At 41.2% G+C, this 144,179-nt stretch overlaps 2 protein-coding genes across 2 annotated transcripts; one reads left to right on the forward strand and one right to left on the reverse strand.

Annotated features, from left to right (window-relative positions):
* Positions 1-23,307: 23,307 nt before the first annotated feature.
* smyd4 (SET and MYND domain containing 4) lies at positions 23,308-32,767 on the reverse strand. Its single transcript, XM_072445807.1, has 10 exons — positions 32,580-32,767; positions 32,327-32,468; positions 31,299-31,388; positions 27,150-28,140; positions 26,242-26,487; positions 25,558-25,742; positions 24,781-24,922; positions 24,563-24,679; positions 23,616-23,739; positions 23,308-23,485 (listed from the first exon to the last, which is right to left on the reverse strand). The coding sequence occupies exons 1-10, from the start codon at positions 32,711-32,713 to the stop codon at positions 23,362-23,364; spliced, it is 2,295 nt and encodes a 764-aa protein (XP_072301908.1). The 5' UTR covers positions 32,714-32,767; the 3' UTR covers positions 23,308-23,361.
* Positions 32,768-33,076: 309 nt separating this feature from the next.
* On the forward strand, positions 33,077-97,997 carry LOC140360558 (replication protein A 70 kDa DNA-binding subunit-like). The gene is made up of 19 exons (XM_072445809.1): positions 33,077-33,204; positions 33,531-33,578; positions 34,192-34,264; positions 34,336-34,450; positions 34,517-34,605; positions 34,681-34,764; positions 34,865-34,951; positions 35,053-35,139; positions 40,779-40,905; positions 46,196-46,298; positions 46,390-46,458; positions 50,159-50,351; positions 55,535-55,671; positions 56,594-56,742; positions 63,235-63,364; positions 78,479-78,655; positions 83,125-83,232; positions 83,927-84,013; positions 97,587-97,997. The coding sequence occupies exons 1-19, from the start codon at positions 33,172-33,174 to the stop codon at positions 97,692-97,694; spliced, it is 2,004 nt and encodes a 667-aa protein (XP_072301910.1). The 5' UTR covers positions 33,077-33,171; the 3' UTR covers positions 97,695-97,997.
* Positions 97,998-144,179: the final 46,182 nt, after the last annotated feature.

Genomic DNA, 144,179 nt, shown 5'->3' on the forward strand with positions numbered 1-144,179 from the left:
ACTAAAACCATTTACTGCCTCAGAGAGTTTATACTGTAATGGGTTGACCAATAAAACCCAAAAAGGTGATTTTGAGCAATAAGCAATACATTTCACAAGACGATTATGTCCCCAAACTAACAGATCATGTTACAAATATGTTACATTAGGAATAAGAAAACACAACGATGACCTCTAGCAGCAAACCTAGATAGAGCCCATTTGCTTTGGCCCGCCCAATCCTGAATGTGGCAACATCTGCATGAGAACAGCGTTGTGTCAACAGTGGTTAACGCTGTGGTGACACCCTGACACAAACACAATGAGGACCATTTCTCTGTGTTCAGTGAGTGCAGAGCGCCGCCACAGACAAAGACCATCAGAGCATGCTGTGTCTGATAACATGAGACACCAGCCACTCACCACTGCAGCTTTTGTTTAGCCATTTTAGTGCCAGTCCAAAATTGGAATGTAGTTATCATCAATTGATTCTTGACACCTCAAATTAAGGCTGGGTGATATGACAAAACATAAACCGGTATATATATATTCTTTGAAAATCCCATCATATTGATCAATAATTTTAGATTTATTTTGTCTCATTAAAACAAATAAATATGACTCTGAACACAAACTGAGTACAATTTCTTCCTCCAAAGTCTGAACTGATGGCATTAAATAACGTGCTTTAGAGGTTGTTTCGGTGTAATCCCTCATTCGTCCAGGCGTGTTCCATAGTAGAAAAAGCTTCAGTTGTAGTCATCTGGACTCAGTTTGAATTTTTTTTTTCAAACTGAGTCCAGATGACTACAACTGAAGCTTTTTCTACTTTAGAGGTTGTTCAAATAAAGGTCAATAAATAAAAATACAGGCACAATACAATGCTATTTGAGGCCAAAGCAAACTGTTTTAACTGCATTTCATTATTCCGACTTGAGTTCACACTTAATTGTGCCCGGAATGGAACCAGTGATCGTTTTGTTTCTTTAAAAAAAATATGAAATTGTTTTATATAAGTCTTGGCTATCTTGGAAGCAATAATAAATATATTTCAAAACTATTCTCTTTTAACATTTCCTATTCCAGTTCATGCTCCAGGTGCCTGTATGCATGTGATGGTGGGAGACAGTGAACAGGGCGAGGCTCACTGCAGGGGCCGATAACGCCTGATGGAGAGTTGCTGGCTGCTTCCTCGCTTGATAAGCTCAGCGGACCAAATTATAAATCAGCTCTTTCTCGCTGTTCAGACATATGGGGTAATGTTTATGAGCAGTAAAAAAAACGATGGCGTCTGCTGTGCCCGTGTTAGTCCTTTTGGGGGCGATGCCTCTGCATGGTCAGACCTCCAGCCCCAGGACCGACCTTTAGACGTGCCCTCTGTGGCCTTAAACATGACACTGGAGCTTCTAATGGATTTGACCAGAGGCTAGCCTTTTCCACAATGGCCGTCTTGTTGGGAGAACACTGTTTTGCACTTGAGTTGATTTGTGAAAACAATACTTACGTAAAAGTTTTCTACAATAATAATTTGAAAAAAGAAACTAATCTGTTTAAATTAATACTTCAGTTGTACTGGAAAAGCTGTGAAAATGGTATCATAAATAATCTGTATCTCCAATTTTAGATTGTATCAGGCCTATAGCATCCTCACTCCATGAACAATCATAAAACATTGCATTGGACCAAACAAAGTGTTCGACTGCTACTATAGCGACATTCAAACCAACTTTCAAGTTGATGCCCTTACTATCTGTCAGCTAACGGTTGGCAGAACAGAGATTTTAAACAGAGGAATACATATTGATAAATATATTTCAGAAGGGTTTTGACAGTTCATGCAAAACACAGAGAAATATTATCTCATTTGCTCTTATAGTGAAATTACCTTTTCACAGAAGCTTCAAGATGTGGAGCCATTATTCAACCCCAAAAAATGAATTGTTGTATGAAAGGACTTTAAAACAAAAGGTTAATAAAGAGTTTGAGGACCCAATCTCTAACAAAGGGTGTCCAACTATGGCCCGGGAGCTTACTTTTTAGTGTAAAATTGGAAAAAAAAATATTTTGATGTAAAGGTGTGGAGGCATCAAAACTATGTCAAATTCAAAATGTGGAATGATTCACTTCATTGTCGGGTTGTCTGTGGCCGTATAAGTTGCAAAATGCGGCCCTCTGCGACAAAAGTTTGGACACCCCCTAACAAATAGTGAAGGATCAACATTTGTGGATGATAAGTGTTGATATTTTTCATCATCAAATTTGATCGAATATGAAACTCAAATGTAAGAATAGAATGTAACTCAGCTTCTCCATCCTCCTGCCGCATGAGTCTAAAGCACAACCTTAACTATCAACTCTGACCATAAAGACTCAAACCAGAGCCTAACAGTGTCTAACCAGAGTCTAGAGGTGTCGGATACACAACACTTTGTCAGTGTAGTGTAGCATTCCCAACAAGGGGCCACACAACGCCTCAGACACTCTATCTGCAGCCGGATCATCCACTCAGAGATAAGAGCAAGCTGCAGCTTGGAGATGTCAATATAAGGAACACGTTTGAAAACTAAATACTGTCTTTAAAGGGATGTCAGTAAACAGCATTCAAGTACACAATAGTTTATGGTATTTTCAGATTTGTTAGATAACTATTAGATAACTTTGGGGTTATCTAAGGTCAACTTCTCACAATTGAAGGAACATAGGCTAGATGACTGCCATATTTGAAATAGTTGTTTTAGTGTAAGTTGGCAACCGAGACATGTTATGGTTTGAAATTGCTTTAAATGAGAGTGTTGTTAAATATCTCAATGTCTCAAATTGTTTAATGTACAAAAAGGATGATAGATATTACTCAATGTGGAGTGGCCTTATACATTTCAATAGTGTTTTAACATTTGCACTCTTGCTTCAGACTCATTCTTGTGTGTCTTCTGTGGCTACGTTTGTTATCAACACCATTTACTGACGGAAACACAACCCCACTGGACAAGTACCTCATGTACCACACCTAAACTAATCCCATGATTGGATGATTGGGGTCATATAAATTAACACACAGCATTATTACAGCATGTGCTTCTGGTCTTTTTAAAAATGTGTTTCTTTTTTGTTATAGTCAATATCAGGGACTAATTAATGTATCTAGCTCTGTTCTCATAGCAATTAACGATTCAAAACAAAATAGTCTCCTCAGATTTTCCATTTCCAACATGAAGCTGAAACCTAAGAAAAATACTCACAACTGAAGTAAAAGTACAATGTCGGTCAAAATAAGTACTCTTTCTCGCATTTATTTAGTTACATTTATTACAGTAGTTACAATCAATACTCAAAAATACCTTGAAAAACATGAATTCTTACTGTGAGTGGGATTGCCTCGCCACAGATCTGACCTGTCACTTGACCTGGTTTCGCCATCCGCTTGTCCCCATAGAAGTTGATAGGTTTGAGGCCACTCAGGGCAAATATTACTGCAAAAACAAGCAGTGACATCTCCACGGAGAAAAGCTGGTGGTGAACAATAAAATTATGTGTATAAGTCAAGGACAGCTTTAATTGAGAGAAGGACAGAGTGAAAATGACATGCATTTATCAGCCTACACAAAATACAGCTGGGACCAGAGTGTACAGAGACGGTAAGTGCCAGTTTGATGCAGACCCTGGGACGGATGTGAATAATGTCTCCGTCTGTGAGTCTCCTTCATCTTCTCCTTGTGTTTGTTGTTACTGTCCATCACAGCCGAAGAGCGGAAGTGAAGGACAGTGTGAATAATGTTGATTCATGTACACACATTCATGTACACACTAGATCTTCTAAACAGACTCAGAATGTTCAGGGCTGACTGCAGTTGGCTGGTCTTAAAGGGCAAAATACTTTTTGAACTACGGTACTTCTTGGAGATCAGTGATTGGACTTTTATAGCATTAATAATGCTCCCATTGAGATTAAAAACCTCTTTTTTTCAAGGGAGTCCTGGCCAAGAGGCAGTTACAGCATATGACATGGCTACAGGAAATATATGATAAAAATGATAACAAACAAATATTTATTTAAAACAAATAAACAGTATTTGTGGCGCTGATGTTGCAACACACAATTTCCAAATATTTGTTTGTGATTTTGGACAAATTATTACCTTCACAAGACCAGACGCTCTGACCAGACATAGCTCTATTTGGGAACCACTGTAATAGAAAACCTTGTGTCATGGCAAAGCGTTTTCATCTTTTTCAATGTATTTCCTGACCCCACCTCTTGTATAGAGCCTGGATATGTTTACGTAATTATATTTCCTTATACTATATTTATATATGTAATTATATTTCCTTATACTATATTGTCTTTTTTAATTTGTTTTATTACCATGTATTCACCCTTTGTTAATAAGAACTATTCCAGTCTTGTAATTTCTCAGCTTCTGTGTCCAAATAATTTATTTTGCGGATCAGTAAAGTTTGTCTATGTAGTAACACCCTGGCACTTCACCAGCTCCTCTTTTGTTTCACCTGTCACATCAGAGTCCGTCTGTGATGCACCTGTCTCTCTCTGCCCCTGTCTGTCTGCGGCCCTGCCCCTTAAACCTACTCCTCTGGCCCATCAATAACACATGAGGAGGTGTGAGGAGAAGAGAGAGGAGCGCGAGAGCAGGAGAAGTGCTCCAGTGTATGTAACAGGATCTGCAGACTCTGGTGTCAGCTGTCCCAGGACCATTAATTAGTCATTTAGAGTTGTAATGGAGTGAACCGTAGCCAGACAAACACAGGCGGCCAAACAAAGCTAAACCATTGAGACAGACAGGTTTTCCTGCAACTGTTTGTGTCCTGGGTGATTTCAAAACAGATAACATCCCAAGAAACCAGGTGGAAAGTAGTCGTAAAACTCGGAGCTTTCTCACTTCCCTCCAGAACGGCCCATACTTGAATCACGGGCACTAATGAAAAACAAACTTTTTTCTTTTAAACAAGATTTCCTGAAAAGTGCGTTGTAACTTTTCTGATGAAGAGTACGCCATCTGCTTGCCTCGATGCAGGTATTATGTGCTGTATGTGTGTAAATAGAGTTTAAAAAGGAGAGAAAAGGCAGTGGGGAAGCCACCTACGATGTCCATAACAAGCACTGCACCAAAGAACCTGTTGGTGATGGCCGATATATTCATTCTCTTTTGCATAATGTTCTTCTTGCTCTGTGGAAAGGGAACTAACTGTAAGTGTGACAACAAACTCAAGTCACTCTTGAGGAATCCATAACCTCTTTTCTAGATTATTCAGGTCAAAACGATAACTCAATAATAAGTAATTTCAATTTGATCTGTACTCCAGAAATGGGAACGTTATGTGACATGTAAAAAAGGGACAATTCATGGGTCCAAAGTGTTGTGCTACTGCCATCCTGTGGACAAAAGCTGCATGTTGCACTGTGGGCTCTACCAACAAAAAGTCTTATAACAAAGGGACCTCTTCCCTCTCTTCCTTGCCCTTGTGCTGGTGAGTGACTGTCTGATCCTAAAATATAACTCTCGGACAGTTGTAAATCAGGCTTTTCTGTAACATCCCTAAAAACCCAATTTGTCACCAGAAATGTATTACTGAAGTCAGGAGGGACCAGTGGACTTACATAAATCACTCCAGACTAAACAGTGAGCTTGTTTCAGGTAGTTAACAGATGGCTAATGCTTGTTTAGATATTATTGCATGGCTATGCTAATAAAAAGCCTACTTGCAGTTTTAAAAAGCCTGATTTACAACTGTCCGAGGGTTATATTTTAGGATCAGACAGTCATTCACCAGCACAGGGGCAAGGAAGAGACCTGAAAAACAAGAGCTGAATGTGACATGAGGAAGCTTAGATGTAAATGTTTGTTGCGGCAAGTTGTTGCTGCTTTTCAGGGTTGTCAGCCCATAACTTCATCAATCAATGACTGTTTGTCAATACATTTTATGCCGCCAGAGATGCCCAGACTCCCTCTCCTCATGGACAGGCTTGTTTCTTGTTTGTGACCCTTATTTACAGTCCACAGTCCAGAGTGGGGGTAGTACCTACACAACAGGACACAGAAATGTTATTTGGCCATAAAAGTAAAGCTACTACTAATCTTTTAACCCAAGTCAGTAAAATTAGGCAAGATAAATCAAAATTAACGTCTTAAACAAATAACAGGCCTGTAGCTTATTTTTAAACTGATGACCTATTCATTGTAACAATTTATATAATATTATTTGAACAAATATCTTACACCAAGAGTCTAAACTGTAATTTTGAAATAAAGCTGCAGAAAATACACTTACCTTAAGTGCCAAATGACTAGTCAACATGGCTGCCGGTATCTAATTATTGTGAGTTCTGTTGACAAAGTACAGGGTTTGGTTTTTAATAGTGAGTTTGCGATCAGTAAAAATACCACTGTACACAGAAATGTAAGATCTGGTCCAATAACGGCCTTCAGAGAAGAGGCAGAAGGTGATCGTGGAGATTGAGTTTGTCTTTGTTGAATTTCAAGTTGTTTTACAAATGCAGTTTAAGCGTAGTCTGGAAGACAGTTCCGCCCTGCTGTAATGATTGGCTCAACAGCTGCCAATCACAGCTCACGTTTTAAACTCTACCCTCCTCCACTCCATTCAGCAGTTCAGCTCGCACTGCCCTCCTCCACTCAGCACTATCTTTTCAGAGTAAACATTTTGACCTTCACCACCACCAGTGTCTATATATGTATTTATCTGAGTCTCTCCAGGTTGAAATGTGGCCACTGACATGTAACTCGGCCTGGTGGTGTCTCCATGACATAGATTAGACTTTTCAGAAAAGTTACATATTGTATATGTACCATTTTTGTGTTTTAACTCTCTCTCTAGCAACATCAGTGGAAAAAAGGGGTCATGTGGGTTTCTTAGAATAATCAACACTGGTGGTGGTAATAAGAGGAGGAGATGGAGAAGCTGAGGTGGCTGATGGTTCTGCTGCTATGTTAGAGATGGGCAGAGGAGAGTTGAAGTATGTGGCTGAGATGGCAGGATGATCAAGCAGACTCCATTCATAAAAGGCTTGAAAATAAATGGGAGGGCGATGTTCATCCCCGTGACAATGTGAGTACCAGAATGCCTGTGAATGTCATGGCTGAGGTTCAAGTATTACAGAAAACCAGAATAGACTGTAACATTAAACAAAAAGTAAAGCAATATTAATACTTAACATTTATAATATAAATTAGAGGCTTTTATTTATTTGAATGGTTACCCTGCAAGTCGGTTTCATTGTTTGTCTGTTTTTGCTTTAGAAATGTTCTCAACATTTGATTTTGCGTAGCCTAACCTCAACGACCATTGCAATATTTTCATTTGATTTTTTTTAGATTTCCCACCTCTTGGGAGTAGAAAGTCACAGTAACATACACTTCAACTAAAGCTTGAGCAACAACATTTTATGATTAATGTTCTTGTGTTTCATGGGGTAATGTTGAACCTGTTTTGGATACATGTTTGATTCAAATGTTTTGTTTATATGGCAGAATCTTTAAAAGTGTTTCTTCCTTTAAAAGGTGCTTGGAGGACACATCAGTGATTAATCAGCACTTGTAATGCTAATCTGAGTCATTGTTTAGGAAATCAATAGTTTGGCACTGGGGCTCATATTCACATTGTTCTGGAAACAGACTCTTAAATAGCATTGCAAAATGCATGCCTGTCATTTGGCCACCAAAAACTCATCTGGACAAATTGAACATCTCAATATTAATGTTATCGAAGCCATGTGAGCTGTGAGAGCAGGGATTTGAGGCGATTGTGTAACGATTGATGTAGATACTTGACCTGAGAAGTGGATATTTAGAGGTAGGTAGGATTACAGGTGTATACTGTAGAGTGACTATAGGAGACTGCAGTCTGCCCTTCAGGGTTCTTCACTGGACGAGGAGCGAGCTCACCTTACAATTATCCACATTAAGAGAAGAGCATTGACCACTTGGGAAAATGCTTTAATTGCGGTCAATTTTGTCAACAGCTCTTAAATGTGTGCAATTAGTATAAATACATGCAAAGTTGAATTTTTGTATAAATCAAAGCTAATAAAAATATCCCACATTTTATATCCTTGGATTGTAGTTTGCTTTCATTTAATTGGAAGATTGTATTATAGTAAGTTGAATTAATTCATACTGCTAAAAACAAACATAGCTGATGGTAAATGTAGATATTTTTAAGCAAAAATATGACCTATTGTGTTGTCAGCAGGAAGAGGAAGGAAAGATTTAATTAAATTCTGTTTATTTTTGTATCGCCCAAAATTACAACAGCAGTTGCCTCGAGGGGCGGCAGTGGAAAACAGATTAAACAATGTTCATAGGGACTTGGCAATGTCCCAACATCTGGTGTCCTTAGACAAATGTCCCAAGCTCCCCTGTCCTTAGACCCTCCTCCCTCAACTAGATTTGGCAAAAGCTTTTGTGACGCGCCTCAGATGAAGCATTTTGTTTGAACGTTCCTCCTTTCTAGATCGCTTTCAGTGAGAACAACCTCTGGCAACTCTTCTCTACATCATAACCCTAATCTCCTCATTAAAACTAATCTACACTGACATATTATTTTCAGTGTGTTTCAAACCCCATAGCTGACCCTGGTGACATTGTTACCTCCCTAAACTCTTCTTCATACATAAATACATTAGGATACATAATATTGCCATCACGTGCCATCTTCTATTTCCATATTAGACATTACATTTCTCTCTCAACACGACATGGTAGGGATGGATACTTTAGATTGAGTTACCAAACAGCTGATATCTGATGTTCAGGTGGCTATGGAGTGTCCTTGGTCTGCCTTTGGGTCCTGTCCCGCTGGTGGAGGTGCAGGCTCTCTGAAGGGTGAAGTGTATCGGTGACACCCTGGAAAGTGACCTGCAGATGCGGGAAAACTCTGGGCACGCTGCCTGTCCCGTTCAGGAGGGGTTAAGTCTTAGAGGTGTAGCTGATCTAATCGGCTCACTATCAAAATGTATCTTGATCCGTCTTCCATTCGTCCATAGCCTGATAACGTGATGCAACATTTATAAAGCCACTTGGAGAGAGCGGGGGGGAAACGAATAATGTGTAGAATACATTATTCGCCAAACGTCTCTTGATTATAAGTTTCTTGCTGGGACTTTTTCAAAGGGAGGGGTGAATATGTTTCTTGAAAAATATACAATAGATTGTTTCTCAAACTGTGGTACCTAAATTCCTCCAGGTGATACGCAGATTCTTCTGCAGTTCCAATATTTGCTGTGTTTCTAGTCAATTTAATCATGTCTGTTATTCCTTATAACTAACAGTTCACTATTATAGTGTAGTCCCAGATTAGGTAGTAATTTAAATGTATTCTAAACCTAATTTAGATCTGGTGGAACTTAAATATTATCTTAGGTGGTACTTGGTGTCAAAAGTTTTAGAACTGCTTCAATAGACAGATTTAAAACTTTTAAAGCTTTATAGATCCTTCAAAATGTTACATCTTCACAATAGTTTGACCTGCAACCAACTGTGAAGGCAGATTAATGATGAATACATGTCTAATGAGGATGACAAATGGCTGTGTACAAATGTGTAGTGTAGAAAACCAAGAAGCTTTGAAACTATTTTGAATTTGACCATTTCTGTTCTTGACCGTCTCGCTCGGTCACTCACTTTGGGACCAATGTCTGGGGTCATGACCCAAAACATGTCAACACCATCTGGATTAGGCCGATATGCTGGGACTGGTATCAAATGGTTGAGATCAGGCCCGGGTCAGGACGGACAGGGACCCAGGGTGAGCCAGGTCATCTCTTGAGAGTAAAACAATTAGCATTTATTTGTTTATTTGTGTATTTAAATGGGTCCCATTAGCTGAAAGCAGTGCAATCAGCTAGATTTACTGGGTCATTTCTAGAGTTCAAAGTTCATCAGATAAACTGGGGAAACCTTAGAGTCTTTAAAGGAGCAGTAAAGGTACAGTTTGGCTTAAGTATCAGAGAGGCTGCTTGTGTATGTGTATGTGCATGTAGGCGTGTGTGAGGAGATAAATGTAAATATTTAAAGGAGGCCGAGTTTAGAATGGCCTGACTGGGGCCAAGTGGAACATCAAGAGGATTTAAGGATTTTGTGAAATAGGATACAAAGTTATCCTGAGTGTGGAGGATGCGGTGTGTATGAGCTGGCTTAAGGACCGTTATATTTCCTAGAAAGAGAGTAAAAGGTGTGACAAGATCATTGGTGCACTCCAAATGTCAACCTATACATTTTGTCACCAATTTGCAGTGTTTTCCTTAGCATTGTTTTAATCTTTTTATGTATAGCTGTATTTAAAGTCATTATTACCAGTGGATACATTTCACTTCACTACATGCAGGAGCAGGTATCTGGACTTTCACTATATATTTTTAACTGAACTAGAAAGAAGAAAGTACTTTGAAGGGTTTGTTTTTAGCACGTTCATGGTGACGTTCTGCTTAAAGGTTTGAAATTCAAGTGCTGGTTTTGAGCAAACAAAAATTGATACATAGAATAGAAAAATTGTGGTGAAGGTAAAGGTAAAACCTCAAAATGATCTGACAATGGTGAGAAAACCAGTCTGATACACTGTTGATGAAATGAAGAGCAGGTGTCTCTTGTCTGCAGCCCTGACTGACCACCCCCCCCCCCCCCCCCCCACACACACACACACACACACACCACCACCACATGCTCTACTGAAACAACAGGGGGCAATCTAAACTAAACCTAAACCTTCTTTTGACCAAAGAGCAGCACAATTCTACATCAGAATGATCACATTCAATGCCTTTAGATTTCACAAGGTACTTCAACCCTTGTTTTTGCTCCTGCACTTTTTACTGTAACTTTACTGACAAAATGTAGAACTCCTTCCACCACTGCCTTTTTCCATTCAACGAAATATAAATAGTGCATTTTAAATTGTACAAGTCTCTCCATGGCCTAGCACCAAAGTACATTTCGGACATGTTAGTGCCATATGAACCATCTCTGACTCTGAGCACCTCATGGACCGGCCTCCTGCTGGTTCCAGAGTCAGGACTAAACATGGACCGGCCTCCTGCTGGTGCCAGAGTCAGGACTAAACATGGACCGGCCTCCTGCTGGTGCCAGAGTCAGGACTAAACATGGACCGGCCTCCTGCTGGTGCCAGAGTCAGGACTAAACATGGACCGGCCTCCTGCTGGTGCCAGAGTCAGGACTAAACATGGACCGGCCTCCTGCTGATGCCAGAGTCAGGACTAAACATGGACCGGCCTCCTGCTGGTGCCAGAGTCAGGACTAAACATGGACCGGCCTCCTGCTGGTGCCAGAGTCAGGACTAAACATGGACCGGCCTCCTGCTGGTGCCAGAGTCAGGACTAAACATGGACCGGCCTCCTGCTGGTGCCAGAGTCAGGACTAAACATGGACCGGCCTCCTGCTGGTGCCAGAGTCAGGACTAAACATGGACCGGCCTCCTGCTGGTGCCAGAGTCAGGACTAAACATGGACCGGCCTCCTGCTGGTGCCAGAGTCAGGACTAAACATGGACCGGCCTCCTGCTGGTGCCAGAGTCAGGACTAAACATGGACCGGCCTCCTGCTGGTGCCAGAGTCAGGACTAAACATGGACCGGCCTCCTGCTGGTGCCAGAGTCAGGACTGAACATGGACCGGCCTCCTGCTGGTGCCAGAGTCAGGACTAAACATGGACTGGCCTCCTGCTGGTGCCAGAGTCAGGACTAAACATGGACCGGCCTCCTGCTGGTGCCAGAGTCAGGACTAAACATGGACCGGCCTCCTGCTGGTGCCAGAGTCAGGACTAAACATGGACCGGCCTCCTGCTGGTGCCAGAGTCAGGACTAAACATGGACCGGCCTCCTGCTGGTGCCAGAGTCAGGACTGAACATGGACCGGCCTCCTGCTGGTGCCAGAGTCAGGACTAAACATGGACCGGCCTCCTGCTGGTGCCAGAGTCAGGACTAAACATGGACCGGCCTCCTGCTGGTGCCAGAGTCAGGACTAAACATGGACCGGCCTCCTGCTGGTGCCAGAGTCAGGACTAAACATGGACCGGCCTCCTGCTGGTGCCAGAGTCAGGACTAAACATGTGGAATCTGCGTTTCAGTTTTATGCAGCTAAAATCTGGAACAGTCTTCCTGAAGATGCGAGACAGGCTTCTACTCTGACAATGTTCAAATCTAAGCTTGTTAGCTGCGCATATGACCGAAAGGATTTTTCTTTGCACTCTTCTCTTTTATGTCTTATAATATAATTTATTTGTGATTTTAATGCATTTTTCCTGTTGTGTGAAGCACTTTGGATAAGGTGACAATTTATTTTAATATTACCTGCTGCCAACATATTTCACTATTTATAAAATAACACAGATAACAAGATATACAGTTCCACTTTATAATAACTACACCTTAATTATAACCTTAATAAAGCATGAACAGAGGCTTAATTCATATTGAACAAATAGTTTTTAAGAATGATAAAAATGTGTATCTGCTCAATTAAGGAGTTGGGCTATTCATTTACGCCTAAATCATTCTTAATAAAGTATTTGTTCATAATTAATTAAGTCTTTGTTCATCTCAAGGCTATTAAAATGTAGGTAAGGTGTTACCATTTAACTTTGCAAACTTTTGTCAGGTCATCAAGTCCTCAAGTGCATTCACCCATCATCAGCAGCTTTTGTGCTCGTGGTCAGGGGGAACTTTCCAGGCCCACCACTACTGCTACTACTGCTACTGCTGCTGCTGCTACTGCTGCTGCTGCTACTGCTGCTGCTGCTGCTGCTACTGCTGCTGCTGCTGCTGCTACTGCTGCTGCTGCTACTGCTGCTGCTGCTGCTGCTTCTGCTGCTGCTTCTGCTGCTGCTTCTGCTACTGCTGCTGCTGCTGCTGCTTCTGCTGCTGCTGCTGCTTCTGCTGCTGCTGCTGCTGCTGCTTCTGCTGCTGCTGCTGCTTCTGCTGCTGCTGCTGCTGTTGCTGCTGCTGCTGCTGCTGCTGCTGCTGCGGCTGCTGCTGCTGCTGCTTCTGCTGCTGCTTCTGCTGCTGCTGCTGCTTCTGCTGCTGCTGCGGCTGCTGCTGCTGCTGCTTCTGCTGCTGCCTCTGCTGCTGCTGCTTCTGCTGCTGCTTCTGCTACTGCTGCTGCTGCTGCTGCTTCTGCTGCTGCTGCTGCTTCTGCTGCTGCTGCTGCTGCTGCTTCTGCTGCTGCTGCTGCTTCTGCTGCTGCTGCTGCTGTTGCTGCTGCTGCTGCTGCTGCTGCTGCTTCTGCTACTGCTGCTGCTGCTGCTGCTGCTGCTGCTGCTGCTGCTGCTGCTGCTGCTGCTGCTGCTGCTGCGTGGGACTGACAGCACCACCTCCTGCTCTCCTCCTCCTCCTGCTGCTCTTCAATTATACATGCGAGTTTGGACGTGCTGAGAGACGTGTGGCTGTCCGGGCTCTCAAGGAGATAAAGTTGAAGAAGTTGATATAGGATAGAATAAGAAATACAAACCACAACACTGCAACATGATACATTTTTAATGTGTTATTCAGTTATCATTATCTTTTCATAATAATGTGTATTTTATTCATGTGTTTGTTTCAGAGGCATTTTGTTGTTGAAAAAAAAAAAAAAAGAAGAGAACATTGTAAGTAACTCTTGAGAGCGGGCATCTGGTTTTAACAATCATCTGATCCCTGAGTGTAAGTTGTGTTCACAAAACATCACAACCTTTGAAAATCACTGTAGTTTAAAGTTGAGCTGGAGCCTGTCACATTGCAGATTTGTTGATGTGGTTTATGGTTGACAGCTCTGTAATTACTGGACCTATCCATGTGAAGAAAGAATACCTTAAACCACGTTCTCTTGTCAGTAAAAATAAAGAAAAGTTTAAAAAAAATAGCTTTCTTCACAATTGCTTTGAAAGTGGTGCAATTATCCAATACGAAACATGTGATCATTTTAAAGGACTTTGAGCAATAAGATTAATATGCCAAGTTTGTGGAGCCATTTCCTAACAGGGAATGATATAGTTAAACATTTGTGGGTCATAAAATATGTCTAAAACAGTAACTCTCACTAACTCTCACACTTTATTGCAAGATTATTCTGACTCAAGTGGCCCAATCATTTAGACCTTTCTTATCCTTGCTTATCTTTTCTTTTCATTTTTGTTTTGTCTCTACTTGAAATTGTTCTATATTGAAGCATGTACCGTGTAGCACACATTTCAGGGCCACGAGTACTAACCATCTTGATGGCTCACACTATATGTTCCCCAAATGATAAATGCATTTTATAGATGGATTTACCTTTACCCCCGCTGTCCAACGTCCCTGGTAATCTTAATTATCTTATTTTGTCCAACCTTTGCTGTTCAGTAACTTTAACTTTAAACCACAAGCCTTTACCTGATTTAAGCTCAGGAAACAAAATAGTGTATGTTGGGCAAAATAATACAATGACACCGGCATAGAATGACTGTCAGCCTCAGAGAGCTTTAAAAATAAACTGCCGTGGTCTCTGTTTCTCCTCCAACACTGTATACCGAACAAATCAAATGTTCTGAGAGGAGTATTTTGTGATGACAGAGCAGGATACAGCCACATTATAGACCGCAGGATTGTAAGTTATATATGGGCCGTCCTTGAACCAGACACCAAATCTTGATCCCACGGCGCTTCTTGAGAGGTAGAGGAGGAAGTTAAATTTCCCCATGGACGACAATAAAGGATCCGTTTCCATTTTAAGGTGGGTTAACTTTGATGAATGAGCAGCAAAAGCAGCCAGGGAAGTAGAGGTCTTCACTCTGAGCTGTCCGTGGTGCTGAAAATACCCTGGCCATTACTTTACATGGGAAAATGGCACAGATAGATGAGAATGATGAAGAGAGAGATTATCTTACATTTATTAAGATGAAGCAAATTAACCAGGAAGTCATTATTTTTATCTGGGGATGGCGGTCTATTCTTAGCTCGGACTTAGCTCGGACTTAGCTTGGACTCAGGACTGGGCAGTAACAAAAAGTGCATTATGAAAATATATGAAAAATATTGTTTAAAAGAGCTGTACCTGATGTGTGAAAAACAGAATTAGTTCATTTACCAGATTTATTTGCATGTAAATTATAAAAATCTGTTTTGCACCTGTATAGATATATTGTAAAAGCATCTGTTTGAGTTTGAAAATGAGACCACAGCACTTTCTTTGTCTCTATTTATATCTATTTATAGATCGTTTTATTCGCCAAGAAACAGTGCTGATGTTTATTAACTTTACCCAGGCCGACATAACTCGCTTTGAGCTCAGAGAGTTGGGAAAAGTGCTTATTATTAGATAAAGGGAATGCATTAGGTAAGTGAGCGATACACGTTAACTGCTGTAAAGAGTTTAAAATGAACTAGTTCTGTTGTTAATGTTTCAAAAGAGTAAAAATCAAGTACAGCCCCTTTGAGGTGAAGAAAAACTTTTAAATATATTTTGTAAGTTGGTAATTGATCAGGCCACGTGATGTTTTAAATGTATTTTGCAGCTAAGATATACTTTACCGGTGCTTCACCTACTAAAAGAAGCATTAGTATTAATCTTATCTATCCATATTCATTCATTGTTTTTATTGCTAAAAATACTTTAAAAAACACACATTCTTAATGAGCAGTGTCGCCTCTCCACGGATCTGAACTGTAACCTGCTAATTTCCATTGCGATAGATGAGTTTAATGCCTTACTGTGGTACATTCTTGACAAAGCAGATAGCGGACTCTCCACCGGAAACGTTGCAAAGTGCACAATTCAAATGTTTTACTATTTTACATGGCCAATAATGTTTTAGTTCTTATGCTGCGCTGCTCATTATCTATAGAACCCTAAAACAAAATAATCATGTAAATAAATTTAACAAAAGCACTGTATACTTCTTTGAGCAAAACTATAGATTGTGTAATTTATTTATGGTGGGACCGACTGGCGTCTCAGAACGCACCAGGAGTTCTTGGTATTGAAAGAAATAGTGTGTTGTTCGTTGGGGCGCAAACCTTTTCTGTTTAAATCCCAGTTGAAGCACTGCATCTTCACCCTTCCTTTATTTATGAACGTTCTTCCAAAATAACTTCCTTGAAACTCGCACAGTGCTGAAGATTGATCTGTGCTCAAATACCACAACATAACTCAGATATTTTTCACCCATTTACTTGAGTTAAGTTTTTGGCAGCTATAAAAAACAAAGAAAAGAAAGAGTTTTATGTCATCAGTTAACATATTCTGCACCTCAGGCTGCAGAGGGGAACGCTGACCGCTCAGAATGTAAACCAACCAAATAAATAAGTTTTCCCCAGGGGCCACTTTTCCTCCCAATATTTTTTATTTGCTGCCAGTGTTTGCTAGCACTGTATGTCACCGGGGTTATTGTTCCCCGGAGTGGAGAGAATAATGCTTTCATATCTGAGAAAATAACAGCAATAGTGAGAAGGCAATAGCATTCGGGCTAAATCCACAACTATTTCTCTTACTGTGAAGTTAATGGGATTGAATCAAGGATAAAAAGTTACCAAAATATTATTCAGCTGCAAAGTCAGCTTAGATCTACTTCCTCAAGAAGCTACCAATATTATCTAAAAAGATGCAGCTAACCTATAAAAACAAATGATTATGACATAGTATAGATATAATATGTCCCAGTCCAGTTGTAACAGGGACAGCGTCTGTCACAGTTGTAATCGCTTCATGATTGGCATCATCTTAACGTTACAGAATCTGTCCTTCTCTAACCCTCAAGTTTTCTCAATGAAATTGTGTGATTGTCTCACAACTGTCTTTTTTTTTATCGGTTTGAAGTCAACCCAGGTGGATTCAAACCTCCTTCTATGGAAACGTGGCCAGGCTTGAATAGACAATACTGTTCAAATGTGTTGAGAGTTCACGCCTGCATCCTTCTGTCTCTCTTTTTCCCTGTTGATTGGCTGCTCTTTTATTAGAGAGTGACTATTTGTTTCATTGCATTGCTATAGTTATTACCCCAGTCCTCAATACAATATAATAGATGTAGTAACACTAGAGCACAATATAAAGTGTGAAGAAAGCTTTTAGAAATGTTAGAAATACAAACATTCTACTGTAAGTTATGGCACAGGACGTATTTTCTTCTGTTTCTACGACTTACATATTTTGATTTTGCATTGTTTCTTTAATTAGATAAAAAATAAATTTCAAAACATTTTTAGCAAGTGGCATATTCCTGTATACATGCAATTTCTAACAGAGTTGTAAAGTAAATCAAATTCATAAAAGCTAAAGTATAATAAGATGCCATACAAAGGTTAACCTTGTCTTGCTGCTCAGTCATGCAGTGTTGTGGACAAGGTGGTTTGGAGAGTGATTGCCTGGAGCAGAGCTGTCCTGTTGACCCTCAAAATGTAGTCAAACTTTCTCTCTCTTATAACATTATTCACATAGTCCTGTATAACAAATGAGCTATTTGCTATTTTCGGTCCAGATAAAACATTTAAAGCTGTGTCATTTGTCACATTAATTTGTCAAGATTCATTATTGGCCATTACCATAATGTACAGTAATAGCTATGCCACTGTGATACATGAGCTTTCATTCATCACCTGACTTTTTCCTGTTACAGTTTGATGACTGAAGCATATTAATAAAACTACAGGGCTTCAGCGGGAGAAGGCACATTATACCAAGCACTATTTCACTTTAATCCTTGGAGGGTAATTCAGACCGAATCACAAATAAAATGAAAATATGTCATGTAATGTAATGTAATTCTTTTTATCTTCTAAAACACTCAAGTTGTCAGTTTAAAACCTTCCACTATTCCCTGCTTTTGTTTTTTCTTTGGACAAGATTTTTCCCTAAGCTTGGCAATAAAATGGCATAATAAAGCAATAATGATGAAGGAATAATGCAAAAAAAAATTAATTAATAATATTATTATTATAGTATTTTGTTGACGACCTAATACAATACAATACAATACAATACAATACCATACACAATATACAATACAATACACAATACAATATAATGTGAAATTATTTTACTTTAGTACTATTTTTTTCAACTCTAAGCTTTGCATATCCCAGTCTTTCCCAGCCAAAAGCTTCATTTGCCAAGTTTCTGACCCGTATTGGGTGTCTCCTGTGTAGGACAGGAGGCGTTAGAGGAAATCGCTTTGGGACGGATCCACTTAAAGAGCAGGAAGACACCCAAGCGCTTGGGACGGGGGCATGAAGAGAGAGCAGAGGGGCTCGAGTGTCTGACGTCCGGAAGCTGGTATTATCCATAAGGGCGAACATGAGACCTCAGAAAGGCAGCAGATGAAAGGCCCAAGCTTAGGGATTTATACTCATTGACTGGGTAATGACTTTGAGATCCCAGCATGCCGAGGGGAGGCATTCCCATAAATGTTAACGGCTGCTTGTAATATGAGCATGTAAAAATAAAATGGGAAAATGCCTGCAACTGTCGGTTATAGTTTACATAATAGTTTTACCTCATAAAAGAACATATAATAGTTGTGCACACATTTTATATTTCAGAAGATTTTTGTTTTCTTTGCCTCTTTATTGTTCATTATTAGATTATTATGTGTTTGCATTGCATTGCAGTAAGTCAGAACTGTTCCTAGTGCGTGTTGGACTCCCTTTGTCTGCCCTTTGTCACCGATTCTGTTCATTGTTTCTATGGACAGAATTTCTTGGTGGTTTGGGGACCACAGGATCTCAGCTCTGCTGTTTGCAGACGATGTTGTCCTGATGGCTCCATCAAACCTGGACCTCCTGCAGCATGCACTGGGACGGTTTGCTGCTGAATGTGAAGTGGCTGGGATGAGAAACAGCACCTCCAAATCCGAGGCCATGGTTCTCGACCGGAAAAAGGTGGCTTGCCCTCTTCAGGTGGGTGGGGAGTCCTTGCCCCAAGTGGAGGAGTTCAATTATCTCCGGGTCTTGTTCACGGCTTGGGAACGCTTCAGGATCCCCCCGGAGGAGTTGGAAGAAGTGTCTGGGGAGGGGGAAGTCTGGGAGTCTCTGCTTAGACTTCTGCCCCCACGACCCAGCCCCACATTAGCGGAAGAATGATGGATGAAAATCTGTCACATGCTCAAAGGACACATATTATGCAAAATAGAGCTTTTAACTATGTTCTATAATTTTGCCTCACTTCATTCACAATACTTTAATGAATCCTGGTCAGAACGTCCTGTCCGCTCTGAGCGTCAAAAACTCTTAGTTGTGAATTTCCTCAACAACTGACATTTTATCGATCTGTGATGTAGCTCAGAGAATCTTCTTTGCATTAAGTCCATAAATCATTCTGTGCTTTTCTGCTGTCAAATCACAATAACTTAAAACAGGACGTCGGCAAACCGCTGCATCAGCAAGTGTTGATTTCAATAATAAAATGTGTAATTCCCTCTGCAGCCAGTAGATAGACCCAAATCTCAGTTACTCTGGCGTCTCCCAAGGCTGTGGCAAAGTTATATTGTATTTTTTGTTAAAACCTTTTTTTTTTGTCCTGAAACATGAAAGGCCAAAGTATACATACTCACGGAGCATGTTTAAAGCTTAATCACAATGCAAATAATGTTTCATATTTGTCTTATTAAGCTTCATATTTTTGATCCAATACAGTTGTGATTAGAAGAGTGATAGATTTTACCTAGAATTAAGCTCCTTAGAGCACAGTAGCACAATAAAATGTGTATATAAGCTTAAGATTGTGTATACAGACCTAATGTCACTTACAGTAAATGTGTTTTATCTTAAGTTACATGCCCTTAGGCTAAAGTTCAGAGGTCATCTTTATGGTAACAGCTGTGTATAATTCATGCACTGGAGCCTGTAGTGTTAATAACTGTGAGCTTGGGGTGACTCCACACAGCTGCCCGGAGTAACTCTCTGTCTGAAAACGAAATCCGACACTCGACCAATGCTGCGCTTTATTTGTGGTCTGAGCAATTTTGAACATAATACGAACAACAAACCAGAGATCAGAGGCGCTGGAAAGAATATGAATGGCAGCAGGCAGCCCAAACAGAGAAGAGACGGGGACAGGACAGGCCTCTTCACAGTGATAGTGTTACTCGTGCAATGCCTGGATGGGACTCCTGTTTGGCAATGTGGACAGCTTTTAAATACAGATGAAAGAGATGAGTATCAGACAGCTTTACGCAAGAAATTGTGCACTTAAGAAAAAAAATATTATGCCATTAATTTTTATGCTTAGGACGTCCCACAGGAATTTTACTATATTTATTCCATTGTGTCTGATGAAAGGGAACTCTCAAGCTGCTTGATATGTTATACTTAAAAATAAAGCAACTCACTTATTTCCAGTCAAATCAATTATTCTAGGAAGCATCAGGGTCAGTTTGTACTTCAAACCAACAAATAAAAAAACTAAAAATGCTCAAACTAGTGTGAATCAGCCGATCCCTCCAGAAACTAGCTTTACTCTTTCATATTTAACAGAGAAAACCTAGGTTGGATTTAAAATCTAATTTATCTGTGCAGAGCTCGTTGTACTTATTGTACTAATTAGAGTAAAACAGACATCAGAGTCCAAAACGACATAATCTCAACTTCACAAAGGCTCCAGCCAATTGTTTTTACTCCAAAGGGTTCAAGAACAGCTTCAGTTGTAATTGTGGGTCATTTTTTCAGGCGGTATAGGAAAAAAGTGTAACATGGGCATATTATCCAATATGTATATACTGTTATACTATTATATATATCATAAGTAAATCTTGGTAACCATAATAGTTTAGTTTACTTTCCACTCTTCTTTCTAACACATGCATGTCTTTAGACAGTTGGAGGAAGCCAGAGAACCCGGAGAGAACCCGGAGAGAACCCGGAGAGAACCCACGGTAACATCTCCTTCTTGGGTTTGCGAGAGCGCTAACCACTCTGCCACCGTGCACCCCCAAATGCAACTCAACTCAATTTATTTCACCAAATACATGAATGATTGCTGCACACTTTATATTTTTAAAGTAATGCTATTTTGATTGGCAAGTCTAGATATGAAGGCTGTAAAATGTGTCATTTTTCACTCTACCTAAAGCCCATTGACCTGAGCAAAACCGGAAGCCCGAATAATCTGGCATCTGTTTGTCAGGACTTGGACAGCTCCCAGGTGACTGTCTATTTTCACTCACTCGTAAATAGGTTACCACAGAGTAAACAAACACTGTCATATCAAAATAACCAAAGATAATAAGATATTTAGTATTATGTATGTTAAATGATATCAACAAATTATCTATATCTTTCCCTTTTTGTTGCAGTTTTTTGTTTGTGATTTAAGTTTCCCCGTTAACATGTCCCCTATTAACATACGTTTTGACTCTCTCCTCTGCCCTTTCCTCCCGTGTCTCTGAGATGCCCTTGCCTCCGTCTGTCTGTCTGGCTCCCCTCCATGTTAAACCCCAGCACTCTTCTGGACGTCCCGCTGTGAACGCAGTTTAAGTGACTTTACCTCAACAAGGACCTCTCGGCGTCTTTGAAAATATTAGCAGATCTTCAAGGTGCATTATGTGACCTTTCTGGGGGAGAGTGCACCACCTTCTCGCCTGAATGGAGACATTGTAGCTTTGCCTGAAATGTCCCACAGTACGGCAAACCCAGATTTGATCACTATGAACAAACATAGACATTTCCCCCTTAAACAGTGCACAGGTTAAAATAATAAAACATAGATTTCACAATGGCCTTTGAATATATTATAATAATTATACACGAGTTTCCATAATTGTGTTTCTTATCTCACTGCTATATAAGCCTAATGCCATAGTGTAAAGCATACTAGGCAAAGCAATAACATTTCCATGGAGACGAACAGGTACAGTAGTGGACTCTCTAGAAACATTACACAGTGCACACTAAAATTATAACTTTTATGTAGGAGAACAAAATTATGTTACGGTATACCATATGTATAAGATTGTATTTTTTTTTTTACATTTACATCCATGAGTTAACAATGACTAATTACTCATTTTAAGTGACAATACTCTAAAGGGTTAGGGTTAGGGCCACTAAAATAGCCTTCGTTGACTTGACTTACTATAACATATTCTAATGGTTAAGGGACCAGTAAAACACACTCTAGATCTAGTTATAGCAGCTTGTACACAAGATTGCCTCAAGAATCACATGTGTATTCACTTTCCATTCACTGAAGCATGAAATTGAATTTGTGGTGAATGACTGCTGCCACCTAAAGGCAAGAGCGCGTCTCACACATGTAGGATGCAGAAAGCGATAAAACAAGCTCCTTAATTGGCGCCTTTTTAATGTGTCAATTCTTATGGGACGACAATGCAAGCAACAAAACAGATTAAGAGCGTGGTGACAAACAAGCTCACGCTGCATTAAGTTTGATTGTGAGTACATGCAACCTGCAAGTACCTGCGGGAGAAGGGGTCGCATCGCTGGAGCATGAAATTGAAATTATTGATAGATACACTGTGATGCAGAAAGGTCAGGGAGTTGCAATACAAAGACTGTTATCATGCAGTCACATTCAAAAACTATTCAAAAAGATTGGCATGATGTGCACTGTGTGTTTAAAATGGGTTGTATTGATTTTCAAATGCATTTAATTCAAGTGTTAATGAGTATACTCACTAAATGACATCCCAGTATGTATTTAAGGTGCACAATGTAGGTTTTCTGTAATTACTTTGCCTTCACTGTGACATTAAACAAACCAATCTCTGTGGAGACAAGGAGGTGATGCTACCAGGCCAAGCTGCAGGTCAGGTCTGTGGAAAGGCGTGTTTTTCCAACGTATTTTTGTCAGTATAAATGCATGTATTTAAATGAATGCTTGCTAGATAAGTTTAATGTCATACTGTGGAACATTCAAAGTAAAGCAATAACATCTCACTGTGAAAAACAAGTGCCAGACCCTGCACCAAAAAAGTTACATAGCGCACCTTTGAATAATATCATAGTACCATCAAATAGTCCAGACTTTTATGCACATTTCTGTAGCTGGGCATCAGTCTCAAAATGTTTAAATTATGACAAAATAACTTTATATGCCTAACTCTAGTATTTTATAGATTTGCTCTGAATTTGCTAATATTCTATGTCTTTTGTTTGCGTCATAGTCATTAATTTGAGGTTTTGTCCTTAGTGCTGCTTTGAACCTGTCATACTTGGTTCCCCACTACTTGAGTAATGTCATATTGAAGTGGCCGACGCGCTTGTTTGTGGACAATATTTTCTTTATATTATCCACACCTCAACGTTTACACAAGGTTGTAGTTGATAAATGGTAAAAATAGTGCCGTTATCTCGGAATGAAAAGATGAATCAAAGCCGGGACAGTGTTGGCACCTTGATATTTTATTCAGTACAAAACTCCCAAACAAACCTCTGACAGACTACCGGCTCAGACAGCGCTCCATGGCCCGCAGCTCTTGTAATTCATCGCACTCAGGTCCACAGTGAAGCCTCAGCAGCCGCCTGACCTTAGGAATGACTGAGAGAGCTGCACTCCTGGCACCACTGGAAGAAAAGAAAAAAAAAGAAAAATCAAAATGACAAGTCAAAGAGTGGGTTGTTTTCTGATCCAAGGCAGGAGTGGCAGCAGATACTTTGGTGTACTGCTGGAGCTCTCAATCCAGCACTTGTTTACCCGTTGAAGTGGAGCTGGGTTAATTTGAAGAGTTGCCGCCCGAGTTCAATGCTGTCTTCTCCAAACTGGGCGCCAATAGCTGTTGCACTCTGCTCCAAATGGACCGCCGCGTTCCCCCAGTCGCCTGCACAAAAAGTCAACTTTGAAATTACAGCCTAGTTTAGATGCCTTTCTAATGCAACCTTCTCCTTAAATTAAATAAATTGTGTAATAAATGTCCTCAATAATGGAGAAGAAGACCTCAAAATAAATGTTGGATATTTTGTTCCCGGAAACGGACAAAAGATTGCTTCAGAACAACAATATACTTCCATTTACATTGAAACCCACATAAAGAGCCAGGTTTTCATAAAACCTTGAGTATTGAAGGCGCTGATAATAGATAAACAAGCATTTCAGAGTGGCTGTTTTCCCAAATGACCGAAATTATCTGCCGAGTGGATATGTTCACTGGCCTAAAAACATCCTCCACACATGCTCATTAATTAGGCTTTCATTGCTTCATCTCTTCACAGAATTCACTCATTCCCTCCACTTTTCAACAGAGCAGGGCTGGCAAAAGCATCAAAACTAAACATTTTCTTTATTTTACACAAATAGAACAAAATGTTGCTGAATAGTTTGAGAGGTCTTGTACTCTACTCAGCACATGATAATATCAAAGAAAGTACCGTACTATAATTTTGAGTGGAAATGGTCATCATCATAATTAGTGATATATTTACATACCAAGTACCTCACTATGCTCACATTTCTAAAGCAGTATTTTAAGTGCAAGTCTTCTAGAGGTTCTTCTTAAAAGTATTTTTTTTTGCCTTATTCTTAAGTACAACCAAATGTACATCACTTGAACTGGACAAATCTTTTCTATAAGATCTATAGACTCGAAACAATGAAAAATGTATCAGCTATTTATAAAATGCTCAGCTCATATGATTTTGTGTTACCCATTGTGGCGAAGGCTCTGGCCGTGACGTCTTCCAGTTCTCCCTGCAGTGGATGAGTATCCGAGAGGAATGACCCACAATTCACCTGGGTTTGTTTTAAAAGTCTGAGGGCTTCATCTGGAAATGGGGAAAATAAAGGGTGGTAATGTACCAATCCCTCCATAACTATTAAATCAATACATTTACAAGACCATTTTTAAACTTATTTCCATTCATACCTGGTTTGTCCCTCTCCAGCAGCTGCACGGCCGTCTCCAGGTTCACACTGATTCCTCGCAGTTTGTGATCCACTTCGGAGCTCGACACAAAATGACCACACTTGGAACAGGCACAACCTGATTCTTTGTCCTTTTTTCTTTTCTGTGCAGCAAAAAATATTTGAGTTCAGAACCCCACAGGATCTTAAAGGAAAAAAGGCTTTCTTGTGGCGATGACAATTTTGATGATCATTTTACATTTTGTTCATTGAAAAGTACAATACTGATCTGAAACTGCTTATTCATAGAAATAGTACCAATGTATTTCTAATCAATACTACAGAACTGCCTCTTCATAGTAAAATGTCATCTAGCAAACAGATTTTTATTTCCTGTTTTTCTTTTTTAAAATGATGGCGATTGTACATGTTTGAATCCTATGTGTTCATTTTTTGGATCATTGTGATTTAGTACAGGGCAGGAATAGGGATTAGGTGAAATTAAATATGTTTTGAGCACTCAAGCCTCAAATACAGTTTTACTCAAACATGATTCAATCAAAATACAACTTGGGAGTAAAATAATGGTAACAAGGTTAAAATCTTCACCCAAGACAAATTTCAATTACTGCCATATTGACATACATATAATACATTACCAGTATGTTGATTTATGTAATGGCATTTTGAAATATAGTTTGCATGAAAAAAAGGTTTAACTCAGAAATAATCATTTCTAATGGTTGCTTTTACTTTTCTATGTTGTTTTCAATTGAGCAAACTAATTTAATCCACCTACTTTGAGAGCAGCTTTGCACTTGGCACACTGTAGTTTAGTCTCGTATTGAATGTTATTTTCTTCAGCTTCATTCCTCTCCTTTTTGTCTTGCTGCAGAGCACAGGCCTCACACTGACAATGAAAATTGTATTGTTCGAACAAGAGCCGTCTCCGCTCCTGCGTTTTCATCCGACTGCTGTGAGGACCTGAGGATCAAAGAAACCAGAGTATAAAATCATAACTTATCACAAAAACAACTACCACTGCAGTAAAGTTTGTAAAAGAAAATGGTCTAGAACTTGAACAGAAGTAGGGTTACATAATATACTAATGATGGAAACACAATACTGAGATACCGTGACCATTGCATAATGTCCCATATCAGCTAGTTACTTAACACTTCATTAAAAAATGATTTACACTATTATTGCACCACCTTGAACATGTTTTATCTATATTATCATTATTAATTAAATATGTACATTCATAATATATATATATATATATATATATATATATATATATATATATATATATATATATATATATATATATATATATATATATATATATATATATATATATATCCGCTTGTTCCCTTTTCACGACCCCGAAAGGGAACAAGCGGTAGAAAATGGATGGATGGATGGATAATATAAAGTAAATGAATTACAGACACATTGGTTTTGTAAGCACATATTCTACCATAGCAATGGAAGATCTCTTGTCCAGGAGAAATGGCTTTGGCAGCTCTGATGGTTGCTGTTACGCCACGATTTGCATTTCCTGTGAAATCTTCGGACAGATCCGGGCCAGGACTGGCTGCGGCTCCAGCGGTGAATGCCAGGCTGGTGTTTGGACTGCATGAGTGATTCAGGAAGCTGAGAGTCGGGAACAAAGCTGTAGCAATGCGCACCTCGCAGCTGGACTGCACTGATGAGGTAGCTGGCCCTGAGAGACACAGGAAGAACTTTAAATCTTATAGTGGACAGTTAAAGAAGATCAGCAATGGTGGAGAATAACGTACAAACTTTTTACAGTGGATACTTTTTACTTTTACTTCACTCCACTACATTTTTCAACTGGACTAAACATGTTTTGAGGGGTTATTATTTTTTAGCTTGTTCATGGACACATTCTGTGCAAAGGTCTTTAGCAAGAAGAAAAAAATCCAGAAATGAATTGTAATCGCTCCCGTTCAGAAATCAGCACAATTCTTCTTCTTAAGATAATTTTATGTGCTACTAATACTTTTACTTGAGTATTTTTGCTCCTCTATCTGTACTTTTTTCCTCAAGCAACCAAATTGAATACTTCTTCCACCACTGGGTACAGCACATGGTCTTAATACCTTTGTTTTGGAATTTCATGTTTAGGATTTATATTACATATTTTATAATTACAAAGAATGCCTAATTAATCTGGTGCAACCCCCAAAAATATACCACCAGCGGCCACTGAAGGGGAGCTAAATAAAAGCTAGCCTTCTCCCCAGAAATGCTAATGAAGCACACAGCTGTAATGTGATTTTGTGCGATTTGACCTCAGAAGAGTGGTTCATCACATCCCACTGACTTGCAATGAATAATCCGTCCGTTTAAATGAGCTCTAACCTGTGTCCTGCAGTGCAGTTATAGCTTGGGCATTACACCTCAACTGCAGCAAGTGCCTGAGGACTGCACTTCCCATCATCCAATGCTCCGGGCCCCACTCTGAGTCCTCTGCTTCTTCCTGCTTTTCTCCTGAGCTTTCCTCTGATTGGCCGGTCCCCCCTGAGGGTCTCCTAAGGTCCTGTGAACCTGGCGGTGCAGGTCCTGTCCTGGCACTGATCTTTAGGTAGAGCGTTGCCACGGTAACTGCTGCCAGAAAGCGAAGCGCGGCGCTGTGGTGACTCAAGTGGTGCATTAAGTTGAAAAGCGTGAGGTATGAGTCATCGCCGTGTGAACAATCTGCCACATTTGCATGACAGTAATTGGTGGTGCAATCGCTGTCAGGTTCCTTACGTTTGCTCGGATGTCTTGCCATTTGGATGCTTTTAATCCCAGCTTTTAGTGTCACCCTCACCGCAAGCTGCGCCATCACACCCATCAAGACAAGATCTCCTCCAAGATGACACTCCCATCTGTGATGTTCTAACCAGGCTTCATTTTGACAAGCCACAGAACAATATCGACTATAACTGCAATAGTCACAAGGAATCAGGCAAAATGTTTTAGCCAGACATCTATGACAAAATGTATGCTCCGTCCCAAATAACTCTCCCTCCTTCTGCTCCTCATCCCTCCCTGGAATAAGAACCAAACTGTACGGCCTGTCAGTGAGCACGACAACCCCGGGTGCAATTATCTCTTTGGCCACCAGGTGTCGCCCTCTCTCCAGGGTGAATCCCACAGAAGCCCGAGGACAAATCCCTAAACTGTAATGTTCCCCAGCTTGTCTCCCATCCCCGTCTGGCGCATTATGATTCTGTGAGGGATGATCGGCTTTTGCCTCCTGAGCCGCGGCGAGGTGGCGCAGACACAGGGCGCGGCGGTCCTGTAGTTTGTGCGAGAGATGAGAGGGGTAGCCGCTCTTCAAGGCCATGCCAATGTCAAACAGACTGTCCTAAAAACAAAGACAAATTCAGATGATGGAGAACACGTACCGAGCCTTGGCGGTCAGTGAGATGTGTTGTCGAAGATACGCCACGATGCAAAGAAAGCATGTAATTACAACTTCAATAGGAATATATTATAATACATGACAGAACATTAGCATAAATAATTAACAGTTGGTTGGTCGGACAGCTTAAAGAGTAGATTAGAAAAGATAGTACAAAGTCATCAAAATTATTTTAGACAGAACAAAGATATTATGTCAAGGTAATAAACATGTTGAAAGAAAATAAAGACAAATAAGATACCACTTCTTTTGTGGTACTAGCAACCACTTTTGGCTGACTGTATAAACAATGGTAATTAGTTAGTATGATATATTGTAGAAAAAGCTTCAGTTGTAGTCATCTGGACTCGGTTAGAAAAAATTAGACGTTTCGACTCTCATCCAAGAGTCATTGTCAATAAGAGAATTTAGGTCGAGAACTCAGATATTTATACTATTCTGTGGTAAGTCCAGCCCATTGGGCGGAACCTTCCTGAAGTGGAATGAGTTTGTTGTTTGTTTCAACCGAAACTTACCCTATTGTATCTACCGAAGCTATGAAATGGAGGGCTAAGATTCAACCTGCCTGTAGTCTACAATGGGATCTTGAACCCCTGGAGAGGTAGAGGACCAGGCCATTTAGATGCTAATCAGGTACTCAGGGTGGTTGAGCCAGGGTCTCACAAAGACAAAGGGGAGACTAATAGCCAATTAAAGGACTGAATAGGCATCTCGGTAGATACAATAGGGTAAGTTTCGGTTGAAACAAACAACAAACTCATTCCACTTCAGGAAGGCTCCACCCAATGGGCTGGACTTACCACAGAACAGTATTAATATCCGAGTTCTCGACCTAAATTCTCTTATTGACAATGACTCTTGGATGAGAGTCGAAACGTCTATTTTTTTCTAACCGAGTCCAGATGACTACAACTGAAGCTTTTTCTACAATGGAACACGCCTGGACGAATGAGGGATTACACCGACTTAGTATGATATACTTTAGCAATTATGTGCAATAGCTCTGGAACACTAGACACACAATAACTAGTGTCTTAAAAGCTGGATGTGACTCTCCGCCTGGTTGTTGAGCTTTAATTAGACCTTAAAATAAGACATAAACTTTCTATTTGTCCCATACAGCTTGGATTTATTTTCCAAAATCACGATGGGCTGAATAAATGGCAATGAATGCATACAAGCGAGGCGTAATGCTCGCTTTCTTGTAGAGTCAAAGGAAGTAATTGCACAGACGAGGCTGGTAATAAGGCTCAAACAAGAGCAAGATGAGCCCAGCCAACCAAGCGGTGATAAACAGTTCTGCAGCCTCAAAGGGCCATTGAGATTTTTCATTGTCTGGGATAATGGCCTGACAAGCATATTGTTGAGCTGCACAAACAGATTAAACTAATTTGTCGTCATAGTATTTTCCTAATGTCTCTATATCTTTCTTTAACAAAAACATTAAAAAAATGTAACTAACAAGCCACGACTACAAGACTAAACCAGCTCTAATCCTTGAACTAACCGGCTGAACTAGGATTTATATATATATTGGATTTAATCAGATGCATTGAATCTGGTTATACGTTTAACTATAGTAAATAAGGACTGTGTAAATAATATATTATTAAGATGCTATTGTGGCCTGAATGTGCACAAACTCTAAGTGTTTGAATTAATCCGTTTGCCATTTTGTTTGTCATAAATAAGCAACATTACCGGTACTCTCACCCAGAAATGAAAAACACCACTATGTTCTGCTATATAATTATCCTTGTAGAATAAGAAAACACATTATTTTACTAAATTATCTTCAGGCAAAACTGCAATAAAGACTCAATTGTCCTAAACCAGCAAAAGCGTAACTAAATAAACAGGACTTTTGTAGAGTCTGATTATGTCATAAGAGAAAGGTGTAACAATGACTTTAAAAATGTATCACAATTGTTTTTCCACGTATTGATACATGATTTGTATTTTTCTTATAAAAACTCTCAATATGAATTTAATGAACATAAATAGACTTTTAATCAGGCTACCCCAAATAAATTGTCTGTTTGCTGTAACCCGAGTCAACATTTTTCAAGTGGCTCGGACGGTAGGCAAATTCTTATTTTTTTTACTTTGAAGGCAAAAAAAAAGATCAAAATTTTGCCATTTTTGGAGTCGGAGTGACCACCAGGGGTCAGGCTTCAACAGTCAATGACGGAAAACGTCTCTTATCAACCCGATCAGGAGACTAAATCTCACGAGTGTAAGACATTTCAATTGACCTTTTGTACGCCGCTATCCTTTATTTTGGTAGCGAAGGCGAGCGGGGGGAACATGCGGGGGACACGGGCGGCGCCATGTTTGTTGTGATGACGCTACAGGGCGTGTGTCAATCCCAGAATGCATTGCGTAAAACACCCTGACAGAGCCTGGCATGTCCTATGGACAGTTCAGTGGCGCCGACAGAGGCACTGCAACTTGGTAAAGGCAAACTGTCGTCATTAACTCGCGGTCTGTTTCGTTACAGATGCATGTTGGGGAGTGATTCTAAAGACGCACATGCATTGCGCAGTACGTTACCTTTGTTTTAAGGATAACAAGCGTGATAAATATATTCGACACGGTAGTTTAGGGAAGTCCGGTCGGTGAGTCGGCGAAATAATTGAAAAATAAAAGAATATGATGTTTTTTCAACAAAATGCTGATAAAAAAATTCAGTCGGCTAGTTTCACACCGGGTCTGTCGGGTTACGGCAAACAGACATATTATTTGGCTCAGCCTCAGTGTAATTATTTTGTATTAATAATTGACTTTTACAGGATTGGTTGTAAACATTAATATTCTCTATATTGAGAAATGATTATATATAAATTTGATAAATATTAAAGCCCTACCTGGACTTGGTATTACATTTAAAGTTATTTTACTTAATAAATGATTAATTAAATTAAAAACATGATAATAAATAGTTATAGTGGTCATTTAAAAAAAGAAGAGACGAGAGAGAAGAGGAGCACAAAAGAGCCTGTGCACCACCTGTTCTCTTCACCTGACTTTACAGTGTATGCCTCTCATTACCATCAACTCAAACGATTTTCTATCAGTACTTACAGTTGAAATGAACCCACCTGATAGAGCTGCAGATGGCACAGGGCGGCCGAGCGGTTGGCATGGCACAGAGACAGCTGTTGTGAACTTCGGGGAGCGAGGCATATGCCCTGTCACGAGAGGAGACACAGGGGCGCCATGTTTATGCACATTAATTAGGTCTGGGAGGAGCACCACATTCAGCACTAACTGTAAATAAATCCCCAGAAGCATTTTAAATCAGTGCGTGTTTAACCTTTGTATAAGAAGAGCTCATGAACATTTAAAGAGGCAGTTGATTTTTGCTGTGGTTCAATAAGGACAGACAAACAAAAACGAGAGGCGTTCTGTGTTATCCCTATGAAATAGAGCTAACATTTCTACTTGATAATTGTTTTCTTTATCCATCAATTATAGTTTAATATACAAGGAGGATATTCAGCAATTGACCAAAACTATAGATAGTTTAGACTATATTTAGATATTTAGAATAGATAGACTATATTTTTAATAGTTGTTAATTCAGTTATATGAATATCCCAGAGTGTTCCTTATATTCCTAAGAACTGGTAACCTGCAGAAATCACACTGATACATCTTTGGATTCTTGTGGCAAGCAATGGCATATTATCCATCCAATGCAGCAGTCTAATGTTGCAAAACAATGACTACATTATTCTACGCCCACGTGCTTGGGAACAGGTAACCAGCACAGAATTCCTCTTGCTATAATATTCATTGTTTCCCACACATTCTGCTGAGACTATGGTGGATATTTATGACAATATGCTAGAGTGTGATTTATCACCTCAATTTAATCTTGATATGGTTATTTTTAACAAAACAGTTACTTAAACAAGACAAAACAGTTACTCATACGTGATATTAAGACATTTCAGTGAAACAAATAATTCATAATACCAATGTATAGTTCAACTTATGTCTGGGCTTTGGTGGAGAACATTTGATAATAGGAGCTACAACAGTCTCCTAACCCTGATATAATTAAATTCACACAGTTTCTGCATTTCTTTAATACCAATCACCTCATCTATGGTGTTTCACCAACCTGTGAATAGTGCAGTGCAGCTGAAGTGTATTCTCTGCTTTTAAAGCTTGAGTTGCCCCTCTCTCTGCTTTTGGAGGCTTGATCTTCACTCTTGATACATTTTTCTGCAGAAAGGCAAAGTAGAAAGTCCAGATCATCTTGTCTGGAAAACAAAATGTTAATTATTAGATATACAGCATTTATAGCCCAAATATGTAGGGATTCTATAATGTTGTACTTCTCATACAGACGCACACGTGGGATGGATACTCACATAATCATACTTAAGGCAAATTTAAAAACGTCATCTATTTCTGAGAGTGACGTAAAACTCTCTTTTTGGTCAGAATCAAGTGCAGTCCATTTCTGCGCAACGTGCTTCTGCCACTGGGGACACGGCAGGTCCATTAAACACACTTAAACAACTAAAGCATATGGAAAAAAGCAGTTTTTCGTTTGGTGTTTGTTTCGTTTCTTTGCGCACCACGAGTGTGTTTCAATTATACTATCACTTAAACAACCAACACAGCTTTTTCCGACTACAATTAAGAATAACAGCATATCTCGGGTTTGGATTTTAAGATTATGTCAGATAATTTCTTATATTTGAAATAAAATACGTAAATAATTACAATGCCAAATGTAAATATATATATTGCTGCGAGCATTGTGGCAAAATAGCCTAAATTAGGGTTATACACTTTTATTTTGAATACAATGTTTGCTGTATCCGGTAGAGTTTAGTTTCATTTGGTATAATGGAAATCACGTTTTCTCTCGCGATACTTTCAGTCCCTTTAACTTCAGTCGAGGAAAGCTACAAACGACACTTGTGATTTCCCCTGAATAACTTTTCTCAGAACAACATGGCTGTGAGACTCACAGAAGGGGCAATTGAAGTGAGAAGGATATCGCTTATTTCAATCGATCGGACGTTTATATTATACGTTTAGATTTATAGAGATAATATAGAAAACAAGCCTGAAGCTACTCCCGATCAGCTAGCATTGTGTGCATAACAACTGAACAATGCAATAATAACATTTATGAACTTACTTTCTAATCTTGTTTTTGTACTGACGTAGGTAAATAAAATAAGCCAACAAAACATTGACAATAGTGCACGTGTTACCATTTTAGTTGTGCTAAATGAAGACCTGCTTGTTGCAGTGTTATTTGATATGTCTATGATGAGATTTGACTTAAATACGTGTGTTGTCTTTAGGCTCTGATCAAAGGCACATCGATTGCAAACACAGTGCTCCAGCTTTTGGTAAGTAATTGTACTATATTATCTTTTGCAACAATTCATGGATTGATTTTTGAGTGATTTTGAAGTGATTATTTGTATTGTACATCATTTTACTGCAATTACTCTACTTTTCTGTTACATTCTCTTTACCATCCAGTCTCTAAATTGTATCTACCCCTAACTCGATAATGTGCAATGGCAGTGTCTGCATTCCTGCATAAAAGTACTACATGTGTGTAGTAAAGACTTTATTCTTTAGACTTTATTCTTCAGACTTTATTCTTAAGCACTGCATGTGTGTGTAAGAGTATTACATGTGTGTAAGTACTAATTTGTTGAATTGTGAATGTGTTGAAGTGTTTTGAAGTGTGAAAGGTTGAATATTTGTTGAAACACTTAAGTGTATTTTTTATCAAATTGAAGCGCTTTCATTATGTTTGGACTAGCTTAGAACATCCAAATAATAAAAAAGTCCGTTCTGCAAAACCCTGGTTACCCATGCCACAGTTTGGGAAGTAGCTGTCCAACATTCATAATGATGCATTCGTTCAGTCTTGTTGTCATAGCAATGCTGGTTATCAAAACAGTTCTTGTCCAATGTTGACACACAATAACTTTGCCGTTTGCTTTGTAGAACACAAAAAAGATTGGAGCTGATTTGTCAAGGATTCAGCTCCTAATGAGCGATGGAGTGCACAGTTCTCGCTGTAAGTCACATTTACCTTTGGATGGATGATCTTACAAATATCTCAATTCTGCCTTTCTTTTTGTTTTACAGGTTTCGTACTTGAAAAACAACTAAACCATCTTCTTGATAACAATCAATTGGAGCCTTACTGTGTGTGTTTGTTGAAAAAAGTTGATATCAATCATTTAAAAGATGGAAGTAGAAGGTATGTCTTTTTTCTCTTCTCCAGTATATTATGTTGTACTGACAGCATTGTTTCCCCTTTTTTAAGACGTGTGATTACGGTGCTCGACATGGAGGTGCTCGAGTCAGCTGACGAAGTTGGAGAGAAGATTGGAGATCCTGTGTCGTATTCAAAAAGTGCGGTTATTTGAAAAGACAAATATTGGTGACATGAATTGATTTGGGAGATTCATGTTTTCTTTAAAATTTTAGCCTCATCACAAGAGGGAGCTGATTCTTGTACCCCTCCCTCCACATCCAAGGTTGAACAAGGCAACTCGGTCAGTCCAAAGAGCTGTGAGTTGACCGCCCTCATTTTTTATTTACTGAAGATCCGCGTGATTAATCCGAAGCCAGTAAGATTGCTGTAATGAATAATGCATTTACATATTTGCAGATAAAACATCACCACAGAAGCATCTCTCAAGTACCCCTCCCTCTACATCTACGTCAGAACATAGAAAATTCAACTTCAAGAACATTAGTAAAGGTAAAGCAGATCTACACAGTATTTCTGAAATTGCAACTTCATCTCAACATTTATTTACAGCTATAAAGAATGAAATGTTTAAATGTTTTTTGCAGATAAAACACAGTCACCACAGAAGCCTTTTGCAAGTAGTCCATCTTCAACATCCCCAGCAAGACCTGGACCCTACAGCAGGGATAGCAGTATGTGTCATCTAAATATGGTTTTATCTAGTTGTAATAATATCTATAATATGATCATCTTTTTTTGAGTAGAGTATTTAAAAATAATAGTTGCAAGACCATAAGCTCCAAAATGTTACGCTCTATTTAGCTTCCCAACCAAACATGCTTTTAGTTGTAATTTGTATTCTGTAAAAGTATGAAGCGGAGAAGGAGCAGAATATGTAAGTTAATCTGTCCACCGTTTAAATATGTTCATTTAAAGCCAAGAGAACATGGTGGAATAGCTTTTAATATTTCACTCTCCATACAAATGAATGCAGCTTGTTTGTGGTAAGTATAAAAACAAAACACTACAATACACTCTTCATACTCATTCCCAAATGTCCTTTCTAATAAAACATTTAAACTTTTAAAATATTCACAGATACAGTAGTAGTTTTTTGTCAAATTATGATATTAAATTATGGAGTATGATATGACACATTATGTTACATTCACTGTAGTGTCTTTTGTTTGGTTTTAAAACTTGTAGGATTTCTGTAACTTTTTGCACTTTCCAAACTCCTATCTCTTTATTTTGGGAGCAATCAACTAATAAATTAGCTAGAATTTAATTTATAATTGGATTTGGTTACTTTTTTCTACCAATAGAGGGCGCCATGGGTCCTTGTAGGAAAGCAGTGCTGTTTAAACATGCTCAAGGCTTTTAATCTGTCTAGTGTTGCAGAATATAAAGTCATTGTTGATCACTTTTAAGTCTAATTACCTCAACTGAAGTACAGGCAGAGGTAAAACCTGGTGAGCTTCTATATCGGTCGCACTTATCATTCAAAAGCCGGAGAGCTGGAGTAAGACGAGGTCGGTTTTCGGAGCAGATGAAGGGAGCTACAGGAAATTTTAAATGAATGGACCAGCCTTGTCCTCCTGCCTAGCTCCATATCACATTGTGCGCTTTTATCATATTTACTGTAGAGGAACTGAGCCGGTGCCCACTGGCTACTGCCGCTACCGGAGACTATAACTCTCTCAATGTTTCAGCACATTTTCATTTTTAAGAAAGTAGACGGCAGATGTTGGCTCGGTGCCGTGTATCATGACTAAAGTAGCTCTCCTTTCGGCTCTACTTTTATTAGCAGTAGGTTTGCTCCACACCAGATACTGCCCCCCAGCACTGACATTGATTTTGCTGTGTGGCAAAAAAATACCCAGCAGTGCTTTAAGTGGAGGTCGTCTGCGTGTGGGTGGATAATGAGCGCCGGCTATAAATTGTGTGTTTGTGTGTTTGTGTAGGCGTGTGTCTAAAATGACTGAAGGAGTGCGTGTGGGCCTGTAGTGCCTCAAGTTCACGGCCTCATGAATATTACGGGGCAAATCCCCTCGTAGCGATGAAGGGGCGCGGGAGAATTGACTAATTTGACTCAGCACATCTGACTGCGTGCGTTATGTCATTGGGACTCTGTGCTCATTATGTTCTTTGATTCACGTTGCCGCGGGGATTCGAGCAAGTCACAAAACCTGCTGCGGCACTTGGGTTCACGCGACATCACCACATCATGAAATCCCTATTGTTTAAAATTGAGCTCAACGACGAGGTAGAATGAGCTATTTATTTTCAGATTTCACAAAGCACAATGCCTTCTCCGACCGTGTAAATTAGCAGAAGTGATTGATTTTCCCCACAATAGTTTCAGAAAGTGGTTCCATTATTAAAACCCAAAGAGTGATATGGCAAATCTGTGTCGCCAATCTATTACAAATATGTTTTTTTGGATCATAACCTTAGATATTTCTTTCAAAAATCATCAAAATTACGTTGAAATCGAATTCCGAAACATGATTGCAGTCTTTTTTGCTGTTTGCGTCTGTTCATCTTCGCAGCCCATGCATTCGAATCTAGAGGGTTTTCTTTCTACTACTCCATGCAGTGAAGGACTTGATTACTTTCCAGCACTTAATTGCTTTTTTGGGTTAGTCAATAAATCTCTGTGTGCTCGTGAGATGGCTAAACGCTACAAATGGAGGGTTTCCAATAAGAGGAGGGTGATGCAATGACTAGAAAGGGAGCTTTCTTTCACCAGGGGCAGTGTATCCGAGGTGCTGTGAAAGCGGGCATCTGTCCTGCTGATGAGTAAGACACTGATTCTCCGTCAGCTCGGGGCCACGTCTGTGAGAACACTGTCTGTTCAGAGCAAAGACACAGCTATAAAACACACCAGCCCAGTGTCAGCAGAAAAGTAGTACAACTCCAACTGCATGTTAAACTAAATACACTTGAACGGGAAGGCTTTGGTGTTCTAAAAGGTCAAGAGAAGATTTATTTCTTTATACGTTTCATGACTGGACTAAATTATTGATGAGAGCGAGAAAGTCTATCACAGTTTGAAAACGGTTGAAAAACTGTACGAGCCGATCTAGTTCTCTTCAGTTATCAGTAGTCCATACACATTCCTTTGTTAAAAACACATCCCTTTTCAACACAATGAAAAGAAAACAAACACTTCATAGGATGCAGACATTTTATTATACATCATACAGAAGCAGAATATAACAAATCATGGTATTTTGTCTTGTTTTGGATCTGATAGAGACCAGTCTTCTCATGTTTCTCTAAAATACTTTATATTCGCCAAAAACCTAGTAGTTATCACCCACCGCTGTGGCCAAAGCTGTCCTTCAGGTCCCTAAGTAGACTTTTTTATTATTAAAAATAGAGGGATGTTGTGTCAGTGCTTTTAAATGAGCACAAATTTGGATACTTGGGTATTATGATGGGTATTAGTATGGCTGAAAAAGAACACCAGTAAAAGTTGGATTGAGGACTTTTGAACTAACGTTGTCCATGTCATTGTTGAGCTCATTCTTTATATTCACAGTACATATTGGGTCAAAGGTCAGGACACAGGAGCAAAACGGCGTTGGCTTTTCAATATTCATCGAAGGCTGCCGTCCTGGAAATGGATCTTCAAACAGCTTTGTAGAAGATATTCAAATTCCTAAAACAGATGTGCACTCGCCGAAGAGCAGTTAAAAAATTCATTATTCATTGCTAACCATTCTCTGCGGGTTTCCTTTGTGCTCACATGTCTCCCCGACCCCTTTCTCTTCATTCTCTCTTGCCTCACACGTGCACGAACACTCTCCCATACGTTTTTCAAACAATTTCCTCAGTCCACGTGGTAGAAATCACCCCACAATTAAACGTGTACTAGTACTTTTTTGTAGCATACTACTTTTTAATTTTACATGAGGAATGCCATGTTTAATCATAGTAGAAAAAGCTTCAGTTGTAGTCTACTATGGAACACGCCTGGACGAATGAGGGATTACACCGACATGTTTAATCATGTCTAATAATCAGGATACATGTATATAGCGGCAGAGTAACGGCAAACAGTTTGCGGTTCTAATATTTTTTTCCCCCCAACCCAGTTATGCCACACAACTGCACAACTGCAGCTTTGCATTATCTTTTTTTTTCCACAATTATTTTAAGATTAGGGTTAGGGACAGTTGATTTGGTTAAGTGTTTGGGCCTTGGGACAGTTTAGCTAACCAGGTGCTGGAAGAACTGTGTTAAGATATGGTTTTAATCCCTCGCTTTGCAATTTAAAAAAAAACATTTACTAGTGAAATTACATCTCTGCACAAGTCCATTTGAACTCCTTATGGAGCGGTCTGACGCTATGGGAGCCGTCTTTCCTGCTGCGTAACCCCTTTCTCCCAGCCCAGAACTTTGATTTTGGAATGTAAATAGTGAAAGTAAGGCTTTGGACATAAACTCTGCTGAATAATTTGCACTTTTGTAGTAATTTTTGAGCAGCTTTGCCCACAGTTTGGCCTCTTTTTAGTCTACACCTGCTTGTTGGCTATTGGCTGATCTTGGCATTCTGGTCTGATTCTAATTACAAAAAAATGAGTGTCTTTGGTGAAGCCCCCTCCCAGACCTGCACCGCACCCCCCACTTGTCATCATCAACTCTTCTTAGCGCCACTCTTCTTCAATTTAACACACCATTTGCATTGTGTGTGTATGAATATTGATGTTAATTACCACGTGCCCGAAAATAGCTTTTCAGCCTGTGATTTCCAGTAGGATTTCCCTTTTTTCTTACATAGAAGCACAGTTGTAGTAGAAAAAAGCTTCAGTTGTAGTCATCTGGACTCAGTTTGAAAAAATAGACGTTTCGACTCTCATCCAAGAGACATTGTCAATAACAGAATTTAGGTGACCAAATTTATTGACAATGTCTCTTGGATGAGAGTCGAAACGTCTATTTTTTCAAACTGAGTCCAGATGACTACAACTGAAGCTTTTTCTACTATGGAACACGCCTGGACGAATGAGGGATTACACCGACATATAGAAGCACAGTTGTAAACCCATGAATGGACATGGTGAGTTTTTGTTGGGCTGAAAATGCAGATAAGATGTCTCACGAATCCCATCTTATTTCAAACAATTTTTGTCACTTCTGTTGTCGCCCAAAGTGTAAGATTTTTTATTTCAATGAATGAGACACTGAGTTATTGAGCACTTTCTGTAGACATTTGCAGTCACAATGGTAAAATCATTAGCTCATATTATGTTAGGGGACAAGTGAATGCTTTCCTTTAACTTAAGCCCTTGTTAATTCATTTATTTATTGTCAATCGTCTTCACTGTAAAACCTAACAATCCAGGGTCACCGCTGTTTGTGCCTGTCCCGGGCCTGGAGAAATGTTGGAGAAATGTGAGGGACAACATCTAGTGTCAACAATGTCAAATCATTTACTGTATTCACTGCAGGGGGAGATGATTTGCAGTGGCAACTTCTCAAAGTAAAAACTAAACAACAAACAGCCGTCTCTTCAGGAAGCTGTCTGTGACTGTCTTCAAAGTAACAGTTTGAAGAATTGAAAGTTGAAGCACTTTTCAAACTTAAGATTGATGGTGTTTACGGCTCAAAGAGCAGGATTTATTTCATTCATTGGACCAGTACTTTGTGGCAGCTGCCGGTACAGTAAATCAGAATCAGAAAAGGTTTATTGGCATTGTCATTGAACAAACAGGCTTGGTCCTATGATCATCGAAGGAGACTGAAACTATCTATGCCTATAATCTTGTACAGATGCATTATGTATATTAATTGAAGTGCATTGGAGCCTTAACAAATATTCACTCTATATTATCATCATCATATATTTCTATTTTCCAACTGCTGCATTGGCCACAAATTTGATATAGTGATACATAATCCTAGTTGTTTGTTCTCCCATGACTAAAAAGCTTTAAATCCATAATTATGAAGGTAATTCTGATTGGCAGTTTTACTGCTGAACAAATCTCTTTTATTCATTGGCACAAACTGATGTTTATGGAAGGCTGAAAACTCCAGAGTGATCAGTGAGAAGAATTGAAGTTTAGCAGCGTTTTATCAAGTTGGCAGCTCTTCTTAATCTGATAAGAGAGTAGTGCTCCTAATGCGTTTTAACAGCTCCAATAAGGTTTTGCCATTGTGCTTGATTAAGTTTGTAGCCGAACAATGCACCCTGTAGTAGTACTTCCATAGCTCTTACTCTATTATCAAATTATTTATTACCAGAATGAATCCTCGTCAAGGTGGTTATTGGGCACAATCTGAGATAATGAAGATTTTAATTGTTGTTGTTTTTGAGCAGCTCCATCTCCGTCTAAAGGAAGAGGCAGAGGTTTCACAGGGAAGTCTCCAATGAAGAGTGCGGATGCCTCGCCTGGTTCTGCCACTAAAGTGATCGACATTTCTGCACTGAACCCATATAACACCAAGTGAGTCAACACAAATGGTTATAATTTACAATATAAATATACATTCAACTTTTTTGAAAAAAGCTTCAAATCACCACTCAAGACTCATGTACTAAAGTTCTGCTTGCATAGCTTACTCATGTGGACTGCACAATACATGTAATAAAGCCCCCGCAGATTCATGGTGACATTTTCAGTGAAATAATTGCCCTCCTCCTGTTATTTTTTCCTCTCACGCAGGTCTGTATTTGTGCCGTTTGTGTGAAGCACTTTGGGCCATGCATGGAAATGCGGCTGCTATTCTGTTGCTCTAAACTTTTCTCTTTATTGAAGCAGGTGGGTGTGTAGGAGAGGGTAGAGCCCGCACTAGTCAGGCTATTTGCATGGAAATGAACTAAGCGATCTCGCCTCAGAAAGGGACACTGTAATGACAGGTACCGCTGGGTTTTTATGGTCCGCTGCTGAGGTTTTGATTCTGTTATTTGGCCCGGTGGGGATTTGGGCTGACTTGTATTTTTCCGATTCCCTTTCCTCTTACTGTTTTTACCCCAGGGTCCATTTTAGCGCATTTCCTTTCCTTTTTACCTTATCATTTCATTACGCTCTATGTCTCTAACCTCCTGGAGTAGTTGTGGTGACTAGAGGTTCCCATCTGACTTCCATGTTTGCGGCGGCGATAACGAGGCAGGCCTGTTGAAATTGCATGCTGTAAAGATAACTATGCCTCGAGGTGTTGCTCTAGAATAATGACTCTTGTAACTTCTCATGGGTAACCTGCAGTGGGTAAAATAAATGTCTTTAACTGCTGTGTCCCTTACACATTTGTAATATAAAATGAAACAACAGCACAGTATGACATTGTTTATGTCGCTTTGCATGACTCTCTCATCCCTTCTCCCCAAGTAATGACATCTAGACCATTCTGAAAATGGCTTCTGGCATCCATAAACTCAATACTAGAAGTCTTATCCATAACACGCAGAGAAAGGTTCACCCAGGGCTAGCAGCTGCTCCTGTGATATAGGATTTAATTGTCAGTAAAGTTATGGTGCGAATATCTTCCGCTAGTGCACAATTATCAGTGCAGTCAGAAGGTGCTGGCTGTTGTTCAGACCAGAGCAAGAGGAAAGCGACCAGGAACTTGGCACATGGACCACTGTGGGCTTTGAAACGATTTCCTTTTTTTTTAATATATACTAATCCAATCTTCTGTAAAGTTGTTTCTTTTGGTGTATAGTGATGTCGTTCTTGATTGATTTTGTGCAGAAAAAAACATTCATTAACAAAAAGAAGAAGTTTTAAAGTCATGATTCAGCACAGATTCTGATGGAGCCGACCTTTTCAACTGTAGCGCTGCTGAGAGGATGCAATCTGCACTGTTTGTTGATCACCTATTTCTCACTACTTTTCCACCACTTTTCTATTTTCTCTTTTTTATTAAGAGAAGTTTTTACGCATTTTTAATGCTGCATTCCAGTGGTCCTCGGTGCTCGGTTTCTGAGATGAGAAGTCGCGGTACCGACTTTACATGCTTTTGTCTCGGAAACTCTGTATTTTGATGTGATTAAATCCACTCCTTAACAGAATTGAATAGAGCCAAGCAGTAAGGTTTGTTGTTGTTAGCTTTCTTAAAATCTAAAAGTTATTTGTTTTGAAAAACATAGTTTTTAAAAAACATAGTTTTTTAAAAGCACACTTTCATTAATTGCAGTTAATCCCATTACATTTCTTAATGATGAGGCATTAAATTGTAAATTTAGACATTGCATCCTTTAACATTGAATGAGAAGACTTTTACATGTCTTCAATGACAAAGCTGTTCATAATAGACTGTGTCTTTGTCCATTCAGCTTGATGGGCTGAAATAAAGTTAGGGAGTATACAATATTTCATACCATTGCCTATTTGGTTAATTTAGTAGCTAGGTTATGTTTTAGGTTTTTACATATTGTGTTGTCTCCCAACATAAGCCTATCGGTTCAATTAGAGCAAGTGGCAAGGCAAGGCACGGCAAGTTTATTTGTAGAGCACATTTCATACACAAGGCAATTCAAAGAGCTTCACACAGCAGGAAAAATGCATTCAAATCACAAAGAAATTACAGAAACAGAAATACAATAAAATTAACTAAATTAAAAATTATCAATCCAACTGATTGTCTTAACTAATAAAATCACAAACAAAAGAGAACAGTGCAAAGAAAAAATCCTTTCAGTTATATGCGCAGCTAAACAAAACTGTTTTTAGCTTAGATTTGAACATTGTCAGAGTAGAAGCCTGTCTCACATCTTCAGGAAGACTGTTCCAGATTTTAGCTGCATAAAACTGAAATGCAGATTCCCCATGTTTTGTCCTGACTCTGAGCACCTGCAGGAGGCCGGTCCCTGAGGTCCTCAGAGTCCGAGATGGTTCATATGGCACTAACATATCCAAGATGTACTTTGGTGCTAGGCCATGGAGAGACTTGTACACAAGCAGAGCTGCTTTAAAGTCTCTTCTCTGAGCCACAGGAGCCAGTGCAGAGACCTGAGAACAGGACTAATGTGATCATACTTCCTGGTTCTGGTCAGGACCCGAGCAGCTGCGTTCTGGATGTACTGCAGCTGTTTTACAACTCGTTTGGAGAGTTCAGTGAGCAGGCCGTTACAGTAGTCTAATCTACTGGAGACAAACGCATGGATAAGTCTCTCTAAATCTGGTTTTGACACTATTTTGATTTTGGCAATGTTTTTTAGATGGTAAAAAGTTGCTGATGTTATTGATTTGACGTGGCTATTAAAGTTCAAGTCTGAGTCCATTATTACCCCCAGATTTCTAACTTGGTTTGTAGGTTTTAGAGCGAGACTCTGGAGGTGACCGCTAACACTTTCTGTTTGTTTCTGTGGGCCAAAAACGATGATTTCAGTCTTGTCTGAGTTCAGCTGGAGTGCTGCCGTTATGTTATAAAGCTACTTAAAGGTGGGCTGGACGATTTTTTTCAGCAATTTTTTATCATATTTCCTCGTGGCGTGGATAAATAATTTGTCCTGCAACGTATCAATCATAAAACGCACCTATCACTCACCTGCAGCCGCGTGCGGTTGGTCCCCACGTTTCCGCGTGCCTAAGCGCATGGATCCATCATAATATAGTTCCCTCAGTGTATGGGGCAAAATGAAGACGGAGAAAGACAGTTCGAGCTGACGCAGAAGTGGACAGAAATCTACGGGAGACGAGAGATGTGATGCGCTCCGTTGCGCTAATAACCAAACGCACGTGTGTGTTGTATCAGTCCGCACGGGGGAGTGCGCATGCGCACTTCCGCCTGTGTTCTCAAATCGCTGAAAAATCGTCCATTGCGCCTTTAAGTTACTCTGGATCCTTCACAGTAAAGCCTCGTCTGCTCCGTGTTGCCTTCGACCGACTCGTTTAATACAAACAGGAGATCGTTCAGTGTAAAAACAAACTGCGAGTCAAAACCCACGTATGTGTGGCAAACCCGTGGTACACGATGCAACGCTCTGAGCGTCTGTCCGCACACAGACACACACACACGGAGGGAGGCCAGTCTGTGCGGCAGATCGGGAAAACTAATCAATGTGTCAATTTATTTTAACGCGATTCAATTGAAATTGGAATTAAAAGGAATAAATTGCCGCATGGTATTTGACACAATAATTTCCCCGGCCCTTATTTTAACCATTTTGCTATTATTACATACGCAATACAATTACAGTACTTGCTTCTGTTTAGACACTTAAAGAGGACAGACTAAATCTACTACTAATGAACTTTTAACCTTGTGTTTCATGGTCTGAGTGTGCAACTGAGGCTCGAGTACAGTTTTCACTTAAAGCCACATCCCTGTACTTGGTTCCAATTTATTTGAAAATTTAAGACAGAATGATACACACAGGATTCTGAAATGTCCCGTAACCACAGAAACATGTCAAAAAAATCAGCTGCCTTTTTTTCTTTTCTTTCCCTCTATTCTCTGCTAATGCATTTGTTATATTGATAGCTTTACCTTTTTATGTCAAGCTTTTACTAGAAACTATATTTTTCATAAGTGCCACAAGTAAGTACTATATACTTAGTGCGTGGGCTGTGGGGGCACTATAAGTGTCTAGTGCAATTACTGTCGTGACACATATTCATGTGCAATTACTGTCGTGATCATATGCAATGGTATTTATTTATTTATTTTATCTTTATTATTTTCCCCTCCATCCCTTGTTGGAAAATGGGAGGTTTTGTCTGTAGGAGTTTTTGTTTATAGGAGATCTTCTATTGAGAGTGTTTTTCAAACTTCCTATAAGTGATCTGTTCTTTTCCTCTGTATCTACCTCTGTATCTACCTGCATTGCAACAATGAAATTTCCCCATGTGTGGACAATAAAGGATTATCTTATCTTATATAAAAGTGGTGCGTGTGAGTAAATGATTTGTGGTGATCAGATGGTCCAGTGGCACAGAATGCTTTCCACGTTTCTACGGAACAAATGCAGGGAGTCAATGGCGAGGAAACAACAAACCACCATTTGTTTCTTGACCCAAACGTCGTCTGGTCCGGATCAGAGACTCTGACACCAAACTTTGGACTTAACCCTGTTGCCACGGTGCAGCCCTCCTTGTGTGTCAGTCGGATCGCAGCGCCGCTGTAGAAGGTTTTAACAGTGAGAGAGATCAGTCCTGGTGTCTGTTCATAGACTTAGTTTTTTAGGGGATGTCATCACCTTGACATGTTTCAGCTGCTTCACTGTGAGCCATCTTCAGAACTGTGGGGACTGGTAATGTGAAGGTGCGCACAGATCGCTGATTCGCTCCTCTTACCTTTTGTCCCGCATTCAAAGAGAGAAATGCCTCGTATTTAGAGCACACGTGTGACTTAATGTGTGTTTTGAGTGTGGTATGTGGTGCTGTTTGTGTGCAGCAGCTTCTGCTTCTCCGTGTGTGATGTTAAGGTCAAAAGCTCTTCTAACATTTTATGTCATTAAAAAATATGCTTTTTTTGTAGAAAACTATTTTTGTAGAAAACATTACCCAGAATTATTGACTCAGCAAAAATGCTGCGCTCAATAATACATTATATCAAGATATTATTGCCCGTCAGAAAAAATATTGTGACAGGCCTACACGTTTCTTGCCAGTTAGCCCCAGGGCAGCTGTGGTTTCAGAGGAAGCCATCAGTGCCCTCAAGTCGCCATGAATAAGTGTGAGAGAAAGAAAAAAAAAAACATTCATGCAGGGTAAACCACTTTGGGTACTTTGAAAGATGCAGTATAAATCCAATGTGATTTGTTGTTCGTTGAAGTATGTTTCACTGTTGCAGGTGGACTATCAGAGCTCGAGTCACTAATAAGTCCAAAACACGAACTTGGAGTAACTCGAAAGGAGAAGGGAAGCTGTTTTCATTTGAAATCTTGGACCAGAGTGTGAGTGTGATTGAGTAACATGTCAATACGCACCATATGTAGACACTTGGTTTTATGCTGAAATTAAACAATACTTGATGTTGGTCAACAGGGAGAAATCAAGATCACAGCTTTCAACAACGAAGTGGACAAGTTTTTCTCACTTGTAGAGGCAGGCAAGGTGAGCATGTCCACACGTTTATCCCTTGTGCTTCCCTCAAACAACATCTTTTCATGTTGTGGAGGGTGAGGCGTTGTAGACGTCTGTGGGTCAATCAGAGCGAAGCTGGTGCCAGGGTTAAATAAGAATGTCTTCTGATGTCCTTCATTAGTTGTTTAAACCTGCTTTAATCGCATATAGAGGACACATAGACAAGTTTTTCTCATCTGCAGTACACAAACAGGCCATGCTTTCTGATTGAATAATTGGCTGACCATCATGTCCATTGTTTCTGTAAAAAGCAACACTGGATGTCTGCCTCACATCTGGAAACAAAGACTGGTAATGTTTATGATATTTCAAATAAAAATCCATCCTAACCTTTGAAAAGAAAATATGGAAATTAGATTGCAGAATCCCATGCAATTCAAACAGAATCTTCTCTAAACTGACGCACACGCACGTTGTATAGTAGCACAAACATGAGTTATTTGAGAAATTCATAATAATAAAGCGCTTTCAAATCCTCACACGGTGCAGGAGTTGTGGTTAGAGGAAGATCCAGTGGAACGTATTAGAAGATCATATTACAGGGTGTATTAAATTATATCAAGGTTTGTGGAGATGTGTAAGGCAAAAGGCTATTGACACTTCATAACACATGTTCTTCAAAAGCCACTGAAGGATCAATTACAGTTGTATAAATGAATAGCAGCATTTTTATTCAGGATAGCACAGAGTGCACAACAGTTTTGATGGTAATTGATTTCATGCAATAGAAGTGACATAATAAAGTTATGTCACTAGCTAGCTAGCTAACTACTTCTGAAGTTCTGTAAATTATACAATCTGAACATCTTCTGGGTAAATAACAGTTTTACACCAATCTCTCGAGACTTTAAGAGCAGTTATCTCTTGGGTAAAATGAGTGCCTCAAGTGCTAAGTGCTGTCACTGAGGAGCTTGTTGCAAAAGCATATGGTATAATTTAGCAACACACACAGCAAGTCTGTTTATAGTGACACTGATGAATGTAAATATGTTTGTATACCTGTGGAACAAAACTGCTTTGTGAGACAGTTTGTTTTTTTATATATGTATTTTGTACGTCTGAAAGTAATCTGATTTTCCCCTCTACCTTTAGGGCAGATGTACTGAAATATATATTTACTGTGACACATTGTTCAATCCAAACCAATTTACAACCCACTGGAACTGGCACATTATGTTTACAATGAAGTTCTAACATGAACTAATCAAATTGAATAGGTATGGTAATGTAAAAAATATATCCATTCCCACTTTAGAAGCCCTTGTGACATTAAATACTTGGCATAATACAAATAAAAAAATGTCTTTGATTTTTAGTGAAACCAGAAATAAGTGGCCGTTTTTTGGAGGAAACAATCAGTTTTAAGAGCAGCAGAGTTGTTGTCTGCAGAATCATTGATTCTGAGGCTCTGGTTAAAGCCCCGTGTCACTAGTGTCTGCTTTTTAGAGAGAGTTTTGATTCCAAAACGGCAGCGCTGCTTACAACAGTGACCTCTGACCTCTGACCTCAACACAGGGGCCAAACATACTCACTGCACACGCAAATTTAGGTACAACACTGTTTGTTAAACAATTATTAAATAAATAAAATCCAGGGAGTGGATTTATTTTGTGGTTTGTTTATTTTTCCCATAATTCATGATAAGCATTTCCTTATTTCAAATTACATATGACCTCACATTAAGTAAGACTGATGAGATGTAATATCATGGTTGCTTTAGAATTGAATGAAAAGTAGTACTAATTTCTTAAGTCTTATGTCTTATCTTATTTTACCCAATTTCACTAAAATATACAGTTTTAAGTCATAATTTTAGAATTATATCTTGAAATAATCTCGCGACCCCCACTTTGGGAACCACGGCTCTAAATTATTCTTAACGGTATGCAAATTACTACAGAGTTTAAATTCAAATAAATTCACATTGTTTTTTACCCTAACCCCTGAAATCATTCACTGAGCGGGGTTACCCCTGGTTGTCATCTATGGGAAATCCTGCTCGTCCTATTTTGGGACTGGTGCCACCCATAAAAAATGCCCTTATCCTTCCCGTTTATGCATGTGTAATTACAGGGCACGGAAGCACATGTTGAAGCTGCTGCTCGACAGTGTCTGCCCCACCACGGGCTTAATAACTCAATTAACCCCGGCCATCACTCTGCCAGTCACACCAGCCCAGGTATCAGCCACCAGCTCCACGCATCCAATTTGTGCCCTTCGCCCTCTCAAGATAAATACGCCGATGACTCTGTCCCTCAGTGCGTGATTTGAGTATCGACAGAGTGCTGAGTGGGTGGGACTGGCTGCAATGCTCATCACGTTTTGTTTTACGGATCTGTCCAGGCATCGCACTGGAAGCCGCATTATAAACACATGAACAGAGAGAGGACGTGCAGTATCAGAAGAGAGACGGAGGAGTACATTTAGCAGTTAAAATGGTGCTGTTTACATTATTCATGCGCTTGCTCTTTGAGTTTGTCGCGTTCATGTCGGGGCTCTAGACCTTTAGTCGATTAATTGGGCGATTGTGTCTTTTAATTATTAATTTATGTTCGCAACAGCAGAAAGGAGAGCGATAGCTTGATAGTTGACTATGAATTGTCCGTTGAAGCTGCCATTTTACAGATAAATGCACTGTTTACTAGTAGTTTTCTGTAAAAAAAGAAAAGAAAATATTTGCAATCTTGTGACCTTGTTCTGCTGTCAGTGCAGTTTAGGTTAGATTCGAGGTCAACTCGTAGTTTTGAGCAATTTTCCAAGCGTGACGACGGCTAACAACGACTAACGATGCACGGAGCAAGTCTTTAATCGACTGCAACCCCTGTCCACGTTCTTCTCTCTCAGACAAATGAATGAGACTGTCCATGTTGCCGTTTACATTTTGTACAGCTAATTTGATCAACCAAAATCGGGCAACTGGTAATCAAACTGTAATAGTAAAACATTTAGTCACTTTTCAGATCACACTAACAGTGTTGCTGCTGCTGCATGTATCATTCATTAGCATTGCAAGATATATTGGTAGCGCCCTGGGGATGGTCTGCAATCTTGAAGCCTAGTTTTATCGTTCAGATTATGCTAATTAACGGTAGTAAAGTAGTTAACGCAAATGCTTAAAGGTCCAAAGTTAAAGAGATTTTTACTGTTAACTCCCTTTGCACTGGTTCCTTTCTTGATTTAATGATTCATGCAAATATATGTATTATTATTAGTTTAGTACTAGATTTTATGCTCTGCTTTTTGCAAAAAGAACAGGAAACAAGCTATCTGTATGGGGAAATCAAAAAGGATGCTGCAGCAGAACCAAATGATAGAGGGAGAGAGTGTTGTAGTGAGGAGTTGCCAGAGTAAATTAAGAAGTGCGTCTGGCAGATTGAGTTTAAATTGTGCTTTAAATTTAGCCCAAGCGCTCTCAGCAGCTCCTTATTTTCTGGTGAATTAGAGAAGTGATAGCGCTGATATGACACTGCATCTTAGTCAGACCTGGAGGATTCTACCATCTTATTACGAGGTTTGCATGGAGCGGCGGTCGCATTGTAGTGGTAATTCCCTTTTCTGCACAATCAATAGACAGGGTGCCCCAATTTGAAGACGTTCGCAGGAAGTAACCGGTTTGATGAGGTCTAATTTAATAAATCTAATTCTCCACACTTTCCTTTCGCCGTTTTAGGTGTACTACATTTCCAAGGCGACGCTGAAAGTGGCCAATAAACAGTTCAACACGCTGAAGCACGAGTATGAGATGACACTGCACGCTCACTCCTCCATTGTGTTGTGTGACGACGGCGATGACGTCCCGGAGGTGCGCTGCGATTTCGTGCCCATCGCAGAACTGGAGCAAACGGAAAAAGATACAATACTTGGTAAGTTTTATGCGTATTAAAAAAACTAAATTACAGTTAACTTCTTAACAATATAACTTGCAACATATTTACTGCTCACTATTTGATTTCAGCTGGCTAAACATTAGATGGTGAATTAAAAAAGACACGTTTATAGTATTTTTTTTTGTGCAAGTTGTGCTGTTGCTTGACCTTCTGTGTTAACCACTCAGCTACTGTGCTGGCCGAAAGATGCTTTGACATTACACATTTCCTAACTGTAACTCCTCTCACATCACTACCATTTGAATAAGTTTATAATCAGTTTTAGTTTAGTCTTGGTATATTATTGTTTTTGTCTTCACAAACCGAGACAGGAAAGCGGATATTCTCATTATAGCAGCTTTATCTCCCGAGTTCAGTTTGTGCAGTGAGTAAAACACAGTCACAGCCTTTGAAGGTCTGACACATATTCTGTTAGACCAATTAGCAAATTGCATTCCGTGTTCTCCAGACAATTACATGTCTCGTTGGCTTTCTGAAAGACTGAATAGAAACTGCTGCTCTATTCAGCTGTATAGTTTTTCATGATTAATTTAAATACTTGACTGAAGCAAGGACTTGGGAAGAAAGACCATCCATCCATCCATCCATTTTCTACCGCTTGTTCCCTTTCGGGGTCGCGGGTGACTGGAGCCTATCCCAGTGACTTCGGGCCTTAGGCGGGGTACATCCTGGACAGTGGCCAACTTGTCGCAGGGCCAAAACAAGTAATGTGAGTAATAGTGGAAAGACCCTTTTCCATTAACTTTCTCTTATTTAAAAAAACAAATACATTTGTTAGTATATAGCTGCATATGGTCTGTGTGCAAACTTTTGCATCGCCAGTTTACTTACCAGTTTTACAAATACAATTCTGGCTCAAAATCCTAAAATCCTAATCTGTGCTGCCAGTTCAAGTCAAGCTGTTGGCAGGATGTGAACATGTGTGCTGTCCGTTTATGTGAAGCAAGTTTAGACTCATCATAAGACAAACAGTTCAATAGCATCTACCACATCGGCTGTTGAGGGCTTTTCAAATACGTGTCATGTAAATCTCAATCTACTTCTGGATCATTTAAGTTCAATGTCACATATTCTCAAATGTTCAATAGTGGGATTTGAGAGAGTTTTTTTTTTTTCAAAATGGCTGGTACAACACTTTACCATATTGTCACATTGTATGACTGGACTGTGCTACTCTGAATAATGGTTTGTCTTTCCCTTTGGGGACAAATACACCGTTCCTATTTGAATTAATACTACATACAAATTTATCATAGGATTTCAGGCTGTATGGTGCTTTCTAATGGATTTATCTGTGCTTGGGAGTTGTAATGGTTATTTCGATAAGAAATTAATTATCAAAATTAATCGATTGGTTTATTAAATCGTGAAAGTCCCATGAGTGCGATGAGGGAGCCTTTATCCGTTCAATAATGGGGAAAATTCTGTGCTGCAACGCAAAGTATAAGAGCAGCAGAATAATACACATATTCTGTTAAAAAACAAGATGGGTCAAATTGAGTTTTTCACTTGAAACTAAAGTGATCTTGATTGAGTATACTAAAAGATAACATTCTTAAAAAAATATGAGTTTCTAATGTTGATACTGTAACTACTCTGATGATAATTTCTATAATCAATTTGTTGCTTTCAATTGATTAACTTGCTTAAACCCTAGACTGGTACAAGGACCACCACCACACTGACCTCTTGTTGCTGGATTATATATTATTACTACTGTATCTTACTGTAGCTTAGCATTATATGATGTTTCTTCCTCCAGAAATATGTTATTCTGACTTGGGTTGCTCATCTTTAAACATTCAACAAATGTCCCAGTCACGAGGCCACTAAGCAGCAGTGCCAGAAACTCTGCCCAGTCGCCTTGTTTAGCTCTTTTGGACCACAACACCGCACACTCCCACACCATCCAGCCAAGAAAATTCTTAATTATCACAAGCTCCAAGACACACTCCAATGTTTTCATGCTCTCTGATTTTAGGCAGCAATGTGTCTCTTGTGGCTTTAGTGCCGAAAGTACTTCCAGCTTAGATTCATCTCTGATAACTGTAATAGACCCCCAAAACCCAGCACAGTGTTTGGGAGATAATTGAATGAATCCATAAATAATAACAACAACAATGTTTTTTTTTTTTTCTTCTTTTTTCTCCTCTCAGTTCAATTCAGAGCAGTTTTACAGTTTTGAGATGTTTCCAATAAAGGTTTCCTGCTTTCCTTCCTTTTAAGTGCTGTAGCTATTTCTGATAGATTTGATTGAGGTCAGAGTGAGGTCAGTGTAATTGAATGGAATGGAAACTTCAAAGCTCGCTTGCCATGTCAAAGCCCCAGTCAATAGTGCTGCAGTCACTTACGCTAGTCTCCCTGGAATAAAGCCGGTCGGTCTCTGAAACAACAACAACTATTCTAGTCACAAAGACATATCATGACCTCATGGGCTTTGTAACACCAAAGCAATGGAAGGAGTTCTTTTACGGACTACGACAGTCTGAGGACTACGAAAAGTCTGAGGAATAAAGTCTGGCGGTAATGCAACAATTGGATGCCAACTGCCATAAAACAACAACAACAACAACAACTTACGCTCGCCTGGGCCATGGGATCACATGTTTGGTGTTTGTGAAGATACAAAGCTGTTTTTTTCTGTTTACAAATAGGGTTCACGTTGCTAGGTTTGTCCCCAAATGACTTTCCCGAGTAATTGATTAATTAGATCAATAATTGTTTTACTCCTTCTCTTGTTGCCTCATAATTAGATTATTTATAGTGAAAGTATGCTAAAAAAAATAACAATAAAATAAAGTATGCTGCATTGTCTAGAAGGCAATATTGTGTACTCTCTGTGAGTGTTTGAGTACTTTCTGGCCTTTTTTGGTTGTAATTGGTATTTTTGTTAATTTAGTCCCTCAATCCTTAATTCAAAATGTTGAAAAAGGGAAGCAACAAGCAAAATTACTGAGCATTTAGGCCTTGGTCTGACAACAATGCAATATGTGTTCTTTTTATTAAGCGGCTGACCTTTTCCAGATTTCTTAATTGCTTCATGCATTAAACTTAATATTGCCTAGTTACACAAGGCTTGTACCAATGACCTTTAATGGCACCTTTGATTCTATAGCTTAAAAAAGTGTAGAAATATAGATGTAGACAAAATACAAATCTTAAAACAAACACAGACTGTGATATATATATTTTTTTAGATCAGCTTTTGCCTCAACTATTAGAAAATGCCTGTGTGGGTCTGGGTTTACAGTCATCCACATTAGAGTATGTCACTGTTGTCAGGTGTGAGTGGATTACCAGACTTTATGCAGCTCTTGAGTGTTTAGCATGCACAATATACATAATCTGCTGTGGATTAGCGCGTCTCTGCTCTAGGTCAGCTAAATTGGACTATTATTATTATTGGTATGGAAAAAGTACAGTATATTAACACATTCACAACAACAGCACAGTGCGTTCAATTCTGTGGTTTAATTGACGGTTTGTTTCAGTTGGGTTGGTGAAGTGGCATAATAGATACTCAATTCTAAACAAGTACAATCATGCTTTGGTTGGCTTTTAGTTGGAATGGGGAAACAGGGAAACATGTTTTGCAGCCTCTGTCTTTCACGTCGAACACTTAGATTCAAGCATTTGTGGCTTTCAACTGGCAATGACAGAAAATCGACAATACTGAAATGGCTTAGCAGCAGGGCTATCATCAAGTAGGGCTGAACAATCCTGGCAAAGTATCAAATGCGATTGATTAGATCGGATTTTATCAGTTACATTTAGTTCAAAGTGCATTTTTAAAACATGTTCAGGAGCATTAACATTTGAGACTCAAACATGAACTTATCTAATTCATTTCAGAACATGTTGGTAAACTACAATATTCACAGCTTTTACACAGAATAAAAATAGAATATTGTGTTGTTTGCAGAGAAATCTATATTACTTATATAATTCACGATCTGCTATTTGTGGCCATTATCAAAAGCTCCAAAAGCTGATTTGAGACCTGCACTATAGCCAAATCTCTTGAACTCAGCCAATGTGCTTTTATTTATTTACTCAATATTTTACCATGTAGGTCAATAAAGAACACATTTTCACATACTCAGTTACAAATACAAGGAATAATGGCTTCAAAGAAAAAGTTGATTGCACCGCGTAATGTCCAGCTTTATCCAAGAATGTAGTAGATGTAAGTGAGTCCCACACACCTCTGTATGTTTCATCTGTTGTGGCGTCTGCATTGACTTTTTCATTGCTCTGCTGCCTCTCTGTGCTTCTCTCTTTGTTAACCAGGGGATTATAACATGGTAATGAGAGCTGTCAGCCTGCTCCAGCCGTGATAATGGAGTTCATAGGTGGATGACATCGTCTCAATCATAATGGAATTAAGGAGAGCTCTGACAGTGAGAAGAGGGCGAGGGGGCAGGCGAAAGGGGGGTGGCAGGGAGTTTAGAGAAAGGTTAGCAGACGGCAGGATCAAAATGTATATTTAAAAAGTTGGCCGGCCGCTCAAGTTTATACTGTGATTTATTTTTATTCATTTCAATTTGGACCACATATTACTTCTTGTCTGAAATGATGGATGGAATTCAAAAACTAGGTTTAAACTTCAGCTTTACTGAAACTCTCCGTTAAAATGCTAAAATGCCTCACAAAAATCAATATGAAACAAAACCACACACTTCATGCTCCAATTGCTGACCCCAAGCCCATTCACAACTACAACACTGCATTTTAATCTGATTCTAAAAGGAAATAGGGCAGTCTGTTTCAATCATCTAGCATCAAGTTTTCAAGCCGGTTAGATTCAGAAAAGACAGAATAGGACATAATATTTGACAACATGCTGGCATTTCTAGTTCTAGTTAAAGATATCTTAATATTTCTTGCCATTTAATAAATGAATAACCTTGAGTTGTTTTTGTTTGGAAATGTGTCTTTTGAATTCTGGATGAAACATGTGACGTGCTCTTCAGGTGTTCGCATCTTTCTGCTGTGACTCCGCAATGTCAGGTCTCGGTCCCTGAATCGTTGTTCAATTTATTCTGTGTTGTCTTGCTCACACAACACCATGTGAGGACATTTTAAGAAGGGATGTGATGAGCTAATTATGTTTGTATTTGTGTCAATGTAGTCTTCTGTTACTGTGTCTTTGTGTCTAGATGTGATTGGTGTGTGCAAGAGTGCAGAGGATGTATCGCGGATCACCACAAAAGCCAGCAGAGAGGTCTCCAAAAGGGCCATCACCCTCATCGACACAAGTGGGAAAGTGGTGACGACAACGCTCTGGGGAGAGGAGGTAATCAGTTCAAATTCTGTCTGCTCTTACTGGGTACAAATATTCAAATTCACAGACATTGTACTGACATGAACCGGGTAAAACACAACCTCAGCTGTGGACAGGCACCTGCAGCTAGAATGTACTGGTCAGATAGAAACCATTGTCCTAATTTTGTTGTCTTTTTAAGGCTGGTTTGGGAATTGAGCGATGTCTAAAGTGTTCCTAAAGTGGGGGTAGCGGGGGGTCGAGAGCTGGGGGTCGAGAGATAAATAATGACAATACTTGTAATCAATATTTAAAATGCAAAATGACAACCCTCAAGCAGGATTATCCCCCCTAAAATATTCTAAATGTACATTCTTGTTAAAAAACATGAGCTGCAATAATTAAAAAGCAGAATGAATTCCAGGCTCACAGCAGCACTGTTTAGCTGTGCATATGACTAAAGTAAAGTAAATAAAGGATTATTTGTGTTTTTATTTGTTCCTGTCTATAAAAAAAATCTATAAAATGTATTTAATTATTCAAATTTCTGCTGCTCAAATCTTACTGTAGTTCAGAAAAACAGCAAAATGTTCCCCAATAGTACCAAGAAAAAGTACCCACAATAAATATTGACCTTCAAAAATGATTATTTCTCTTATTTCACCATAAGTCTCAAAGGCCAGAATGTTTGCTTTACAAAAACAAAATCTAAATTGACCTTTGAAATAATGTTGTGGTACTATTCGTGGGCTCTCTCAAATGTGCATGAAACAGCTCTATTCTTCTCCAAGCTCATCCGAGTTAATCCCCAGATTCCCAAAAGTCACTTTCACATGAACTTTTTTGGTTGTTCCGTTATAAAAAAAAACACATAAAGCACATTACATTTCACTGGACAAAATACTCCTGTCTGTGTTTTTTCTCTCTAAGCTCATATTCCACTGTCTTTCTTCAGGCTGAGAAGTTTGATGGTTCTGGGCACCCAGTTGTTGCCATCAAAGGGGCGCGCTTGTCTGATTTCGGGGGCAGATCTCTCTCCGCTTTGTTCAGCTCTACAATCTTGGTCAATCCAGACATTCCTGAGGCGTTTAGATTAAGGGCCTGGTGAGTCACACTTCTATGCACCGACACACGCTTCGTAAAAAAACAAACCAGGCTGAGAGACAAGTCAGACAACAAATCAGATTACATTGAGATCATGCCTGGGTTACTGTCATGAATCTCATAAGCAGATGTACCAATTACTAAGGAAACGGAGGAAAAAACATTACGTTTTTGAAATTTGAATGATATGATCTGCTTCCGCTACTAGTTTTATGATGACTGATTTATCTTGTTTACAATTTTTGAATTTAATATAATGAAGGACACATATTATGCTAATTCACGCTACTTCACGCTTATTTCATTTATCTGGTTTACAAGGTCGACGTCTCTGAGCCTTAGAAAACACCCCGTTTCAATTTACCAGGATAGTTACGTCAGAGATAGAGCTCTGGAGGTCTGTTTTCTGGTTTTCGAGTCCATAAATCTTTGCCAGACTTGTTTTGATCATTTCTGCCGTCAAATTGCATTAAAATGTGTTGTTTTCCATGGTAGTTCCCAATGTTTCAGATGTTGTAGATTTCATGCTTACACCAAATCCAGAAGAGGGAGCACTGTCTGATTCAATTGAATGTGTATTTTCTATGCATAGGCATTATTTATGTTCTAAAACATGAGCTGCCAAAGCAAAGCTCACTACTCACAATGCACAATATGTGCCCTTTAAATCCCTTAAAGCTGCACGTAACGTTTCTGGTAGAGGGTTTGCCACATGCTTATTTCCAAGGAGACATCATTACTTTCCCTGCAATGTTCTGCAGTATGGCATTAAACATCAGTGTTTAGATTCATTTCTTTACATTTAGAAGTACATTTAACAGGTAGTTTGGATTTTATTTTTCATTGTTTAATTTCTACAAAATGACATGGGTCTGTATCGTCATGGCAGTGCGAGATGACATGTTCTGACTTATTCTGCATCTGCTGATGGGTAAATAAAGCGGTTGGTGAAACTAGGGCAGGCTCACATATGCACATATGTATCTCGCACATGCACATAGTGACGCTTAAGCTCCTCATCGCGCTCACATGTCTGGAGATGGGTGGCATGTGCCTCCTGGATCCCACTGGGACCGCAGACAGGATGTAGGCAGGAGGGGATGAAGGGAATAAGGGGAAGCAGGATATTTCTCGATTTGAGCTTCTCAGCTCTGCTACTGTATGAGCAAAAATGTGAAGACACAGTGATATGCAACGTCAAACCGCTTCTGACTCTTAGCTGAAAAGCTCCACCAAATTTAATTCATGACTCATTCCCTCATTAAGAACACACATGAAGAAGTAGTCCAGGAGTTTCTGTGTCTATAAAGCTATGCGTCAGGTGAGAGAGTTATTCTTAGCTTGAGAATTGCGTCAGTACATTCTGCTAACACCAAAAACATAATAATCAGCCCAAGTTACAGGTCAGATTTGAACAATATAAACTCCTGAAATTAAATTATTGCTCGTTTGTAGAGACAGGCAATATTCTAAAAGATGGATATCTAAATTTAGTTTTTTTTTTTCCTTAGTATCATGTCATTTTTAATAGTTAATTATACATGACTGTATAATTATACTCAATATTCTAATTTTGCTTATCTCCAGAACAAATATCATCCATATTATCCATTTCTCTTTTTATTTCCCACCATTCCAAGCATCTCCATGGAGCCTTGTCAGCAGAAAATGTACATAGTGTACCTTAAAAGCTCTATGCTAGTTGAAGGACTTTTTCCATGCCATATGCAGGATATTTTCTTAAATTAGCCCTAATTTAACTCATTCTTTCAATTGTTGTGGTTTTTATGGCATGGTTTCTAATAAAAAAAAAAGGTTTGTTTCCTTAAAAACTGCAGCACAAAACAAAGAAACACTCCCAAACACATTTTTATTAATATCATACATGATAATATCTGCTATAATAACGTCTTGCTCTTGCTTCATGTTTTATCTCTGCACCTTTGCCCTGTGAGTGTCAGAGTGAGAATGAGAGCGTGGGAGGGGCAGACCTCATCACTCTAGCTTTAATCTTTTTAGTCTGTGGTCAATACAGCACCATCTCACCCTGACATTCAAAGGACCAGCTAACTACAAAACACTCTTTTCTGCTCCCTCTGCTCCTTTCTTATCCCGCGCTGTTTCTTCTCAATCCTCTTTCGCTCCAAGTGAGTGCTACTGAAGGACATTTACGTTTTTTTTGGAAGAGAAAGAAGTACTAAAAGTGTCTTAACTTCTATTTCACTATCGCCCTTCGAGGCAACTGCTGTTGTGATTTTGGGCGTTGCAAAAATAAATGGCTTTCAAATGGAATTGAACTACAAAATCTTATTAATCATCCCGAAGGAAGAGGTCTCCAATGTTAAGGTATTGGTACTAGGTCTTGTCAATATATTTTATTATGTATAATGATGTGAATGTTGTTTTGAAAGTATGCTAATAAATCATAATTAAACTCATTCAAATCTACCAAATAAGGGTATAGAGCAGTGGTGGGCAACCAGTCAACTGCAATCCACTGTTCCGTCTCGGCTTCAAAACTAATTGACCCCAGATTCCAGCCTGTTCTTAAACAATAGCCCGTCCATTAGATTTACAAGCAGAACACAGACATGCACTGCTGACATGACTACTAACGTGAGTTTTATTGTGAGCTACAGTCACAATATAAGCAGCGTTTGTGTCTTTAGCGGCGGCTTTGTCTTAACAGTTACGCGTGGCACTGGGGACTGCACTGCCGTCAGGCGCCTGACCTGCTCGCACATACGGGAGTGTACATGTATGCATGAGGGAGGATCACAGAGCTGGAGGAGACTGTCTGTCTGTTTACCCCGCTTGTCCTAAGTCTAGACTACTTTGTTGTTGTTTGTCCCAACTTCTGAGCAAGTCCAAGTCCAAGTTTGTCAAGCCCCTCCCCGGGCTTTGCCATGGAGATGCAAACATTACTAAAATCATGTAAAATAGCTGCAGAAAGGAGACTAACCGTGGCACAGATGGGCTGGTGCAATATTTTTGGGACAATATGATGAATTAATTGAACAGGCATTATAGGCTTAATATTAATCAGCTCTTGTGTCTTATAAAAGCCCATTGCGGTAAAATAATGATTTAAAATTCAAACAAATTAAATATAAAATATGCCAAATTCAAACAAACTAACAAATATTCCTTCACCAATTTGGTGAAATCATGTTTTGACTTTAGGCTTCATTAGACGGGACAGCTCAGCGTGAAATGTGGATGAGAGAGACGTTCCATTTTTGAGGCAGCACAGATTTAGTATATGCATTTATTTCAATATACATTTTGTGGTTTAGTGCTAATATGAAATAGACGTATGTCATCCGTGATCAATATTTGTGACCCTGATAAATCAGTCCTTGCACCCATAATAAAAATCTACTGGTAAATCTACTGGTAGATCTTTTGCCGACTCAAAAAGTAGATCTTGAGCCTCAAAAGGTTGCTCACTCCTGGTATAAAGTGACATTTCAGTTATATATGGGTCCATTTTACAGCCTAGTTAAGACACATGAAGCCTGCGTAAGTTCACCTGGAAGACCTAACCTAAATCTGCGTCGGCCTCCATGAAAGGCCACCCTCTCCCCAGCGCCAGTATCGCACTCAAGCGGGCGCCCGCCTGTCCGTCTGTGAGAGTCAGATCCCTCACTTCACCATGGACTCTTCCAGGTTTCTGCGCTTATCCCAAAAAGGTTATGCAGTTTTTCCCGGCCAAGAAGGATTGATAAAAGGACGGGGGACGTCTGCATCATGGCCCCTACACCTGCTCCTCATGCCCAATCAACGCTCTCAGTCACTCCTCCCCGCTCCAATCAACGCACAGGCGGTGGCATTTAAGCGCTCAGGCTGATGGCTCAGTCGCTTCAAACCGTATCTGCGACCCACCACCTCCCCAGCTCCTCCTCTGCATCTATTATTCTCTCTACCTTCTCTCCACATCTACCACCACCAGTCTCCAGGCTCCGGGGGGAAGGTATCTAATTCAATCAGATCATGGAGTGCCCATGATTGCTACGCCTTCCACCGGGGTCTGAGCGCCAAATAAACAATATGTTTTAGCGAACTACAATAAAGTTCGCTAAAACATATTTTCTACTTTTGTGGAGTCTCTCCAGGGTGAACTTTTACTACATTTCTTTGAGATTGCTTAAATATCTTCTGATCATTATTAGGACGCGCCAATGAAATACTGAGATATTTCAATTTTGCCCCGACTTCGATATACATTAATGATACAAAGAGTTAATTTGCGAAACAGAAGCACTCTTTGTCTCACTTTTAATAATATGTGTTGAAGATTGAATAAAAACTTTGCGATAAATATTCAAAATGGAGATGTCTGTTTTGGCAAATTCACTCTTGCTACTTTTTTGTTACTATTATTATTCATTGTTGCCAAAGCAAGTTCCTAGTTTGAAAATTCTGTTCACTGACAATGACAATAAATCCCTCCCTGATTCTGATTACCTTACTAAATTATGGCTAATGTATGTTTAATTGTCAGTGGGTATTTATGTTTCTCTGCAGACCTTGTTTTGGGTTTTGATCAGAACTCCCTAGCTAGATGACCCCATGTTTAAGGACTCCCTCCCAGATACTCTGCTGTATTTGAATATGAAATTGGTGAAAATATTTACTGCTACTTCCATCATTACTAGTGAACTCTAAAAACACAGCATTCTAAAAGTAATATAACTTTACCAGGACAAAATACCTCTATACGTCTGTGACCCTGCACTGAGGCTTTGTCATGTTGTTTTGACCAGACTTTCTTGCATTATTAAAAGATGAATTCCGCTGATGCCTTGATTAGATTGCTATTCACGCGCAGAATACAGAGCAGACTGATGCATTAAGTTGTTAAAGGGAATATTAAACAGCCTGATAAATGAATAGATATGAGCAGGTCAGACAGAACGAGGGGGGAAGAGTGTTTCATCATCTTTTGACACAGCGTATGGACAGAAATTTAAAAGGTTGATTGACGCGCGGTCACATCTCCGCCTGACGGACAGTGCGGTGTCAGATCAAAAAGATTAGCGGCTACAAACGCTTGGGCGGCTAATCAGAATCGGGATTAAGGGAGTGATTTGTCAAGGCCAGCGATAGTTTCTGTTGATAATAAAAGATACTGCTCTGAATTACCATCTCTGAAAAAAGGGCTTTTATCATAGAAATCGTGGGTTTTGTGATGTCTGGTGTTTTATCACACTGACGCAGTACAATAGCTGTGCAAAATGTTTCAAATTTAATTAAGGGATTGTTCAAAAATACCTTAACCCATAATGTTCTAGTTTCAATGGAAAGTCGTCTTGAAGATTTGGAAAAGAGAGCGAGCTTTGTAGTCTTTGCGGATCTTGATGTTTTTCATACACAAGGCAATTCAAAGTGCTTCACACAGCAGGGAAAATTCATTCAAATCACAAAGAAATTACAGAAACAGAAATACAATAAAATGAATGTATAATATATAAAATTGTATATTGTTTATAACAGTTTACTACTTTTGGCTACTTGCAACCAATGGCTTTATTTATGTTTTTTTAATGCCTTGAATTAAGAATAGTATGTGACTTGACAAGTAAAATTATCTCCCAATAGGACAAAACCTTTTTACGATTACATATCATAAGAAAAACAACTTTTTGCACTGAAATGTATTTTGAATTAAGAAAATAAATCTACTCCAATCACGCAAAACTGTGTAAAAACTTAAAACTTAAAGGTGCTATACCAAATTGTTTTCATGTAATAAAGTAAAATGTATCTATTGTATCTAATTAGGAACCAGGAAGTAACACTGGTGCACAGGCAAGCTGTTATTAGTGTGTCTGCAAAACTCTGCTCTGGCCTCTGAAAGTTGAGTGAGAGCACTTAGAAACTCAGTAAGTGCAGTAAGAATTAGGAAGGCATTAGAAAAGTGTTAGCTTATTTTGTTTTTTTATGATTTAAGATGCTAAAGATCAGGTACTGCAACTTTAATTCAAGTAATTTTTAACTTGTGTAGGTATTAATTATAGGCCACTTGACGGTTTCTGTTTTTTACCCTTGATTTAGTGCAACACTATAAAGAAAACACAACACACTGTTTCTTTATTTTTGCACCATATGAATAACTTAAACCAAATATTAAATGTCATCCTTTCTAAAACTATTATTTTTGCTGTATTGTAACTGAAGGTACACATTTGGCAGAAGCGTCTCCTTGCACCTTTGCATATGTTCGCAGATGACTGAAGCTAATTGTTTCTTTTAGTTTAATCGTCTTCTGTATCCAGGGATCATTAGTTAAACATTGAAGCAGGGCCTGTCTCTCTCATTCCACAGATCAAAGAACATGTCATCTGCTCTCTCTCTCTATCCCTCCTCTGTTATGTGTATTGTGTCTCCCACATGTTATGTCTGTTTTATTTTTGTCAGATGTGTGCGTTGGAGCATACATTTATTTATAGCTCTACGTGACAGGTGTGTTAATGCCACGCTTCTCTACAGGTTTGACCGAGAAGGCCACGCGGTCGCCAGCCAATCCTTGACAGAGGAGCGATCGGTGGGCAGCGGAGCAAGGATGAACTGGAAAACACTGAGTGATGTTAAGACTGAGCGCATGGGACACGGAGAGAAGGTACAGCATTCACAAAGATGCGGATGCACCAGTAGATACAACTATATAATATCTATAAAATAACCTATAAAACTAAAACCATCAGCAACAGGCACAACATGGACCAACTCAGCTTCGACATTTCAAGAGAGGAGTCTGTTCCACATTCATAGTGGGTGAGGCCAATGAATTTAGTCACAATGGCTGTCCGAGATGAGAAATACAAATTCCAGTAAAGTAGAAGTGTCGTAGGAAATGTGTCAAAATAACTGTGAAAAGGAAGCCGCACTTAGTAGGAGGATCATTGCATCAAAATGTTAAATGGAAGCAAACTTTATAGTACAGTTTTTCTATAGATTGTCCTCGGACATTGGAACTCATACCTTAGAGTTTTCTCAGAGTTTCTGTGTTCAAGCCGGGAAGTCGGAAAAACATTACCAGTATTGCAGTACCAGAATTATAGGAACGACTCTATCAAGTAATAAAAACAAGGGAAGCTCAGATCATATGTGGGTCTATTTAAGTTATTTTATTCACCCGGACATTGCTATTACGGTTCCAGTTTAGGAAATAATTGTTGAGAGTGACTTTTGGCTTTTGTTTACATTATAGACTTTAGCAATATTAGCATAACAGTGCATTTATAACTGCAGAAGCTCAGAGGCAGCGCAGGAGCAGGTTCACACACCACACATAGCGACAAAGGTAAAATAAGTACTAAAATAAATTAGTACTGTCACTAATTTTGAAGCTGTTGCGTGTTTATTTTCCTCATCTATGATATTTCACCATCGCACAGCCATGTTCGATTTATCATCTCATGCTCTGAACATTTCTGCGAGTTTTCATTAGAGAATTCCGAGCTGGAAGGCGTTCCATTGAAAAAAGTTGGAACTCGGAAGACCTGATTACAGTTGCTACTTCAATATCATTCTACCACCAGTTCCAAGCTAGTACTAATTAATTACTAGTTAATACAACAATATTTTTTGTGTTACTTCTTCTACTAATACTGAAATAACTACTGCTACTGCTACTTCGACCACCCAAAGTCCCAAAATGTTTTATACTTGTTTTATACTGATATGCCCAAGATGACACACAGAAGAAATTTCATCTTTCCAAAGACAAGGTGTCATCTCTGCAAAAAAGATATTAGAAATGTCTAAATTTGCCTGTGAAGTAACTTTGTGAATTGTCAATGTTATTTAAAAAGGATTGTCTCACTTTCACGAGAATAGAGGGATTTGCCACAGATAAGGGAAAATCTAAGAAAGTAGAGAAAATCTCCTAATTTCTGTGGCAATTTTCACTGGATCTGGGAGCTGCAGCTTTGTGCAGTCAGACTGATACGTGACTCATGAAACTGTCTCTCCCCGTCTCTACGGGGCAGTTGGCTGATTTTTGAAGAAGAATGAAAGAGGAGCCTCCAGAGAATGCACAACAGACACCTATCAGAGTTTGATGGTGGAAAATGTTTGAGAAAACCACAGTAAACAACAGGTTTTATTCTCGCGCAAAAATTCAAAGAGGGCAAGTTTTTCATCAAAGTTCAGCTGTAACCAGTAACTTTTTAATGTGACCCATTTTTATTTCAGATTGTCCACGCACGTTAGGAAATACAGCACCAGGGAAAGGGGATTGAAAAAAATCTGTTTATTTAAAGATGCAATAACTAGTTCAATTCAGTTAATCTGTGTTGGTCAAGGGCCATGTAAAAGTCAATAAAATAAAAGTAAAAGATGAACTATACCAGATTTAGCTACTGCTATTTTCCATCTGCAGTCCCTCAGTGCACACATCAGTAAAAAAGTACACATTACAAAAAGTACAGATATAAATATATAGTAAAAGGGTAGGGTTAAAACACTGTGTGCTGGCTGCATGTAATTATAAACCATTTTATCGTCAAAGTGCTCCAATATAATGCTAGTTGTTGTTAGCTTTAAAATGATGTCAACCCTCTGGCCTCTGAAAGGTCTTATAATTATTAAAGGTCTTATAATTATAGCAGTCAATTATTAGGATGCTAGAAATGCGCTAGGAAAATTATAAATACTTGTGGACCGCTGCGAACCGTTTACAATGAACTTGTTCTGTTTTTGTTTTTAAGAAAAATCAGTTCTTCAAATGTCAACCTGTGGAACATTCCAGGTAAATAATAATAAATGACAATAAATGACATATCTATGGATACAGACAGGCAGGGACTAAAAGTTACTTTGTGCACCGTTAATTTAGAATTTTAAGTGTAATAATAATAATAATAATAAACAGTGCCTTGAATTTAGCTATGGTGCTTCAGATTGCAATGTTAGTTATTTTTATGGCTGCACAATATATCACAAACGTATCAATGTCACAATAGTGGCCGATGCAATAATTAATATAGAAACAAACAGAATATATTGCGATAACATCAAAGTTCTACATCTTACAGAAATACTTTTATTTTTTATGAGAATGTGTGTTTGAATTTTTATTAAAATCATATTATGTTCTAAAAATCTTAATTTAGCCTTGATTTTATCTAAATTTTCAATACAACTGAAATGATAGTAGTGATAATAGAAGTATATTCAAATATTACAATAATATTATAAGCTATAGCGGTTGCCACAGCTGCCCTGAGTCTGACAGAAGTATGCACCAAAATCCTTTCCAAATGCATTAATTCTGTCCATTCAGCCAATAACAATAAACAAATCATTTGAATAAAAATTTTCTCCAAAACTAAAACCCACTGCTTACGTCAATTCATTCCCAATCACAGGAGCTGTTGTCGCAGAGAAATTACCACAGTTTATGTAAATTGAATGTGTGCAAGTCTTTCTTCGTGAAGCTACACAGAGATTAGACTGAAGAGGATTTTCTGTAAGGCATAAAAGCCAAATTTATATGAACAACTGAGGATTTTGTCATGTTTAAAGTGACTGCTTCTTAGTGCCATTTGAATGTATGAGCATTTAGACAAACAAATCCAGTCAGTCTAGCATTCGTTGTAAATAGACCAGGCCCGAGGCTGTGTTGTCCTATGACTTCATGGATTAGTTGTGCGTCTCTCCTGTTCTCGCTGTGCACTGCAGATAGTGAAGCTTCTGTGTTAGAAGAGTAACACATTACAAACTCTATGAGAAACAACTGACTTTTTAGCTCGAAGTAGGATAAACGTCATTTGTGTGTGTCAGTCGCCATCGTCTAATGAATTAGCTTTATCTTTACAGTCTGCCTTATCCCTCATGCTTACTTATGAATCACTTACAGTTTGCCACAAGATCAATTTTGTTATTAAATTTAAAAGATTGAATAATGTCAGAGTTGCCAGAGGGTAGCTGGACACAGGAGAGTGAGAGAAAGTCACTTATAGACTGCAGACTAAGGATGGACTAAAGCAAGGCCAAGTGCTATACAAGGCTACTGTGGGAGAGAGAAAAGACAACAGGGATTTGAAGAAGTGATATGGGAGTGAATTAGTTTATACACAACAACAACAAGGAGCAGCAATTAATTTCTCACAAGGACAATGTCAAAAAACTTTCTGAAGGTGAAGTCACCCGCATGATTCCAAATATGAAGTTATGTCTTATGTATTAAGGTGGAGGCTCATCCAGGCCAAGCACGAGTCAGGTTTGTGGCAATGCAAGCCTTACAGTCAGCATGCTTCTTTTTCAAAGGATTTAAGTGCAATAAAACCTTCCAAATGGCTAAGAAGTGACATACTTGGACTTTAACTGTATGCACATACAGTAAGTACATGTATGTGTGTTTTTATGAAGAAAGGCCATTGCCAAGGCCTATGGAGAACCAAAAAAAATAAAAACAAGCTTAACCGTAAATAAGCCTGGATTAAACCAATACAAGTATACTGGCTTGTCAACAAGAATGATTTATACCTATAATTCCATAACGTATAGCCAACCATTGATGATTTTATATAAAATACTATAATTTATCAAAAGCAACAAGTCCTAGAGATAAGATTACTTTGAGCCGTTTTGATGGATTTGATCATTAATCTGGGCAGGCGTTATAGTCCATGCACTGAAGCTGGTGGATAATATTTTGCCGTATAAAGTCCCTTCAGCCATTTAGTCTCGTATCATTATGCATATAATTAACTCACCATTAACTCCTTAAAGTGTTATTTCAGATTTGTACAGGGTTTACCTTTAGATGAAAAGCACCAGTTTCACATTTCCTGTTTAGTACAACTTGGACTTCATGAACAGATGGGAAACATAACCAAAATGTACTCGATAATTCTCCATCTGTAACTGTCCACTCATTTTAATAATGAGATTTTCACATCAGCAAACATCTGCCCGCCGTATTTGAAGTAACTCCAACTACTTTTAAATGTTTTATTTAATTTTTTTTATTTTAAGAATTCACCACTCATGCAGCATGAGCACTATTAATCTCAGGATACAATTGTTTCTTTGTCTATTTATGTCTTGTCCACTGAAGTATGTCTACTCGTGTGTAGATGTGATGCAACCATGTATCAAAAACTCTTTCAACCGAAAATGCTTGCCCCACGTTCTTGATTTCAAGGGTTGTCAAAAGTATCAAAGATCAGATAATAATCAATACTAAAACTAGTATCAAAACTAGATAATCATGTGAGAAAGTAGTTACTAAAAAAATCCCATTCCGGCACAGTTTTATAATGATCTTGAGCTTCCTATTGTAAGATATATTACCATTGTGTTGTATTTTGTCTTAAAAAAAATCTTAAATTATCATTGCAGCTATCTCTCTCTTTTACACAGTAACACAAGAACATCATGAGCTTTAAATTCAATATTTTGCATTTTTTTAATTTTTGTGACACTAATTTATTATTCAGTTATTTCAGTGAACAAGCTTTCTTCAATATGCTGCTAACCAGTTTAATCATGTTCAAAATTGCTTTACTTTCAGTGCTCTTCTAAATAGAAGTTTTTCCTCCTCTGCTGGCTATTTGTTTTCACAATAAAATACCTTATACATTATTTTGTTTTATATCAGAATATCGCATAGTATAATGGGCACTGTTGCCACACTTACAATAATATTTGCTGTGATTACCACGATTTGTGTCCATATAACCTTCAATGCTTTTACTCATTATTACAGTAATTGCAAACTTTAGAGTAGCATTCCCTCTTCTGACTGAAATGAAAGAAATGAAAAAAATGTACAGTATATGTTTAAAAAAAAAGGCATTTTTACCAGCGTTGCCTTTCCGTCAGTTCTGCCTTGTTTAGTTTAATTGAACAAGTTTAAAGGTGTTGTCACTGCCCAGGAACATTACAGCTCCCCAACCATTAGCTTACAGTCAAAAGCTGCATTCTCATTTCACATTCTACCTGTTTCCTTCCAGAGTGAATAGGTGTTGGCGCATAAGCTATTTCTAATTAAAGGAGCTGTTTGTGTGTGAGGCGTTTAGGGACCTGCATTAAAGTTGGCATGTGAAACCGCGTCAATTATGTGAAGTCGATTTTCACTTGGTCGCCCTTCCACATACACATTTTAATTGCGTTTAGGTGCCAGGAGGTGACACTGGGATTTGATGTGATAAGAATGCAAGACTATTTTAAAAAGTGGCATATTTTTAGCGGAGGTTCGTGGATCTGTATCCTGGGGTCTGTATGGATTTATTTTTGTGCATGGTTTTAGTCTTGCCGTTTCTAAGTCCTCCTCATGCTTAAGGTTAAGACTATAACTGAAGGCTGCGTTTTTTCACACAAGAATACAGAAGGAGAGAAAACAGCGCTGAGGCTGAGAGATGATGACAAATGCACAGGGATTTATGGAGAGAAATGTAGATGTTATGGAAGCGCCCTGGTCCACTTTCAGTTGACCTCTTTGTAGCATTTTCCACAGCGGCTGCCAATTTACCTCCCAGATCAACAGGGGTGGAAGGAGTACAGGCATTTGCATTTCAGTGGCAGAAATCTTCATTACAAGTAAAAGTGCATGTTAAAAGAAGATGCAATTGTACCCCATTTTTCATAATATATAACATCATCTGAAAGGTATAAATTATATAAATTATGATTTGCATTTTTTATGTAAATCTCAAAATTGGTAGGTACATTTCCACACCAGTTTTGTTAAGCTTGGATGGTAAAGGGTCTGGGTTTGGCCTAAGAGGACTAAAATGCTCCAGATCATCAGGAGAACTTGTGTGGAGATGTATGTGGCTCTGCTCAGCTGCCTCATTGTTCTAGTCATGGATTAGTAGAACATTAATGGATGATCACAGTTTCAATTTTACATTACATACTTTCCCCTCACTTACAATCCAAATAAAAAGTATGTAAATATTGATTCTTATGATATTAAAGGATTTTTCTTTATCTGTCAGCTAAAGAAAAGCATGAGGAGGACTTAGAAAGATGGACTGAGCTTTATGACCCACATGGGGAGGACATCAACACCATCACAGAGTGCATCACGGACTACATCAACTTCTGTTTTGAGAACATTGTTCCCTCCCGGACGGTGCGGTGTTTTCCAAACAACAAGCCATGGATTAACCGTGAACTGAAGGCTCTGCTGAAGGAGAAGAAGAGAGCCTTCAGGTCAGGGAACAAGGAGGAGCTGAGGACTGTGCAGAAGGAGCTGAGGAGGAAGATCAGGCAGGCTGAGGCCGGCTACAAGAGGAGGATGGAGGAGCAGCTGCAGCAAAAGAACATTCAGGGAGTGTGGAGGAGCCTGAAAACCATCTCGGGCTTCAAAATCCCCCCTGCCCAGACAGAGGGGGATCTACAGTGGGTGAATGATTTAAATGCTCACTTCTTGAGGTTTGATCGGTCACCCGCCCCTCCCCCTGCACAGCTGCATGCTCCCTCTTCCACAGCTGGACAATGCCCTGCATCTGTTCCTCTTCGCTTATCTGCCCCGGACCATCAGCTCCCCACTTCGCCTGGACTCACCCATCCCCCCAGCACACAGTCCCCCTGCCAACCACTGACTGTCACAGCAGCACAGGTGAGGAGTGAGCTGAAGAGGATTAAAGTGAGGAAGGCAGCAGGACCTGATGGCATCAGCCCCAGGCTCCTTAAGTCCTGCGCAGATGAACTGTGTGGAGTTATGGAGCATGTCTTCAACATGAGCCTGAAGCTGAGGGTGGTACCACAGGTCTGGAAGACCTCCTGTCTGGTACCTGTGCCTAAGACACCGCGCCCCAAAGACCTCAACAGCTTCAGGGCAGTGGCTCTCACGTCCCACCTGATGAAGACACTGGAGCGGCTAGTCCTGGACCACCTCCGCTCCACCGTGAGCTCAGCCATGGACCCGCTGCAGTTTGCATATCGGTCTGGCGTCGGAGTGGAGGACGCCGTCATCTCCCTGCTGCACCGCTCTCTCTCTCACCTGGAAAAGCCTGGCAGCTCTGTGAGGATTCTGTTCTTCGATCTTTCCAGCGCCTTCAACACCATCCAGCCGCTGCTCCTGAGGGACAAGCTGGAGACGGCTGGTGTGGAGTATGACCTGGCAGAGTGGATCCTGGACTACCTCACAGACCGACCCCAGTTTGTGAGAGCCCGGAACTGTGTGTCTGACACTCGGACCTGCAGTGTGGGGGCGCCCCAGGGCACTGTCCTCGCCCCCTTTCTCTTCACCCTTTACACTGCAGACTTCAGACATGACACGGACAGCTGTGTCCTGCAGAAGTTCTCTGACGACTCTGCCATCATCGGACTCATCACGGACGACGATGACGCGGAGTACAGAGGACTGGCGCAGGACTTTGTGGACTGGTGTCAGCGGAACCACCTCCTCATCAACGCGGGGAAGACCAAGGAGATGGTGGTGGATTTCCGCAGACGCCACCCCACTGCCCCCTCACCAGTGAACATCCAGGGACGGGACATTGAGAGAGTGGACTCGTACAAGTACCTGGGTGTTCATCTGAACCACAAACTGGACTGGACTCATAACACAGACGCACTGTACAGGAAGAGAGTCGGCTCTACCTCCTGAGGAGACTCAGGTCTTTTGGAGTGACAGGGCCACTCCTGAAGACCTTCTACGACTCTGTGGTGGCATCAGCCCTCCTGTACGGTGTGGCCTGCTGGAGCAGCAGCATCACAGAGAGGGAGAGGAGGAAGCTGGACAGAGACATCAAGAAGTCCAGCTCCGTCCTGGGCTGTGCTCTGGACTCGGTGCAGGAGGTGGGGGACAGGCCCTGGCTAGATTCACATCTATGCTGGACCATGAGTGTCACCCCCTGCAGGACACTCTCTCCGCTCTGGAGAGCAGCTTCAGTGAGAGACTGATCCACCCTCGATGTGTGAAGGAAAGGTTCCGTAGGTCTTTCCTTCCTGCTGCTGTCAGACTTTATAACAAAAACTGTTAGTACTGAACACTCGCAATACTGACCTAACCTAATACTGATGTGCAATTCTGTCATATGTGCAATTGCTGTTGGAATTCATGTGCAATTACTGTGAAATTACTATGAAATTCATGTGCAATCTATGTGCTGTCGTGACACATATTCATGTGCAATTACTGTCGTGATCACATGCAATGGTATTTATGTATTTATTTATTTGTCTATGGGAGTTTTTATTTATTTATAGGAGATCTTCTACTGAAAGTGTTTTTCAGACTTCCTATAAGTGATCTGTTCTTCTGTATCTGCCACTGTATCTACCTGCGTTGCACCAATGAAATTTCCCCATGTGGGACAATAAAGGAATATCTTATCTTATCTTATCTTAGATACAGAAAGTCTAATGTAAATTCCCTGTTTGTCCACAGTGTAACAGACATGTCTTTTTAAACAGATTTGTGAGTTCAAATGGAAATAGAAAAGCTATGACGCTATCCATCAATATTGAATTATATCCCAGATACATATATTTCTTCTTTTAAAGAGAAAGTTTAATTTGTGGATAATATTCTTCAATAGCTTTGTGATCTAATTCCTTCCACTTCTGCTTTGTCTTGCTCACAACGTCCACCCTCTCCTTCATCTCGGTAGAAAGCTTGAAGACCTCTCATGAGTTTACAGAATGTGACGTGGCAGGCGCGGGAGGAAGTAGAGGAGTTGGGTGGGCGGGTGCAGCTGTAGCTAACGGGTGATGCTTATAAAAGGTCTCTTAGTGTGATTTTGGGAGTGGGTACGTGCCGTGCGGCGTCGGCCCCGGCTATAGACGGATGGGTGGACAGATTATGTAGACGTGAGTCAGCGGTGGGCTTTTGGGGAGAGAGGGATGCAGGCACGTTACTGTGAGGGACAGACGCTGTGGAGGTTAAATGGACAGGAGATTAACTCAGACATCTGCATTTAAAGAGGGCACAAGGGCAGAGTGGTTACCTTTGGGCAAAGAGCTTAGTGGTTTGATATTTTTCTTAAGATGCAGGTGAGGGTGACTCAGAAATGCTTCTATAAACCTTTTAGTTTCAAGGTTAGGATCAAAATCGAATATTGCTTTGCTTACGTTATAAAAGAATATTCATGTCACAATACAATTGCATCAACTAAAACAATAATCGTGACTACAGTATTTCAAAAGCAAAATTAAGTCTTTTATATTCAATCTATAGTTTAAAAATACATCTAAATATAAAGATTTTTTTAATCTGCCTGTTTTTGACAGATTAATTTTTTTGTCATTGAAAGTTCAATTTGACAATGCCTGACAATGAGAATCAAAGAAAATTAAATATTTCCCTGTTTCTCAATAACCGTCACACTAAAACTTTATATTGTGGCATACAAAGGATTAAATATAAAACGTTAAGGCTCCATGAGGCAATATTTCGATCAGGCTAACCACAGCTGGCATTAATTTGGGTAAGAATGATTCAAACTGACCCTTCATATTGGCAAAAAATGAATAAAAATACCTAGACTGCTTGAGCTGTAATCAATGCATACTTAGCTTGTATAGAATATTACACTTGATCTATTTCTTCAGAATCAGAAAAGGTTTATTGGCATTGTAAATGAACAGAATTGACAAACATAGTTGATTCGGTGCAACATAAAACGATGAACAATGTTAAAACAACCTACCAGTATTTAAAATCTAAAAGAAAGACTATTTAAATCTTTATTATTTAAATCTGCTATAGGCTAAACAATTATATACAAATAAAAATAGGCTTACTATGTACACAAATCTTAATGTTACATAGAGAAGACATCACCGCTTGTGGCCGGACACAGAATTGTATATTTGGTTGTGGTCAGACAGGTGTGAACACAAATCCTATTTGTAAATGCAACAGCAGCAGTAGTAGCAGCAGTAGTTTCAGCAGTATTAGCAGCAGAAGCATCAGCATCAGCAGCAGCAGTAGTAGCAGCAGCAGCAGCAGCAGCGGCGGCAGCAGCAGCGGCGGCAGCAGTAGTAGCAGTAGCGGCAGCAGTAGCAGTAGCAGTAGCAGCAGCAGCAGCAGTAGCAGCAGCAGCAGTGGCAGCAGCAGCAGCGGCGGCAGCAGCAGCAGTGGCAGCAGCAGCAGCGGCGGCAGCAGCAGCGGCGGCAGCAGTAGTAGCAGTAGCGGCAGCAGTAGCAGTAGCAGTAGCAGTAGCAGTAGCAGCAGCAGCAGCAGCAGCAGCAGCAGTAGCAGCAGCAGCAGTAGCAGCAGCAGCAGCGGTAGCGGCAGCAGCAGCAGCAGCAGTAGCGGTAGCGGCAGCAGCAGCAGCAGCAGCAGCAGCAGTAGCAGCAGCAGCAGCGGTAGCGGCAGCAGCAGCAGCAGCAGCAGTAGCGGTAGCGGCAGCAGCAGCAGCAGCAGCAGCAGTAGCGGCAGCAGCAGCAGCAGCAGCAGCAGCAGCAGCAGCAGCAGCAGCAGCAGCAGTAGCGGCAGCAGTAGCAGTAGCGGCAGCGGCAGCGGCAGCGGCAGCAGCAGCAGCAGCAGCAGCAGCAGCAGCAGCAGCAGCAGCAGCAGCAGCAGTAGCAGTAGCAGAGGCAGTAACAGTAACAGTAACAGCAGCAGCATCAGCAGTAGCAGTAGCAGCAGCAGCAGCAGTAGCAGTAGCAGCAGCAGTAGCAGTAGCAGTAGCAGCAGCAGCAGCAGTAGCAGTAGCAGCAGCAGTAGCAGTAGCAGCAGCAGCAGCAGCAGTAGCAGTAGCAGCAGCAGCAGCAGTAGCAGTAGCAGCAGCAGCAGCAGTAGCAGTAGCAGCAGCAGTAGCAGCAGCAGCAGCAGCAAGAGCTTGGCCCTGGTCCCGGATCTTGACTTTGATGGACTCCTTCAGGCCGACCTTAGTAATGAGTCTGGCCCAGCGCTGGCTTGTGCTTGTTGTTGTTCAGATTGCATTTTAAAGCATTTCATTTTGACTTCTGGCTCTAATTCTAACATCTTGTTTAAGGCCTGGTCCCTTGGGAGAATCAGCCGCTGGGGATTGTGGGGGAAAGATTTTTCTGCTTACTTACATGTGCTGTGTTTGTTTACCGCCCTTTGTGGAGTATGTGCGCGCCGACATGTGTGTCCTTCCTGTGCGCCACGGTTCAGGAGCATTCTTCATATTTATGTTTATGGAAATGTGGCATCGTCGCTCTCCACAGGATGAGAGAATAGCCTTTCCCCTAAAAATTTGCATTTATTTCCTTTTCACAGTTGATTTTCGCAGTGTGAGTTCTGCTGCCTAAGGTGCTAATATCTGTTTAAATTACGGCAACATCTCTGCATTTTAATTTGATTCTGTTTGACTGTGTACACGCTCAATTTAGATTCATGACGCAGACAGGTTTAGGGCTTTGAATCTGTATTGCAAATGTGTAAGTTTGGCTCTTTGCATATAACCTTGTGTGGAGCTGGTCCAAATTGGCCTGTTTGTGAGTGTACATTAGCACAGTTTACGTATCAGAGGAAGAAAGAGCAGCGCCTCCCAACTCCATCTATTATTCAAGGAGCTCACACTCTCCCTCTGCTCCTTTTAAATTGTTCCAAGTTTGTTTGGAAGTCAAATAGAGATATGTAAACAGCATGGACCCACCAGCTGGTTGGACTTGTTGGAAACCACTTTACATATCATGCCAACTTCTCTCTAAGTTAGCTTTATTGTTTTGCGTTTTTTTTTTCGCTATTCAAAGATCTGCGTCTGCAAAAATATGTTGTCCAAAAATACTGTGGATATAATCAGAGTCAACGTGTTTTGGAGAACTTTTACCGTATTTTCCGGACTATAAGTCGCACCAGAGTATAAGTCGCACCTGCCAAAAAATGCATAATAAAGAAGAAAAAAAATGATATAAGTTGCACTGGAGTATAAGTATATAAGTATAAATATAAGTATAAATCACACCCTGGCCAACATTATGAAGAAAGGTGCGACGTATAGTCCGGAAAATACGGTAAAAGAAATGTCATTGTCAAAAATGTCAAAAGGTGACCGAAAAACAGATCTCCTCAAATCAGATCTCCCCGAAAGGGAACAAGCGGTAGAAAATGGATGGATGGATGTCATCTTATTGCACAAAGAAACGTTCAAAAGCAGTGCGTGGTCCCAAATATTTCAGCGTTATCTGTTACACAAGCCATTGCTCATTGTGTTCCTGCCACCTGCCGTCTTGTTGCACTTGCAGGGCAGCCTCCCACATGAACGCCGCTCTGATGAAATGTCCCGTGTTTGCATTGTACTGGTTTTCTATGGTCTTTTGAAAAACTTCACAGACTCAACTCTCAACAACGTGGCAAAAGCGAAATAGCATTGCAGCAATCAAGAGAAAATAATAAAAAACCTAGGTTGAGTTTGGAAATGGCATGATTTCGAGCTAAGATTTGACGCTCCCGTGTGAGAGATGAGTGACCCGATGCTCAGTGGGGGGGTGTCCTCAGCAGGGGAGACGGAATACAGAGCGCACCATTATTCTGATGCTCTGTCAGTCTGGCACTGGCTGAGTAATGGAGCTGATCTTTGCAGGGAAGGATTAATGTGATAAAAATACAAAATAAATGGAATGTCTTTATTAGAATGTAACAATGCACTCAAGTCACAATTCAACACACACATGAAATTCATTCTTTCATAATTTTATTCACATTAGCAAAGTGACATTTTCTTTAAAAATATGGACATGGTTCAGGGCTCAAAATTGCGACCGTTTTGGTTGTAAATACGTCCAAAATCCAGTGCGCACTACAGGGCGCACTGGATTATAAGGCACACTGTCATTTGTTGAGAAAATGAAAGGCTTTTAAGTGCGCCTATGACAGAAAGTATTTGCCAAGATAAATAGAGCAGTGAGCAGCAGTGAAGAACTTACTTTTCCACAGATCTAAAAGCCAATTGCAAACCTAAACTCAGTTTTCTGACCAGATGAAGTAAATCATGTGAGTCAGAGAAAGTCCTACACATTTCATGACTTTCGTGACTCAGTGACATCATCGCAGCAGTGGTTATGTTTATGATTCTAGCAACATACGCTGCTAAGCAGTGCTGGTGATACTTTGCTTGTTCATGCTTGGCATTGGATTGAAAAACAGATCAAACAAAGCTTTTAAAAGTGGTATAACATGTCTGTGGTGGACATAGTGTTATTTTTATATTGTGTATATTTTAAATAGCCTGCCAAAGCAAAGATAATTATAACAGCTAAAATTTCTCAAGTAAGCTATAGTAAGAGGGACATTAGTCATATCCTTGGATACTTCATCATTGTCAAATCATGTCTATTTTTGAAAGTAAAAAAAAAAAGTTGTCTTCTGTGGTGATGCCCAGTGAGTTCTTTCAATTTGGATTTGCGCTCCTAAATTTTGGTCTGCGCTTCTAAGTTCATAAATTTGAAAATTAAAAATATGTGCTCCAAGTAAACAAGTTAATTTTAAGATATTCCTTTATTGTCCCACATGGGGAAATTTCATTGGTGCAACGCAGGTAGATACAGAGGTAGATACAGAAGAACAGATCACTTATAGGAAGTCTGAAAAACACTTTCAGTAGAAGATCTCCTATAAATAAATAAAAACTCCCATAGACAAATAAATAAATACCATTGCATGTGATCCCGACAGTAATTGCACATGAATATGTGTCACGACAGCACATAGATTGCACATGAATTTCACAGTAATTGCACATGAATTGCACATGAATTCCAACAGTAATTGCACATACGACAGAATTGCACATCAGTATTTTGAGCCCTGTTGTATTAACAACATTGATTGTGATAATAAAATGAATAGTCAAATGGATAATTCAATTAAATAATAAATAAATATGCCCAAAATCACAAGAGTAGTTGCCTTGAGTTTTCATAACATTACATGAAACATTATTAAATAAATGAATACAAATAATTATCAGAGAATCAGCCCAGAATTGGTTGCACTTATACACTAGTTGTTTTGCGTCATGATTTATATTCCGGTAATTTTAATTAGTTAATTAGTTACAGATGATGCATTGTCACATTTATAAACACGGTTTGGTTTGAGCTTTTCCTTAAATGTTTGAGCCTTGTCCTTGAGCCTGTCTCATTGTGTCTCAATGTAATATAAAACACAGAAACAAACCCCATGCTTATTATGCAGCTGAAATATGGTGCAGGTAACAAAGGTTGCTCAGGACAAAAATATGCGAGCAAAACAAATGAATGAACGAAAACAATAGTGAGGTAACCACAAGGACAGCCAATCCGAGTGGGACAAGGACGATGCTTCTTTATGAATGCTTATGAAGGATTTAGAAATAACAATAATCTTACTTGATTTCCCCCCCACTTTTTATTTAGATTGTATTGATTGTGGCTCAGTGTTTAGAGTGCGTGTCCAATGTGCACATGAGCAAGACACTTCACCCAACCTGATCTTGACCTTGGCTTCGACTATAGTTTAGTACCACCAACATTTAATTAAATGAATAATGCACACAATTTTAAGTAAATGAAAAGTAAAATATGAAAAATGCTAATTAATAAATCAAATGTTAATCAATTAGTATCTTTGTCAGTATGTTTTCACCTGTTTTAATGTCAAAAATGGGAAATAATCTTAATTACAGTAATTTCTATGTGTTAAATGCTATTTAACATTGCCTGTGTGTCACCACAGTGTGTATTTGATGCCACGATTTGTGCATAAAGAGTTTAAGAGCAGAGACACATGTTACTGCTGCAAAGGGAGAGATTTAGAGAGATTTAGATGCAGACGGCTCATGTTTTGACTGCTCCTTCCTTTTGATGTCTCTTTCAGGCGGATTACTTCAGCTGCGTGGCTACAGTGGTGTACATACGTAAGGAGAACTGTCTGTACCTGGCTTGTCCCTTCTCAAACTGCAACAAAAAGGTCCTGGATCAACACAACGGGTTGTACCGCTGTGAGAAATGTGACCGCGATTACCCCAACTTTGAATACAGGCTCCTGCTTTCTGTAAGGACACTGCACTGTTACAAATGAACAATTTTGATTTTCTAGTCTTTATTGTGCTGGACAGTTTTCAGTGTGGAATGAAGGTGAAGAGTGGGGAGAGAGTAACATACATACTCCGTTTTCTATTATTAATTGTAGAAATTACTTAAATTTGAGATGTTAACTCTCTTTTAATTCTATGGATAGAGCATTTACGCTTGAACTAGAAGATTTGTTTTGAGTCCAATACAAGACATTATTTACCATTACAAGATCTATTATGTGATGGTCAAAATGTGCAGATTTAATGTTATTTGTAAACATATGTTGTGATTTGTAAGATAAGATAAGGTAAGATATTCCTTTATTGTCCCACATGGGGAAATTTCATTGGTGCAACGCAGGTAGATACAGAGGTAGATACAGAAGAACAGATCACTTATAGGAAGTCTGAAAAACACTTTCAGTAGAAGATCTCCTATAAATAAATAAAAACTCCCATAGACAAATAAATAAATACATAAATACCATTGCATGTGATCACGAGTGTAATTGCACATGAATATGTGTCACGACAGCACATAGATTGCACAGGAATTTCACAGTAATTGCACATGAATTGCACATGAATTCCAACAGCAATTGCACATATGACAGAATTGCACATCAGTATTAGGTTAGGTCAGTATTGCGAGTGTTCAGTACTAACAGTTTTTGTTATAAAGTCTGACAGCAGCAGGAAGGAAAGACCTACGGAACCTTTCCTTCACACAGCAAGGGTGGATCAGTCTCTCACTGAAGCTGCTCTCCAGAGCGGAGAGAGTGTCCTGCAGGGGGTGACACTCATGGTCCAGCATAGATGTGAATCTAGCCAGGGCCTGTCCCCCACCCCCTGCACCAAGTCCAGAGCACAGCCCAGGACGGAGCTGGACTTCTTGATGACTTTGTCCAGCCTCTTCCTCTCCCTCTCTGTGATGCTGCTGCTCCAGCAGGCCACACCGAACAGGAGGGCTGATGCCACCACAGAGTCGTAGAAGGTCTTCAGGAGTGGCCCTGTCACTCCAAAAGACCTGAGTCTCCTCAGGAGGTAGAGCCGACTCTGGCTCTTCCTGTACAGTGCGTCTGTGTTATGAGTCCAGTCCAGTTTGTGGTTCAGATGAACACCCAGGTACTTGTACGAGTCCACTCTCTCAATGTCCCGTCCCTGGATGTTCACTGGTGAGGGGGCAGTGGGGTGGCGTCTGCGGAAATCCACCATCATCTCCTTGGTCTTCCCCGCGTTGATGAGGAGGTGGTTCCGCTGACACCAGTACACAAAGTCCTGCGCCAGTCCTCTGTACTCCTCGTCATCGTCGTCCGTGATGAGTCCGATGATGGCAGAGTCGTCAGAGAACTTCTGCAGGACACAGCTGTCCGTGTCATGTCTGAAGTCTGCAGTGTAAAGGGTGAAGAGAAAGGGCGCGAGGACAGTACCCTGGGGCGCCCCCACACTGCAGGTCCGAGTGTCAGACACACAGTTCAGGGCTCTCACAAACTGGGGTCGGTCCGTGAGGTAGTCCAGAATCCACTCTGCCAGGTCATACTCCACACCAGCCGTCTCCAGCTTGTCCCTCAGGAGCAGCGGCTGGATGGTGTTGAAGGCGCTGGAAAGATCGAAGAACAGAATCCTCACAGAGCTGCCAGGCTTTTCCAGGTGAGAGAGAGAGCGGTGCAGCAGGGAGATGACGGCGTCCTCCACTCCGACGCCAGACCGATATGCAAACTGCAGCGGGTCCATGGCTGAGCTCACGGTGGAGCGGAGGTGGTCCAGGACTAGCCGCTCCAGTGTCTTCATCAGGTGGGACGTGAGAGCCACTGGCCTGAAGCTGTTGAGGTCTTTGGGGCGCGGTGTCTTAGGCACAGGTACCAGACAGGAGGTCTTCCAGACCTGTGGTACCACCCTCAGCTTCAGGCTCATGTTGAAGACATGCTCCATAACTCCACACAGTTCATCTGCGCAGGACTTAAGGAGCCTGGGGCTGATGCCATCAGGTCCTGCTGCCTTCCTCACTTTAATCCTCTTCAGCTAACTCCTCACCTGTGCTGCTGTGACAGTCAGTGGTTGGCAGGGGGACCGTATGCTGGGGGGATGGGTGAGTCCAGGCGAAGTGGGGAGCTGATGGTCCGGGGCAGATAAGCGAAGAGGAACTGATGCAGGGCATTGTCCAGCTGTGGAAGAGGGAGCATGCAGCTGTGCAGGGGGAGGGGCGGGTGACCGATCAAACCTCAAGAAGTGAGCATTTAAATCATTCACCCACTGTAGATCCCCCTCTGTCTGGGCAGGGGGGATTTTGAAGCCCGAGATGGTTTTCAGGCCCCTCCACACTCCCTGAATGTTCTTTTGCTGCAGCTGCTCCTCCATCCTCCTCTTGTAGCCGGCCTCAGCTTGCCTGATCTTCCTCCTCAGCTCCTTCTGCACAGTCCTCAGCTCCTCCTTGTTCCCCGACCTGAAGGCTCTCTTCTTCTCCTTCAGCAGAGCCTTCAGTTCACGGTTAATCCATGGCTTGTTGTTTGGAAAACACCGCACCGTCCGGGAGGGAACAATGTTCTCAAAACAGAAGTTGATGTAGTCCGTGATGCACTCTGTGATGGTGTTGATGTCCTCCCCATGTGGGTCATAAAGCTCAGTCCAGACAGTGGTGCTGAAGCAGTCCCTCAGAGCCTCCTCGCTCTCAGCAGACCACATCCTCACCTCACGGGACACCACAGGCTGCCTGCGCACGATGGGTTCATACACAGGCCTCAGATGTACAAGGTTGTGGTCCGAGCTGCCCAGGGGAGGGAGGGGGGAAGAGGAATAAGCCTCCTTGGTGTTGGCAAAAAAACAAGTCCAATGTTCTATTCTCTCTGGTGGGGCAGGTAACATACTGGGTGTATGTTGGTAGAACAGAAGAGGGAGAAGCGTGGTTAAAGTCACCAGAGATGAGGAAGAGAGCCTGTGGATGCTGTGTTTGCAGCCTACAAGTGCAGGAGAGCAGTGCTTCACGAGCATTTTCAGCATTGGCAGACGGGGCCACATAGACTGCGATCAAAATCACATGTGAGAACTCCCGGGGAAGATAATATGGCCTCATGCCAATAGCCAATAGTTCAATATCCTTGTTACATAGCTGCTCCCTCATTGTGCAGTGTTTGGGTTTGGACCAGCTTGTGTTCACATACACCGCCAGACCTCCACCTCTTTTCTTCCCGCATTCTCTCGTTCTGTCCACCCGCAGCAGATGAAAATTGTCCAAACCTACAATAGAGTCTGGCATTTCTGCTGTTAACCAGGTCTCTGTGAAAATCAAGACGCTGCTGTCCCTATAAATCCTCTGGGACCGCATGAGGCTCGCTATTTCCGTCATTTTATTTTGAAGGGACCTCACGTTACCCATGACTACGGCGGGAACCGACTTCCTGTTTGTCCCTCTCTTCTCTCGGAGTTTACGTCCAGCCCGTCTGCCTCGTTGCGTTTTCCTTAGGATGTCCGCCGGGATAACGTGACGATCTCCGGGTAAGACGACTGTTCTCCGCAGTTTCATGAGTTCCTCCTTTGTGTAAACGCGGTACGGCGCCGGCCGGGGGGCGGGGCCGGAGCCGGGGGGCGGGGCCGGAGCCGGGGGACTCAGAGCCAAGACACATCGCAACGACACGACGAAAACACTCAATCCAGCCGAATAAAGTCAAAACAAGTTAATTTAAAGCGATTCCAGTGCGTGTCCCGATCGTTCGTGAAGTTCCTCTTTCATATAAACGTGTATATAAACGTGTACCGACGACACGCCGTACTTTAGCGCGGCCGGAGGGCGCGGGGGGCTGGTGGGCTCGCTCGGAGCTAGCTCACGTCACAACAACACAACGAAAAACGCTCAAATCCAGCCGAAAAAAGTCAAAAACAGTTGAATTAAAAAACTATTCCAGCGCGTGTCCCTATCGTACAGTAAAATAGAAAAAAATATACTAACTATATTTACAAAATATAGGAGATAAAGCACAATAAGTGTGAGAAAGAAGAGAGAGCGTTTACACCGGGCTGCCAGCTGTACCAGCGCCTTCTGACGTATCGATTGTAAAGTATTGTATTATATTGTATTGTATTGTATTGTAAAGATTGTATTGTAAAGTGTCTAATGTAGTTTTCTTTTTTTACAGTAATATCAATAGATAGAACCAATTTATGTGAAACACCATGACATTTCCCTTTGCCCCATATCTCAATGGGGTCTTACCTGGTTAAATAAAGGTTAATACATAAATAAATACAATTTAAAATGTGTATTGAATGAATAGATAATAGACAGCCTTTTGTGTTCTGTGAATGGTTTGTAGAAACGACTCCGGCTCCACTTTGCCAGAAAGTGCTCGGCTGGTGCGTTTGGTTTGCCCCTGGATTAGTGTAACTTATGTAAGCAGACATAATTCATTAGGCAGTCATCATTAAACCCCTTCATGTCGTGTGTCCCTCTCAGGCAAACTTGGCCGACTTCGGGGATAACCAGTGGGTGACGTGTTTCCAGGAGACAGCAGAGGTCCTGCTGGGTCACAGTGCACAGCGTCTGGGCCAGCTCAGAGACACAGTGAGTCTCAATACACAACACTGTCATCCCACAGTGACATGACAGGAACATTTATGGCCACATAAAGGGCATTTTTTAAAGTGTACTATTAAACTTTTCTACTGGAGGGCCTGCTACCTTCTCATCTCCATGGAAATGTTATGGCTTTGCCTGGAATGTTCCACAATATCTCATTAAAAATATCAAGCTTTCATTCAATTACAGTCTTTTATCTTCTAAAGAACACCTTGTGAGGGGAGTCCCCTTTCCACAGATCTGACCCGTAATTTGGTTTGATGGTGTCATCTGCTTGTCGATAAGTTTAATGACACACAGTGGAACCTTTCTGGCAAATCTAAAGTATCTCCATGAATAAAAGCAGTTGGCAGTCCCTCCCACTGAAAGCTTAAATCATTATATAAATACATAATATAGGCACAATTTCAAAAACTTTCCACTACGTATAAGATATCATATTTTTGTATTAGTTAATTGACATAACAAGTACATATTTTAAAGTATCACTACTTCAGGAAGACGTTCACACCCTAGTATGAGAAGCCTCACACTCTTTAGATACTTTAGATACCCTTCTACAGTGTCTCACATGAAGCGAGTTCAAGTCCAGATGTGACAGGAAATGGCCTCTCTGTCGGGTAGCGGATCACAGGCCAAGACTTCACATTTACCGCTTGTTCTGCTGCGTTTCCCCCAGGACGAGGAAGCATTTAACGAAATCTTCCAGAAAGCCAACTTCACATCGCACATCTTTAAAAACAGAGTGAAGCTGGAGACATACAACGTGAGTACTTTAAAAAAAAATAGAAACATCCAACACAATGCTGTTTAGATTCCTGAACACAAAAGGCTCTAAATAATAATAGCTTACTGTGGGAACATTATTGTCCTCCTGGCTATAGAAAATTTGAGCCATAACAGCATGATTGGTTTGGGCTTGTCACGGAAAGACTGCGATTGTGACAGCGCTGAATGAAAACACAATGATAATTTCCCCCATACACTAATAATAGTTGGGTTTGAATGGCTTTCAGCATAACCAGACGAACAAGCAGCCGTTGTTGTAAAATATTCTAATTTACTGTGGATGCCTCACAATATTGCAGGGAGTAAAAGGTAAAGAGGCACAGAGGGGTTGTGTTTTTAAAATTGGGCTATTTGGGGAAGAAAGACTGCTTTAGTGACAATAGTATGCAATTGTGGTTCATTACAAGTTCAGGGGCTTTGCAGTAGATAATAAACAATCACAGTATTTATTTTTTTTTCAATAATGAATAGGGATAAAAACAATACATTATTAGTTTAGTTTATTGTTGTTTAAAGCAGCGGCCATGTGTAAACACATTCATCTAATTCAAGAAGGTATGTTAGCCAAAGCTACTTTCCATCTGTAGTCCGCGGGCAGGTGAGCCTTATACGCCAACAATACTACAGTGCATTTGGGATGTATTCACAGCGCTTCACTTTTTCCACGTTTTGTTTGAGCTACAGGACAACTCTGAGAATGTCTTTGAGTGGCTCAGCCAGAGCCTAGCCTCTGGAGAGATCCTAACCTATTAGGTTAGGATCTCTCCAGAGGCTCCATTAGGCTCCCAACCCCAAACCTATTGGGGTTGGGAGGTTCTGCAGAGAAGAATGGGAGGAACTGCCCATAAATAGGTGTTGCAAGCTTATATTGCGCAAAGGCTGTGAATACAATTCCAATGACGTTCTTTCATGTTGTCATTATGGGGTATTGTTTGTAAAATTTTGAGACGAATAATTAAATAGATCCTTTTTGGAATAAGGCTGTAACATAACAAAATGTGGATAAAGTGAAGCGCTGTGAATAATTCCGAATGCACTGTATGTGCAATGATAAAATCAGTGCTGACAAAGCTGACCCTCCAAAAGGACTTTTCTGGCATTTCAAGAAAAATCCATCAGATCAAGAGAGAGTTTGAGCCTGCTGGGGAGCGTCTTCCATTCTTTAATGCCTTTGTATGAGAAGGCTGTCAGTGCAAAGGCTGAGCTGATTTTACATACATTTTACAGACGAACATGGACTATGTTTCTGTTTTGCAGTGCAGAGAGTGATCTGGATCTGTTACCATAACTACACGTTGATTGACCGATAGAAATAATCACTGATTCGGCAGAGCTGTGGCGCCCCTCGGCTTTCACAGAGGGCTTATAGGTTAATACTATTTTGTTAATGCCTGGCAGGGCCCACAGGCCGAATAGAGACCTTAGATAGACAGAGCGTGGCCTGTGGGCCGCACTTTGCTCACCTCTGTTCTACAGAGAAGCCTTTCAGCCTATCTGGATGGAGATAAATAAATGCATGTACTCCCTGATAGAAATTATTTTGCGTTGTCTTTTAATTATGAGAAGTGTTGTAAGGGAGCCATGCATTTTTAAGGAGCATGCCTAACGTTATTAGCTCCACTGAACTGTAGACTCACAAAACACAAGAGTGTTCCCACACACTGCAGTCACATAACACGGATCCAGAATCGCCTCAATTAGTGATGAGGGAGCCGTGATGTAGCCGGTGCACTTCGCATAGAAAACAAATACAGCTGCGGATTCATTTCTCTTAATTAGCCGATAATTAGCATTTAGCTATCGTCTGTCTAAGCCTAATTAGCTAAATTATTTAGCGGCTAATTTGTTACTCAGGACACATACCAAGGCTGAGGGTGCCGTGATTGAGCTGTCGGATGAGTTCACATCGTGTCCTGGAGAAAAGGGACCCGCTCCTTCACTCCACTGCACATTTGTGTCGCTCGGGTCGAATTGTGGATGCTCCGAGAGGAACGCTGGCTGCACACTGCAGCTGTGCGGGAGAAATAAACTAATAAAATACAATATACACTCTAATAAATGGGTTGAGGGTCAATATTGACATTTTTATTTTATTTGATTATGATCTCGATGTCTATATCGTATATATATAGTTGAAGTGCAGGAATGTCACTTTATATACTTAGAAGATTGACTTTTATTTTAAATCAGGCCTTATTACAGCTTTTTTGTAATTGTTTATCATAGACGATGATGGCCTGTTGATGGCCTTTCATTAGCACAGTTGGAGATATGGTTGTAAAGGTGTTAATGATGCGTTCCTTCAGATATTTATGTCTCGTATCTTTACCTGATACACCATGGCCTTCAAGTAGAATAGAAGTCAAGAAGGGAGAGGTCTGGGGATCCGGGAGGCCACTCCACGGGACCACGCAGACCAATCCTATGTATGGTAACTTATGGCCCACCCTGTATTGTTGAGAGCATGTCTGTTCAACTTAATTTTCCACAGGGCAAGATATTCCTAGGCCCAAGTCCTCTGGGCCGGAGGTGGATTCAATCATTTGGAGGGCCTTATTTTGCCCCCGGGTCTTATGTTTGTTTAATGCTCAGTTTTCCAAATGTTGAAATCAGTGGTAATATTTAGAAGTCGTTTTTAGAATTATTTCAAATAAACTACTACTACTTTTGGCCAATTAATGGAACAGGTTGTGTAAGGAATAAAGAGGCGGCCTAATGATGTGTGAGACGGTTTCACAGTTTGCACCAATTGAGATGTTTATGCGACGGAAACTTTTATCTTGTTTGTTTCACTTTTCTCTTCTCATTTGCATCTAACTGCTGTGCCACAAGTACATAATTGTATACACGTTCTTTTGTCCTTTATCAATATTGCTGCAATAAACCAACAAAGAAATGTTTGTCAGACTGATTCGGCGGCATGTGACCTGCTAAAGGATTGAAGTTCCTTAAACATTTTGATCTGTTTAGCATATGAACATACCTAGTGATTGTTAGTCAAAGTTTTATTTCAAAGTATGTGATTGAAGAAAGTGGTGCCATGAACATCTAAGATCCTGTTTGTAGCGCTGCCGTGTTATTTTGCTTTTAGAGCTTTGAACAAAAAGTGAGGAAAAAACATCAGACATTTAGCTCTGCGTCTGAGCGGAAATAGAGCAATATAGTGAAATGCCAGAGCTTACTTAACAAGATTAATGAAGTAACAACAGTTGGGTATTAGTCATTTTTCAAAAAGATAGGAAGTAGCAACGCCGTTAGAATATTTCTGCATAAACAGTTCACTTTATGCCTTATTAATAAAAACAATGACAGACAGCTTTCAAAAGTAAAAGCTGTGTGCATTAAAGGGCTCTTAATGTTCTCAGTCATTTCTGAAAGCTTAAAGACTTGCAGTAAACAGGATGTTGATGCTTTATATTGTCAGAAAAAAATACTTCCTCTGTGTTTTGGTAAATATAAGTTTGCTCTGTGGTCTGGACTTGCTTTTCACTTGCAAATAGCTTTGTTTTTTAAAGGTGCGCTGTGCAATGGAAAACATACATTTTTACTTTGTTAGTAACTTTCCCATAGATCTGACCTGTAACCAGTTTTCCCGGTGGACCGGTGCACCCCAGACATGGCCCACAGACATGGCCCACACAGACATGGCCCACAGACATGGCCCACACAGACATGGCCCACACAGACATGGCCCACAGACATGGCCCACACAGACATGGCCCACACAGAAATGGCCCACACAGACATGGCCCACAGACATGGCCCACAGACATGGCCCACAGACATGGCCCCCAGACAACCAGACATGGCCCCCAGACATGGCCCCCAGACATGGCCCACACAGACATGGCCCACACAGACATGGCCCACACAGACATGGCCCACACAGAAATGGCCCACACAGACATGGCCCACACAGACATGGCCCACACAGACATGGCCCACAGACATGGCCCACAGACATGGCCCACAGACAACCAGACATGGCCCCCACAGACATGGCCCACACAGACATGGCCCACACAGACATGGCCCACACAGACATGGCCCACACAGACATGGCCCCCAGACATGGCCCACACAGACGTGGCCCACAGACATGGCCCACACAGACATGGCCCACACAGACATGGCCCACACAGACATGGCCCACACAGACATGGCCCACAGAGACATGGCCCACAGTGACATGGCCCACACAGACATGGCCCACACAGACATGGCCCACACAGACATGGCCCATACAGACATGGCCCCCAGACATGGCCCACACAGACATGGCCCACACAGACATGGCCCACACAGACATGGCCCACACAGACATGGCCCACACAGACATGGCCCACAGACATGGCCCACACAGACATGGCCCACACAGACATGGCCCACAGACATGGCCCCCAGACAACCAGACATGGCCCCCAGACATGGCCCACAGACATGGCCCACACAGACATGGCCCACAGACATAGCCCACAGACATGGCCCCCAGACAACCAGACATGGCCCCCAGACATGGCCCCCAGACATGGCCCCCAGACATGGCCCACACAGACATGGCCCACACAGACATGGCCCACACAGACATGGCCCACACAGAAATGGCCCACACAGACATGGCCCACACAGACATGGCCCACACAGACATGGCCCACAGACATGGCCCACACAGACATGGCCCACAGACATGGCCCACACAGACATGGCCCCCAGACAACCAGACATGGCCCACACAGACATGGCCCACACAGACATGGCCCACACAGACATGGCCCCCAGACATGGCCCACAGACATGGCCCCCAGACATGGCCCCCAGACATGGCCCACACAGACATGGCCCACAGACATGGCCCCCAGACATGGCCCACAGACATGGCCCACAGACATGGCCCACAGACATGGCCCCCAGACATGGCCCCCAGACATGGCCCACACAGACATGGCCCACAGACATAAAACATACGTTACCTCATCAAAGGAGCAAAAGTTACACAAAACATGAGTTCAGATGTTTACGTCTGTGAAGCCTGGAGTGTTTAGGGACCACTTTAGACCACCTCTTCACTGCAAAAAAAACTTTTATTCATGTAGTAATTCAATTTAAATCGTTAAACTTTGATTTATATACCAATTACAAATAAACTGTAAAATACTTAGCGTTTTGTTTTATAGTACTAGCATTGGCTGATATTGTAATTAAAAAAATATAAAACCTTAAAGCATTTGGGTGTGAGTAACCAAAGACAAAATCCCTGCAGTTACATATGAATTAATACACACACAAAATAAGTTAGTAAGCTGATCTTATTGAAACGATCAGTTGTAATAAATTAAATAAACAATAATAATGATTTTTAAAATGTAAAATAAAATTGCTGAATTGCCGGATAACTGTGGTCCTGGTCGGGGGCTCGTCCAGACCAAAGTCCAAGGCTGATTTTTTTTTTTCTCAGTCCAGCCCTGCCTGTAACTTGGCCTGGTGACATCACCTGCTTGTCTCCATGGAGATAAGTTAAATACTATACTGTGAAACATTCCAGGCAATGCAATAGCATCTCCATAGAGATGAACAAGGGTAGTCTTCACCAGGGGAGACGCTTCTTCCATAACATTGACCTACCACATATGTTATTTTGTTGAGCAGTTATTGTACCAGGTGCTTTATAATAGCATACAATGGAAAAATAAACGTCTCAATGTGCATTAGAACCACTTTTGTTATAACTTTGTGCATTTTTATGCCAGTTTCAGTTCGGTTTTAAACATAGGACACATGGAGGAGGACTAGTCTATTTTACCCCATGTATTATAGATGAACTGAGACAGGGTTACTTCAGGACTTCAGCAACACCGTTGTGCTTGCTGTCTTTTCACGTGTCTCTGAAGAAGAAGGTCTTTGGCACAAATCTAACCTAGCACAACCTAAAACAGATGATTGAAATTTCATATTTTTCATTTGCGTTTGTTTCTAACACTATCAAACGTTGATAGCCGACTGGGGTTGCGTTTACACTCGCACATGAATCACAATAAAATAGGGATTAAACCTGAAATGAAAACCTGTACTGGACCAAAGCAAATCCGGTGATGTTTTATGGACTTAAAAACTGCTTAGGAGAGTGGTGCCCTGCTAAGCAGTAGCACATATGCCAGGCTCTGTGCTGCCCGGTCTAAGCAATGTCGGATCAATTCCCAGCTCCAACAATTTATCCTGTTTTCACCCCTATTTCACGCTACACTGCCCTGTCTAATAAAGCCTGCAAGCCCAAAAAATAATTCCAATGGCCAGGTGAAGTCTGGCTTGCTACCTGTAAAGCAACTATCACGGGGAAAATTGAAACGGAGTGATTTCTGATGCTCAAGATGACAGGATTAATAAAACAAGTGTGAAAGAAGCTAACTACAACTCCAGGTTTGTTTTTGATGAGGGAGCAATAATAAAACATAATTCAACCATTTTAAAGTACATTTTGTATGTTATGTGTCCTTTACACCAGCCCTGGGTTCCCCCTGCAACATCTACTCCCACTAAAGATTCATCATTCTCCTTCTCATCTCCACTCTCACCCATGGGCCTTCCCAGCCATTTTGAAAGTCTGATCAAATCAGGCATTAAGATGGCTCCACTCACGCCCAATATAGCAAGGGCTATGCCGACTACACCAACAAAAGCCCCACCACCCATCCCCCCTCGCCTCTCACCTGGTCCCAAACTCTCCTTGGCTACAAAAGCCCCACCACCCATCCAACCTCGCCTTTTACCTGGTATCTCCCATAGCTAGGATGCACTGGGTCTCAGCGTTGCCGGGACTTATTGTCACATTAAAAATCAAACCAACCCGGGGCCCTATGTAAAAAGAGCCCCCCCTAGTGCTATTTCTGCAGTCACATCATCACACAGATGGAAAAACAAAATGCGAGTCAGGCCCAATCTGAGAAATGTGATTCATATTCCCTGTGAAAAGATAAAGCCCAGTCCCACTGAAACTAGTCTGAAACTTGCTGTGCTAAATGTCAGATCCTTATGTAACAAATCTCTCTTAATTAATAATTTTATTTCCTCTTATAATCTTGATTTTATGTTTTTAACTGAAACGTGGCTTGACAAAAACACAGGAAATGTAGTTCTGATAGAATCTGCTCCACCCAACTTTAAGTTTGAATCTGAAACACGAGAAAACAAAAAAGGGGGTGGAGTCTGTGCTGTCTTTAGAGATGAAATAATTACCCGCAGGTTGTCTTTTGGGGTGTTTTCATCATTTGAGTATGTATCCTTTAAAATGGAGCTAAAACGGTCTCCATCCATTCTCTTCATTGTTTTATACAAGCCTCCCCAGCACTGCCAAAGTTTTATTGATGATTTTACTGAGATGCTTTCAGTCATATGCACAGACTTTGATGGTTTGGTCATTACAGGTGATTTCAACGTGCATGTTGATAATGTTTGTGACAGAAACGCTAAAGAGCTTGATGCTGTCCTTGAAACCTTCAGTCTTACTCAGCATGTGAGAGGCCCCACCCACAGCAAAGGACACGCTCTAGATCTCATAATTACAAAGGGGGTAAATATTTCAAATGTTAATGTGATCGATGTTGCTCTGTCTGATCATTTCTGTGTCTTCTTTGACCTGTCTGTTTCTCCCAAACCTCCGGTTGGTCCTGCAGTTGTTCAGAGGAGACACATAAGTGATGGCACAGGTGCACTGTTTATGGAAATGATAAACTTTGAAAATGTCTCATGTTCTAATGTAAATGATTTGTTGAACTCTGTTACATCTAGTGTTTTGAATGTTCTGGACACCATCGCCCCTATAAAGGCTAAAATGGTTAAAAATAAGCAGAAGGCGCCGTGGAGAAATGATGATTCGGTCAGGGCACAGAAAAGGGAGTGCCGCAGGGCCGAACGGAAATGGCGCAAGTCAAAGCTCCAGGTTCAAAAAGAGATTTACAAAGAAAAGCTGAACATGTACAACCTAATCTTATGTAGAACTAGGGAAAGATATTTTTCTGAAATAATTGGAAGCTGCGGTAACAACTCGCGTGTCCTGTTTGCCACAGTAAACAGATTAACAAACCCTCCAGCTCAGCTGCCATTAGAACTCATTTCCACATCCAAGTGTAATGAGTTTGCATTATTCTTTAATGACAAAGTTCAGGGCATTAAAAATGATATAAATCCCACAATGCAAAAAATTACCCTAAAACCACCAAGACACTTAGAGCTAACTCACTTTGCACCAGTAACTGACAAAACTGTCCATGAGATCATCACCAGTCTGAGTTCATCTACATGCTGCCTTGATGTGTTACCCACCAGATTTCTAAAGTCTGTGCTGAACAGTTTGTTAGCACCATTCACTCACATAGTTAACATGTCGCTTCAATCTGGAACATTCCCAATGTCTTTGAAAACTGCAGTCATAAAGCCTCTCCTAAAGAAGATGCCGCAGTACTGAGTCATTACCGGCCCATCTCTAATCTGCCATTTTTGAAAAGGTTGTTTACCAACAGCTCACAGATTTCCTCTTAATAAACAACTCATTTGATGTTTTTCAGTCAGGTTTTAGACCTCATCACAGCACTGAGACTGCTCTTGTCAAGGTGACAAATGACATCCGCCTGAACACTGACACGGGCAAAGCCTCAGTCTTAATTCTGTTAGATCTGAGTGCTGCTTTTGACACTCTCGATCATGGGATCCTCTTACAGAGACTAGAGGACTGGGTGGGCATCACTGGCACTGCCCTAAACTGGTTAAGGTCCTATCTGGAAGACAGGAAGTACTTTGTTGAAATTGGTAGCTGTGTCTCAGACCACATGACCCTGACCTGTGGAGTGCCCCAAGGGTCAGTCCTGGGTCCCCTTCTGTTCAACCTCTACATGCTGCCGTTGGGTCAGTTGATACGCAGTGAAAATGTGTCCTATCACAATTATGCAGACGACACTCAGATCTATGTTTCACTGTCGGCAGGTGAATATGGACCAGTAGATTCACTCTGTCACTGCATCCAACAGATCAGTTTGTGGATGCAAAACAACTTTCTCCAGCTGAACTCAGACAAGACTGAAATAATCGTTTTTGGCCCACAGAAACAAAGAGAAAGTGTTAGCGGTCACCTCCAGAGTCTCGCTCTAAAACCTACAAACCAAGTTAGAAATCTGGGGGGAATAATGGACTCAGACTTGAACTTTAATAGCCACGTCAAATCAATAACATCAGCAGCTTTTTACCATCTAAAAAACATTGCCAAAATCAAAAATATAGTGTCAAAACCAGATTTAGAGAGACTTATCCATGCGTTTGTCTCCAGTAGATTAGACTACTGTAACGGCCTGCTCACTGGCCTCTCCAAACGAGTTGTAAAACAGCTGCAGTACATCCAGAACGCAGCTGCTCGGGTCCTGACTAGAACCAGGAAGTATGATCACATTAGTCCTGTTCTCAGGTCTCTGCACTGGCTCCCTGTGGCTCAGAGAATAGACTTTAAAGCAGCTCTGCTTGTGTACAAGTCTCTCCATGGCCTAGCACCAAAGTACATCTTGGATATGTCAGTGCCATATGAACCATCTCGGACTCTGAGGACCTCAGGGACCGGCCTCCTGCTGGTGCCCAGAGTCAGGACAAAACATGGGGAATCTGCGTTTCAGTTTTATGCAGCTAAAATCTGGAACAGTCTTCCTGAAGATGTGAGACAGGCTTCTACTCTGACAATGTTCAAATCTAAGCTAAAAACAGTTTTGTTTAGCTGCGCATATGACTGAAAGGATTTTTTCTTTGCACTCTTCTCTTTTGTTTGTGATATTATTAGTTTAGAAAATCAGTTGGATTGATAATTTTTAATTTAGTTAATTTTATTGTATTTCTGTTTCTGTAATTTCTTTGTGATTTGAATGCATTTTTCCTGCTGTGAAGCACTTTGAATTGCCTTGTGTATGAAATGTGCTCTACAAATAAACTTGCCTTGCCTTGCCTTGCCTTAAAGATATTTGTCTTCTTAAATTACCTCTAAGTTTGGGCAATATCACGATTCATCTGGTTTGTGTCTACTGTATATAACAGGTCATTAAAAGCCCTGTCTCTTGTCTGTCTCTTCACTCCACTGTGCTGTTCAGGGCCCCGGTGTGTGAGGAAGCATGTGTGCGCTGTGGGTGCCATATGAGTGCCCCACTACCGTTGTTTTGGCTTTACTTCGCCTTGTGCGTAAATGTGCCCATTATATTCACACAGACCCGGCCTGAGGTACAGCGCGGGCCTCACCAGAGCTCAAACCTTTCCTTATAATGAAACAAAGTCAAAAGCACGGTGCGGTGTCGAGGCTGACGCAGCATTTAAAAACACGTCGACACAAAGTGGCATTGATAAGAAGACTCGTTAAGGGAGGAAACGTATGATTCTGATGAATTGCAAAAAGTGGAACCGGTTTTCAATTCCCGTCCCAAATGACGAATGTCAAAAGTGTTGAGCTGTGGTGGCTGTTGGAGGCCGGAATCCATGAGGAAAAAGATGTTTCCCATATGGATGAAACAAGTCAATGATTAATTGCAAATAATTGATTGTTCAAATTATCATTATCTGGTCCATCTCAAAACATGAGTTTTAAAATCTCATCAAGTCTGTTGTCTGCTTTTTGTCTCGCATTTATGAATTGTTTCACCATAAAGAGCTGATTTAATTCTGCAACAGGTGAATAGATTTGAGCTGTTAATACTGTTCCAATAGCACTTCGATTATAGCTTTAATATGACTGGTATTGTGTTTCTATTATGTCTTGATATTTATTGGAGCTGCTGCAACTGAATCATTTTGTTTGAGGATCAAAAAGGTATTCTGGTTCTAAAATAATATTAAAGTCACTAGCTTGCATTAGCCAACTGTTTTTCACTTTGCCACACTCACCCTTTTTGTTGAAAGTTAAAAACTTACACAGGACCATTTATAAACTTTTATGACCGTTTGCTAATGTGTACATCATGAGAATCGTGACATGACGTAAATCTTAAAATATTACAAGCTTTTTCCCAGCTTTTGACTTGTTTTTACTGTATCCACAACCATTTAATGTGATTCTATATCATTGGAACTGGTCCATATGAACAGCTTGAATTGAAATGATTATATCCACAATGGCCACAGTTCTCAGAAACCTTGTGACATCAGTTCTTTCATCTTGTGTTTTTGCGAAGTAGATTCTCTTTTGAGTTGAGCATTTGAGAGCGGATGGGGGGATGGTGACGCGTGCTTGCCCTTATGACGCGGTCTTGCCCCACCGCCCGTCAGTTTGGAGATTCGAGGAAAGGAGATAGTCTGTAATATAGCTAAACACTGCGGGAATCAATCAAAAAAACACTCTGGGTACATATATGAAGCACAAATAGCAATGTAAGAAGGTTAAAAGCTCTGAAAAGTCGATTTTGCATGTTATGGGACCTTTAACAGTTAACACACATTACTTGAGGAACAACTCAAGACTCAACTCAACAACAAGAGCATGTTGAGTATTGTTGACAGTCAGTCTGGGTCAAGGGTCAAAGCAGCTGTTTCATCTGATATTATGTTTTGCCTTTAGATACATTTCCACTCTTTAATGTTGCAGATCCATTGGCATCAAAAGTCAGGTAAAAACCTTCAAACACACAATACACCAGTGTCAATAATTAAGTCACAGTGTAAAATGACAGTGTTACAAAAACTAGCATAAAAGTCAACTTGAATCACTATAAAGCATCAACTTAGCAGTATCAAAAATAGAATATGAACATTTTTTACACAACAAATCAAAATAATACATCATTTTAGCAGCATTTAACACCAGACCATATTTAACAACTGTAGAATACAAACACAAAAAACTATTACAACATATAAACTCCAATTAATGAATGCAGCAATTAAGCAATATTACTTGGACTTTACTACTGATTAAGAAAGAAAAATGCTATTTCTAAAGTTATAGAGTTGTCCCCACGGAGCCCAGGACTGTCTGGCTGCTCTGTTTGGCTCCGCTGACGTTGATGTGGTTGGTGAGCTGCAACTCGATAAATAGTTGTAACGGAATCACATTAACCCCACAGACACACGCCTCCCCGAACTCGTGGGGCATTCAATACAATAATAAATCCGTACTTTCTTGACGACAGACAAAGTATTTAGCACAGATAATCTTTGCTATTACGAGGTTTAGCCCTAAGGAGGAGGCCTTGCTAGTCAAGTGAATATCAGCCTCTAAATATTTAATGAAAACGTATTCTTGTCTTACCTGCCCAAACCTTTTATTTTCCATTGATCTAAACTAGTTTTCTTCCTCTCTGCATCACCCACAGCTGAGTTGCTCTAAACCAGCGGGAGCCTTAGCGTTCCTCTCCAGCTTGTCTTGGTCTGATCAGCAGGATGCCTCATCTTTTATCTACTCTGCATGTTGAATACATAATCATCTCATCTTCTTGTTGTGAGCCAGTGCCTTTTTCCTTGTGTGTTGCCCCGTTGAACATGTTTTTGTAGCTCAGGATGTTGTTGTTGTTTTTTTATTCAAAAGCGGAAATGTCTGGCCTCCAGCCCTGTCAGCTTTAATTTTCTTCCTGCGCATGGTGATTTTAGGACGCTATATTGTTTTATTTTTGCCAAACGTGATTGGAATTATTGGCACAGACTTTAAGGGGGGTTCCATTATCACAGCTCATTGTTTGTGGCAATAAGTTTAATTTGCCCGCTATCTTTAGGTAGATCCTAAATTGAAAATACTATTGGTGTAAATCAATCATACGTGAGATAATGGGGAAAGGGAAGGCGTTTGTTGCCCTTTGAAATGCTAATTGATTAACAAATGGTCTCCAGCTTCATCTATTTTTGGATAATTATGCTGGAAATTAATCCTTGCTTCTCCATCAGTGAAAAGCATGTGTCATACAGGATAAGGGCAAAGTATGTTGGTATATGCGATCAAATTATCTTGAGTGCCTGAGGTTTTTTATTGCAACCCTAATAAGCTCAGAAGTAAGGCAACGTAGAACAGTCAGTGTGGCCTAATCATTCTTTCCAAGCATTTCTGTTGATACAAGGAAAGTATTTGGATGTTGTAACTTGTTTTTTTTAAAAGTGAAACATACGGTATCTTGAAAATAAGCTAGTGAAACCATTCAACTTAAATGTCCCATATTTTGCAAGATTTCCGGCTTCATTGTCTACTCTAAGGACATTTATGATAATACTTGAAAACGGTTATACTTAAAAGAGATGAACATGCGTCACTCTATTTAAATCCAAGCTGTTATGGAATCGTCGAGCCATGTTTGGACAAAGAACTTAAACAGAACAAGAACAAGACACAGAGATACATTGATTTAAAGTCAAAAGAAAACTCGGTGTTGATTTATGAACAACAGGGCCGCCCCAAAACAAACACACACACACACACACACACACACGCACACACACACAGTGATCAGCCACTCAACTGCCACAATTTCCCCAAGCGGGCATCATTTCTGTTGAATTGTGAGATTGCACATCGCAGAGTACCACTTGATTACGTATGTACTCTTCGTTTCCAGGATGAGACTCGAGTGAAGGTAACGGTGTTTGAAATCCTCCCCATCAACCACAACGAGTACAGCCACAGACTCATCAGAAACATCCACAAAATGTCCGCCTCGACTTGACCCGCCCCACCTCGGTGAAACAGGGGTGAATCAGAGGCGGTTATGTGACTCTGGTCCAGCTTTTTCCAACGATGATAATGTACCAACGGTGAATGTGAGAGCAGCAACAGCCGAGTGTGTGATTCATCAAACAAAATGACAGCCAATCAAAAAGACTGGTACAGTATTTACTTCTTCGTTTGTGTCCACTGACCATCTGTGACTCACTTGCTCTGTGGAAGCGACGTTTCGATCATTTTAAAGTGGGTCAGTGCAAAGAGTGCAAAGGCAAAGGCATACATTAGAGAAGTTGCACTATTATTATTATTTTATTTTTTTCATGATTGCATTGGCTGTTGTTTTAAAGTATTTTGTACTGCACAAAAAAGAAAACAAAATATAAAGGGACTATGACTCTTAAAGGTGCATGGGGTAGACGTGTCATGTTTATTTTAATCATGCTGTGTTGCTCATTTATGTGTTTTGAGCTTCCTAAATATTGTAGAAAAAACATTTGTGATTAAAGGAGGCCCTCTTTTATCCTGTCTTGTGTTGAGCTTTATTTTTAGCATTGAAAAGGTAAAGCCATAGCCAAAACAATAACAGGAAGTAACATAGAAACTCTTTATTAAACTCCACCAAGTCAGTAATTGAACAGTGCTGTAAGTCGCTGTCCATGGTGCTGAACATCTGAAACTGATATAATATTATGAACACATAATATTACACACACATGTACTTTTATGAACATGGATTATAACATAATGACAGTCTCATAAACCAGGTACGTGAAAATTGCCAGAGATTGTCCTTAAAGGGGTAATATTATGGAAAATGTACTTTTATGAGCTCTTAACATAAGTCTACACAGTTGTATTGGATTAATTTTACCCACCCCCAATCTCTAGCCTCTTCTCTGTGCTTTCTTGCAGTTATAAAAAAAAAAAAAAGATTTACCAAGTCATACATGCAGTTTTCCAAAAATGTGATGTAGTACGTTTGTAAACAAAAAAATAAAAACACACACAAAATTCTGCAGCTTTGAAAAGTGTAGTTTTTCTCAGTTCTGCAGTTTTCCATGGATCCGCTTCTTTATCAATACGTGATTTTAAATCAATATTGTGTTTTATAATTAGCAAAATGTAAAATCATGATCTACGTGTGTTATAGTTTTAAAATAGCATACAGGAAATGACCAAGTTGGACCATAACCAAACTCTGACAATTGGTTGTAGAATTGTGTATTCCTGGTCTGGAGTGTAGAGACTTGTTGTTTATCAAAAATGAATCAAAAATCGATCATGCACATGTCAAATTAGTGTAGAATTAATAAATGGATAAGATATTTAGATTTATTAATAAGCTAATGCTAGTTCTGAGTATGTCAGGCACATTTAATTATTTTGATTCCGCATTAGATATGCTATATTGTAGGGCTGTAGTTGACCAGAGAAATTCTTGATTGACTAATGACATTCGATCTATTATTGATTGATTAATTGACTAAAAGGGGGTGTGACACTGGCAAAAGCTCTCAAAATAGTTTGGATCTTGCTGAAAAACATCCGCGCATTAGAGAAGTAACGGTAAAGAGCATTTGCAGCGGTGCATATGAATTTTAATAGCTGGGTGCGTTCACACTTGCACATTCACTACGTCAAAACTGGGATCAAACCAGGACTAAATAAAATGAATCTGAACCTGGACCAGATCAGATAAACAAGGACTAAAACAGGACCAAACCACTTCTACACCAGGACTAAAATGGGCTTAAGGATCAAATAATGACAAGTGCAAAAGCACCGAGACTCCACCTTTTGATTAATCGACTACGGCCCTACTACAGCGTACTTAAATGTGTAGTTTTTGTTTGACCTGTCCAGAACCTGCAGTGTTGTACCCAGAAAACCCAGTCCCGATCTTTAGCCATGTAGCTTCAAGTTCAGGAAATAGCCGCGGGATTAGCCTACACTGTGCATAGCTAAACTGGACCAATGTATTTAAGGGACTACAAACTGGTTAAGTCCAGACTTTTTGCTTGTGTCCTGGCGTCTGGCTCAAGGGCATGACACCGTTCCCGTCGGCAGGCGCTCTTCTCAGCACCATGTCCCATCACAGAACAACACGACGTCCCGACACACGAGGGACACGATTGGGAGATTAAGTGAAAAACACTGCTCTGCTCAAGCCACTGTCACCTTTCTCTCAACTTTAATATCCTGCAATTTATCTCCTCCAAAGGTCAGGTCGGATTCCTCACACATTTGACACACAAGTGCTGGTTTTATGAAGTCAAATTGCTAGGTACCTCAAGTTGACTAGTGTTTCCCACCCCAAGGTGCACATATACCAGAGGGTGGAATCAATAGTATTTGTATAAAAATGTTTCTTTTTGGTAAATTGTACATCAGTGGGAATGATTTTCAATATCATTAATAACATGTAAACATAATAACCGACTGTTAACAAATTAATTACTAGTTTTGGAGTGAGACAAAGCTTAGGGGGTATAGACAAAGTTTAGGGGGTCGAGACAAAGTTTAAAGGTCGAGACAAACCTACTGTACAAGTCTTTTTTAGCTCATTAATTTGAGTTTCAAGTTCATCAAAGGTTCACACTATATGTAGGTTTTTACTGCTTGTAAATAGAAATTATTACCATATCAATTACCACGTTCATCTTGTGTCTCAAAGTAATATTATTTTCAAGTAACATTTTCATCATTCCACTCACCTCTAGTGGTCAAGGACATTAAAACTAATGTTATGAAAAAGGATAAGAAAATGTGGAAGTGAATTTCCTCAAATATTGCTTGAACTTCAGCTATTTTAAATCACGTTAATTATAAGATCAAACGCCATGATAAAAAAGATTAAACCATTCCTACATGAAGACTATTTCAACTCACAGACATGACCAGGTGCAGTTGGGTTTTAAAATGTGAAAGGAACACTGAGATCCCACAGTCATTTTGGTTTAACGCCTTTGCGGTGATCGAGAGCCGTCAGTCCAGACCCTCGGGTCACTGCAAGACGTTTGAGGACAGCGGGAGAGATTATAAGAAACACATTTTTATTTTTATCCGCCGAGAACTTTTATCAGCGAGAGGAGCGAACTGCCGCTAAAGCTGTCATATCTTCTTGGAGGGAATGGGGGAGGTTTAACCGTTCGTATGTGTTCAAAAGTGTGCGCGCTACAAGGACAGTAAATGGAGATGAGCGATGTTATGGCAGAGGTCGCAGCGCTGATCACGGGCTCTCTGATCTCACATCACTGCAAAGTCATGCGCTATATGTTGGTTTGTACGCATGTAGATGTGGGTGAGCGAGGGCAGAGTCGGCCAGTGTGCATCATCTACGCCTAATAATAACTACCATATTTTCCGGACTATTAATCACACCAGAGTATAAGTCGCACCAGCCAAAAAATGCATAATGGAGAAGAAAAAAACATATATGAGTTGCACTGGAGTATGAAATGCGGTTGCAAGTGTGAAAATAACAATATCACATATAAGTTGCTCCGGAGTATAAGTATATAAGTATAAATATGAGTATAAGTCGCACCCCGGCCAAAACTATGAAAAAAAAGGTGTTTAAACAATAAAACTATTCAAATTCATTTTATACGGTACATTTTTTCATTGTGTGCAAGGCCAACACTTTTGTAATCCTACTGTGTTTACCCAATTGTGTGTATGTTTTAAATGTATTTTTAATGTACTACCACTATTATTATTATTATTGTTGTTCTTTGTAGTAGTAGTAGTAGTAGTAGTAGTAGTATTTGTATTTGTATTATTTTGAGGGGAAAAACTATTATTTCTATAGAACATGAAGACTTTCTATTAATACATAAATTAGATATATCAACCAAATAAAGATTGAAATATAGAGACTGAAGGCGTCTAGATAGCGAATATGTACAAAATAAAGTGCTTTATTTATTCTTGTTATTTTTTTTTTACCATTTGATGTAGCCTCCTCCACATAATATGTAGAACACATTAGGTTGGCCAGACCACAATATTTTTTTCTTCCACATTTGAGGTCATTATACTGCATTATACTTAGTGATGATGTTTTTTAAACTTTTAAATGTTCTGAATGTTTTGTTTTACTTTGTTAGAGGCAGACGTCTTCCTGCACCTGTTCACAGCACTTCAAATTAGCCACATTATTCCAAGAGTCACAGTTGTTGTTTTTTCTCATGTTGATTTCACACCAGGAACAATTTTGCTGTGTTCTAGCACTAAATACATCGTTTTTGCAAATCATTATTCAATTGTATTTTTTGTGTTCTTTCAAAAATGATTAAAACATAAAACGAATGTCCTCATATGTGCACATTGTGTGTTCATTTTTCTAAACTACCTCATGTAAAATATAAGTCTTTGTTTTTACACTTATCATGTCCCAATCAGCCCAAATGACAAAGAAAAAATAATAAATGCCATGCAAGTGTTTGGTTCCAAGGAGGTTAACAATGCCACAGTTTTTGTTATAACAGGTCTTTTCATATGTGTTTTAGATGGATATTATGCTTAACAAAATACAAATAAGATTACCGGTATCTTTTGTGTTTTATGTATGAAAACTCCCACACACCGTCTCACGCTTCATTTACTTTATTGACATGATGTTTCGCTCTGACCTTCCTCAGGTATTATTATTTAGTCATGATTAGTCGATTAAACGTTGCGGCCCTAATTATTATTTGTATTTTTGCTATTGTTATTATTAAAAGATATTTATTTCTAACTTGGCTATTGGTAATCCTCCTTGTTTTATTACTCAACAAAGGGCTGCTGACCTCGAGAGAAATGAAGACTGTTGGTGACATGAACATTGGATATTTTTACACAAATCAATCCACTTTATCGCATAATTTTAAGCGGCGAAACTTTTCCCTGATTCTCCATTTAAACCAAGGGAGTTCCCGCTGGACCGGATGTGCGATTACAACAAAAGTGCTGATCACGTGGGAGAACAGGGAAAAGTGGGCGGGGCTGAATAAGCTCAATAGCAAAGTAAATATGCATGTTGTTTTAGTCCATAACGCATAGAAATAGAATTGTAATTGCATGTGTGGTGCAAGGACGACAAACGGAGATGAGCAGAGTTATGGCCGAGGTCACTGCCCTTATTACAGCCAATCTGAGACTCTCTTACCACACACTGCAAAGGCATGTGTTGTCTGTGTGTGTGTGTGTGTGTGTGTGTGTCTGTGTGTGTGTCTGTGTGTGTGTCTGTGTGTGTGTGTGTGTGTGTGTGTGTGTGTGTGTGTGTCTGTGTGTGTTGTCTGTGTGTGTGTGTGTGTGTCTGTGTGTGTTGTCTGTGTGTGTGTGTGTGTGTGTGTGTGTCTGTGTGTGTGTGTGTGTGTCTGTGTGTGTTGTCTGTGTGTGTGTGTGTGTGTCTGTGTGTGTGTCTGTGTGTGTGTGTGTGTGTGTCTGTGTGTGTGTCTGTGTGTGTGTGTGTGTCTGTGTGTGTAGGTGTGTCTGTGTGTGTGTCTGTGTGTGTGTCTGTGTGTGTAGGTGTGTCTGTGTGTGTGTGTGTCTGTGTGTGTGTCTGTGTGTGTGTCTGTGTGTGTGTGTGTGTGTGTGTGTGTGTGTGTGTGTGTGTTGTCTGTGTGTGTGTGTGTGTGTGTCTGTGTGTGTTGTCTGTGTGTGTGTGTGTGTCTGTGTGTGTGTCTGTGTGTGTGTGTGTGTGTGTGTCTGTGTGTGTGTCTGTGTGTGTGTGTGTGTGTGTCTGTGTGTGTAGGTGTGTCTGTGTCTGTGTGTGTGTCTGTGTGTGTGTCTGTGTGTGTAGGTGTGTCTGTGTGTGTGTGTGTCTGTGTGTGTGTCTGTGTGTGTAGGTGTGTCTGTGTGTGTAGGTGTGTCTGTGTGTGTGTGTGTGTGTGTATGTGTGTGTGTGCGCGTGGGGGATGGAGCTATAGAAGCGAGTTGCGTTGGAATGAATAAAACGCCCACGGTTGTGTCGGGATCAGCCCTGAACTGTCAGGGCCCTTACACAGGTCCAGCACAAGGTCTGTCAGCGCTCTTTTTCCTTGTCTCTTTGCAGAAAATGTTTGGTAATGGGCAAAATGATTAATGAATGATATTGACTGGTGAAAAAGTGCATTTTATTACAATAAAGATAAATCATTCAAGTATCTTACACACACACAATACATAATAATAATCAATCCTGGTGGTTTAGTGTCGAGAGCTGATTCTGATTCTGAAAATGCTAGAACAAAAAGTAGTCACTTTTGTTATAATTTGTCTCATTTCCCAACGCTAACCAAACTATTTGTGTTAGTAAAACAGTAAACAAACGCTAGCATTGCTTATGTTTGAACAAGCGTAAATACTGAATATAAATTGAGGCTAATTCTTCACTCACTAGAATTTATGCTTGGTATAAATATAAAGACCCATAAACGACCTTCATAATTTAAAATAAATATAAAGCCACATTTTACTAAACCAATTTACAACAGACAATATACTGGGGTCAAAGACAATAGATACAAATGTAAAGATTCATGCAGTGAATCAGGAGGGAAATACGTACAGATTTTAAGTTATAGGTGTATCTGAGTTTTATACTGTGAAACTTAATATTCCCAATGTGGTTTGTTGTTTTCAAATTGAGTTTGATTTCTGGAGCGGTCTATGTGGATTCTGACACCACGCTGGGAAAAAACAGCAGTGTGGTTGTGTCTCAAAAATGACAGAAAACTAATTGTAGTGCGATGTTTGGTTTAATGAGGAAAAGCGTTCCCTGGACTGTTATTGCTGTGGTTTATGAACCTGTGGTAATATTTTTAGACGCACCAGGACTAACCCAGAGAGGCTTGAGGTTTTGTGGACAACTTAAGGTAAACTTATCATTCTCTGCATTCGACCCTTTCTTCAACCAGTGGTGCTGAGGGCTGTCTGTGGAAACTCATTAAAGTCACATGTATGTACACTTTAGTGTCCAAAGCATCGTGATTGTGGGACCGTGGCAGGACAATGTGGATGTCTTCACTCTGCAACATTTTGAAATCACAAAGAGACCGGTTTTAGATAATATAGGAACATAAGCCTCTTTGTTTTTTCTATAGTGTTGTGAAATCCCTGTTACCTTACAGATCTCTGGCTTTCTAGAGGAGATACTTTTTTCAAAATTAGAATCTGAATGAGAAAGGGGTTTATTGTCAGTGCCTCATGTTTGGGACAGCACAGTAAACATGTGAAATGAGTTTTCAGCTGGTAACCAATCGTATAACACAAAATATACAATGTGTGCTCTCTCCAAACCTCTTTACAATCTGGTTGAACAAGTTATTATTCCCAACAGAAGAACATGATTTCAGATGAAGATGTATCAGAAATGTCACTGGAGTTATGAAATCAAGAAAACTGGTTTAATATTACCTTTGTTGTAAGAGTACATGAATCTGAATGGCCCCTATGGAGAATTGAATTATGAACAGCAAGTGTTCAGGCAGAATAACACTCAAACTTACTGTTGCTAAGACACGCAATGACTTGTGTCACCTATTGGTTTGTTCTCTGGTCAAATGACACCAAAACCCATCTTCTATGTGGTAAATGTACAGTTAAAGTGGCACTTTTCAGCCTCATTTGCTGCTTCACCAACTGGCCAAATGTCACTTGGCAAAAGTAGTAGTACTTTACAGTATTTTACTGCTATAGCCACATCTTATGGCACAGCATAATAAAGTGACTTTAATATGTTGCATAAGTGATTTATACAATGTTATTGTCCAGACATGTCCAAACTACGGCCCGGGGGCCAAATGCAGCCCTCAGACTATTTTTCTTTTGCTTAGCTTCCTGTTAAGTTGGTCCAAACAACAACAATTACTACCTTTTACTCTAAAATTGGACAAAATCAAGCATTTTGATGTTATACCAACCTATTAATGTTCCAAGTCTTATTAAAGGTGTGGCGGCATTAAAACTATGTCAAATGCCAAATTTTGAATGATTCAACATTGTTGTGGCCCTCGCTGAAAAAAGTCTGGCACGCCTGTTATAGTCAAAACAATTTACAATTTAGCAACTGACGTAATTAAGAGCTTTAAAAGAATTAAGAGAAAAGAGCCTTCTGGTCATTTACAGCCTTCATACTGAGTGATGTTAGGAGGAATCATGTTGCCTTGAATAAACCACCTTATTACCTTTAATTGTCCTGTGAGACAAATACTTTAATCAGTATTATCACAGCAGATCATCCATTATTTTACAGATTTTACCTTGAGCATGTCCATTGTCACTCAGCATAAAGTCTTGTTCTGTTTTTAGCTGTAAAACTTTGAAACACACATGTGCCAAACCATTAAACACTCCCTCACCTGTCTGCTTCTGCTGCTGAGATGTTCCCTTTGAAGTCAGAGCTCTTGTACTCCACATGTGTCCACAGACAGCTCCGACAGTTTGGGGAGATTTACGGACTCATGAAGAAGTCTCAGAGGGGTGTTTAGACCTGTTCGCTGTCTGCTTCTTGGATGTCTGTTGTGTGTGAGTGCAATTTCACACACGCCCACTGGGAGCAGTGCAGGCGTTCTGGCTCGTTGTCACGCAGTGGGGGACGGCCGTCTTCCAGGCGCTCTGGAGCATTTCTTATCATCTTAGAAATAATGTGTAAGCAATAAAAGGAAGTAAACTAAAGATAACACACTTCATTTTAAATAAACGTGATATTCAAGTGTGGTGGGTCTCTTAAAGTATATTTTGGTGACAGTGTATATAATACTTGCTTACATTTCTGGGGGTGGCATGTGCATGATTCCATAAATATAGAAAGTTGAACCATGCTTCTGAACACTCTATAAGATAAGATAAGATAAGATAATCCTTTATTGTCCCACATGGGGAAATTTCATTGGTGCAACGCAGGTAGATACAGTGGCAGATACAGAAGAACAGATCACTTATAGGAAGTCTGAAAAACACTTTCAGTAGAAGATCTCCTATAAATAAATAAAAACTCCCATAGACAAATAAATAAATACATAAATACCATTGCATGTGATCACGACAGAAATTGCACATGAATATGTGTCACGACAGCACATAGATTGCACAGGAATTTCACAGTAATTGCACATGAATTCCAACAGCAATTGCACATATGACAGAATTGCACATCAGTATTAGGTTAGGTCAGTATTGCGAGTGTTCAGTACTAACAGTTTTTGTTAATAATTCTGACAGCAGCAGGAAGGAAAGACCTACGGAACCTTTCCTTCACACATCGAGGGTGGATCAGTCTCTCACTGAAGCTGCTCTCCAGAGCGGAGAGAGTGTCCTGCAGGGGGTGACACTCATGGTCAAGCATAGATGTGAATCTAGCCAGGACCCTCCTGTCCCCCACCTCCTGCACCGAGTCCAGAGCACAGCCCAGGACGGAGCTGGACTTCTTGATGACTCTGTCCAGCCTCTTCCTCTCCCTCTCTGTGATGCTGCTGCTCCAGCAGGCCACACCGTACAGGAGGGCTGATGCCACCACAGAGTCGTAGAAGGTCTTCAGGAGTGGCCCTGTCACTCCAAAAGACCTGAGTCTCCTCAGGAGGTAGAGCCGACTCTGGCTCTTCCTGTACAGTGCGTCTGTGTTATGAGTCCAGTCCAGTTTGTGGTTCAGATGAACACCCAGGTACTTGTATGAGTCCACTCTCTCAATGTCCCGTCCCTGGATGTTCACTGGTGAGGGGGCAGTGGGGTGGCGTCTGCGGAAATCCACCACCATCTCCTTGGTCTTCCCCGCGTTGATGAGGAGGTGGTTCCGCTGACACCAGTCCACAAAGTCCTGCGCCAGTCCTCTGTACTCCGCGTCATCGTCGTCCGTGATGAGTCCGATGATGGCAGAGTCGTCAGAGAACTTCTGCAGGACACAGCTGTCCGTGTCATGTCTGAAGTCTGCAGTGTAAAGGGTGAAGAGAAAGGGCGCGAGGACAGTGCCCTGGGGCGCCCCCACACTGCAGGTCCGAGTGTCAGACACACAGTTCCGGGCTCTCACAAACTGGGGTCGGTCTGTGAGGTAGTCCAGGATCCACTCTGCCAGGTCATACTCCACACCAGCCGTCTCCAGCTTGTCCCTCAGGAGCAGCGGCTGGATGGTGTTGAAGGCGCTGGAAAGATCGAAGAACAGAATCCTCACAGAGCTGCCAGGCTTTTCCAGGTGAGAGAGAGAGCGGTGCAGCAGGGAGATGACGGCGTCCTCCACTCCGATGCCAGACCGATATGCAAACTGCAGCGGGTCCATGGCTGAGCTCACGGTGGAGCGGAGGTGGTCCAGGACCAGCCGCTCCAGTGTCCAGTGTCACGTGTCCAGTGTCCAGTGTCTATGTGGACATGGATAAGTTTTATGCCATACTTTGAATTATTATAGCCAAATGAACAACATTTCCATGGAAACAAGTGGAAAGAGGCAGGTTTATGGAGATACTCACCATAATGTATATGTTTTTTAGTTCAATAAAACATGTAGGCAAGATATAAGCCTGGCCTTCAGAGCAAAACCTCCAGATAGTAGCCTGTCTTGTTAATTGAACCTTAACCACCATTTCTGTTTAAAGAAAAGGAATTCTCTCTTTTTTCTTTAAAACAAAAATTACCTCCGTAACTCCTCTTTAAAACCATCTATTCTCCCTGCTTAGAATATCTACCTCACTGTTGCCAAAAGAGTGGTTTGTGGCATTGAGATGAAGATTAAGATGTAATCCTTTACGTGCCCGCCCCCACAGCCCCTGCTCCGCCCCTGCTCCGCCCCTGCTCCGCCCCTGCTCCGCCCCTGCTCCAGCGTCACACGAAGCCCTTCTCCTGTTCATCTGCAAAACAGCTCGAGGTTCAAGCAAACTTGTTCCATTCTCTCTTTTCAACCGTTTTAATTATCTAAAGACGATTTTGCTCCTTGTGGTTGGTAGATGCATGTGTGGAGTCAAAACTGTTCCCAGCTGCGGCCCTGATCTGTCTTTTTAAACTGTGGCTGGTGTAGCTGCATGTGCGCATCCCAAACCCGCTATAGGGAGTGTATATGAGTCCCAGTTAGTTTTGGATTGATAAACAGAGTGGTCTAATGTTTAATTGCAAAAGGAAGAGTGCAGCTGCTGTCCAAATAGCCTGTTGTGTCATTCAGTTCAAACTTCCTGGTCAGGTCGGTGCCCCTCGGAACACTTGATGTCATTTGCCCTGCACGTTATGTGCGTAATGGGAACATGGGCAGCACTGTAAGGCGCTCTCTGATTGGTTTACAGGTTGGTTTACAAGGTGGTTTAAAAGTTGCCAACTAACCAACCAGTGAGCTCCTTATAATCTTTTAAAGACTTCTTTGATTAAAGCTGTACTCAATTTAACATGTTTGCTTGCAAAGCCGCCTTTGTTTGTTTAACGTGTAGGCTTAAATTACTTTCATTAACTACTGATTGGAAAGTGTACCCAGAACACACATATCCATGCTGCTTATTGTTCCATAAAAGGTGATGCTGCTTGACCCAAGAGTGCTTGGCCGCACTCTTCTTCTGAACTGGCGGAGGTGTGAATTCTAAAGCCTCCACGAAGTGACCTTCATGTGAGAGTGCAGCAGAAGAATGAGCAGTGAAGGGCTCATGGCCACACATCGCTGCAAAAACACTCTTACATGTTGAAGTGAGCCTTCAGTGACCATTCCCAAGGAACAAGTTGGATGAAACCATTAAGAAATATAATTCTGTTCATTATTATTAGACCAATCACAGCTAAATGAATACAATGTTGGTGTCTTTGCTCATTGTTATACAAAGATTTCAGATCACCCAAGCCTATGACCTCCCCTACCCCTAGCCTCCTCTACCCCATTGCCTACTCTTCTATCCCCTGTTACATCCCCATCTTTTTCTCTCTACTTCTTCTGTCTTGTTCATTTTATCTGTATATTAATGTGTATTGTACGTGTTGTCCCCCCCTGTCTGTAAATACCCCCCCCCTTTTTTATATATGTTCAGCGTCTTTGGGTCACTGAAAAGTGCTATATAAATAAAAGTTAGTATTATTATTATTATTAGATTAGGTTTCAATTAAACATTTGATTCATTTTGGAAAATTGAAACACTAATAAGTACTTTATGTTTTACCAAGCCTTGGATTAGGCAAACTAAATATTATTTTTTTTTACTGCAATTGACATGAATACACTGAGGCACAAATTACAGATCTAGTTTTATTTGAGAAAATAATATATTTGTCCTTTAAATTAATCCAGGACTCCAAACTCCAAGAACTCTGAATCTTTACATCCAATTACTTTACATTGCATGGTTTGAACCGACACCTTAACGTGGTGGAGGGGTTTGAGTGCCCGAATGATCCCGTGAGCTATGTTGTCGGGGGCTTCATGCCCCTGGTAGGGTCTCCCAAGGCAAACAGGTCCTAGGTGACGGGTCAGACAAAGATCGGTTCAGAAGCCCCCTATGATGACAACACGAACAAGGCAGTTTACGTCGCCCGGATCGGCGTCACCGGGGCCCCATCCTGGAGCCAGGCCTGGGATGGGTGCTCCATGGCGAGCGCCTGGTGGCCGGGTCTTACCCCACGGGGCCCGGCCGGGCACAGCCCGAAAGAGCGACGTGGGGCCGCCCTCCCGTGGGCCCACCACCCGCAGGAGGATCCATAAGGGGCCGGTGCAGAGAGATCTGGGCGGCAGTCGACGGCAGGGGCCTCGGCGACCAGATCTCCAGACACAGAGACTAACTCTGGGGACATGGAATGTCACCTCGCTGTGGGGGAGAGCCTGAGCTTGTGCAGGAGGTTGAGCGATTCGACTAGATATAGTCGGCCTCACCTCCACGCACAGTTTGGGCTCTGGAACCATCTCCTCGAGAGGGGCTGGACGCTCCACTTCTCTGGTGTTGCCCGCGGGGAGAGGCGGCAGGCTGGTGTGGGCTTGCTGATAGCACCTCAGCTCAGCCGCCACGTGTTGGAGTTTACCCCGGTGAACGAGAGGGTCGTGTCCCTCCGCCTTCGGGTGGGGGACAGGTCTCTCACTGTTGTGGCGGCCTACGGGCCGAACAGCAGTGCAGAGTACCCGGCCTTCTTGGAGTCCTTGGGAGGGGTACTGGACAGTGCACCGACCAGGGACTCCGTTGTTCTACTGGGGGACTTCAACGCCCACGTGGGCAATGACAGTGACACCTGGAGAGGGGTGATCGGGAAGAACGGCTTCCCCGATCTGAACCCGAGCGGTGTTCAGTTATTGGACTCCTGTGCTAGCCACGGATTGTCCATAACGAACACCATGTTCAAGCACAAGGGTGTTCATCAGTGCACATGGCACCAGGACACCCTAGGCCGAAGGTCAATGATCGACTTTGTTGTCGTGTCATCTGACCTCCGGCCGCGTGTCTCGGGTGAAGAGAGGGGCAGAGTTGTCAACCGATCACCACCTGGTGTTGAGTTGGATCCGCTGGCGGAGGAGGAAGCCGGACAGACTTGGCAGACCCAAGCGCATTGTGAGGGTCTGTTGGGAACATCTAGTGGAGCCCTCTGTCAGTAGGGTATTCAACTCGCACCTCCGGGAGAGCTTCTCCCATGTCCCGGGGGAGGCTGGGGACATTGAGTCCGAGTGGACCATGTTCTCCGCCTCCATTGTTGATGCGGCTGCTCGGAGCTGTGGTCGCAAGGTCTCCGGTGCGGCAACCCCCGAACCCGGTGGTGGACACCGGAAGTAAGGGATGCCGTCAGACTGAAGAAGGAGGCCTATCAGGCCACTCTGGCTTGTGGGTCTCCAGAGGTCATCGACGGGTATCGGCAGGCCAAGCGAGCCGCGGCTCGTGCTGTCGCAGAGGCAAAAACCCGGGCCTGGGAGGAGTTCGGGGAGGCCATGGAGGAGGACTATCGGTCGGCACCAAAGAAATTCTGGCAAACCGTCCGGCGCCTCAGGAGGGGGAAGCAGTGTCTCACCAACACCGTTTACGGTGCGGGTGGAGGCCTGCTGACCTCGACTGGGGATGTCGTCGGACGGTGGAAGGAATACATTGAGGATCTCCTTAATCCCTCAGTCACGTCTTCCGAAGAGGAAGTAGAGACCGGGGACTCGGAGGCTGGCTCATCCATCACCCAAGCTGAAGTCACTGAGGTTGTTCGCAAACTCCTCGGTGGCAGGGCTCCGGGGGTGGATGAGATCCGCCCTGAGTACCTAAAGTATCTGGATGTTGTAGGACTGTCTTGGTTGACACGTCTCTGCAACATCGCGTGGCGTTCGGGGACCGTGCCTCTGGACTGGCAGACCGGGGTGGTGGTCCCTCTGTTCAAGAAGGGGGACCGGAGGGTGTGTTCCAACTACAGAGGGATCACACTCCTCAGCCTCCCAGGTAAGGTCTATTCCAAGGTACTGGAGAGGAGACTCCGACCGATAGTCGAACCTCGGATTCAGGAGGCGCAGAGTGGTTTTCGTCCCGGTCGTGGAACACTGGACCAGCTCTATACCCTCCATCGGGTGCTCGAGGGTTCATGGGAGTTTGCCCAACCAGTCCACATGTGCTTTGTGGATCTGGAGAAGGCTTTCGACCGTGTCCCTCGGGGTGTCCTTTGGGGGGTGCTCCGGGAGTTCGGGGTCCGGGGCCCTTTGCTCAGGGCTTTCCGGTCCCTGTATCACCGGAGCAGGAGCTGTGTTCGCATTGCCGGCAGTAAGTCAGACCTGTTCCCAGTGCATGTTGGACTCCGCCAGGGCTGCCCTTTGTCACCGGTTCTGTTCTTAATTTTTATGGACAGAATTTCTAGGCGCAGTCGGGGGTCGGAGGGTGTCCGGTTTGGGGACCACAGGATCTCATCTCTGCTGTTTGCAGACGATGTTGTCCTGATGGCGCCATCAAACCCGGACCTGCAACATGCACTGGGACGGTTTGCAGCCGAGTGTGAAGCGGCTGGGATGAGAATCAGCACCTCCAAATCCGAGGCCATGGTTCTCGACCGGAAAAAGGTGGCTTGCCCTCTCCAGGTGGGTGGGGAGTCCTTGCCCCAAGTGGAGGAGTTCAAGTATCTCGGGGTCTTGTTCACGAGTGAGGGAAGGATGGAGCGTGAGATCGACAGGCGGATCGGTGCAGCGGCTGCAGTGATGCAGTTGCTGCATCGGACCGTTGTGGTGAAGAGGGAGCTGAGCCGAAAGGCAAAGCTCTCTATTTACCGGTCGGTCTACGTTCCTACCCTTACCTATGGTCATGAGCTTTGGGTAGTGACCGAAAGAACAAGATCGCGGATAAAAGCGGTCGAAATGAGTTTCCTCCGCCGTGTGGCTGAGCGCTCCCTTAGAGATAAGGTGAGGAGCTCGGCCACACGGGGGGAGCTCGGAGTAGAGCCGCTGCTCCTCCACGTCGAGAGGAGCCAGCTGAGGTGGCTCGGGCATCTGTTCCGGATGCCTCCTGGGCGCCTCCCTCGGGAGGTGTTTCAGGCATGTCCCACCGGGAAGAGGCCCCGGGGAAGACCCAGGACACGCTGGAGACACTATGTCTCTCGGCTGGCCTGGGAACGCCTCGGGATCCCCCCGGAAGAGTTAGAGGAAGTGTCTGGGGAGAAGGAAGTCTGGGAGTCCCTGCTCAGACTGCTGCCCCCGCGACCCGGCCCCGGATAAAGCGGCAGAAGATGGATGGAAAAAAATATATAATACTGGTAATTGGTGTCGGTGTCAGTGTTGGTGAGGCCCTGCTTCCCCTTTCTGGCGTCAGATGGTTTGCCAGAATTTCTTCTTGATTGCCGACCAATGGTCTCCCAGGAACTCCTCCCAGCCCCAAGTGTTTGCCTCTGCAACTGCACGAGCTGCAGTGCCCTTGGGCTGCTGGAACCCGTCAGCTGCCTCAGGAGTCCCACCAGCCAACAAGGCCTGATAGGACTCCCTCTTCAGCCTGATGCATCCTTTACTTCCATTGTCCACCACTTCGGGGGTTGCTGCTGCAACAAGCGCCAGAGACCTTGCGACCACATCTCCAAGCTGTCGCATCGACAATAGAGCCGAGAACATGGTCCACTCAAACTTGATGTCTCCAGCTTCCCCCGGGATCTGGGAGAAGTTAAGACTCTGCTGACAGACGTTCTCAACAGACTCTCACAATGCACTTGGGCCATGTGTCCTGGTGGATACTTTTGTGCTTGAACATGGTGTTTGTTTTGGACAAACTGTAACTTGCACAGAAATCCAATATCCAATACCACTCTGGTCCTCTGCACTGCTGTTTGGCCCATAGACCGGCACAACAGAGAGAGACATGTCCCGACCCGAAGGTGAACTCCAGCATGTGGCTGAGCTGTAGGGCTATGAGCGAGCACACACAAGCCACTGCCTCTCCTCACGGGCTACGACAGAGTAATGGAGAGTCCAACCCCTCTAGGACTTGGGGTTCAGAGCGAGACAAAACTAAAGATTAAAAAGTTTCAAAGGACTGGCCAGTAATCTAATTCACAACAGGTTTAAGCTATCCAAATAATTTAATTGATCCGTGCTCTCCTCTCATATATTCAACACTTTCTGTTTCATTAGTTGATGTGGACTACCAAAATGTAAGCATGGATTTCAAAATGAATGCCTGAAAGTCAGAACAAATCTACAGCTCAATTTGAGCTAAAGGTGTTTTCTGTTTGGTTTTCTGGAGCTTTCTACATAAGATGCAATGAAAATACTCCACAATACTTTCCACATAAAGACCTGGTCATGGATCAGCAGTGAACTATAGTATGTATACATAATACATAATAATATTATTTCAATGTATGAATATATATATATATATATATATATATATATATATATATATATATATTCATACATTGAAATAATATTATGCTGTAGGTTCTGTCATAGCTCCCACAGCAGATGAAGGTGTGTACGGTCAATATGCTCATACACATGTGCTTTCATTACGTGGTGTAAAACAAAGGCTACATTGTTCAAATAACATTTAAAATGTTAAGCTAAGTTTATTTTTTTAGGAGGGGGAGTGCACATTATGTGCTAACCACTGTGCTACCGCGTAAACAATGCTATGTTTAATGTGAAAAAGTCTAACTCATGTCTTTCCATGTTTTATGAAAAATGAATGTTTTATGAACATTTAATTATGTTTAATTTCTTTACAGTCGATAAAGTAGTCGTCTAATAATAATTAAAAAAAAAACATCATCAAAAATCATCAAATCATCAAAAAACATCATCAAAATAATCTAAGTTAGCAGTAATAACGTTATATGTGTTTTAGCTTAAGATCGCCTAAACAACATTAGTTCATGAATTTCTAAAACTAATCTTACTTGTGGAACTGGTTATCTTTGGAAACATTAGCAATCACGACTCATTTGGGTTTATATACAGATCACATCAATGGATATGAAGAAAATCATGTTAAAACAAGAGAATAATGTCCTTAGATTGAGAAAATAATAGATTTGTGGCTTATGTTTTTGCAATAAATATTTTGACGTATTGTTTTTTTCTCTGTTGCCTCGGGCTTCCTTATACAAACCAAATAAACATATCTTCAACTTATCGTTTTTGCGTTATCTTGGCGCCTTCCATCATGACTGAAATAGAACGCTTTCCTGCCTTTAATACAATCTTCTCCATGTATTCCACCCCAAAGAAGGCGCTTCAGTGAGACGTACATCTGGCTGAGAAGTCTCTCATCTTTAGCTCTTCTCCTCTCTTTTCTCTGTCTCTCCTCTGGTTTTTCTGTCTCTCTTCTTTCCCACCCAGATTTGGCCACGGGGCATTCCATTTCTCTTCTCCTCGACTCTCCTCTCACAGCCAGGGGCCATGCCAACACCAAGGCCAGACAACTGCAACCACACGTCTGCATGAGAAGACCACGAGGAACATTTAGAAAAAGACTCTTTACTATAGTTCAGGGTGGAATTCAACAGTTCTCAAACTGTGGTGGTTTGTTGTAGGGGTTTTAGAGTGAATTGGAGTTTGTTTAAATTCTGGTGTAGTCCCTTTATCCTTGACAGACCAAGATCTTAACTTCTAGTTTACATATTATTTTTGACAAAATTAGTGCAGGTTTAGCTTGGGTATGTTTTGGTCTAAATTCTAAATTAATACAATTTTGTTATACTAAGTTTTGCAACAATATTGGCGCTAAATATAGGGTAACTTTTTGAGCCAATACTGACATTTCCTGATATGAATATTAACATCAATGTATCGTCCATTTAACATTTCTGGAAGACTTCAATGTTGACATTTGTTTTTATTTTTAAACTAAGTGACTTTATGTCTCTTAAAGAAAGGATCTGGATGATAATATGCTTTAGCTCACATTAGTGCTATGTTTCCCTGTAGGTTCAGTGGGACTGGTAGAACCAGCTGCATAGCTAATGAATGGATTATTAAATTAAGAGCAGCTCCAGGTAGTGTGAATAGCATCAGAGGGGCCCCCACTCATTAAATGTCACAGTGCCATAGACTTCAGTCAAACAGAGGCTCACAACATCACATTAGATCCGGCGCACCAGGAAGCGTCCTCATTCAACAGAGCCTTTTAGAAACAACACTGAGATTAATGACCCACTGCATCCAAATCACTGCCACCACAACGGCTTATCTCTCTGATAATACAGCTCTTCATTCTTCCTCTTTTTGTTAATCTCATTGATTAAATGTGAGCTGCAGCCAGTGCTCTACCTCTAGTAACATGTGAAAACTAAACATTAAGGTTGAAACAATCATTAGTTCATTGCAACATTGTAAACAACATCGTTTTTAGCTGGATTTGAACAATAGAAGCCTTTTTCACATCTTCAGGAAAACTCTTCCAGATGTTTGCACAAAACTGAAACACAGATTCCGCATGTTTAGTCCTGACTCTGGCACCAGCAGGAGGCCGGTCCATGTTTAGTCCTGACTCTGGCACCAGCAGGAGGCCGGTCCATGTTTAGTCCTGACTCTGGCACCAGCAGGAGGCCGGCCCATGTTTAGTCCTGACTCTGGCACCAGCAGGAGGCCGGCCCATGTTTAGTCCTGACTCTGGCACCAGCAGGAGGCCGGTCCATGTTTAGTCCTGACTCTGGCACCAGCAGGAGGCCGGTCCATGTTTAGTCCTGAGTCTGACACCAGCAGGAGGCCGGTCCATGTTTAGTCCTGAGTCTGACACCAGCAGGAGGCCGGTCCATGTTTAGTCCTGACTCTGGCACCAGCAGGAGGCCGGTCCATGTTTAGTCCTGAGTCTGACACCAGCAGGAGGCCGGTCCATGTTTAGTCCTGACTCTGGCACCAGCAGGTGGCCGGTCCATGTTTAGTCCTGAGTCTGGGCACCAGCAGGAGGCCGGTCCATGTTTAGTCCTGACTCTGGCACCAGCAGGAGGCCGGTCCATGTTTAGTCCTGACTCTGGCACCAGCAGGAGGCCGGTCCATGTTTAGTCCTGAGTCTGGCACCAGCAGGAGGCCGGTCCATGTTTAGTCCTGACTCTGGCACCAGCAGGAGGCCGGTCCATGTTTAGTCCTGACTCTGGCACCAGCAGGAGGCCGGTCCATGTTTAGTCCTGAGTCTGGCACCAGCAGGAGGCCGGTCCATGTTTAGTCTGACTCTGGCGCCAGCAGGAGGCCGGTCCCTGAGGTCCTCAGAGTCAGAGAGGGTTCATATGGCACTAACATGTCCGAGATGTACTTTGTAGAATTTGTGTTAAAATGAATGAATGAAAAAACTCCCTCAGATGTTGTCAAGCAGCGACACTATATTCAGACATTTCACAATCTAAAAAAAAATACATCTGCAAATAATGTACATAATTAGCTATACGCTGCACACTACTGGAGGCAGATGAATTAATGTGGAGAGTGACCAGTAAAGATTACCATAATGTATTATAGTATTTTAGTATGTTCCATTATTAATGCTCCATGTTATATGTATAAACCCCCAAAGCACAATCCTAGTTTGTACAAGTTTGTTCGCTGACAATGGCAGTAAAGCTTCTTCTTCTTCCGACTGCTGCAGCCGCACACACAAGAGCCGCACACACAAGAGGCTGACTTTTGGATGCGTCTTTGCTGGGGGCGTGTGGCATTTTGAAGTGTAGAAACAGAGTGTGAGTTTGAGTGTTGTGCTGATGTGGCAGGGACAGCTCACGTCACTCACAATCCATCACTCATGACTCTGTTTATGTAAAACACAGGTTCTGCACAATGATCTGTGGCTGTCCCAGAACTATCACAGCCATAAACAATCCGATTCTCTATTAACCACGATGTGCTCGGACAGGACTCAACCCACCAACCTTCTCGTTCAGATTTTCAAGACAACATTGGTACGATGTTGCCGAGGGAAACGCTGCAGGGTAATTGACGCTGTAGAGTTTGTCCGGTTGCTGAGGAATCTGGCGTGAATACTGTTGACCTCTATAATTGGGTTCTCTTCTCATTTATTCACTCACAGTTATATTTAGTTCATCCGTGTTTGCGTAATCTTTATTCTCCTACGATCAAGTCCACACACTTGTACTTATTTGGTGCTCCATTATTGTTTTCTTGATCCGTGATATACAAAGGATTGAACCTGGAGCCAGTTCGTAAACTAAAGCTCTCGTTTTCAGAAGCTTGGGTGTCTATAAGAATTGTTTCATTTTAAGTTTCAAATATATATGTTTTAATTGTAATTTGTATTACCTGCAATGTTTGAAGAGCGGAGAGGCTAGGCTACTTTGGCTAGGTCTGCTTAGAATGCTTGGAAAGAGACTGCTCGGTGCTGCCGTGAGTTCGATTCCCGACTCCGACCATTTCCTGCATGTCCTCCCTTCTCTCATCCCCCTCTCACCCTCACCTATCATGTCCAATAAAGCCTGAGGGCCAAAATGAAAAGGGGACTGTTGGCCCTGGTTTAGAGACAGGTTCAGAGACAGGTCCACAGAGGAAGCTGGTGGCAGGTGTGGGAGGTGTGTGTGGCACGTAAAGCACAGGCTCTGTTAGATAACGTGTCAATGTTGAGTCTTTGTGATGACAAATCACCTCCGGTGTAAAAAATCACACGCGTTATTTAGAGAAAAACAGGAGACAAGTGTTGGCCAAGTGACTCATGTCTGCATCAAGTTACTTTGTTATAGTAATAGTCTGGTACCGAGGATGATGTGATGTTTTAGAAAAGAATAGATGTGGAAATGTTTGTGGAATTGAACAGGAAATTAATAAAAAATACTTTTGTATCACTCGTAGTTCTGATGCCAGCCTGATGCCAGCCTGATGCCAGCCTGATGTCAGCCTGGTGTCAGCCTGATGCCAGCCTGGTGTCAGCCTGATGCCAGCCTGGTGTCAGCCTGGTTTCAGCCTGATGTCAGCCTGGTGTCAGCCTGATGCCAGCCTGGTGCCAGCCTGATGCCAGCCGGGTTTCAGCCTGGTGTCAGCCTGATGCCAGCCTGATGCCAGCCTGGTTTCAGCCTGGTTTCAGCCTGATGCCAGCCTGATGCCAGCCTGGTGTCAGCCTGGTTTCAGCCTGATGCCAGCCTGGTGTCTGCCTGGTGTCAGCCTGATGCCAGCCTGGTGTCTGCCTGGTGTCAGCCTGATGCCAGCCTGGTGTCAGCCTGATGCCAGCCTGGAGTCAGCCTGGTTTCAGCCTGATGCCAGCCTGGTGTCAGCCTGGTTTCAGCCTGATGCCAGCCTGGTGTCAGCCTGGTGTCAGCCTGATGCCAGCCTGATGCCAGCCTGGAGTCAGCCTGGTTTCAGCCTGATGTCAGCCTGGAGTCAGCCTGGTGTCAGACTGATGCCAGCCTGATGCCAGCCTGATGCCAGCCTGGTGTCAGCCTGGTGTCAGCCTGGTGTCAGCCTGATGCCAGCCTGATGCCAGCCTGGTGTCAGCCTGATGCCAGCCTGGTGTCAGCCTGGTTTCAGCCTGATGCCAGCCTGGTGTCTGCCTGGTGTCAGCCTGATGCCAGCCTGGTGTCAGCCTGATGACTCTTTTCACACTTTGTTTTAACCAATTCTACCAATGACTGGATAATGTCTTACTTTAGTATAAGGTTTAAAGTAGTAGATATTATGCAAAGTTGACTTTGTGAGTTTTTAACCATAATCTTGTTTTCCTGTCTCATTTACCCACTCAAAGTTGCATTTAGAGCATTTACAGTAAAACAACTAACCGTCACTCCACCCCATCATGATGATGATGATCAGTTCTGATCCATGGGATGGGTTTACCCCTCAGTTAGGCCTTCCTCTGAGAATATTCCTAAAAGGCAGAGTTCCACTGTAAACTCTCAGCCGAGGCCTGTTGTCATGGAGCTCACACAGCTGCAGCTACAAGCTGCTAAGGGGGCTAATGAGGCTAACTGAAGGCTAACCACGAGCTAACCGCTGGTTTTCTCCTGTTGCTGTTTATCTCTTACTTGGCTCCTGCCAGATTGATCTTTGTCTAAATTGAGTTCTTCACATTAATTAATCCAGGAAGAGTCTCGCCGAAAGCCGTTGGGACGTTAAAAAAATAGTGCACGCTGATTGGTCGAAGCGTCACTACAGCAGAAGAAGCAGAAAAATCAAATTCATGTTAAATCCAGTGTTTAGAAAAGCACAGTCCTCTTTAGAATTTTCTTTTTTAATTACAATAATTAATCTTGCTGGAAAGGTCAGTTTACTGGTTTGTTAAAAACTAAATTATATGAATGAAGAGACACAATTTTACAGTTGTTGGTTTATCTGAAAGCAAACACGGTTGTACCAATTGATTTCAGACACATAAATGTACCACACAGGGCTAGATTGTATAAGGACAGAGTTCAGAAAATACTCTGTACTGTTGCATTTCTAATTACCCTTTGGATTTTTGTATTTGCTGCTTACAATAACACAGCTTAATACAGACACACTTATTTCCAGTGTCAGTGGCAGAGATGGTAGTGGTGTTACATTTACTTTTGTAGTAAAATGTACTTCTTAGACTGCATATTTTGACACAGTGTCAAAGTACTATTAAACATTTTGTGTCCCCTTTCCACTGTGAGTAAAAATAAATATTTATTAAAAATATTTCAAAAATGTATTTATATTTATGTTTAATCATTTGTTTCTTGCACCTTTAGAAATTATTTTTGTGCATTATTTATTGTTTTGCACTTCAACCTAAATTCATTTCAAATGATACATTTTACACCAAATATTATTGCTTATTGCTGGAGTAATAAGTAGAAGTAACTTGCTTGAGTGCATAGCCGCCTTTGCTGACTAGTTTATAGTGAGTCAAGTGTTAGAAAAGTACTAACAGTAATATGTATAATGTTTTGAGGTAGTACTAGTGTGCTTATTGGTCTTTTTCTTCTCCAACCTGAATTTGTTGTTTGTCTCCAGGTTTTCCTTTCCACGTGGAGCAGAGCTGGACGTCTCCTCTGTGTCTAGATCTGGAGAAGTGCTTTATTTTTCTGCTCTGAAAATAAAGCTTTGAATCGACTACAGCGGTCTGTTTTTACCACCATCACCTCAACATTAAATATACTCATTAATAACATACAGACATTTACAGACTTTAATTCTTTTAATTTCCATTTTCTGCTGTGTTCAATTTACGTTATGAACCTAAAGTCTAACAGAAATCCAAAATATAGATTACGACAGGAAAATCACATCAATCAATATGTCTAACGTTAAATATATACACCTAATAATAAACAATATTTATCATTGAGTTTGAAGTAAAAGAACTGCATAAAACTATCAAAATATAAAGGTTAGCCATACATTTTGCCTTGAAATAAGCTCAATTTGAATTCATGTGTCACATGGTGGTGTAAAGAATGCTGATATGAGATATATAACATAACTCATTGTGTATTGTCAATCAAATTATGTTTAAGGTGAACAACCAAGAAGTCAGCAGTTTTATTAAAATTTCAAAGATATAACATAATGATCCACAAATTTCATAGATAATAACATAGCAGACAAAGCATATTGGCAATAACGTATCAACAAAAAAGTAAATGTGGGTGTTTCACCGCTACTTTTATTACAATCAGACTCATAGTCCCGGAGAAATGAGTCTAAGAGAACTTTTATCACAAATTAGAGAAGAGAAAATCGCACACTACTTCCGTTTACTATTTTTCCCACTAATTCCATGACGTTTGAAGCCTAAATGTTGTGCTTGAATACTGTGATATTCCTTTAATGTTCCAACACTGGGTGAGGCTGTAATATTAATCAAACATGAGATGATGTTATTGTCCCCGTTATATTTCGCCCATAAACTGCTGCCATGATGAAAAGATCAATACGAAGCAGAAGTATGATTTCCCACAGTTTTCTTTCAGATGTACTCCAGTCGCCTTCTGTGTGCTGGTCGTATTAATAGTGACTTTGTGACAGGGATGCTGCACACGGCCGCAGACACCTCTCACCTGGATATGTATATCCGGGCTTGTCTCCACCTGTATGCACCTGTAATAATCCCCCGCCTGGCTCTCCAGCGACACCTTGTTCACCTTGTTACATTCTCTGTATAAATATAGTTGACAAGTTCCTCTGTGGCTTTTATCAACCTGTCCGCGCTGTCAGAATCCTCCCACCTGTTGTACCTGTTGTGTGTCGTGTGCTCGTTCTCGGCTGGGGTCCTGCTCCTGTCGCTGCCGTGATGGCGTTTCAACGTTCCAATCTCGTGCGGTGGAAAAAAAAGAGAAGAGTCAGCGTCTCTCTAAATGTTGTTTCTGAGTCGAGGAAAGGCGACATGGCAGCCCTGCGAAACATGGCGGCCACCTCAGAATGCAATGCTGTTTTAAGATGTGTTTTTTTTATTTTACGCTGGTTCAGAAGCACACACAAAACAACTGTCTTCTTCTGGACTAATGACTTTTGAATGAGGCACGAATGAGTAAACTCCATTAAGTATTATGTAGAGATGTCACAGTGTCAAATGTTTGCAATTATTAGAAGAAAGATGACTAATTCACGTTCATTCATTATCTAATAAATCCCCAAAATGTGAGCATGTGACCAACTTTATGACATTTTCTGAATTAAAAAGATATTTGCATTGCAGTTGTGCTTACTTTTGTCAGGGGTGCCCACACATTTGAGAGTAGGACACATTTTCACTGCGTATCAACTGGCCTAACGGCAGCATGTAGAGGTTGAACAGAAGGGGACCCAGAACTGACCCTCGGGGCACCCCACAGGTCAGGGATTTTGTGGTGAAATTTGTCAACATGCTGAAGTTAAACATGTACTTTCACTGCATCACTTTTAGATCTTAATAACCACCTGACAGAACGCAGCCGCGGTTGTCTCACGGTATGATAGTGCAGTTACTTAATTTTACTTTTAAATGCACCAGAAATGCCCCAGGAAAGCACATGATCTTAAAGTTTCCTCCAAGATGTAAAAAGAAGGCGTAAGATTATTCTGTAGTGTAGTACTGCGCGTCGGTTGAGAACACAGGACAAATGGGTGTACTGCAGATTCACACTTCAAATAGTTTCTCCTCACACCTCATAATTTACGTGTAAAAACAAATCAAATCAACCGTGTGTTTTCATGTAAACAGGGCCGTTCTCCTTTTAAGTCTGTTTTCTCCATGGCTTTTTATATAAATTTGTACTTTTACAGTGTACATTGCATTGATATTTTTGCATTTCCGTGTCTATTTCCTTGCGGTGTTTTATTACTATTGTTGTGTAGTGCACTCTGGTCAACTGTTGTTTTAAAAGTGCAATAGAAATAGAATAGAACATTGGATTGGATTAGTACAATCACAATCACCCATTCATCTCGACATCTCTACAGTTGATCTTGTCGCGCCGTTTTAAGATGCGTCGCTTAAGTCACATTACAACAATATCACTGATACAATATTTACAATTTGAAGCCCTGATAGATGTTAGTTGTTGTTGGCAGATCAAATACATCAAGTGTCGTGTGTCTCCTCTGGTGGGCTGAAGCGACGCTCTTCATAAACCTTTGATCTGATTCGAGTTTTGTGGAGGTCATACATACACATTTGTTTTTCTTATCTGCAGGATTAGAAAGTCGTACTGGAATAATTTATCGTAACATTATTCTGATACCAGGTGGATAAAGGAATGATTAAAAAGCTGGTTATAAAGTGGAATTGAGAGGAGCAGTGACCTCACCTAACATAAAGCATAAAAAGCTGAACTCATTTGAATGAAGTCAAGTACAAGCCACTGTATGTTTAAGTCAGTTCCATGTAGAAATTGGGCTTCAATTATTTCAACATTTTGTGTTAAATGGCACTACAATTAAAAAGAAAAGAAAAGTGAATGCCAGTTTTAATAAGAAAAGGAAAATAAATACACACAAAACAAACAGACAAAAGTGTAAATCAGCAGAAATCCCAAAAGGAAACTCCAGTGTGATTGATGTGGTAACTGCAGTTTACCAATTTATGCCTGATTTCATTTGGTGTAATGATCAAAGAAAAAAAACAAAAGAAAATATCATCGAGACGTGATTCACTTTTGCCATTATCAAAGTTTGAAGCTCACCTGAGAGTCCATCGTGGAAATGTCAAAGTTTTTGCATAAGTCGTTCATTAGTTGTCACAACCCTCGCCTGACTTTTAAACTGTGACCTCATTATTCTCGGAGGCTGTGATAGGCCAGCTGTTTGTAGTTGAGGAACTGTTGAGCTTTAGCAAATATCAAGTATCTTATTAGTACGTTTTTCTTCCATAATTTAATTTTGAGGTAAAAACATGCAAGTTAGAATTAAGGCTGTCACTATTATTTTAGTGGTTGACATTTTTGGATTCATGGACTATTCAATTGTATGCTGAGACTTTTTAAATACAATATCAACCAAAAATATAGCCGCAAGCGGCAATGATCGGCCCTCGCCACGCCGCCGCAAGAGGAGGGGGCGCTAACGCGCCCCAATTGTCCTTTTAGTACGCCTACTGCTGAATCTGTGACGCTGTCACATCTTCTCCCCTTTGTTTTACCATCAAAAATCAATTTTATTTTGAATTCTTGGCAAAATGTGCGGCTTTGCCGCACAGACACCGTGACTCTTAGAATAAAAATGTGGATAACTTTTGATGGTCCACCCCTGAAGATGAGTCTCACTAAATTTCAGGTTAATATGTCTAACACCCTAAGAGGAGTCCGTGAAAGTCTAAAGTGTAAACATGTTCTGGCGATTTTCCCATTGGAATAACATGGGAGGTTTTGGTCATCGCTACGGCAAAGCCATAACAATTGTGACATGGGTCTCATTGACTTTTTTGATGGGGATGCCAAAATTGAGTTGTGTGTCAAATTTCATATAATTTCGCAAAACTAAACATTTAAATCAAATCAAATCAAATCAATTTATTTTTGTAAGGCCCAAAATCACAACAACAGTTGCCTCTGAGGGCCACAGGGAGAAATGAATCAACAATGTCTGTGGTGGCAAGGGAGTCAGACAATGTCTGTGGTGGCGAGGGACGATGTCCCAGGGTCCTCTGTCCTTAGACTCTCCTTCTCGGCCAGGAAAAACTACAAAAAAACCTCTTTGGGAAAAAAGCGTAGAAACCTGGAGGAGTTCCAGTGAAGGAGAGATCCGACTCTCACAGACGGACAGACGGACATGAGGGAGACTGGAGCTGGACCCACTCTTCAGGCAGATAAGGGACCGACTGAGGCGAACTAGACCCACTATTCAGGCAGATGAGGGACCGTCTGAGTCGAGCTGGACCCACTCTTCAGGCAGATGAGGGACCGTCCACACAGGGCAGGGACCACTTCACCAGGAGAGGGGCATCTGGGTCCACAGGTCCTCAGGAGTGAGAAAAAGAAAAAGAAGGCGGTGAACAGTTTGCAAGTGGAATTAAACATTAAATATTGTTTGATAGCATAAGTAGTCAGAAGAAGAGGATAGTGCTCAAGCTGCCATACTTCCCCCAGCATAGTTACTCCTAGGGCAGCGTAGCTAAAGCTGTGGGTTTATGTTTCTGTTCCTAACTAGTCTGACCATAAGCGATTTCGAAGAGGAACGTTTTAAGCCTGGACTTAAATGAAGAGACTGTGTCAGCGTATTTAACATGGGTCGGGAGCTGATTCCATAACACAGGAGCTTGGTAGCTAAACGCTCTACCTCCTACAGTACTTTTAGAGACTCTTGGGACCACCAGAAGGCCGGCATTCTGAGAGCGAAGAGCTCTGTTTGGATGATATGGTTCTATAGCATCTTTGAGGTAGGATGGGGCCATGTCATTTATGGCTTTGTAGGTCAAGAGTAGAATTTTGAATTTGATTCTAGACTCGACGGGGAGCCAGTGAAGAGACTTCAGCAGTGGCGTAATGTGCTCTCTTCTTTCTGTTCCTGTTAGTAATCTTGCTGCTGCATTTTGAACCAGTTGAAAGCTTTTTATGGAGCTTTTAGGACACGCTGCAAGCAGGGAGTTACAGTAGTCTAATCTAGTCGTTACAAATGCATGGATAAGTTTTTCGGCATCACTTTTAGGCAGGATTCTTCTGATTTTGGCTATGTTGCGCAAATGGAAATAGGCTGTTTTACAAGCTTGATTTATATGAGCTTTAAATGAGAGCTCCTGGTCAAATAAGACTCCAAGGTTTCTTACAGTAGAACTGGAGGCTACACTGACATTGTCCAGTGTGACTATCTGCTCAGATAGAGAGTCTCGTAGATGCTTAGGGCCAAGCACAATGACCTCGGTTTTTTCAGGGTTAAGAAGCAGGTAGTTTAGTGTCATCCAGGTTTTTATCTCCTTCACACAAGTACTAAGTCTGTCTACTTGATCGCTCTGATCAGGTTTCATTGATAAATACAGCTGAGTGTCGTCTGCATAGCAGTGGAAGTTAATGCCATGCTTTCTGATAATGTTGCCTAATGGCAGCATATAAAGAGTAAACAGAATTGGACCGAGTACCGAACCCTGTGGCACACCGTAAATTACTTTAGAGCATGGTGAGGAGCTCTGGTTTACATTAACAAATTGGTACCGATCAGATAGATAGGATTTAAACCAGCTGAGGGCTGTTCCTCCAACACCTACATCACATTCTAACCTCTGCAGTAGAATGTTGTGGTCAATGGTGTCAAACGCTGCGCTGAGGTCCAAGAGAACCAGGATTGAGACCAGTCCATCGTCAGCGGCTAATAACAAATCATTTGTGACTTTAACTTGTGCAGTTTCAGTGCTGTGGTGGGCTCTGAACCCTGACTGGAAAACTTCAAATAAGTTATTGTCCTGCAGGTGGCGACAAAGCTGTTTTACTACAACTTTTTCAAGGATTTTAGAGACGAAGGGAAAATTTGAAATAGGTCTGTAGTTTGCCAATAGGTCGGTATCTAGATTAGGCTTTTTCAGAAGAGGTTTAATGACGGCATGTTTGAAGGACTGTGGAACATAGCCACTTTCGAGTAAAGTATTTATTATATTAAGAATAGGGTCTATAATTAGGGGGAGAATGTCTTTGAGGAGTCTGCTTGGAATGGGGTCTAGGACACAAGTTGAGCTTTTAGAGGACATAATGGCTGAAGTTATCTCTGCTTGATCAACAGCTGTGAACCTTTCTAAGTTTACAGGTGGATTTATATGGGACGTTAGATTTACAGCTTGGGCTAGTTCAGGGCTAATAGCGGGGGTAATTTCATCTAATTTATCTCTGATTGTTTTTATTTTATTGTTAAAAAATAGGAGGAAATCATCAGAGCTGAGTGTAGCTGGGATTGAGGGCTCTACTGCACTGTGACAGTTTGTTAGCCTAGCTACAGTGCTGAAAAGGAATTTAGTGTTACTTTTGTTGACTTCTATTAGATTTGAATAGTATCTGGTTTGGGCCTTACGCAGAGCCTGCTTATAGGACAGCAGGCAACTTTTCCATGCTTTTAGGGATTCTTCTGTGTGAGAGCGACGAAATAATCCCTCTAACTTTCTAACTCTTTGTTTATGTGAACGCAGTTCTTCGTTGTACCATGGGGAGGCGCGCTTTGGCCTAATGACCTTCTGTTTTAACGGCGCGACAACGTCAAGAGCAGACTTCAGAGAATTCATGGTCAGGTCCACAAATTGATCACTTAAACTGGGACTAAAACTGTTCTCAGCAGGATCACATGACATGTCACTGAGTATTGGCTCTATTATTTCTTTGAATTTTGAGATAGATTTTTCAGATATTGTCCTTTTCATGATAACTTTATTTTGTGGGACTGGATGATCTTTAAGAATAAACTGAAAGGTAATTAGGAAATGATCTGACAATATAGGGGTTTGAGGGGGGACAATGAGGTCACTACTCTCTGTTCCATACGTTAGGACAAGATCCAGAGTGTGCTTATGACTGTGAGTCGGTTTATTTACATTCTGAGTGAAACCAATGCTGTCTAACAAGGCGCTGAAGGCATTACTGAGAGTGTCATCACTCATGTTCACGTGGATATTAAAGTCTCCAGCTATAAATATTTTATCCCAGGCTAACACTAAGTTTGATATAAAGTCAGAAAACTCCGTTAAAAACTCTGAGTAGGGACCAGGAGGTCGGTAGATAACTATGAACAAAACTCCTTTTTGGTTTTTCATATTTGGACATGTGATCGACAGCATAAGGCTTTCAAATGAGTGAAATGCATTGTTAGTTTTAGGGCTCATGAGTAGGCTTGAGTGTGAGATCACTGCCACACCACCACCTTGGCCTGTGCTCCTGGCGGTCTGAAAGTTAACATGGGTGGGTGGGGTGGACTCATTCAAACATTTAGTCTGACGTAGTCGTCTTGTTGAAGCCACGTTTCAGTTAGAGCTAGAAGATCTATGTTATAGTCACTAATTCATTCATTAACTAAGAGCGATTTGGAGGAAATTGCTCTAATGTTAAGCAGTCCACATTTTACGTGTTTATTCATTTGTATATTTGTGTCATTTGTGATTGTTATTTTCCTTAAGTTATTTGGTCTGACGCCTGAAATAGTTTTTCTGAGATGTGACTTTTTGGCATTATTTGTACGAGGGACACGAGGGACACACACTAGTCTCTATCTGTCTTGAATCTGAACACTTCACATGTAACAGAACGGGCGAGCGACAGAGGAGCGTCTTAAACTGCTGCTCTGCGCCCGGGGCTCATCCCTAGATGGTCACTTAACACGACTAAGACTATCGGTCAAATTCCAAACTAATAGGGATGTACCCTCCGAAGTCGGATGGATGCCATCCCTGCGTATGAGCCCGGGCTTTCCCCAAAACGCACTCCAGTTATCAATAAAGACTACGTTGTTTTGAGGGCACCATCTAGATAACCAGCTGTTGAATGCTGAAAGACGGCTGTACAATTCAGCATTGATCCGATTGGGCAGGGGACCAGAAAATATTACAGTGTCTGACATCGACTTCGCAAGGTCACACACCGCGGCTACTTGAACTTTGAGCACCTCTGATTGTCTCCGCCGGGCGTCGTTACCGCCTGCGTGAATCACGACTCGCCGGAAACGGGTCTGCTTTAAGATCCTAAGGTTTCCTTCGATGTCACCCATTCTGGCCCCCGGGTAACACCTAACGCTAGCAGCTGGCAGCTTCACGTCTCTAACAATAGAACTCCCGATTACAAGAGTTTCTCTAGTGTATTCAGCGGGCGTGTGATCGCTGAGGGGAGAAAACCTATTATAGACGTGAAGCTCACGGCGCTCTAAGGTTCGGCGTTTAGCGCCTTGTCCCCTCCGAACTGTCACAAATTGGTTCCTATTCTGTTCCTGGTCTAGTCCCGGCTGCACGGGAGACGCTGAGGGGCTGAGCTCGGCCTTACTGCTACTGCTAATGCTAATGCTACGCCCTGCAGCGCGGTCCGGTAGCCCTCGCGCTAAAACCGAACTATAACTGGACTTTAGCTCCTCTAAACAGCGGATCCGCGCTTCTAACTCCGTAACCCTGGCCTCCAAAACTACCACTACACTGCACTTCATGCACCTATCATCAGAGAAGGAGCCAGGGTTCTGACTCGACATATGACAGCTCAAACAGGTAAAGGTAGATCCAGCCATGACGCTAGCGGCTAGGCTGCGCTAGGCTAGTTCAGGCTGGAGCTAGAGAGTGAGGAGGGCTTTTAATCCACGAAATACTGAAAATGTAACCTCCATATAAAATCTGTAGGGGAAGCTGTGGCGCCAAATTAATTTATTTCACTTCAAGTAGGTTTAGGGCAAAGAGTTTAACAACTGATTCTAATTTGACGCAATTCGGACTTTATCGGCGCAAACGGCAGAAATGTTAAATTTGGGAGATTTCTGAAATTCTAGCTACAGGTATCCGTGACAGGTATCAATGTAATTTGAATAACTTTTGATGTCCCACTCCTCAGTAGCATTTTCACCAAATTTCAGCTTTTTAGGGCCAACGCCCTGGGAGGAGTTCGTAAAAGTACGACGTTTGGAAAAACTCCTGAGTCATGCTTAGCCATTTTTTTAGCAATATGGCCGACATTTGGTTGGGCGGACGGCGTATTTTTTACTTCTCTTGTCACCATCTACCTCTGCGCCAAATTTCATGATTCTACGATCAGATTTTTTTTGGGTCATTTTCTATCTCTCAATGCATTTTTGGTACATTTGGGGGCGCTGACGCGCCAATTTTTTAATTTTAGAAAAGGGAAATAGCCAGAATGTAGAGAGGCACGATTTTTAGAGGTGTGCAAATTTTTGTGACTTTTCGTCAATGTTCACTGGGTGAAAAATAGGGGGGTTGGTCCCGAGAAGAAGAAAGAAGAAGAAGAAGAAGAAAGAAGAAGAAGAAGAATATTCCAATGCGAAAACAATGTTTCCCATTTTTCAAATATCATAAACTATACATTTTCGGAAAGCGCTCGTGCTTTCCTACCTCATGGTGTGGGTCCCTGGTCACTGACAGGTACTTTCGTTAATTTTGAGTGGGCTCCGCCCACTTTGTGTTTTTGGCCCTCTATACAGTAATAATGTTCAATTTTTGCATTACATGCTTATATGCACGGAACATGCAAGAGATGGGGAACGTATTCGTGAGCTACTTAGCGCAAATGAGTGCTTTATATGGGGATGACGACCGCGATGTAAAGTGCTTGTTTAGTGCGTACTTTTGCACGGGCTTCGCCCGTTTACAACGGTAATGTTCCATTTTCCTACTACTAATTAGTATGCACGGGGCGTGCGTGAGTGAAGGAGTGCGTCAGTGAGTGTTTGGAAGTGGGCGAGCGCTTCACGCTCGATTTCGTGCGCACTATGTCCGCACTTTCGCAGCCGTGCTTCGCACGGCCTTACGGGACTAATAGGCCTCTCGCCAGCTTGTGGCGCTCGGGCTTATAAATGTAGAAATATGTTGATTGAAGGCTTCTAGATGCAGAATATTTATTGTTTGACATTTAGATTTGAAAATGTCGCTGTCTTTGTCATGAGTGTTTTAGAGTCTGTAGTAAATTCAACTACGATTATTTCAAAGCTGACTAGTCATGATTCGTTGATTAATCGTTGCAGCATGAGTCTGAATTCCAAATATAATGTACACAAACTCAATCAGAAAATATAGTTCAGCAGATGTTGATTACAATTGTGCATCGGTTTCATTTTCCCAGACAAAACAGACTAATGCACCCGTTTTGTTTCCCCCCATAATGCACCGAGAACACGGGGCGTCTGACATAAAGAAGAATAATGGTGATTGTATATTGCAGCTTATGGATAATTGTCATTATGCTAGCATGTGTTTTGTAATGATTTGTTTGGGAAACGTATCAGAGTCAGCAGATGTGGCGATGTTTCAGTCTGCTGGCTCGGAGTGTCGCTGCCTGCGCCTCCAGCTGAGAGCTAAGTAGAGATGAGGCTAATTACCCGGTTACACCACAAATACAATTATACTCTTATGGGAGCTGAGAATCGGTGCTACATACCGATGTGAGGGGAGCAATGGGAGCCTGAAAAAGGGGTGTCGGGCCTCATTGGATCAGTCGCGGTGGTGCCCAGTTTGAGCTCTTAAAGTCCCCCAAATTAGAACACAAGAGGGACTTTCTTTGCAATGGTGAAGATGTGTCTGGATGTAGTACCTGAAGATACACTTGCCTGGATTGGTGTTCCACGTGGGGAGTGACACAGTGAATGAATGTGCGTGTTAGTCCTGGACACATCTGCTGCTGCCAATAAGAGTGGGTTTCTCCTCTCCTCCGACAACTCTTTTTCCCACTGTTTTCCCACTGCTCTAGAACAATTAACCATTTGCCTATTATCTTTTAAATATGGATCTCCTTGTCTTCTATTGACTGGCTGTTTCATTGTTTGTTTGTTTTTTTAGAAATGTGTGTTTTTTAAATTAGCAATTTTCTGAAATAGCGACTGTTGTTTTGGACTTTACTAAAATTACAGGTAATTTGCACAGAAAATACAACAATGTGTTTGAATACATGACCCTCCATGCAGTAATAAGAAATGCATTGTTGCAGAAATGTTACGGTAATAACAGAAACCCAATGTGACTTTATCCTTCAAAGAATCAGGATGATAATGATCTTCACTAAAGACTAGACCCAGATGAAATGAGCTGTAAATAAAATAAGATATTACAAAGCAGCACATCCTTGTTAGTTAAACAGCTGACCAGATATTGTTTTATTCACTTATGTTTGGCATAAGTTTTTCTTCTCTGCTATTATTGGTTTGACTCCATACAATACCATGATCTTTCAGGTTATAGTACAATTTCCATTTAAATCTAAACCCCAAATAAGTAAACCTAAATGTAAAGTGCTATTTCATCTTGCCTTTTCTGTCACATTAACTGTCACCTGTGATAGACCATGATAATTAAAGAAAATTTGGTGTCAATTATTGTTAATAATGGGCACAATAATCGCAACACAACACTGATATCTTGACATCCCTTATTGTGCCACATCCTCGTTATTTCCGTTCAATCATCGACACGTTAAAACGCTTCACGATGCACCGCGATGACGTAGAATTGACTGAAAACATGAATTTGTGACTGTTATTAGGCTTGCTCCATAATAGACATGTTCCTCGTACGTGGTACTGGGTGCGTTTGCTTCTCCTGTTTGTGACGTGGAGGGGAACAATGCGGCGTACGCCTCATAAATCTCTGTCCCACCGGGGCTGGCTAATCACACACTCACCACATGTTCACAGTGATTCAGATTATCAGAGCGGGACGACAGTGAGGGACCACAGCCCTCAACCGAGAACCTTAGGAGGCAGTTTGAAGCCTCCGACAGCCTCATTTCAGTCATTCATGTTTGAGAAAAGGATTTAATCTTGTGTCTATGAACACTTAGCAGCAGGTATGTTCTTGGAAAGCATCTGCTCTTTTGCATTTTATAATTTAACTGGTTTTAAATCCAATCCAACGTTATTTGTAGATCACTTCAAATCGACCAAAGTGCTTCACACACAAATACACATAAGACAATGTAAAGCAACAGAAAAAAACACACATTTAAAATAACTAAAGTCGACATTACTACTTGTGTTAAAAAGCCACAGAAGGAGGTTTTTAAAGAAGACTCACAGGGAGCTCATCCTAGAGTTTTGGCCCATCAACAGAGAAAGATCTCCCCGTGTTTTTCTCTTTGTAAAGTAATGTAAAGTAAAGATGGGCGAGTCGACCTGGGAGAAAGTGCAGGAGTGTAGGGCTGCAGCGAGTCGGACAGATACTGAGGGGCAAGGCCATGGAGACGTTTAAAAACAAATACAAAGCATTTTTAAATCGATGTGTGAGTCAGTGCAAAGATTTCAAGATTGGGTGAGTCTTTAGTGCCTGTTAAAAGTCAAGCAGCCGCATTTTAAACGAGCTGTAGTCGGGCGAGTGATGATTGGTCAAGCCCGACATGAAGTGCATTACAGTCTAAACCATGTGTAATAAAGACATGAATTCAATTTAGCTATAATGAAAAGGTGTGATAATTACTACCAGTTTTGATACCACAATGAGGATAAAATGAATGAATAAATCCAAATAACATTTAATATTCCTCTCAAAATACGAGTTCTTCTTTAATATTACCATCTGATACAAATGATAAAGAAAAATGAAAACGTTCAGAAAAGGCACAACTTTATTACCTAGCTCACGCCAGAATGCTAACTCTGAATTCTACACACAAATCAATCTGGCTCTCAAAACTGAAAGGGATCGGTATTTAGAAACAAAACAAAAATGTCACTCTAGTTGAAGCGTCGCAATCAGAACAAACTAAAATTGTGTTAAATCCAGTTGAAAAACATAATAGTCCTTATTTTTTACTAAAATAGGCCAAAGTACACCCGTCTGGGTCATGTTTGTTTCGGTTCGTTTGGGCGCTTCACCTTTGGCTTCTGTCCGAAGCACAACGCTGCCCTGTGATTGGTCCAGTGCCACACAACTGGTGGTTCGAGCCCAATTGTAACTGAACGCAACAGCAGGAGTCTAACAAGATGGGTTCTCAAGAGTGTATAAGTCCCTAAAATTGCGAGAATCCATCTTACAAACCCTCATGTACACGATCTACTCTCCTAAAGTCTCACAATAGCCTAAGAATGAAATACTTAAAGCCCATCCATTTACTTCCTGATACATTTTCAACAATTATTTCTGATCACTTTTTGATTTAATACTGAGGTTTGACCAATTTTATCTTGCAGAAATTGATGTAATGAGTCATGACCAATTGGCAGCAAGGTTATACGTTTATTGAATAGAAGATTAATTGTAAGTTTCCAAAATCATTATCATTTTTGTTCCTGAAATGCATTGGTTTTGGACATCATATTCACCAGTAAACAATGGCACGGGATATTCTGAGGACATAGGAGCGGGGGGACTGGATATTTGATGCCACCGCGAAGAGACCACGGGAGAGCAGTCAGAGCAAGGCTGAGAAACAGTAACTGGTGCAAAAATATTTTCATCAGAAGATAGGAGTGCCAAGAGCCGGAGAAACAGTCGCTGAAGGATGACTCTTTTCAATAGTTTTATATAGAGCAATAATCTCAGGTTGGGTAGAATTTAAACAGATGGAGTTGTTGTTCGAAACTTCATCTCAAAGCTGAAAATAGTGACATATGTGAGGTGTGATTGGCAAAGTTTCACTGAGATGTCGTGGGGGTATGAAAGTAGCATTTTAGAAAAGCCACGTTTTTCCTTCACTTTGAAAGTTTCGAGGATCTTCAGGTCCTCAAGCGACACAAACCGTTATCCTGCGCCGAAGTGTTGGAGACTGGAAAAATGTCACAGACCGGGACGACTCCGTTTGAACCACATGTTCACATCTACCTGCTCATTTACAAAAATACTTATGTTCCACTCTATAGAGACGTGGAATAAGTTTGAAAGACTTGGCACAATGCAGAGGCAACTAAAAATGAGTCATGATGTCCCCAAACTTGAGCCTAATACCAAACCCTGCCATCCAACCCAAACATTCCTTGTGGATAAACTATTACACAGTGGGAAATGTCAGCAACATTGTCACTCAGCGGGTCAGCTCTGGTCATTTAGTCCTTCTTTTTTCAAACTCGAGCTGTATGAGGAGAACTCAGCATGGGATCAGCTGTGTGGGCGCGCAAGGCAAGTGCCCAACAAATATGCTTTTAAAAATACTTTAGCACAGAAATGAATGAAAGGCTCCAAAGATTAAGTTGGAATGATTCTAATTTAATTGCATTTATGTTTATTTGCTTGATATTTATTGTAAAAAGACCAAGGTGATTGTGCGTAATGTGGTTGATTTGATGGCGAATGGACCTCAGGAAGACTAGCGGCTACTTGTGGACGCTAATGGGGTAAATGAATGAATAAATAAATAAGTACAATAGCTCTGCTACATAAGTTAAGGCCATATTCTGTAATGTGGAATATTGAAGCCGTGAGACAAGAAGCAATGCTGTGTGGCTTTAATTACATTTTAAAGTCCTCCTATTATAGTAGAATAGTCTTGAAGTGGAGGGACATTTCTGTGCAACACTGTACAGCTGCTTTTGCTGAATGTCATGATAAAAAACGATTATTCACGATTACATTACCATTGTCTCTATTATTCCCCACGTTTGTGACCAGCTTATGTAACTAGCTAAATGACAAAGATAAAAGTGAAAAAAACATTAAGATAAAAGAGTACTACATTAAGTTCTGTACTTTAGAATTGAATGAAAAATATAAAATGTTGCTTTTGAATGAATGAATGAATGAATGAATTGTGACCTGAATAATCACAATTATCTATCAACGTAGTAGTCTTGCCATGCCTAGCAGCGTTTGTGACCATCTAGAAGACTGTATAGATTCAAGTAAATAGATGGATGCACATATGCTACAGGTGAATCCAGCTCAGAATAAAATAGAATAAAAAGGTAATTGAGAAACAAAGCTGTCCCTGCTCAATAGCACAGTTGAAATCCCATCTGAGGATTTCAACGGTAAGTGTCCCTTTGTCTCATTGTGGGTCGAGAGAGAACCACCTCATGCATATATACTACTATACATACATCAGACTACAGAAGCGCCACACAAGTGAGCACAGACAGGCAGAGACAGATGGAGTGTGTCCGGCCTCTTCTCTCTTCTGCTCCAGCTGCTCCTGTTCTCTGTCACCCTCAAATTGATGTTTGCTCGGCTGTCTCCCGCCCCGCTATTGTCCAAGTGAAAAGGAGCAGAAATGGAAAAGCCATTTTAACCAGCATAATGCCAATGAAAGGGTACGGCCATTGTCTGAGGAACAGCCATTTTGAAGCTATAGAGCCCCTGCCCCAACGTGACTGAATTTGTTGAGGACGCCATTACAGAAGGGAAGAAATTGCGGGAATTAATTGCAACGAGCCTGAATATTTACTGTTAATGTTTGTAAAGAACCAATTGTGTATTTTCTTTTGACAAAACATGTAAAAGTGAATTTGACTTCCGGTTTTAGAGAGTGCACTTTTATTTTCAAAAGCTACTTCCTGTTTAGCGTTTTGGCGGAATTGACACGTTTTTTTTTTTTTGTATTAGCTATCCCTCTGAAGAGGCACAAGGTACGTTGTACGTTGCATCGAAGCACAACTGTTGTATTTTGTGTAACCAAAGCTCATGTTATTTTAGTTTGGTGCTAAACACAGTTCATTGATGTGTATTAATTAAGATGTCATATCAAGCTAACTTTTCTGTTGTTTTGTGTAAGAGCATGGCATTCAGCATTTACGCACTGTCTTTTTGTGTTTCCCAGCTCTTACGGTGTATTTCAAGATTTATTGCCATTAAATCAAAAAATCATCCGTAAAGTGTCAACCTTCATTCGGTGGGGGTATGCTACAATGTTTATCTTTGTCATTAAATGAAGCCGAAATCAACAATCACCTACATCTTAAAAACGAATCATGTAAATGTTAGCGACCCTTACATGTTTTGCGCCCTAAATCTGCTAAATCTGTACATTCTCATTAACATTTATTTAATTCATTCTTTATAAAATAGTGGAAAAAAATTGTATTCTGACTAATGTGAAGCTGTTTTACATGACAGCGGGGTTCATTCACTCGTGTTAGGGTTAATATACACCTGAAAATCATTAGTTTTAAGTTATGTTTGTGATTTTAATTTTGTAAATGCTGTTTTTGAAAAGCATTTATGATCATTTCTCTTCAAACTACTTTACATTACTACTTAATTAATATGACGGCGTAATCCCTCATTCGTCCAGGCGTCTTCCATAGTAGAAAAAGCTTCAGTTGTAGTCATCTGGACTCAGTTAGAAAAAATAGACGTTTCGACTCTCATCCAAGAGTCATTGTCAATAAAAGAATTTAGGTCGAGAACTCCGATATTTATACTATTCTGTGGTAAGTCCAGCCCATTGGGAGGAGCCTTCCTGAAGAGGAAAGAGTTGTTTGTTACAACAGAAACTTACCCTCTTGGTATCTACCGAGCCTATTCAACCCTTTAATGGGCTATTAGTCTCCCCTTTGTCTTTGTGAGACCCTGGCTCACCCACCCTGAGTACCTGATAAACATCTAAATTCCCTGGTACTGGTCCTCTACCTCTCCAGGGGTTCAGGAACCCATTGTACACTACAGGAACCCTAACCCTAACCCTCTTTAAACAGAAACGGAGGTCTAAGGTTCAATCTTCCTGTAGTATAGTATGTATGTATGTATAGTATGTTAATTGCAGCCGACGCGGTGAGTTTCAATGCGAGTTCCCTGCCACCGTCATTACCAGCGTGGAGTTTGCTGGTGCATGCTGGGATTGATCACGACAGCAGGAGCTCTATTCACCTCAGTCCGGAAGCCCATCTGAGCGCCGCCATTCCACGTAATCCTACTTACAGCTATATTAGTCATGTAACAAAGGGCTGCCAACCTTCAGAGAAAATAAGTTTTACACACACTAAAATGACGCTTTTTGGCCGCCCAGGTAATCGGTGCATTGACTCGTTCGAACGTTGGATATTTTACGCAAATTAATCTACTTTATAGCATATTTTAGCAGTAAGACTTTTCCCTCGTTCTCCGGCTCGTTCTACATCCAAACCAACCGAGTTCCTGCTGGACCAGAAGTGCAATTACAACAGAAGTTCCGATCCGGTTTTCCCTCAGGTGGAGAAATTATTTAAATCTATTATAACAAGCAAATAAAACAAGATCAGTTGTGAAATGCGTGATTCAAATAAATGTTCTTTGATAATATAATCCAAAAAGCATTTGAAATGATTATAACTGCATCATTTTACTCAATCTACATAACATGCAAAGCTATCAGTGCCGCTCTTATCTGCACTAATTACACTATTGCAATTAAGATATCGCTAATGGGACATTATATCAGATCTTTTATTCCATGTAAAATCTATGCAGACATGTTTTAGCAAGAAAAATAGCAGACGCGCAAAGATTATCGCAGTAAAGCACTTTTACACCTCTGAAAGTGTCTGACGCAATTAATATATTATGAACATATGTGTTTTTTTTGCCATTGTCATAAATACATCCAATGAGTTGTTTTTCCTTTTCGGAAGTCTTAAGTTACTTTTGCAAGTCTACAGTTGTGAGTAAACCATCAAGCAGTAATGTTTTTTTACTGCCATGGTCTGATTCATTCTCATTATTTATTGAACATTTTAGTTTGGAGTTCTGTATCCAAAGTACGAATTAAAACTTTTTAGCAGCAAAATACAAGATAAATTATCTCTCCCTCGTATCAGTTTGGTGTTTATAACAAAATTACACACATTTCTAGTGATGTATTTTAGAGACAAGATACTTTGAGTGCTTATTAGGCTTAATACTAAACTCCAGGAAATCTGTGCAGGGAACTGGAATACGCACCTCCTCCTCAGCCCCGCTAATCAAATGCACATTCACACAATCATTGCTAACTAACGGCTGTAACCAAATGACACAATAAGCGTTTGGATGTGGTAGCGCGTGATTAAGCCCCAGTTATGGCTTGAGGACATCCGTCTCTCTCCATCTTTTCTCTCCATCATTGCATCTTCTTCCTCAGCGCTGGCAGGACAGAAGGATGACTGTACTGCGCACAAAGGCTGATAAAACACTTCACTGGTTATACAAGAATCAGGAATTATCATTAGTTTTATTATGCAATCCTAATGCATCCAACTGTCATGCACTGTTTTCGGGTTCAGCTCTGGTTATAAGTGTAAAAGTAGTGCATGTTATTAATCTGATGTTTAGGTAGGAATATTAAGCATACGCCTTGTTGTTGTCAATGTTAATGCATTATTTTCTGTAGAGACTTAAATGGAAAGTTTAAAATAGGTCTTAATTATTTAAACATGCCTTTCTGTGGTCCACATTTTGTCCAGTAATAAAGCAACTGAGCGTGACTGAGAGTGACTGAGAGTGACTGAGAGAGACTGAGAGTGACTGAGAGTGACTGAGAGTGACTGAGAGAGACTGAGAGTGACTGAGAGAGACTGAGAGGGACTGAGAGAGACTGAGAGTGACTGAATGAGACTGAGAGAGACTGAGAGTGACTGAGAGTGACTGTGAGTGACTGAGAGTGACTGAGATACTGAGACTATCTGAGAGAGACTGAGAGTGACTGAGAGAGGCTGAGAGTGACTTAGAGAGACTGAGAGTGACTGAGAGAGACTGAGAGAGACTGAGAGAGACTGAGAGAGACTGAGAGTGACTGAGAGAGACTGAGAGTGACTGAGAGAGACTGAGAGTGACTGAATGAGACTGAGAGAGACTGAGAGAGACTGAGAGAGACTGAGATAGACTGAGAGTGACTGAGAGAGACTGAGAGAGACTGAGAGTGACTGAGAGAGACTGAGAGAGACTGAGAGAGACTGAGAGTGACTGAATGAGACTGAGAGAGACTGAGAGTGACTGAGAGTGACTGAGAGTGACTGAGAGTGACTGAGAGTGACTGAGAGACTGAGACTGACTGAGAGAGACTGAGAGTGACTGAGAGAGACTGAGAGTGACTGAGAGAGACTGAGAGAGACTGAGAGTGACTGAATGAGACTGAGAGAGACTGAGAGAGACTGAGAGAGACTGAGCGTGACTGAGAGAGACTGAGAGTGACTGAGTGAGACTGAGAGAGACTGAGAGAGACTGAGAGTGACTGAGAGAGACTGAGAGAGACTGAGAGTGACTGAATGAGACTGAGAGAGACTGAGAGAGACTGAGAGAGACTGAGCGTGACTGAGAGAGACTGAGAGTGACTGAGTGAGACTGAGAGAGACTGAGAGAGACTGAGAGTGACTGAGAGAGACTGAGAGAGACTGAGAGAGACTGAGAGTGACTGAGAGAGACTGAGAGTGACTGAGAGTGACTGAATGAGACTGAGAGAGACTGAGAGAGACTGAGAGTGACTGAGAGTGACTGTGAGTGACTGAGAGTGACTGAGAGAGGCTGAGAGTGACTTAGAAAGACTGAGAGTGACTGAGAGAGACTGAGAGAGACTGAGAGAGACTGAGAGAGACTGAGAGAGACTGAGCGTGACTGAGAGTGACTGAGTGAGACTGAGAGACTGAGAGTGACTGAGAGAGACTGAGCGAGACTGAGAGTGACTGAATGAGACTGAGAGAGACTGAGAGTGACTGAGAGAGACTGAGAGTGACTGAGAGAGACTGAGAGTGACTGAGAGTGACTGAGAGAGACTGAGAGTGACTGAGAGAGACCGAGAGTGACTGAGAGAGACTGAGAGTGACTGAGAGACACTGAGAGTGACTGGAAATCATTAGAATATCTGGCTAACAATCGTGAAGTGCATTCTTAGCTCAGACAATAGACATTTTTCTCATTCTGGTGTCGGACTATGACAGAGAAACTGCTCTCACAGTCTCTATGATAGTCACAGCTCAGGCCTCGTCCGATTGGATGATGTATCTACAGAACTTACCTTAAAGTGTCCAACATACTGTATGGAGTAAAATACGTTTTCCTAAATCAAAGTCAGGCACAGCCCCTTTAACTTCCCATGATGTAATGAATTTGGGAAGAATAGCGACTGATTATTCAGATGCTAATAGTGATCTTAATAAATTAAACAATACCATACTTCAGTCTAAGGCCCAAAGTCACTGGGATAGGCTCCAGTCGTTAGCTTTGTTGGATCACAACCTCTACTTCTCAACCATGTGGACTCTTCCTTACTTAAATCATGGTTCACAATCATTGTTTTGTCTTGAGTTATCACTTAGCTTTGTCTTTTGTTTCAATAGTAGTATAATTACAAATAACAATTATTTCTATTATCTATTATCGGAAGACTTTGGTACTGAACACTGTAGTATAACCACCAAGAACTGGTTTGGACCACTTTTGACTATCAATATTAGGCCCATTATATCAAACTAGCTCAAATTCTGACTTAATTTGCACAGGATTTATCCCAAAACTATATGTATGTATGTTGACTAAATTCATGTTTTCTATGTGTTTTCAGTTCATAGTTTATTCCTTTAATAACCTTATTCCACTGGCAGATACTAACATTATGGCAAAGCACGCATTACATGATGGCCAGTCAACCTCGGGGGCAGTTTTTAAAAATGGCTTTGGAACAATTTTTCCACAGCTTCTGCCGTTGTCAGTCAGAGCAGCCAGTCACCTAGGACCGTAACGTGGGCAGAATCATAATAGATTAAACATGTTGTGACGGTAAATGCATTTAAAACTTCCTCCAAATAATGAATGACCAATCCTGTTGAAATTTAGTCTATGAGAGACAGAGGCGGTGAGGATCATTCTCAAGGTCTTTATTTGATGCTTTAGGAAAAACAGGCAAACAGGCTGTCTTGATCCTGAGAGACCATCCCTACAGTTGAACTATGGTTTGAATAGCCGTTATTTGCATCAGATGTGATGTGTTCATTCCCTAAGAACTTAAACAATGTGCTGCTAACAAAATGAGTAGCCTAACTCTACACTATTAGTGTGTATGACTCAGAGATATAGTACTCGAATCCTGGACTTGTGAGTCTCATTTTCCAATACACTTTCAGGACTAGTGACTCGTCTCATAATGACGAATGACTTGGGACTCTGGAATCTGAAAAAGTTCTTCACGATACCATTCCTGTGTCAACCGATGGTAAGAAGAGCATACTTTTTTACAAAACTGCTACTTTCAACCTAAACCGCAGTGACTTTGTGTCGTTTCCAAAACTGTCTAAAAACCAGAAAGACCAGGCTGTTTCTTGGAACAAACTTGGAGCAAAGCCTAAACGATACAAAGATAACGTGAAGTCACCTAAAATACAGCTCACCAACAGATTTTTACCACTTTCAGAGATGGAATTAAATGAAAAAAGGAAAGATGACGTGGCCAAAATACAGCGAGGAGGATCTGTGCCAGGAGCCAAGGTCACGCGGATTGTTTTAGTTGGGGACGGCGCAATAAGTCACGTGACGCATGAAAAGATAAACACACATTCTTTTCCAAGCGCCACTGTTTCTGAGATAACGTCACTCCTTCCAAATATTATGGCTAAGCATGGAGGAGCTAAACAGCTGATTGTGCACGTGGGTGCAGTGGACATGCGGCGGGAACAGACTGAAGTTTTGAAAAAAGACTTCTTGAAGTTATTCGACGTGCTTGATAAAATGGAAATCAAAACATTCATAAGTGGACCTCTTCCAAACATCGACAGGAGGATAAACAAGTTTAGCCGGCTTCTTCAGCTGAACACATGGCTGTCCAAAGAGTGTACCCCTAGAGGACTACACTACATTGAGAACTTCTATCTATTCTGGAAACGAGAGGACCTGTTTAAGAGAAATGGCCCCCACCTATGCAGAGGTGGAGTGAGGGTGCTGACAGAGAACCTGCTCCACGCTCTGAGGCATTGGACTGGGCCTGGACAGGGTCCTGAGCAGATAGTTAGAGAAGAGAGGAATGAGAGAAGAATTCCTGCTCCATCAGCCAGAGACCGAGCCAATGTTTCAACATCAAAAGCACCACAACCTCAGCCTCCACCAAAGGATTCATCAGCAGCTGCTCCACCACCACCAGCAAAGGATTCAGCTCCAGCTGCTCCACATTCACCTCCACCGCCTCCAGCAAAGGAACAATCTTCAAAGGCCTTGGACCCATCTGTGACAAGCCCAACAACATCCCTGTCATCGCCCCTGCCTTCACACCAGCCCTGGGTTCCCCCTGCAACATCTACTCCCACTAAAGATTCATCATTCTCCTTCTCATCTCCACTCTCACCCATGGGCCTTCCCAGCCATTTTGAAAGTCTGATCAAATCAGGCATTAAGATGGCTCCACTCACGCCCAATATAGCAAGGGCTATGTCAATACGTATCAACTCTTCCCTGCACAAGCCGACTACACCAACAAAAGCCCCACCACCCATCCAACCTCGCCTTTCACCTGGTATCTCCCATAGCTAGGATGCACTGGGTCTCAGCGTTGCCGGGACTTATTGTCACATTAAAAATCAAACCAACCCGGGGCCCTATGTAAAAAGAGCCCCCCCTAGTGCTATTTCTGTAGTCACATCATCACACAGATGGAAAAACAAAATGTGAGCCTGGCCCAATCTGAGAAATGTGATTCATATTCCCTGTGAAAAGATAAAGCCCAGTCCCACTGAAACTAGTCTGAAACTTGCTGTGCAAAATGTCAGATCCTTATGTAACAAATCTCTCTTAATTAATAATTTTATTTCCTCTTATAATCTTGATTTTATGTTTTTAACTGAAACATGGCTTGACAAAAACACAGGAAATGTAGTTCTGATAGAATCTGCTCCACCCAACTTTAAGTTTGAATCTGAAACACGAGAAAACAAAAAAGGGGGTGGAGTCTGTGCTGTCTTTAGAGATGAAATAATTACCCGCAGGTTGTCTTTTGGGGTGTTTTCATCATTTGAGTATGTATCCTTTAAAATGGAGCTAAAATGGTCTCCATCCATTCTCTTCATTGTTTTATACAAGCCTCCCCAGCACTGCCAAAGTTTTATTGATGATTTTACTGAGATGCTTTCAGTCGTATGCACAGACTTTGATGGTTTGGTCATTACAGGTGATTTCAATGTGCATGTTGATAATATTTGTGACAGAAACGCTAAAGAGCTTGATGCTGTCCTTGAAACCTTCAGTCTTACTCAGCATGTGAGAGGCCTCACCCACAGCAAAGGACACACTCTAGATCTCAT

The sequence above is a fragment of the Eucyclogobius newberryi genome, unplaced genomic scaffold (genome assembly GCF_026437365.1).
Source record: "Eucyclogobius newberryi isolate DKJ021-1_F unplaced genomic scaffold, fEucNew1.0.hap1 SCAF_15, whole genome shotgun sequence".
NCBI lineage: Eukaryota > Metazoa > Chordata > Actinopteri > Gobiiformes > Gobiidae > Eucyclogobius > Eucyclogobius newberryi.

Excerpts from the sequence above, each read along its gene's own strand:
- smyd4 (XM_072445807.1), bottom strand. The coding sequence starts at position 32,713 with ATGGACCTGCCGTGTCCCCAGTGGCAGAAGCACGTTGCGCAGAAATGG. Across the intron at positions 24,923-25,557 it reads AGTGCAAAGCTGCTCTCAAA|AAAAGAAAAAAGGACAAAGA; the intron begins GTAGGTGGATTA and ends TTTGCTGCACAG. Across the intron at positions 23,486-23,615 it reads ACCCAGCTCCACTTCAACGG|TGGTGCCAGGAGTGCAGCTC; the intron begins GTAAACAAGTGC and ends CTTTTCTTCCAG.
- LOC140360558 (XM_072445809.1), top strand. The coding sequence starts at position 33,172 with ATGGCTGTGAGACTCACAGAAGGGGCAATTGAA. Across the intron at positions 33,205-33,530 it reads TCACAGAAGGGGCAATTGAA|GCTCTGATCAAAGGCACATC; the intron begins GTGAGAAGGATA and ends TGTTGTCTTTAG. Across the intron at positions 46,459-50,158 it reads CACTTGTAGAGGCAGGCAAG|GTGTACTACATTTCCAAGGC; the intron begins GTGAGCATGTCC and ends TCGCCGTTTTAG.